We start from the raw sequence: 144,179 nt of genomic DNA on the forward strand, positions 1-144,179 counted from the left end.
AATTCAGAGTGAGCCAAAGAGACTGGTAAGTTTTTATGCTAAGTAGAATTGACAAGTAGGCAACAGGGCAGCTGGGCTTGATGGGCTGTACCCAACAAACCTTTAAATGTATAGTGCACTAACAGTCTCTATGGCAACCAAAGGGTTAAGTCAGGAATTAATGAATTACTGCACCCTCCAGGTGAGTTCCTTAGGAAGGGGGAAAAAAACATATCTTCATCAAAATTTAAACCATTCACACCAATGTTTTGCCACTAAAATATGCAGTCGTAGCCTTTTTACATAATTATGACTTCTGATAAAATATGTTATTTGTTGATTTTTAGAATCAGTTGAAGTTTACAAATGAGCCTCATATGCAACTTATCTTGCCTGATTTTTTTTTCAGCTTAGACCAAAAAGAAATTTTGAATATTGTATTTGTATATCCTAGTTCTGAAGATTATATCCCCAATAATTATATCTAAAATGTTTGTTTGGAAAAACAATTTAACTCCATAATACTGATAATTTTTTTCTGAAGGTTCATAAAAGCAAACTATCCTAATTTTTAAATAACTGTGGTCAATTTTCTAAGTGTGTTCTAAGGCGAAATAGATTTACTACATCCCAAACCACAGTATCAATTGTATGCAATATGGCACTGAGCCAGATCACATAGGGTAGATTATTCTATTTTATTTGTATAAATTCTTCATAGTGAAGAAGAGATTCAAAGCTCAGATATTACAATTGTAACTTGTACATACTAGGTTTTTGGTTCAAACATTTATATATAAAATGGGAACAATAAGTGACAGTAGAAAATTACTGTTTTTCTAGTATTTATTTGTTCTTTTGCTTCAATGATTAAAGTACTAGAGAGGTCAGCTACTAGGTTTAATTTCATTGCTCTCCTACCCCTAGCCACTGTTTGGCTACTGTGTTTAATTTGAAGTGTCCCATTAAGGGTTTGTGGTGAGTTGGGCCTTCAGCCATTGATTAGAGCTTGTTTAATTCTGGAAAAACAGTACTCCACCTTGGAGTACTTTACCCTGGTAAAGATGCAGGTCCTATCAAGAAAATGGTTAACTGTTTGTTACAATTAAAGTCATGCGCACACACACACATTTATTTCTTAATTTAAATATGAATTTAAGCAGCTTTACCTTACAGTTTGGTGTTTTCGTGTGCATGGTAGGAAATGTCTAATGTCCCATTACTACCAAATTTACTCACACACACATATATATATATATATATATATATATATATACAGTACATATATATATATATATATATACATATACACGCAGTTTAAAATGCACGTATGTAAACAATATGTAAATAAACAATCATAAGAAACTACATTTATGGAAAGGATTTATTATATATTGTGTAAGGCTTTAATTTAGTCTGAAAATGATGCTGAGCAAATAAAGATTTAGCAGACAATAGTAAATAATAGGGCTGACATTACATATGAGCAAAAAATAATAATATTATTACATGTTAAGTCATTAACGGCTAGATTTAGAGTTTTGTCGGTAAGGACCCGCGTATCTAACGCTGGCTTTTTTCTTGCCGCACCTTTAAAATAACTCTGGTATTGAGAGTCCACAGAATGGCTGCGTTAGGCTCCAAAAAAGGAGCGTACAGCATATTTAACGCCACTGCAACTCTCAATACCAGAGTTGCTTACGGACGCGGCCAGCCTCAAAAACGTGCTCGTGCACGATTCCCCCATAGGAAACAATGGGGCTGTTTGAGCTGAAAAAAAAACCTAACACCTGCAAAAAAGCCGCGTTCAGCTCCTAACGCAGCCCCATTGTTTGCTATGGGGAAACACTTCCTACGTCTGCACCTAACACTCTAACATGTACCCCGAGTCTAAACACCCCTAGCCTTACACTTATTAACCCCTAATCTGCCGCCCCCGCTATAGCTGACCCCTGCATATTATTATTAACCCCTAATCTGCCGCTCCGTAAACCGTCGCTACTTACATTATCCTTATGTACCCCTAATCTGCTGCCCCTAACACCGCCGACCCCTATATTATATTTATTAACCCCTAATCTGCCCCCCACAACGTCGCCTCCACCTGCCTACACTTATTAACCCCTAATCTGCCGAGCGGACCGCACCGCTATTATAATAAAGTTATTAACCCCTAATCCGCCTCACTAACCCTATAATAAATAGTATTAACCCCTAATCTGCCCTCCCTAACATCGCCAACACCTAACTTCAATTATTAACCCCTAATCTGCCGACCTAATCTCGCCGCTATTCTAATAAATGTATTAACCCCTAAAGCTAAGTCTAACCCTAACACTAACACCCCCCTAAATTAAATATAATTTAAATCTAACGAAATTAATTAACTCTTATTAAATAAATTATTCCTATTTAAAGCTAAATACTTACCTGTAAAATAAATCCTAATATAGCTACAATATAAATTATAATTATATTATAGCTATTTTAGGATTAATATTTATTTTACAGGTAACTTTGTATTTATTTTAACCAGGTAAAATAGCTATTAAATAGTTAAGAACTATTTAATAGCTAAAATAGTTAAAATAATTACAAATTTACCTGTAAAATAAATCCTAACCTAAGTTACAATTAAACCTAACACTACACTATCAATAAATAAATTAAATAAAATACCTATAATTATCTACAATTAATCCTAACACTACACTATCAATAAATAAATTAAATACAATTCCTACAAATAAATATAATGAAATAAACTAACTAAAGTACAAAAAATAAAAAAGAACTAAGATACAAAAAATATTTTTTTTTTACAAACATTAGAAAAATATTACAACAATTTTAAACTAATTACACCTACTCTAAGCCCCCTAATAAAATAACAAAGCCCCCCAAAATAAAAAAATGCCCTATCCTATTCTAAATTACTAAAGTTCAAAGCTCTTTTACCTTACCAGCCCTGAACATGCCCCAAGAAGTTCAGCTCTTTTGCCTGTAAAAAAAACATACAATACCCCCCCCCAACATTACAACCCACCACCCACATACCCCTAATCTAACCCAAACCCCCCTTAAATAAACCTAACACTAAGCCCCTGAAGATCTTCCTACCTTATCTTCACCATACCAGGTTCACCGATCGATCCAGAAGAGCTCCTCCGATGTCCTGATCCAAGCCCAAGCGGGGGGCTGAAGAGGTCCATGATCCGGCTGAAGTCTTCATCCAAGCGGGAGCTGAAGAGGTCCATGATCCGGATGAAGTCTTCTATCAACGGCATCTTCAATCTTCTTTCTTCGGGAGCCATCATCTTCCATCCGACGCGGAACATCCTCTTCTCCCGACGCCTACTAGCCGAATGACAGTTCCTTTAAATGACGTCATCCAAGATGGCGTCCCTCGAATTCCGATTGGCTGATAGGATTCTATCAGCCAATCGGAATTAAGGTAGGAATAATCTCCCGATGCCTACTAGCCGAATGACGGTTCCTTTAAATGACGTCATCCAAGATGGCATCCCTCGAATTCCGATTGGCTGATAGGATTCTATCAGCCAATCGGAATTAAGGTAGGAATATTCTGATTGGCTGATGGAATCAGCCAATCAGAATCAAGTTCAATCCGATTGGCTGATCCGATCAGCCAATCAGATTGAGCTCGCATTCTATTGGCTGATCGGAATCCTATCCTATCAGCCAATCGGAATTCGAGGGATGCCATCTTGGATGACGTCATTTAAAGGAACCGTCATTCGGCTAGTAGGCGTCGGGAGAAGAGGATGTTCCGCGTCAGATGGAAGATGATGGCTCCCGAAGAAAGAAGATTGAAGATGCCGTTGATAGAAGACTTCATCCGGATCATGGACCTCTTCAGCTCCCGCTTGGATGAAGACTTCAGCCGGATCATGGACCTCTTCAGCTCCCGCTTGGATGATGACTTCAGCAGGATCATGGACCTCTTCAGCCCCCCGCTTGGGCTTGGATCAGGACATCGGAGGAGCTCTTCTGGATCGATCGGTGAACCTGGTATGGTGAAGATAAGGTAGGAAGATCTTCAGGGGCTTAGTGTTAGGTTTATTTAAGGGGTTTTTGGGTTAGATTAGGGGTATGTGGGTGGTGGGTTGTAATGTTGGGGGGGGTATTGTATGGTTTTTTTTACAGGCAAAAGAGCTGAACTTCTTGGGGCATGCCCCGCAAAGGGCCCTGTTCAGGGCTGGTAAGGTAAAAGAGCTTTGAACTTTAGTAATTTTGAATAGGGTAGGGCATTTTTTTATTTTGGGGGGCTTTGTTATTTTATTAGGGGGCTTAGAGTAGGTGTAATTAGTTGAAAATTGTTGTAATATTTTTCTTATGTTTGTAAATATTTTTTATTTTTTGTACTTTAGTTAGTTTATTTCATTGTAGTTATTTGTAGGTATTGTATTTAATTAATTTATTGATAGTGTAGTGTTAGGTTTAATTGTAGGTAACTGTAGGTATTTTATTTCATTTATTTATTGATAGTGTAGTGTTAGGTTTAATTGTAACTTAGGTTAGGATTTATTTTACAGGTAATTTTGTAATTATTTTAACTAGGTAGCTATTAAATAGTTCTTAACTATTTAATAGCTATTGTACCTGGTTAAAATAAATACAAAGTTACCTGTAAAATAAATATTAATCCTAAAATAGCTATAATATAATTATAATTTATATTGTAGCTATATTAGGATTTATTTTACAGGTAAGTATTTAGCTTTAAATAGGAATAATTTATTTAATAAGAGTTAATTAATTTCGTTAGATTTAAATTATATTTAATTTAGGGGGGTGTTAGTGTTAGGCTTAGACTTAGCTTTAGGGGTTAATACATTTATTAGAATAGCGGTGAGCTCCGGTCGGCAGATTAGGGGTTAATGTTTGAAGTTAGGTGTCGGCGATGTTAGGGAGGGCAGATTAGGGGTTAATACTATTTATTATAGGGTTAGTGATGCGGATTAGGGGTTAATAACTTTATTATAATAGCGGTGCGGTCTGGTCGGCAGATTAGGGGTTAATAAGTGTAGGCAGGTGGAGGCGACGTTGAGGGCGGCAGATTAGGGGTTAATAAATATAATATAGGGGTCGGCGGTGTTAGGGGCAGCAGATTAGGGATACATAGCTATAATGTAGGTGGCGGCGCTTTGCGGTCGGCAGATTAGGGGTTAATTATTGTAGGTAGCTGGCGGCGATGTTGTGGGGGGCAGGTTAGGGGTTAATAAATATAATACAGGGGTCGGCGGTGTTAGGGGCAGCAGATTAGGGGTACATAATTATAACGTAGGTGGCGGTCGGCAGATTAGGGGTTAAAAAAATTTAATCGAGTGGCGGCGATGTGGGGGGACCTCGGTTTAGGGGTACATAGGTAGTTTATGGGTGTTAGTGTACTTTAGAGCACAGTAGCTAAGAGCTTTATGAACCGGCGTTAGCCCAGAAAGCTCTTAACTACTGACTTTTTTCTGCGGCTGGAGTTTTGTCGTTAGATTTCTAACGCTCACTTCAGACATGACTCTAAATACCGGAGTTAGAAAGATCCCATTGAAAAGATAGGATACGCAATTGACGTAAGGGGATCTGCGGTATGGAAAAGTCGCGGCTGAAAAATGAGCGTTAGACCCTTTTTTGAGTGACTCCAAATACCGGCGGTAGCCCAAAACCAGCATTAGGAGCCTCTAACGCTGGTTTTCACGGCTACCGCCAAACTCCAAATCTAGGCCTATGAGAGGAACATTTGAACTTGGTCTACTGTCCATTCTTTGGCAATGTAGTCCATACGATTTTAATTTAACATAAAACTGAAAATTTTATTTTTGCATTGTGCCGATATTCAATAAATATTATGTCTACAAAATTGAATTTCATGTTTTTAATCTCAATCCATCATTTTTTGTATGATTCTTAACAAGAGTTTCTAAAAAAATAGGCAAATATTAGATGAAATTTCCTATCCCACGAATAAATCTGATTAGTTGTGTCAGCTTTTTCCATGGGATAAACATGTTCTGAGAATGTCAATAAGTGCACAGTCAATGATTTCCAAGGAGTGTATGGAAATGCTTATTAGATAAGGTAAAAGTTCACAATTTAAATGTGTACTTACAGTGTCATTAAGATTCAACTTTCAACTAATGTGTAACATACAAGCCATCCAATTTAGATTAAAGTCTGGTTTAGTTTGAACATTTATTAAGTAGAGTTGAGCTTTAGAAGCAATATGGTTAATGGGGAGTATTGGATTATCTCACAGGATGACAGTATAAATGATTAAAATGTTGTTGTCCATGATAATTTTACTAACATGTCTAATAAAGAAACATTTCATCTCTAACAATGACGCATGTCTTATTTTTCTTGTGCTTTTGCAGAATATATTATTTATTGAAGTTTCACTCTTAATCTTATCTGTGTTAAATTATTGGCATTATCTGAAAATAAGCACCTAGACTAACTGATTATAATTAGATGCCTGGTGCTTCAAAAACACATTTAAAAGAGGGTTTATACGAAAAAAATGATTTTTTTTTTTAATACAAAACTTTTCACAGTCTTTCTTTTAGTCTGAATGTTAACATTTCTCCTTTGATAGTTAATAGGTATGTGTTTCATTACGAATGCATATTTGTAATGAAAATAAGGATCTTTGTTTAGTTCTCCCGAAATGAATGTCTGAACGAATGCACTAATTTAAAGAAAACAAGTATATACTAACGAAATTAATTAGGCTCTGGGATCCGTTGCACTTATCCTCCTGTTCAGTCCTGGAGTCTGTAAAGGTAGGGATTAGCTCGACTCCCCCAGCGTGCTATAGGTAGTTTAAGCCTTAAGATGACACTGCGTCACCTCAAGCAATGGAACATTTACATTTGTTTTAAAAGAAAACTAATGTAAATGTTGCTGAATATTCTGTATTCGTTTGTCTTAAACTAAACGTATAACAAATAGTGAAGCAAATTAATATTCTGAAAACAATTTTCAGAATATTCTGTACGAATAATTAGTCTGAAGCAAATTATTCGCTGCTGCACAAGTCTAATAGTTAAATAAAGATATGAAGACTTGTTTTAAAAAATAAAGAAGTACATATTTATCATATTTAAGTATCATTATTTACAAAATGACTAGAAAAGTACACTAATGTGCATGAAGAATATTTTAGCAAACTATCAAATATCAACATACAGATACTTAATAAGTAACAAACCGTAAAATGGAATTCCCGACTGGTAAACCTGATCACCTGACATCCCGCAACTGTATGAGCGTGGAAGGGTCACTCTTCTATATATGAGATTGAACAATGTAGAAGGATCAAACAATGAGACACTGTATGTTGCGGACTAGTAGAGGCTAAAGAAAGAACATTTTTAAAAATTTTTTGGCGTTTTTGTGTAATTTGTAATGTAAGGTGTTTTTGTTGGAGACTAGCTTTTAGCATGTTGTGATGGGGTTTTACATAGGCAAATAGTTAGATTTTAAGGTTTTCCACTTTAATTAGGATTTATTGGTGTGGGGCTAGATTGCATTTAATGACAATGGTCAATAATACTCTATAGCTGTGAGGTAGGCAATAGAGTTATATCCGTGAGGATTTGTAGCTCTTTACTTGGGAGGTCATTTTAAGTAGCAGTAAGGAGCTACTATGTTCTGATGATTTGCACATAGCTCTCTGTCACTAACCTGTGCAAGTCTTTTGTGATATAACCATATCAAATCTGCTGTAGCCAAATTGTGTACTGCTGGATTATGATCTAAGTTTATGGCTCTATTGTAACCTACTATGACAATAACATTTGGTTGCTTTCTCTCTGAATGGAATTATAGTATAATGTAATGAGATTCCCTGCATGATAAACATCTGTGACCATTGTTCTATAGGAGTAACTAGAGATCTTCTAAATGAAGATTATGTACGAAGTTTATTCTGTGTAGTGTGTGACTTTTTAGTAAGACCTGCTCTATAATGGGACCTATTGGGACCATGGGACCCAGGTGGCATTTGGCAGGAGTGACATTTGAGAAGTAAAGGATATTCTATCTAATGGTTTTGCTTAAGAGAAATTTTGCTCATATGGGGTCCATCAGCTGTATCGCCATGCTCTTGTTTGAAAGTTAAACTTGCTGAACTTGATAACAATGATTGGGATTAGATTGTAGTGGATGGAGAGTTTTAGGGAGCAACACATTATTTGTGGACTCCGGTAGTACAATGACTTGTGCTGGCACTGATAAGTATATACCTGGGAACTTGCATTTCTGAGAACCAAGTGTATTCTAAGTCATTAGAATAGTTTTATACAAGCTGCATGCACATTTTAACTACAGTCAATCAGATATCAAGTTAAACAAATCATTTCAGTCTATTAAATGTTTTACATGTGCATTGGCCATATATAGTTTGCTTCTGCAAAAGCCAGAGAAAAGATTCTTCATTATAATGTTTTTACCCACTTGGCTATAAAAAATAAATAGCTAACAAAATTACATTTTTAAATATCACAATATAACACTTTTTCTATATGCTGATCTTTTCTAAATCAATTGTCAATTGCTGCAACATAATATATATATATATATAAAAACACTTTAATATCCCTTAAAGGATAGAAAGAATAACTCTAAAGGCATAAAAAATAATTAGTTATTAGAATGTGAGGAAGTCTATTCTTCTGTATATACGTAATAGAGAAATCACTGTTGAAGACTCTGCAGCAACCAAAACTTCCCCATCTCTGTTAGTGAACTCCATAATAATATACCTAGAATCTGGAACTATTGCAACTTACCTTGGTTTCTCTTATTTCAGTTTCAATAATGTTCTTTATGTATGTATGTTATGTATGTATGTATGTATGTATGTATTTATGTATGTATGTATTTATCTATGTTTATATGTATCTATGTATTTATGTATGTATGTATTTATGTATGTGTGTATTTATGTATGTTTACATGTATGTATGTATGTATTTATGTATGTATGCATATATGTATGTATATATGTATGTATTTATGTATGTTTATATATTTCTATGTATTTATGTATATATGTATTTATGTATGTGTGTATGTATGTATGTTTATATGTATGTATGTATTTATGTATGTATGTATTTATGTATGTATGTATTTATGTATGTTTATATGTATCTATGTATCTATGTATTTATGTATGTATTTATGTATGTGTGTATTTATGTATGTTTATATGTATGTATTTATGTATGTGTGTATTTATGTATGTTTATATGTATGTATGTATTTATGTATGTGTGTATTTATGTATGTTTATATGTATGTATGTATTTATGTATGTATTTATGTATGTATGTATTTATGTATGTGTGTATTTATGTATGTTTATATGTATGTATGTATGTATTTATGTATGTATTTATTTATGTATGTATGTATTTATGTATGTATTTATGCATGTTTATATGTATGTATGTATTTATGTATGTATGTATTTATTTATGTATGTATGTATTTACATATGTAAGTATTTATGTATTTATTATTATGCTAATTTACCTTATGACCACATGTCAGAAGATGATCTACAAAAGTGGCCCCTGGTATTTTCCCTTACACACTACACAGACTTCAAGCTCACCGGAAACAGAAGTTATGAAGCCTAACCTGTCCACCTGCATGGGGTGGTATTGCAGCAGCATTTCACAAGAACTGCTGGTGCAATTATAAATCCCAACAGCGTATACTGTCTGCCTTTATCAACGTGCAGCGGACATGATCCGCTATATCCGATCATGTCTGCTCGGACCATAATAAATAGGCCCCATAGCATGAGTTCAACTCAAAAAATTCAGAAAAGAAACAGCAGTAGGGAAATCTCAATCAATACTGTACACACACATCTGGAATAACTCAATATCAGTTCTACCAAGTGTAATAAAGTAGATCTTCAAGTAAGATTTCCAAAGAAACAACTAATGTTCTTTTGTTTCTTGTGCTTTCCCTTTTATGTACTGTGCTTTCTTCTAGTTCTGTGTGTTTCATTTTCTTCCAAATCTTTTTCATTCTTCTCTTCTCCGTCTACACTTTATAGAAGCAGTTTATTATGTGTGTACTACACAAGATGGCAACAACAAAAAGCACTTAAAAAAACCCTTTAACTTAAAATCAGCCAAGCACTGTCTATTGGAAAACAAATTTTATTTTTACCTAAAAGCAGCATGAAAGTAAAAAGTAAACTTGTGTGGTTCAGATAGACTGTGCAATTTTAAGAGACTTTTTTATTTACTTGTGTTATTCAATTTACTCTGTTTTCTTGGTATCTTAGCTGCACATATGCCTCTTACGATTGGTGTTCACCAAGCTTCTAGTAGCACACTGCAAGTCTGGAACTGACCTGCAAAAGAGATAAACACACAATTATAAGCAAGCAATGTTGCAATAATAAAATGCTGTAGGACATAAGAGCATTTTCTTTTTGAAAATGTATGTCCCTTTGATGTGATGTAAGCAAAGAGAAGGTAAACAGCTATTTCAAAGTATAAACATGGGTCATATGATATAATAAACTTTTTTATTCAACATACTTGTATTTACTATATTATTATCTTTTTTAGGTAGAAATAAATGACTGCTTTTAATCCAAGGATATACGGATAAGTAGAGAGTTTTAGCATTGTCTAAAATAATGCCCTGTTTTCCAAAATAAGCAGTAGATTATGTTTGGAGTAATTAGGTAGCAGAGAAAACTGGATAATCATCATAAAAATTGCTATAACTCCCAGAAATTACATGATACAGGGTATCATTTTAAACATCAGAAATTTCACAGCACGTTTGCAGTTTTTGCATTTTAAAGCAGAGCACATGTTGTGGTGACGATGTCATTTTAATTGTATTGGTAGATTCTAATTTCTTTAATTATTGTTGTTGATATTTCTCCCATGTATAACTGTATAATGCAGAATCCAGAGTTTGTAAGTCTTTTCATAAATCTGCCTATAGCTTTATGACATACATTTTCCTTTCTTAGTAAAGCATTTCTAAATCATGAAGTTAAATTGTTATATATTCATTTTATTTATGTTTCTAAAATGTGAATGTGCTATGTCAACAGTTTGACACATTTACTAAAGCAATCAGAAAAGAAGCCGAATGTCATTATAATATCTGCTAGCATGATGCACTCTTTGTATAAGATTTGTTGAACAATTTGACTAGTAAAGTTATAATTTGTTCTAGTGCTGTAACTTGTATATTACTTCCAACAATATGCATGATAAAACTATTGTTTGTTATTACTATTGAATGAGATGAATAAAGTTTAGCAAAGCAAAACTACAATGCGGTTGTTCCTGATGCTTTTGGGAAACAGCTTCATTTTCAGTGTGGGGCATTGAGGAAAGTCAGGTAATTTGTATTGCTATCATCTTTAGCACTAATAATAATGTCTAATTATGTGTGTGTGCATGCATCTTGATTTTCAGATTAATTTTTCAAATATTTTGAAGATATCTGTAGCTTTGTAAGTAGTTTCATATGTCCCACCACAATCTGCAGAAAATAATTGCACAAATACACAGTCTGCTAACATTCCTCCCATCATCAAATGTTTGTCACATGGTCACAGAGCTCCTTATCAAAGTAAGGAATCTCTTGCCATAAAGCACATGAATTTTCTACACCCAAAAATTTACAAGTACTGCTACAACCTGTGTAGACCTTTACTTGGGCAAGGTCTTACACCATATAGCCATAGATCTCTACTTATTTTCCACCAAAAAATCCAAGACAGCTTTGTTCAGATGAACCAATTAGATACTAAACAACATCTATATATTAAAGACTGGATAATTACAAACTAGAAAGCCAATTCATATACTCATTGAATATACCAATGAATTATGTTTTGCTAGTTTAGCAGTTTAACTGGATTGCTAGCCAGCCTTCATCACACCATTCCTTACCACACAATACACAGATCAGAAGAAAAACTCTAATAGTTCACTAATCAAGATCACTCCTAAATCATTGACAAATTTCCCACCAACAAAATAGGGTGCCCAAAGACCCTCAGAATCTTAGTTGCATTGCACTCCACCAAGTACTGGCAGTATTTTAGGTGCAAAAGACAGAACACAAATTAGATTCAGTTCAAACATACAATTTAAAGTACTGTGACTTCTTCCTCTTTATGGACTAGACTAGGAGGCTTACTTATCAAGCTGTAAACTATGCTGCATTCGTCGGGACCAATACGCTCGCCTAACATCGCCTAACATCGCGGCCCTGAATATGTTCTCAATATTTATAAAAAAAAGCTGTCAAAAAGCCGCGCACCAAGTACGGGGCGTTGAGCAGGAGACTGTTGTTAACTAGCAGTCATCGATCTCGCTGCTATTCGGCTTTTTCCCAACTTTGTATACCCTGTCACTAAATGCTGCCACTATACTAAAATGTTTAACCCCTATCCCACCGCTCCCAGACCCTGCTGCAACTAAATAAAGTTATTAACCCCTATCCCGCTGCTCCCGGAGCCCACCAAAACTCTAATGAAGTTATTAACCCGTATACTGCTGTTCCCAGAGCCCACGGTAACTCTAATAAAGTTATTAACTCCATTCCCGCCGCTCCCGGAGCCCACCGCAACTAAATAAAGTTATTAACCCCTATCCCGCTGCTCCCCGAGCCCACTGCAACTAAATAAATGTATTAACCCCTAATCTGCCGCTCCTGGAGGCCTCTGCAACTAAATAAATGTATTAACCCCTAAACCCCTGGGCTCCCACATCACTACCACTTATTAAACCTATTAACCCCTAAACCGCCAGCCCCCCACGTTGCCATAAACTAAATTAAGCTATTAACCCCTAAACCTAACAACCTGCTAACTTTACATTAAATATTAACTCATCCCTATCTTATAATAAATTTAAACTTACCTTGAGAATTAAAATAAACTATATTAAACTACTAATTAACCTACCCTTACTATTATACTAAAATTACATTAAACTATATTAAACTACTAATTAACCTACCCTAACTATTATACTAAAATTATATTAAACTATATTAAACTACTAATTAACCTACCCTAACTATTATACTAAAATTACATTAAACTATATTAAACTACTAATTAACCTACCCTAACTATTATATTAATATTACATTAAATTACATTAAACTATATTAAACTACTAATTAACCTAAGAAACACAGATGCAGGACCAGCACACCTTAATCAATGTTCAAATGTCCATAGACAGAGTGGGTGCAAACAAATATGGAGCCAAATCCCCTAAGCTCCAGCAAAGTAGATATCCAAAGAAATAAATGTTGCACTCTCATATGTGGAAGAACCTTTATAAGGTGAACAGCAACATTTCGGGGCACATTTATGGACAAGGTTTTGGCCCCCCTAGTTCAAAAGGGTAAATCATATATTAGGGATACCAATGATTTTTTGACTAAAAATTAAACAACTAGAAGGCTTTGATGATAATACTATACTTGCCACATGGAATGTTTGCAGTTTATATACTGTTATCCCACATAACGTGGGTATTGATTGTGTTCAGAAGGAACTTGATGCATGTGACAAGTACAGTAAACCACAAATAGGGTTTATGATAGACCTATGGGAGGCTATTCTAACACAGAATTATTTCCTTTTTGATAAGATGTTTTACATGCAAAAGACGGCACAGCGATGGGGTCCAATGTGGCCCCATCCTATGCCTGTCTGGGGATGGATCATATAGAAGAAACCATCATTTATAATCATCCTTTATTCCAAAAGCATTGTTTAGCATGGTACAGGTATATAGATGACCTGTTTATCATATGGCAGGGATCACCTGAATGTCTCACCCAATTAAAAAACGACATTGAGAGGTCAGTGTCATTTATACAATTTACAACTAAACATGACAACACCCAAATTGAATTCCTAGATACCCTAGTGTATAAAGTAGATGGCCATTTAAAAACAGACCTATTTGTCAAGATAACTGATATAAATACATTACTGCATAGAAATAGCTTTCATCCACCAGCAATATTCAAATCAGTGCCTAAATCACAATTTTTACGAGTTGATAGGATCGTATCAGACCCTATTATAAAAGAATGCAGATTAAATGAAATTCAATCTAATTTTAAACAAAGGGGATATCCCAATGAAGAGTTGGCACATGTGAGATCAAATTTCCATAATAAAAGTAACAGTTTAAACAATGACAGACTTACCTTTGTCAGTACGTATAATACTCTTAGCTATAAGATACAAGGTATTCTTAAGCATAATTGGCATATCCTAAGAGATTTGTGTCCTGATATTAAGGAGTTTAGTCAAATACCCAGAGCTGCATATCGTAAAGGGTATACATGTGGGAGAAGGATTAACAAAGCTGTTGTCAATTCAGATACTAGAGTATCTCCATTCTTTGGTAAACCAAAGAATGGCACTTTCCCATGCCTTGGTTGCTCTCATTGCAATAATGTAATCGAAGGTGGTGAGATCTGCCACCCGTACTCTGGTTGTAAATTTAAAATACCTGGTTACTATACCTGTAATTCATCTTATGTTTTATACGCCCTTAAATGCCCCTGTGGGCTGTTATATGTAGGTGAGACCACACAAAGGATATGTGATCGTATAGGTCAACATAAATCTACTTTTAGAAATACAGGGACAAAGGATCTTCCTGTACCGGCTCATTTTTTGCAAATGGGTCACCAGGTTAATCAGCTACTTTTTATGGTGCTAGACCAAATTAAAAGAAAACCTAGGGGAGGTGATAGACATAAAGAGCTCCTTTACAAAGAGGCAAAATGGATGTGGAAACTAGATACACTACACCCTAAAGGTATGAATAGGGAATATGACCTTAATCTTCTGTTGTGATTTTTCTTGCAGTTAAGCTTTTTCATTTTAGCATAAAGTATAATAATAGTTGTTCACTAGGATGTGATATATTATGTGTGGCTATGTTAAATTTGTGCTTCCTTTACAGTTTGTTTTTAAATCTTGGCCCTCTGGGATACAATAGAAAAGGCAATATAGGGTTAAGCTTGTTGATGTAGCTCTCCATGTGAGATTGTTTATAATCCCACCCACCATATGTGTTCCCATTGGTCCTTGTTTTAAGTGGTATTGTTATAAATTGTTTGTATGTGCATTACATTTTTAGCTTGACAAATGGGCAGGTGCCCAGAAACGTTGCTGTTCACCTAATAAAGGTTCTTCCACATATGGGAGTGCAACATTTATTTCTTTGGATATCTACTAATTAACCTAACCTAACTATTATCCTAAAATTACATTAAACTACAAATTAATGCCTAGATTACGAATTCTGTGTTAGTCTTAAAAAGCAGCGTTAAGGGGTCCTAACGCTGCTTTTTATCTAACGCTGGTATTACGAGTCAGGAGGAAAGGGTCTACCGCTCACTTTTTTTCCCGTCAATTGCGTATCCTATCTTTTCTATGGGATTTGCCTAACGCTGGTATTACGAGTCTTGGAAGAAGAAAAAAAAGTCAGTAGTTAAGAGCTTTATGGCTAACGCCAGAACATAAAGCTCTTAACTACAGTGCTACAAAGTACACTAACACCCATAAACTACCTATGAACCCCTAAACCGAGGCCCCCCCACATCGCAAACCCTATAATAAAATTATTTAACCCCTAATCTTCCGACCGGACATCGCCGCCACCTACATTATCCCTATGAACCCCTAACCTGCTGCCCCTAACATCGCCAACACCTACATTATATTAATTAACCCCTAATCTGCCCCCCAATGTCGCCACCACCTACCAACACTTATTAACCCATAATCTGCCGACTGGACATCGCCGCCACTATAATAAATGCATTAACCCCTAAATCGCCACACTTCCGCCTCGCAAACACTATAATAAATTGTATTAACCCCTAATCTGCCCTCCCTAACATCGCAACCAGCTACCTACAATTCTTAACCCCTAATCTGCGACTCCCAACGTCGCCGCTACTATAATCGGAATTAATGTAGGAAAAATCTGATTGGCTGATTCAATCAGCCAATCGGATTGACCTAGCATTCTATTGGCTGATCGGAACAGCCAATAGAATGCAAGGTCAGTCCGATTGGCTGATTGGATCAGCCAATCGGATTGAACTTCAATCTCCTACCTTAATTCCGATTGGCTGATAGAATCCTATCAGCCAATTGGAATTCGAGGGATGCCATCTTGGATGACGTCATTTAAAGGAACCATCATTCGTCGGCCATTTTGGATGTTCCACGTCGGAGGTATTCAGGATGCTGCCGCTCCGCTCCGGATGGATGAAGATAGACAATGCCGCTTGGATGAAGACTTCAATCGGATGGAAGACCTCTTCTGCCCCGCTTGGATGAAGACTTCAACCGGATGGAGGACCTCTTCTGCCCCGCTTGGATGAAGAATTCGGCTTGGCTGGGTGAAGATGACTCAAGGTAGGGAGATCTTCAGGGGGTTAGTGTTAGGTTTTTTTAAGGGGGGTTTGTGTGAGTTTTAGATTAGGGGTATGTGGGTGGTGGGTTTTAATGTTGGGGGGTATTGTATTTTTATTTACAGGTAAAAGAGCTGATTACTTTGGGGCAATGCCCCGCAAAAAGCCCTTTTAAGGGCTGGTAAAAGAGCTGATTACTTTGTAATTTAGGATAGGGTAGGGCATTTTATTATTTTGGGGGGCTTTTTTTATTTTATTAAGGGGCTTAGATTAGGTGTAATTAGTTTAAACTTCTTGTAATTCTTTTTATTTTCTGTAATTTAGTGGGTTTTTTTGTATTATAGTTTAGTTTATTTAATTGTATTTTATTTTAGATAATTGTAGCTAAATTATTTAATTAATTTATTGATAGTGAAGTGTTAGGTGTATTTGTAACTTAGGTTAGGATTTATTTTACAGGTAATTTTGTAATTATTTTAACTAGGTAGCTATTAAATAGTTATTAACGATTTAATAGCTATTGTACCTAGTTAAAAATAAATACAAAGTTGCCTGTAAAATAAATATAAATCCTAAAATAGCTACAATGTAACTATTAGTTATATTGTAGCTATCTTATGGTTTATTTTATAGGTAAGTATTTATTTTTAAATAGGAATAATTTATTTCATTATAGTAAATTAATTTTGTTTTATTTAAATTATATTTAATTTATGGGGGTGTTAGGGCTATGGTTAGACTTAGGTTTAGGGGTTAATAACTTTATTATAGTAGCGGCGACGTTGGGGGCGGCAGATTAGGGATTAATAATTGTAGGTAGGTGGTGTCGATGTTAGGGAGGGCAGATTAGGGGTTAATAAAATTTATTATAGTGTTTGCAAGGCGGGAGTGCGGTGGTTTAGGCGTTAATACATTTATTATAGTGGCGGTCGGCAGATTAGGGGTTAATAAGTGTAAGTAGGTGGCGGCGACGTTGGGGGGGGCAGATTAGGGGGTCATAAATATAATATAGGTGTCGGCGATGTTAGGGACAGCAGATTAGGGGTTCATAGCTATAATGTAGGTTGCAGTGGTGTCCGGAGCGGCAGATTAAGGGTTAATAATATAATACAGGTCAGCGATAGCGGGGGCGGCAGATTAGAGGTTAATAAGTGTAAGATTAGGGGAGTTTAGACTCGGGGTTCATGTTAGGGTGTTAGGTGTAGACTTAGAAAGTGTTTCCCCATAGGAAACAATGGGGCTGCGTTAGGAGCTGAACGCTGCTTTTTTGCAGGTGTTAGATTTTTTTTCAGCCAGCTCAGCCCCATTGTTTCCTATGGGGATATTTTGCACGAGCACGTTTTTCCATCTTACCGCTACCGTAGGCAACGGGATTGAGAGTTGAAGTGGAGCTAAATTTAGCTCAACGCTGCCTTTTCTGAGGCTAACGCAGCCATTCAGACAACTCGTAATTCCAGCGTTGTCTTAAGGGTGCGCTGGAAAAAAAAAAGGCTCGTTAGCACCGTGGGTCTTTACCTACAAAACTCGTAATCTAGGCATAAATTAACTATATTACATTTCTAAAAACCTAACCCTACTCAAATTATTTAAATCTACAATAAAAAATTGCTAAGTTACAAAAAATAACAACTAAGTTACACAAAATAAAAAACACAGAGGCCTAGATTTGGAGTTCGGCGGTAAAAGGGCTGTTAACGCTCCGCGGGCTTTTTTCTGGCCGCACCATAAATTTAACTCTTGTATCGAGAGTTTAAACAAATGCTGCGTTAGGCTCCAAAAAAGGAGCGTAGAGCATTTTTACCGCAAATGCAACTCTCGATACCAGAGTTGCTTACGGACGCGGCCGGCCTCAAAAACGTGCTCGTGCACGATTCTCCCATAGGAAACAATGGGGCTGTTTGAGCTGAAAAAATCGGAATTAAGGTAGGAATTTTCTGATTGGCTGATGGAATCAGCCAATCAGAATCAAGTTCAATCCGATTGGCTGATCCAATCAGCCAATCAGATTGAGCTCGCATTCTATTGGCTGATCGGAACAGCCAATAGAATGCGAGCTCAATCTGATTGGCTGATTGGATCAGCCAATCGGATTGAACTTGATTCTGATTGGCTGATTCCATCAGCCAATCAGAAAATTCCTACCTTAATTCCGATTGGCTGATAGAATCCTATCAGCCAATCGGAATTCGAGGGACGCCATCTTGGATGACGTCCCTTAAAGGAACCGTCATTCGTCGGGAGACAACGGAAGAAGAGGATGGATCCGCGTCGCCTGCTTCAAGATGGACCCGCTCCGCACCGGATGGAAGAAGATTGAAGATGCCGCTTGGAGAAGATGTTTGCCGGTCCGGATGTCCTCTTCTTGCCGGATAGGAGGAAGACTTTGGAGCCTCTTCTGGACCTCTTCAGCACCGGATGATGGATCGCCAACCCCCGCTTGGGTTGGATGAAGATGTTGGAGCCAGGACGGATCGGTGAACCTGGTATGGTGAAGACAAGGTAGGAAGATCTTCAGGGGCTTAGTGTTAGGTTTATTTAAGGGGGGTTTGGGTTAGATTAGGGGTATGTGGGTGGTGGGTTGTAATGTTGGGGGGGGGTATGGTATGTTTTTTTTTACAGGCAAAAGAGCTGAAATCCTTGGGGCATGCCCCGCAAAGGGCCCTGTTCAGGGCTGGTAAGGTAAAAGAGCTTGTAACTTTTTTAATTTAGAATAGGGTAGGGAATTTTTTATTTTGGGGGGCTTTGTTATTTTATTAGGGGGCTTAGAGTAGGTGTAATTAGTTTAAAATTGTTGTAATATTTTTCTTATGTTTGTAAATATTTTATTATTTTTTGTAACTTAGTTCTTTTTTATTTTTTGTACTTTAGCTAGTTTATTTAATTGTATTTATTTGTAGCAATTGTGTTTAATTAATTTATTGATAGTGTAGTGTTAGGTTAATTGTAGGTAATTGTAGGTAGTTTATTTAATTATTTTATTGATAGGGTAGTGTTAGGTTTAATTATATCTTAGGTTAGGATTTATTTTACAGGTAAATTTGTTATTATTTTAACTAGGTAGCTATTAAATAGTTCTTAACTATTTAATAGCTATTGTACCTGGTTAAAATAAATACCAAGTTGCCTGTAAAATAAATATTAATCCTAAAATAGCTATAATATAATTATAATTTATATTGTAGCTATATTAGGATTTATTTTACAGGTAAGTATTTAGCTTTAAATAGGAATCATTTATTTAATAAGAGTTAATTAATTTCGTTAGATTTAAATTATATTTAACTTAGGGGGGTGTTAGTGTTAGGGTTAGACTTAGCTTTAGGGGTTAATCAATTTATTAGAATAGCGGTGAGCTCCGGTCGTCAGATTAGGGGTTAATAATTGAAGTTAGGTGTTGGCGATGTTAGGGAGGGCAGATTAGGGGTTAATACTATTTATGACAGGGTTAGTGAGGCGGGTTAGGGGTTAATAACTTTATTATAGTAGCGCTCAGGTCCGCTCGGCAGATTAGGGGTTAATAAGTGTAGGCAGGTGTCGGCAACGTTGAGGGGGGCAGATTAGGGGTTAATAAATATAATATAGGGGTCGGCGGTGTTAGGGGTAGCAGATTAGGGGTACATAGGGATAACGTAGGTGGCGGCGCTTTGCGGTCGGAAGATTAGGGGTTAATTATTTTAAGTAGCTGGCGGCGACGTTGTGGGGGGCAGGTTAGGGGTTAATAAATATAATACAGGGGTCGGCGGGGTTAGGGGCAGCAGATTAGGGGTACATAAGTATAACGTAGGTGGCGGTCGGCAGATTAGGGGTTAAAAATTTTAATCGAGTGGCGGCGGTGTGGGGGGACCTTGGTTTAGGGGTACATAGGTAGTTTATGGGTGTTAGTGTACTTTAGGGTACAGTAGTTAAGAGCTTTATGAACCGGCGTTAGCCAGAAAGCTCTTAACTCCTGCTATTTTCAGGCGGCTGGAATTTTGTCGTTAGAGCTCTAACGCTCACTTCAGAAACGACTCTAAATACCAGCGTTAGAAAGATCCCATTGAAAAGATAGGCTACGCAAATGGCGTAGGGGGATCTGCGGTATGGAAAAGTCGCGGCTGAAAAGTGAGCGTTAGACCCTTTAATCACTGACTCCAAATACCAGCGGGCGGCCAAAACCAGCGTTAGGAGCCTCTAACGCTGGTTTTGACGGCTACCGCCGAACTCCAAATCTAGGCCTAAATTACAAAAAAAAAATAAACACTAAGTTACACAAAATAAAAAATAAATTATCAAATATTTAAACTAATTAACCTAATCTAATAGCCCTATTAAAATAAAAAAGCCCCCCTGAAAATAAAAAAAATCCTAGCCTACAATAAACTACCAATGGCCCTTAAAAGGGCCTTTTGCGGGGAATTGCCCCAAAGAAATCAGCTCTTTTACCTGTAAATAAAAATACAAACAACCCCCAAACAGTAAAACCCACCACCCACACAACCAACCCCCCAAATAAAAATCTGTCTAAAAAACCTAAGCTCCCCATTGCCCTGAAAAGGACATTTGTATGGGCATTGCCCTTAAAAGGTCATTTAGCTCTTTTTCAGCCCAAACCCCTAATCTAAAATTAAAATCCACCCAATAAACCCTTAAAAAAACCTAACACTAACCCCCGAAGATCCACTTACAGTTTTTGAAGACCCAACATCCATCTTCAACGAAGCGGCAGAAGTCCTCAGCGAAGCCGGCAGAAGTTTTCATCCAAGCGGCCGAAGTAGTCATCCAACCGGGCAGAAGTCTTCAGCCAGACGGCATCTTCTATCTTCATCCATCCGGCGCGGAGCGGTTCCATCTTCAAGACATCCGGCGCGGAGCATCCTCTTCTGACGACATCTTCTGAACAATGAAGTTTCCCTTTAAATGACGTCATCCTGCATCCAGATAGATTCCAAAAATGGCAGGGTGGTGAAAGAATCCACCTGGAGGCAGCGTAAGCTGCTTCCAGGTGGGTTCCAAAAATAGCAGGGTGGTTCCGTCACCACAATAGACTGCCCTTCCGAAAATGGCAGGGTGGTTCAGTGGTTCTGTCACCACAATAGACTGCCCTCTGCACAGGCTTTCCCACTAGTTATAAATAATTGTTACAGGACAAATAAGGTTTTCTTTTGATATCAAATATTTATAGAACATATTCTTCTATGTGAAGAACGTTTGAATGTGAAATATTAATATTTTTTGTTGGGTTAGCGCACTTGAGAAAATGTGATTGATGCGAGTAAGGGTGTTATTTTTTTCCCACTTTCTGAGCTCCATTGGAGCTTATGGGGGAAGACGTTAATGGTGTAGCGATATTCAAAAAAAAATTTTGTGCTTGTCGGGTTAGCGCACAAGTGACAACATTTTACTATTCAAGTTGTAATATGCAAGATACCGGTTGCGTACAAAAAGGCGAAGTCTAGTACACATGAGAGGGAGCGATAAATAGCGCTCCACTCATAAACTAGTCCTATGTGTTTAATCATATCATCCTCCAAATCTGACCTAATTTACCTAATTGCTGGCACCATGTAGAATTAATTAGTTCAAAATAGCTGGGCTGACATCCAAATTACACAGACATTTTTCATTTCCTTGTATTCTAAGTGCTCATCCACCATTATTAGAGAAGCAGTAGGTCAGTAATATTCATGTCTCAAAAAATGGAAGGAAAAATAACCTTTTGGGAAAAATGCTGTCTAAAGTTTAAGTTTAAATTTTAATTCTATTGTAATTATTTTTTGTAAATGATTTGCAAATACCTGCAATGATGTTGCGAATAATTCTGATTTACAAATTATCATAATCTTGGCACAATTTTTTTTAACCAAACTCCCATATCACAACACCTAGTACCAATATTATATACATATTATATTCATTAGTAACCAGGGAGCAGGATTAATAGTAATACAATCATATTAAAGGGACAGTCAACACCAGAATTTGTGTTGTTTAAAAAGATGGATAATCCCTTTATTACCCATTCTCCAGTTTTGTATAACCAACACAGTTATAATAATACACGTTTTACCTCTGTAATTACCTTGTATCTAAGCTTCTGCAAACTGCCCCCTTATTTCAGGTCTTTTGACAGACTTGCATTTTAGTCAATCAGTGCTAAATCCTAGGTAACTTCACGTGCATGAGCTCAATGTTATCTATATGACACACATGAACTAATGCTCCCTAGTGGTCAAAATGCATTCAGATTAGGGGCGCCCTTCAAGGTCTAAGAAATTAGCATATGAGCCTACCTAGGTTTAGCTTTCAACTAAGAATATCAAGAGAATCAAAATGGATTCCATCAAATTTAGTTGATCTGTATTCTATGGATTTTTTCTTGATTTATCTATCTGTACCTTCTGCTATTCTATAAAGCTGCCTACTACAGCAGTGCACTGGCTTAAATGGGCATGCAAACTATATATTTTTTTCTTTTCACTTTTCCAATTTATTTCTATTATGAAACCTGCTTCTATCTCTTGGTATCCTGTGTTAAAGGAGCAGAAATGCACTACTGGCAGCTAGCTGAACACATCAGGTGAGCTAATGATAAAATGTGTGTAAAGAACAGGCAATGGGAAGGCACTCACCATAGTAAATTGAATACTTTATTTACTTGTTAACGTTTTCGGAGTTGCCCCCATCCTCAGACCAACAGAACAATCACAAAACTCACCTATTTACAAGGAAACCCATCACCATGTCATCATAATCAGTTGTGTCCCTGCATGTCTGTCAAGCTCTACTGCGCATGCGCAAACCAGCTACGGAACACAGTTGAGAACAAAAATAGCCTTAGAACTACCGTCACCATGGAGACATCACCACGCCATCATGAATAACATTGAAGCATTAAAAAACAAACATAGTCACACCTAAAATATAACAAGCCTTATAAGAAACAATATCAGTAGCAAAAGCTCACTTAAGGAACCACATCACAGTAGTCGATCACACCTTCCGATTGGGAGTACAGAGCAGCCAGCAGACTGTTGCCTAGCAACCTAATATCAACAGTGGCAAAAAATGCCTTAAGCAGCACTAGATATGGACAAAACTCCTTATCATAACTCAACCACAATATGTGTTACCGAGTACTCCACCATAACAGAGTAACAGAATAGACAATCAATATGGACCCAATCATACAATCCACACGTTTCCAACCGTAAAATCATCCAAACCAACATACACTCATATCACCACTAAAGAATACAGCTCCCAAATTCACAAATACAGGCATTGTTAAAAATCATGCTCCCAGCCACCCCATCAAGCTAAAAACAAACGATAAACATCCAAACACATACCGTAATGCACATCCAATCACAATCACAACCAATCAGATGAACATGAACACAACCATACTCATCCATACCATCCAACCCGGTGCACCTCACAATGTCAACCTAATGTCTTACCGGTCACAAACTATATCCAATACAAATAGATCTGCAGACATATACCTAAATGAAATACCACTACGCATATTAGCATTTCAACAGCCAACCGGACACCAGAGCCACTTGGGGCTCCCTATGCCATAAATCGCTGAGAGCTATGCACCACTTCAAGTCTAACTCCATACACACCACCATCAAACCCTTCACACTTCAAACATACAACCAGCTCACTCCCACACAATCACAAATCCTCCCTGATATACACATAAAATCCATATTGTCACCCATACTACTCCACTCATATATACATACTACCATATGAACCCATTGTCATAGTCGTAAAGCACTCCTAGGATCATCCATCAAAGTGTGTATGGAGTTAGACTTGAAGTGGTGCATAGCTCTCAGCGATTTATGGCATAGGGAGCCCCAGGTGGCTCTGGTGTCCGGAAATGACCAAACCGTGGAAATGACCAAATTGGGCTCAATTAGCCATTTTCCCTCCCCGGTGTCATGTAACTTGTTAGTGTTACAAGGTCTCAGGTGTGAATGGGGAGCAGGTGTGTTAAATTTGGTGCTATCGCTCTCACACGCTCTCATACTTGTCATGTGTTTATGTATGTTTCACCACGCTTGCATACATGTGTGTGTGTGCATGCGCGTGTGCATGCACGTGTGTGTGCATGTGTGTACATGTGTGTATGTGTGTACTTGTGTGTATGTGTATGTGTGTATGTGCATGCACGTGTGTGTGCATGTGTGTACGTGTGTGTAGACATGGGCGTGTTTATATGTGTGTACTTGGGTGTATGTGTGTGTGCATGCATGTGTGCATGCCTGTACTTGTGTTTGTGTGCATGCATTTGTGTATACGTGTGTGCATGCCTGTACTTGTGTTTGTGTGCATGCATTTGTGTATGCGTGTGCATGTGTGAATGTACACACCTATATGCACACCTATATGCATATACATTAATATATATATTTAGTTAACTATTTATTTCTTGTATTATAGGGGAATAGTATACAGAACCTGCTTGCTAATTTTTCAAAGTAGAGACATTGACAAATGCTATTCATTAGCTGCATTTCCAGAGTGTGTGTTAGGCTATCCTCTAAAAGGCTGCTTAGACAAGTCTGTCATCAAGGCATTCAGAAACATGTAATCTTATCTAAAGTTGTATCTATCAGCAGCGCAGTGTTCATCACTTGCAGCTGTGTCACAGAATCAGATCACTTGGCTGATGGAGAATGAGAGAGGGGCGGGAATCCTAGCACACGCTTATGACTGCAAAGCTGGAAATGCATGAAAATATTTTTAAAATCAAAGAACCCTTTAAGTGCCATAATGTTTGGAGCACTTTACAAATCAATAATCAAAACTGTTTGTAATGAAGGTACAAGAAAAAAACGTAATATCCACCAACTAGATTACTGTTTACTTTGAGCAAAATTTAGACATTCCTACAATTTATACAAACATTGTAATCATTCTTAAATTTATATATACAAATATTTACAAATGTTGAATTTATGTTAAACAAAATAAACAACATTTATACAAAATAAGAAAATGATCCAGGAATTCATCTCGGTTCTTACCTAGCGGAAGATCAAAGCAAAAAAAATATATAAATAAATAAATACATTAAAACATCTTTATCATAAAAGTAGCATTACAACACAGTTAAATGGTAAATAACATACGGTTAGATTACGAGTTGTGTGTTAGGGTAAAAAAGCAGCGTTAAGAGGTCCTAACGCTGCTTTTTTACGCCCGCCGATATTACGAGTCTTGCAGATTTAGGCTGACCGCACACTTCTTTGGCCTTACCGCAAAACGACTTACGTAAACTTTGTAAAGTCTTTTTTCTATGGGACTTCCATAGCGCTGATATTACGAGTCTGTCCTGGGAGGCCAAAAAGTGAGCAGTACACCCTACCCTGTCAAGAGTCCTAACGCATTTAAAGTCAGTAGTTATGAGTTTTATGGTACAACGCCGTAACATAAAACTCATAACTAACGTGCTAAAAAGTACACTAACACCCATAAACTACCTGTTAACCCCTGCCACGTACATTATATTTATTAACCCCTGATCTGCCGCCCTCAACGTCTCCGCCACCTACCTAAATTTATTAACCCCTAATCTGCCGCCCCCAACGCCAATCAGCCAATAGAATGCAAGCTCAATCCTATTGGCTGATTGCATCAGCCAATAGGAGTTTTTCTACCTTAATTCCGATTGGCTGATAGAATTCTATCAGCCAATCGGAATCTAAGGGACGCAATCTTGGATGATGTCACTTAAAGGTACCTTCATTCTGGTTTAGTCGTCGCCAGAAGAGGATGCTCCGCGTCAGATGTCTTGAAGATGGAGCCGCTGGGGTTTTTTTTTTTTTTTATTTAAATAGGGCTATTAGATTAGGTGTAATTAGTTTACATTTCTGTAATTTGTTTATTATTTTCTGTAATTTAGTGGGGGGTTTTTGTACTTTAGCTAATTTAATTTAGGTAATTGTATTTAATTTAGTTAATGTATTTAATTATAGTGTAGTGTTAGGTGTTAGTGTAACTTAGGTTAGGTTTTATTTTACAGGTACTTTTGTATTTATTTTAGCTAGGTAGTTATTAAAAATGTAATAACTATTTAATAACTATTTTACCTAGTTAAAATAAATACAAACTTGCCTGTAAAATAAAAATAAATCGTAAGCTAGTTACAATGTAACTATTAGTTATATTGTAGCTAGCTTAGGGTTTATTTTATAGGTAAGATTAGTTTTAAATAGGAATTATTTAGGTAATGATAGGAATTTTATTTAGATTTATTTAAATTATATTTAAGTTAGTGGGTTTAGGGTTAGACTTAGGTTTAGGGGTTAATAACTTTAATATAGTGGTGGCGATGTTGGGGGCGGCAGATTAGTGGTTAATAAATTTAGGTAGGTGGCGGAGATTTTAAGGATGGCAGATTAGGGGTTAATAATATTTAACTAATGTTTGCGAGGTGGGAGTGCAGCGGTTTAGGGGTTAATATGTTTATTATAGCGGCGGAGATGTTGGAGGCGGCAGATTAGGGGTTAATAAGTGTAGGTAGGTGGCGGCGACATTGGGGGCGGCAGATTAGGGGTTAATAAATATAATGTAGGTTGCGGCGATGTTGGGGGCAGCAGATTAGGGGTTCATAAGTATAATGTAGGTGGCGGCGGTTTCCGGAGCGGCAGATTAGGGGTTAATAAGTATAATATAGGTGTCAGCTATGTCGGGGAGGCAGATTAGGGGTTAATAGGTGTAAGATTAGGGGTGTTTAGACTCAGGGTTCATGTTACGGTGTTAGTTGTAAGCATAAATTTTATTTTCCCTACTTCCGGTGGGCGGGACTTCTGGATGGAAGCAAGCTACAAGAGCTCCGCTACCATCGACCAAATAAGTGGTCTTTTTCGAAGTATTTCCATACCATCCAGACCCCCACATCATACATCTTACTGGGAGACCCTGTTCTGGGCATCGCCAGTCGATATTTTAATTGTGTAGGGCACTCCATCAGCCCTGGCCCCCGGTCGCAGCATAAAACTAAGAAGGCCACTTGGCGCCGTGGCGTGTGCTCTGCTGCCACGCTGTACATACTTTTGTTAACATAGTGACAGGCAATCTACTGCCATGTGGTGTACCGGCACAGTGGAAACCCTCACTGCAGGTGAAGCGGATACAGCCCTCCAAGTATTAGCTGAAATAAAAGCCTTTTTCATGCCTAGACTGGACCTGCTTATATCCTCTTGCGCAAATCTCTGCACAGCACTGAATATCGCGGAACAAGCCCCTCAGCTGGAGAGAGACACTTCAAGCCACACTGGCCTTGTCCAGCATTCTGCAATGCATGATATTGTACCCTACCCATATGTGATAACGAGCGATCTTCCAGACCTGGCTCTTGCGCAGCCGAGCGCAGTGACAGAGACACCAACAATACCCATAGCTCCCCTGCGCCTGCAGCTACTGGAACCTTCTGCGGAGCCTTACTGTGAATTGTATTGGGGCTTATCATCACCCCCCTTACCCTCTTTGGTGCATATTCATAAGGACCTGAGCAATAAGGGAAGCGCTGCCTATTACACCCATAGCCCTATAAATCGCACTAAGAATTCCCTTACTCTGCAACGTTGGTCCAAGGTTCAGCGTGGAGGATGGCAAAACTACCATCAAGGTACGACTAATCCTACATCCACAACACTTACCATTAAACCTGAAGCAGCATGGAGAGGTTTCTGCAACGCTACTGCAAGACGCCCTGTATCGACACATGAGTTCACACTGAGAATCCATGTTCAAGACGGTGCCGAATATGATTGCAGAGCAAGGGGCATTGGCTGACTGACTGATTGACTGTCTTGCATACCGGCTAGTATATCCCCCTGACTATTTTGTCTGCTCAATTAAGGCATAAATATCTGATAATCATGATTTAATTATACTCCGTCAGCCTTGCTAGCTCTTTGCTTTTGAGCTCACTGTGTGATTTCCATACAGCTTGATACTGACACTGTTAATATTGCAGAGCACCTCACTCAGGCGACAGTTAGAGGTATCATGCTCTGACCCCTTCTTTGCAGAAAGAATTGTCTATCTCTGTGTAAAACTGTCTAATGTTTTGTTCTTTTCTTTGTTGGTCCGATTTGGGCTTTGTTTAATTTAATTAAGTTTAAAATTAGAAGGTCTAGGGGGCAAATAGTGAAAAATCCTTGGCAATATAACTGGGAAGTGGCCAACACTGATCATATTTTTGAAATCACTGTCTTACACTCTCACTTACCATCTACCACATGATTCACTGTAATTTCTGTTGTAATTTAGATCTGGTATAACTTCACGCTTTTTATGTAATTGTTTAGGTGTCATATACTCTATTTCTGCAGCAGCCATTTTACTGAAAACAATAACAAGGGCTAGTTAGATCGTCGCCACCCCATTTTGAGCATACCCATTTATTACAATCTCCTAAAAAAGAGAAAAAAGGGGAAAACTTCCTACATGTGTGATACCTATACAGCACCTACATAATATGTTTTTTTTTTTTTTTCTTTTTAACCCTAATCTGATGTACTGCCCAACGTAACAACATAATACGCGAGGCTCATAATACTGTTTCCATGTGTTGCACACTTGTCACAGCTATATGATAATATGCCCCCATGTCCTAAACACGCAGCTCAGATTTCTTCCTGGGAGACAACCACTGGGCTTGGCCTTATTCTGCTACTACCTCTAATGTGAGTTTGGCCCGTGCCTCTATATTAATTATAAGCGCCTAACCTATACTATGTCCAAAAGTAGCGACAAATTTATTAAGTTCCCTTGCTATGTACCTGCAGTTTCCCCTGTAGCTTCCATTGCAGACCCCCCTGCTCTCCTGGACCCCACATAGTTTATCCGAGAAATTTACTTTATTGTCTGAGAATAACACAAATGTACGCTATACTGCGGAAGATATACCCTCTCAAGGTGTGTGCTTATGAGTTATGTGCTTGGATGTCATATGAGCACCGTCACTGACTGACTGCACTAATGTTAATCTGTCATATCATGAATTATCCTAAGAGACAGACAGGAAAGTAGCTCACAGGATTGCATATACTTGCTGTGTTTCCCTCTTCCTTATTATTCCGCTCTCCCCTTTCCCCTGCTCCCCTCCCTCTCAAGCCTCCCTTGCTATATGTTTGCTCGTTCATTTGTTAAAAATGTTAAAGACCTGTACTGTTTTATCTGTCTTACTATACAACATGTAACCTTGTATCCTTTGTCAGCATCTAACCTCTTGAGGTGCAAGCACCTCTCTTTTAACATCTCTCGTGTGCAAAAAGTTGATACACCATATGAACACCATCACTGACCTATTGTTGCACTAATGCTATTCTGTCATAACATGAATTATTCTAATAGAAAAGCAGATAAGTCACTTACAAGACTGCATATGCTTGTTGTGACCCCCCTTTCCTTACCATTCCATCCTTCCCTACCCTTTGTTCCCTTCCCCTCAAGCTTCCCCTGTTATATGTTTGTTTGTTTGTTTATTTGTTAAAAAGGTTAAAAAACCCAATATAGTGGTACAAGCCCATATCTATCAAGACAATGGTTGCCTTATCGAAAATCACAGCCTCATGTATGTTACAATAAGTTACCTGTATTGTTTTTATCTGCCTTATTTGCTCACCCTGCGAGATGGGCTGAAGATATAACTTGTAATCTTGTACCCTTTGTTGGTTATAAATAAAAATTTAAAAAAATAAAAAAAAAAAAAAATTTTTTTTTTATTTTCCCATAGGAATCAATGGGGCTGGGTTAAGGAGTTTTATGCTGCTTTTTTGCAGGTGTTAGAGACTTTTTTCAGCCCACTTTCCCTGTTCCTATGGGGAAATCGTGCACGAGCACGTACGACCAGCTCACTGCTGACTTAAGCAGCGCTGGTATTGGAGTGCTGTAATGAGCAAAATTTTGCTCAACGCTCACTTCTTGTCTTTTGACGGGTTTCTGAAAACTCGTAATACCAGTGCTGTAGGTAAGTGAGCGGTGAGACAAAACTGCTCATTAGCACCGCATAGCCTCTAATGCAAAACTCGTAATCTAGGTGTATATTTTCATATATACATTATATAGATAGAGTATTTTGTCAAACTTAATATTGATAGACCTATGCGGTATTTATCACTGTATGTGGCTTATACTCCGGTTTAGGACGTAAGTGTATAACGCCTTGTCTCACATACTGTGTATATATATATATATATATATATATAAATATAGTATATATATATATATATATATATATATATATATATATACACAGTGGATATAAAAAGTCTACACACCCCTGTTAAAATGTCAAGTTTCTGTGATGTAAAAAAATGAGACAAAGATAAATCATTTCAGAACTTTTTCCACCTTTAATGTGACCTATAAACTGTACAACTCAATTGAAAAACAAACTGAAATCTTTTAGGTAAAGGGAAATAAAAATAAAAAACTAAAATAATATGGTTGCATAAGTGTGAACAGCCCTCTTCAGATCACCCCCCAGATTTTGAATTGGATTCAGGTCTGGGTTCTGGCTGGGCCATCCCAAAACTTTAATCTTCTTCTGGTGAAGCCATTCCTTTGTTGATTTGGATGTATGCTTTGGGTCATTGTCATGCTGAAAGAAGAAGTTCCTCTTCATGTTCAGCTTTCTAGCAGAAGCCTGAAGATTTTGTGCCAGTATTGTCTGGTATTTGGAACTGTTCATTATTCCCTCTACCTTGACTAAGGCCCCAGTTCCAGCTGAAGAAAAACAGCCCCAAAGCATGATGCTGACACCACCATGCTTCACTGTGGGTATGGTGTTGTTTTGGTGATATGCAGTGTTGTTTTTGCGCCAAACATATCTTTTGGAATTATGGCCAAAAAGGTCAACCTTGGTTTCATCAGACCATAACACATTTTCTCACATGCTTTTGGGAAGCTTCAGATGTGTTTTTGCAAAATTTAGCCGGGCTTGGATGTTTTTTTTGTAAGAAAAGGCTTCCGTCTTGCCGTCTACCCCAAAGCCCAGACATATGAAGAATACGGGCTATTGTTGTCACATGTACCACACAGCCAGTACTTGCCAAATATTCCTGCAGCTCCTTTAATGTTGCTGTAGGCCTCTTGGCAGCCTCCCAGACCAGTTTTCTTCTTGTCTTTTCATCAATTTTGGAGGGACATCCAGTTCTTGGTAATGTCACTGTTGCACCATATTTTCTTCACTTGATGATGACTGTCTTCACTGTGTTCCATGGTATATCTAATACCTTGGAAATTCTTTTGTACCCTTCTCCTGACTGATACCTTTTAACAATGAGATCCCTCTGATGCTTTAGAAGCTCTCTGCAGACCATGGGGGGTAGTTATCAACGTGTCTACTTTTCCTGCCTTTGCCCGCCTAAGCTCGCCTCACATCGCCGCCGCGGACCGGCAAAAATTCGCCTAAGTTATCAAAAAAGCTGTCAAAAAGCCGCGCACCAAGTACGGGGCGATGAGCAGCGGATTGTGAGAGTTATCACTCATCCGATCTCGCTGCTCTTTGGCTTTTTTACAGCTTTCTTGCTAGCCTGTCACTAAGCACCCACACTAACTACACTGTTCTACCCCCTATACCGACGCCCCCGGAGCTAGGTAGCTATTAAATAGTTAATAACTATTTAATAGCTATTGTACCTAGTTAAAATAAATTGAAAGATGCCTGTAAAATAAAAATAAATCCTAAGATAGCTACAATATAATTATTATTTATATTGTAGCTATATTAGGGTTTATTTTAAAGGTAAGTATTTAGTTTTAAATAGGATTAATTTAGTTCATAATATAAATATTATTTAGATTTATTTAATTAATATTTAAGTTAGGGGGGTGTTAGGGTTAGTGTTAGACTTAGGTTTAGGGGTTAATAAATTTATTACAGTGGCGGCGGTGTAGTGGGGGGCAGGATAGGGGTTAATAAATGTATTATAGGTGGCGACGGTGTAGGGGGGGCAGATTAGGGGTTAATAAATGTAATATAGGTTGCGGCAGGGTCCGGGAGCGGCGGTTTAGGGGTTAAACTATTTATTTAGTTGCGGCAAGGTGCGGGATCGGCGGTTTAGGGGTTAATATGTATAGAGTAGCTTGCGGTGGGCTCCGGGAGTGGCGGTTTAGGGGTTAATACATATATTATAGTTGCGGCGGGGTCAGGGAGCGGCGGTTTAGGGGTTAATACATATATTATAGTTGCAGCGGGGTCAGGGGGCGGCAGTTTTGTGGTTAACATGTTTATTATAGCTTGCGGTGGGCTCCGGGAGCGGCGGGTTTAGGGGTTAACATGCTTATTATAGCTTGCGGTGGGCTCCGGGAGCGGCGGTTTAGGGGGTAATAACTTTATTTAGTTGCGGCGGTGTAGGGGGGCAGATTAGGGGTGTTTAGACTCGGGGTACATGTTAGGGTGTTAGGTGTAGACAGCTCCCATAGGAATCAATGAGATATCTGGCAGCAGCGAACTTGTATTTTCGCTATGGTCAGACTCCCATTGATTCCTATGAGATCCGCCGCCTCCATGGTGGCGGTTTGAAAACCAGGTACGCTGGGCCGAAAAAGTGCAGAGCGTACCTGCTAGTTTTTTGATAACTAGCAAAAGTAGTCAGATTGTGCCGAACTTGTGTGCGGAACATCTGGAGTGACGTAAAAATCGATCTGTGTCGGACTGAGTCCGGCGGATCGAAGTTTACGTCACAAAATTCTACTTTTGCCGGTCTCTAGCCTTTGATAACTAAGGTGAATCAGCCTCGCCACAAATACGCTGCGGAATTCCAGCATATTTGAGGTTGACGGCTTGATAACTAGGCCCCCATGGCTTTTGCTGTAGGATGCGACTAACAAAATGTCAGGAAAGACCTACTAGAACAGCTGAACTTTATTTTGGGTTAATCAGAGGCACTTTAAATGATGACAGGTGTGTACTGACTCCTATTTAACATGATTTTGAATGTGATTGCTTAATTCTGAACACAGCTACATCCCCAGTTATAAAAGGGTGTTCACACTTATGCACCCATATTATTTTAGTTTTTTATTTCCCTTTCCCTAAAAGATTTCAGTTTGTTTTTCAATTGAGTTGTACAGTTTATAGGTCACCTTAAAGGTGGAAAAAGTTCTGAGATGATTTATCTTTGTCTCATTTTTTTACATCGCAGAAACCTGACATTTTAACAGGGGTGTGTAGACTTTTTATATCCACTGTATATATATATATATATATATATATATATATATATATATAGTAATAGAGATTATAGAGATCAGCGCTAGAAGTGTATGAGTATGCTGTTAATCTTAATATATCTTCCCATCCACTACTGGAAAATATATGTGTACACAAGACACTTGCAGGTTAAGCAGAAAACAGTCTCATTCAGTCAAATGTGGCAAGTCTATGGATATGTATTGTTCATTAATATCCACATTACTGGTTCCTGTGTGCTATGGAGAAATAGGCTGCTCGTCTGAGAGAAGAAGAATGATCCCCCGCGGGGCGAGGTTCCTCTTAGAAATCTGAAAGAGTATGAGACAAGACAAGCGCCCAGGGGCACACTTCGTGTAATACGTTCAGATCATTTACTTATAATATAGCAGTGGGAAAAATCCGCTCTCACCTGGTTCAACCTCAACTTATGAGGTATGCAAAAAGCACTTCTGTTAGTGTACTCTCAGCTCTTGTAGTCCTCCTGCGTGTCCTCAGGTCTCCAGTAAATCCGTGGAGTCTGCAGCGTATCCCTGGAACTCTGCAACCTTTATTTAAAGGGGACTACGGAAGTTGTTCTTGTCTGTGATAAATTTGCAAAAGCCCCCAATCCAGACCCTGCAGAATCTCCAACCCAGTTAGTGGTATGGACTGGCATGTTCTATTCTGTTCCAAAGTATCATTCAATGGTTCCTCTCTTGTGTATACTGAAGAAAAAAACTGGTTTAGTACCTCAGCCTTCTCCCTGTCATTATTTATCATGCTACCCTCCACGCATTTTAATGTACCTATATTATCCTTCTTAGATTTTTTGCTATTTATGTACTTAAAGAACCTTTTAGCGTTAGACTTAGAATCCTTGGCAATTAATTTTTCATTTTCAATTTTGGCTAATTTGATTGCTTTTTTGCATGCTTTGTTACATTCCTTATAAATATTGTATGCTGAGTCTGTACTATTTTCTTTTAATAATTTAAATGCCCTACGTTTTTTCCTAATTTCTCTTAACACATTTTTATTTAGCCATAACGGCTTTGTTTTTTTATTTTTATTTTTATAACCATATGGTATGTGTTGATATGTATATTTATTTAACACATTTTTAAATATTATCCATTTATTCTCTGTATTTTTATTAGAAAATACATTGTCCCAATTTATATTATTTAATGATTTCCTTAAATCGTTGAATTTTGCTTTCTTGAAATTAAAAGTCTTAGTTAAGCCTTTAAAACACTGCATTTGAAAATAGATTTCAAATGTGACCATGTTATGATCACTGTTACCCAAATGTTCTTTAAATTCTATGTTTGATATTATATCTGTATTGTTTGATAGCACTAAATCCAATATAGCTTTACTCCTAGTTGGCTCCTCTATTAATTGTGACAAGAAGTTATCCTTGAGAACATTTAAAAATCTATCCCCCTTAGCTGAATTACTAGTTTTATTGGCCCAGTTTATATCAGGGTAGTTAAAATCTCCCATAATTACAGCACTGTTATTAGCAGCCTTACCTATTTGGATAAGTAGTTGAGTTTCCTCCGGGTCACTAATGTTGGGAGGCTTGTAGCATGTCCCTAGTAATATTTTTTTAGGATTTTCCCCCCACTCTTTATTTCAACCCACAGGATCTCTACATTGTCACTTGTATCATAAATATCTTCCCTTATTGTAGGTTTAAGGTTAGGTTTAATATACATGCAGATTCCTCCACCCCTTTTATTATTCCTGTCCCTCCTAAATAATGTATACCCCTCTAAGTTAACTGCCCAGTCATGTGAATCATCCCACCAAGTTTCAGTTATACTGATAACATCATAGTCCTCTTATGCAACTAAGAGCGTCAGCTCCCCCATTTTACCTGTCATGCTTCTTGCATTTGTGTCATACATTTAATTTTCATGTGCTTTCTGCTGCTACTTGGTGTGCTTTCCTCTATATTTTCTAATGTGACATTTCTTAAGTCATCCCTTCCTTGAGATATTAAGGCATAGGTCTATCAATATTCAGTTTGACAAAATACTCTACAAGACAGTACTGTAAGTAACTGTATAGTATTCCTCCTTTATGTGTCAGTCATGAGCTCGAACAGTACTTGGAAACAGTACAAACACACCAGCAGGAGAAGAGAAAAAGGAGTCTATGCTCAACGGCAGGTAGACGTAGGGACTCACCGTACCAAGGTGTATAGGTTGAAAACCAAGCCAGAGAAATCAACGTTCCATCGCTCAAGAGCCGCCCGCATCCACATCATCCATGGCAGTGTTGTAAAACACAGGAGGAGGTGTGTCCGGTCACATGACGTGGTCCGCCAATCAGGAAAGCAGAAACACGAAGCCAAACATGCTCCAGAGTAGGGGCAATCCGGGAGTTACCTTAGCCTACGGTGTCCTGGTCCATGTATGTTCAGCAAACAGAGGATGTATACCGAGGCAAGGGTAAAGTAAAAAGTTCCTTTATTAAAGATTCCAAATAGGATAAAAATAGACCAGGAGATCCAATGTAAAAGCATGCACACTCACAAGGAGTACATGTATGCTAACATGTTTTGGTGCATGGCCGTAATCATAGCTAACATATACACCTGTGTCTGCTATTTAAAACCAATACTCTAAGCTAATAGGTGAACTTACATCCAATCGGATGACAGTTAGAGTGGGTGTGTGCTGCTATACTATTACTATTACTATTATAGCCTGAGATAGCTAAATGCTCTAGGACTGTGCTATGCATGTAATAATAAAGTTGTTATAAAACAAGCTATCATTAGGATCAATGAGTATAGATCTAATAAATAGATACATTAATTATATAGGGGGAGGGAAATGACATGTATAGAAAGACTTGTCGTATCTATTGTATAATAGGACTTGTATAAAAGTAGGAGTTAGAGTAAAAGGTATATATATATATATATAGAACTAAGGGTGATGCAGTGGAACCAGAGTAGAATCTACAGTACAAAGACTGATAGAATGTGTAAGGCTAATATATATAAGTGCAAAAGGGCACCTGTGGAAAATCGCTCTGCCATTATGTGTCTTATCATTATCCGTTTAATAGAAAGTTATTATTCGAGCAATATCAACAGCCCATAAAGCAGCCTACGCATATGGCTGCTAATCAAGATACATATAATACAATACATAATTAATAGAATATCTAAAACCCACCAAAATGCACATGCAAGAATATTTGCAAGACAGTATGCACGTATATATACAAATATAAGAACAGAAGCAATACTAAGGAAGAATTATATAATACAATACAATACATATTATGTTCGCATACATACAAAAGTAAATACAATGAAGTGTGTATTATTTAGTATTTGGGATAACAAAAAATTACTATATTAATTAGTTCATTTATTTATAAAGGTTCACAATCCCTCGTTTATGTCTCATCAAATCCATTGACCTATGTATATGGGATCAGCATCTACCCGAATACAGGTTCACATGCATATTGCTTGATAGAGTAGAAAACAAACAACAATACTTATATATATATTGGCAAAGTTCGAAAAAAATTAGGAAGAGAGAGATGATAAGAGCATATCCTACTTCCAATAGTTGATGAGATCATATTCGGAGTTGAGGCCTGTAGGGACTCTTGTACGTAGTTTGAAAATCCAAAACATCTCTCTCTTCCCAAGGATTTTATCTCTATCTCCTGCTCTAGGAGGGTATCCTATCTGTTCGATCACTTGCCATTTAAATGTAATGTTACCCTTTTGATTTATATGAGTAAAATGTTTGACCAAACGAGGGCTTACTTCACCTTTCTTGATGGTTGAAAGATGATTCCTTATACAAGTATTTACGTCAGTGGTCGTAAGTCCTACGCATTGTAGGTGGCATTCAATGCAGGTTAGCAGATAAATTACATAAGATGCAGTGCAGTTTAGACAAGTTTCTATGTTAAATGTCTCCCCTGTGACTTCAGAGCAAAAGCTCTCGGAGAAAATACCAAATTCACAAGGTCTGCATCTTGACCTACAACATCTAAACATCCCTTTGTGCGTTAACCACAAACCACTCTGATGTGGGGACTGTGGGGGTAGCACTGATTGGGAGAGATGATTGCCTAAAGTCTTACATCTCCTATATGAGCAACGAATACCATTATTGACACAGTTTATTAGCTTGTCGTCAGCTGATAACATGTTACAATGTTTGTTGACTATTTTGCAATTAGCATTATAGTCTTCGCTGTAATCCGTTACAAAGGTAACTTTATTACATTTCGTAGTGTTTTGAATCATATGTGGATTAGAAGAAATAGAAAGGAGGGCCCTCCTATCTACAAGATCTACTTGTTTCTGTGCCTTATCTATCACAGACTTAGGATATCCTCTTTGTTGAAAAGGAATTCTCATGACCTTGCTCTGTTCCCTATATACCAAATCCTGGGTACAGTTCCTTTTGACCCTAACTAGTTGACCTTTAGCAACTGCAAAAGGTACTTGTTTGGGGTGGCAGCTTTTGGTGTGAAGGAGTGTGTTTTTGGTAATTGGTTTTCTATATATATCACAAAGTATTTGTCTCTGTTCACCTACTGTAAGAGTAAGGTCCATGTAGTTAATACATTCTCTTTGTATGTCAAAGGTGAATCTGAGAGCAAAATCATTATCATTGATACTATTCATAAATTACTTGAGCTGATCAATGGAGCCCTTCCTGATAAAATGCAGGTAATCTGTATAGCATTTGAAAAATGTTATCTGTTCCCTATAGATATTCATATCTCCAAAGATGTGGAACAGCTCCCACCAACCCATAAAAAGGTTGGCGTAGGATGGGGCAAATTTAGCCCCCATAGCTGTCCCACATCTCTGGAGATAGAACCTGCCTTCAAATCGAAAGTATTTATGGGTGAGCATGAACCCCGTGGCTCTCACAGCAAATTCTCTGGTAAGCAGCATGTGACAATTAATAAGGGGGCCAATACACAGGCCGTAAGACCTAAAGAGACAAATAAACAGCAACATAAACCATATACACAGAGCTCCAAATACATCAGCAGTAGTAATACCTCCATATCTGACACTGTATCTAATCCCACAGAGGACAAAAGAGTTTTTGAGTAGGTTTTTTACAGGGCAGCAGATAAAATGGGGATAGGACCGGAGAAACAAGACCAGTAAATAATGTGATCAATCTGTCTAGCTTTTTGAGACTCATTTGAAATGATTAAGTCTAGGATTAAATGTTGCTCCTACATGCAAATTTGACCTGTTTAAAACTATGCTAGACATAAAAAAATTGATTAGAAACATTACTTTACAAAAACATTTTTCTAACATTGAGGATACTCACGGGACACAGATAGAGCCTCAAGTAGACCCCAAGGCTCACAGATTTGACACGACAAACCTTGACTTTAAAGAAGTATGTGACATTGCAACACTAGATTCACTCATTGCACCTGATTCCTAAGGGCATACACAATTACCAGTTTTAGTGGTTTTAAAAATAGTTCTGAGTTCTATCCCATACAAAGCAGAGGACCCATCCTTGAATTTTTTTATAAGAGAGTTGAAAATGACCTCCCATCCTTGGCACACAGTTATATACCCAATGGACCAGACACTAACATAACATAACCTTTCTGTTAAAGAAAAACAAGCCCTACATGAACTCAAGTCTAATGACAACATAGTTATACGCTTGGCCAATAAGGGAGGCTCAGTGGTGGTTCTGGACAGACAGGACTATGTGGGAGAGGCTCTTAGAAAACTTTAAGACACAATTATCTTTGTCTCCCTACTGACCCCACTAAATCTTTCCAGAAGGAGATAAAATCTCTCCTTGATGATGGACTGGAAGGGGGATTTTTTGACGCAGCCACTTACGGGTACCTGTGCATAGACCACCCAGTGGTTCCCATATTTCATCACTTCCCTAAAGTACACAAAACATTGTCCAACGTTCAGGGATGCCCCAAAGTCAGTGGGATCGGCTCATTGTCTGAGAGCCTCTCCCAATGGCTGGATGCCATCTTGCCTCCTTTTGTAACTTCATTGCAAAGCTATCTTAAATACACTAAACATGTCATCAGTCTAATGGAATCTATTACTTGGGTGAAGGAAAGTTATGTTTGGGTGACAGTGGACGTTGTTACCCTCTACTCTTCAATCCCACATGATAAGGGATTGAAGGCAGTGGAATTTTTCTGATCAATTACTCAAATTTCACTAAGGAATTCTGAGAATTTGCTTTGAGAGCCACGTGGTTCATGCTCACCCATAACTACTTTTGATTTGAAGGCAAGTTCTATCTTCAGAGATGTGGGACAGCTATGGGGGCTAAATTTGCCCCATCCTATGCCAACCTTTTTATGTTTTTATGGGTTGGTGGGAGCTGTCCCACATTTTTTGAGATATGAATATCTATAGGTAACATATAGCTTTTTTCAAACGCTATATATATATATATGACCTGCTTTTTCTGAATGATAATGATTTTGGTCTCAGATTCACCTTTGACATACAAATAGAATGTGTTAACTATCTGGACCTTACTCTTACAGTAGGTGAACAGGGACAAATACTTTGTGATATATATATAAAACCAATTACCAAAAACACACTCCTTCACGCCAAAAGCTGCCATCCCAAACATGTACCTTTTGCAGTTGCTAAAGGTCAACTAGTTAGGGTCAAAAGGAACTGTACCTAGGATTTGGTATATAGGGAACAGACCAAGGCCGTGAGAATTTGTTTGCAACAAAGAGGATATCTTAAATCTGTGATAAATAAGGCACAGAAACAAGTAGATCTTGTAGATAGGAGGGCCCTCCTTTCTAATTCCTCTAATCCACATACGATTCAAAACACTACGAAATGTAATAAAGTTACCTTTGTAACAGATTACAGCAAAGATTATAATGCTATTTGCAAAATAGTCAACAAACATTTTAACATGTTATCAGCTGACAACTGTGTCAATAATGGTATTCGTTGCTCATATAGGAGATGTAAAACTTTAGGCAACCATCTCTCTCCATCAGAGCTACCCCCACTGTCCCCACGTCAGAGTGGTTCGTGGTTAACACACAAAGGGATGTTTAGATGTTGTAGGTCAAGATGCAGACCTTGTGAATTTGGTATTTTCTCCGAGAGCTTTTGCTCTGAAGTCACAGGGGAGACATTTAACATAGAAACTTGTCTAAACTGCACTGCATCTTATGTAATTTATCTGCTAACCTGCATTGAATGCCACCTACAATACGCAGGACTTACGACCACTGACGTAAATACTCGTATAAGGAATCATCTTTCAACCATCAAGAAAGGAGATGAAAGCACTCCTTTCGTCAAACATTATACTCGCATACATCAAAAGAATAACATTACATTTAGATGGCAAGTGATCCAACAGATAGCATACCCTCCTAGAGCAGGAGATAGAGATAAAATCCTTGGGAAGAGAGAGATGTTTTGGATTTTCAAACTACGCACAAGAGTCCCTATAGGCCTCAACTCCAAATACGATCTCATCAACTATTGGAAGTAGGATATGCTCTTATCATCTCTCTCTTCCTAATTTTTTTCGATCTTTGCCAATATCTTTCATCTTACTTACATTTATATATATATAAGTATTGTTGTTTGTTTTTTACTCTATCATGCAATAGGCATGTGAACCTGTATTCGGGAAGATGCTGATCCCTTATACGTGGGTCAATGGATTTGGTGAGACATAAACAAGGGATTGTGAACCTTTATAAATAAATGAACTAATTAATATAGTAGTTTTTTGTTATCCCAAATCCTAAATAATACACACTTGATTGTATTTACTTTTGTATGACTGCGAACATAATATGTATTGTATTGTATTGTATTATATAATTCTGCCTTAGTATTGCTTCTGTTCTTATACATATATATATATACATATATATATATATATATACATACTGTCTTGCAAATATTCTTACATGTGCAATTTGGTGGGTTTTAGATATTCTATGAATTATGTATTGTATTATATGTATCCTGATTAGCAGCCTGCTTTATGGGCTGTTGATATTGCTCGAATAATAACTTTCTATTAACCGGATAATGATAAGACACATAATGCCAGAGCGGTTTTCCACAGGTGCCCTTTTGCACTTATATATATTAGCCTTACACATTCTATCAGTCTTTGTACTGTAGATTCTACTCTGGTTCCGCTGTATCACCCCTAGTTCTATATATATATATACCTTTTACTCTAACTCCTACTTTTCTACAAGTCCCATTATACGACAGATACGATAAGTCTTTCTATACATGTCGTTTCCCTCCCCCTATATAATTAATGTATCTATCTATTTATTAGATTTATACTCATTGATCCTAATGATAGCTTGCTTTATAACAATATTATTATAACATGCATAGGACAGTCCTAGAGCATTTAGCTATCTCAGGCTATAATAGTAATAGTATAGCAGCACACACCCACTCTAACTGTCATCCGATTGGATGTAAGTTCACCTATTGGCTTAAAGTATTGGTATTAAATAGCAGACACAGGTGTATATGTTAGCTATGATTACGGCCATGCACCAAAACATGTTAGCATACTTGTACTCCTTGTAAGTGTGCATGCTTTTACATTGGACCTCCTGGCTATTTTTATCCTATTTGGAATCTTTAATAAAGGAACTTTTTACTTTTTATGGGAGATTTTAAATACCCTGACATAAACTGGGCCCATGAAACTAGTAATTAAGCTAAGGGAGATAGATTTTTATATGTTCTCAGGGATAACTTCTTGTCACAATTAAAGGGACAGTCTACTCCAGAATTTTTATTGTTTGAAAAGATAGATAATGTCTTTATTATGCATTCCACGGTTTTGCATAACGAAGACTGTTATATTAACACACTTTTTACCTCTGTGATTACCTTGTATCTAAGCTTCTGCAGACTACCCCCTTATCTCAGTACTTTGACAGATATGCATTTTAGCCAATCAGTGCTGACTCTTAAATAACTCCACGGGAGTAAGTACATTGTTATCTATATGGCACACATGAACTAGCTCTGTCTAATTGTGAACAACTGTCAAAATGTACTGAGATAGGAGGCGGTTTTTAACAATTTAGAAATCAATTTGAGTCTACCTTGCAGAAATCAGTTTGAGTCTAGCTTGCAGCAAAGAATGCCAAAAGAACAAAGCAAATTTTATGATCTAAGTAAATTTGAAAGTTGTTTAAAATTGCATGCCCTATCTGAATCATGAAAGTTTAATTTTGACTGTCCCTTTAATAGAACATTTGGGTAACAATGATCATAACATGGTCACATTGGAAATTACTTTCCATAAGCAGTGTCTTAAAGGTTTAACAAACACTTTTCAATTTAAGAAAGCAAAAATTCAATGATTTAAAGAAATCATTAAATAACATAAATTGGGACCAATTATTCTCTAATAAAATACAGAGGGTAAATGCATAACATCTAAAACTTTGTTAAATAAATATAAAAATCAGCACATACCATATGGTTATAAAAGTAAAAGAAATAAATCCAAGCCAATGTGGCTAAATACAAATGTGTTAAGAGAAATTAGGAAAAAACATAGGGCATTTAAATTATTCAAAGAAAATAGTACTGACTCAACATACCAAATTTATAAGGAATGTAACAAAGCATGTAAAAAGGCAATAAAATTAGCCAAAATTGAAAATTAAAGATTGATTGCAAAGGATTCTAAGTCAAACCCTAAAAGTTTTTTTAGGAAGGACAATATAGGTACATTAAAATACGTGGAGGGTAGCATGAATAACAGTGACAGGTAGAAGGCTGAGGTACTAAACCAATTTTTTCTTCAGTATATACAAGAGAGGAACACATGGAGGATACTTTGAAACAAACTAGAATATATAAGCCAATACTATTAACTAGGTTATGTCTAGAGGATATCAAGAAGCACTTTCCTACCTGGGTGCTAAGGTGATTTAAGATTTTTTTTAATGTTTATTTTGTGACATTTTTATTTTTTAACTTTTGTATTTTTTTTCAGATCCCCAAGACCGTTAGAAAGGTTAGGCGATTACCTTTTCAAAGGTGGGTCTTGGGGGTCTGTAGCTGCTTAGATGCCTGAGATACAGGCGTCTAAGCAGCATGCCCCCTTTCCCTATACCTTCTATTGTAATTTTTTAATAAAGTTGCACAGTGATTTCATCACGTCATTGTGCGTGACGTCACCACGCAAAACATGAAGCCCCGTGATGCCTGTCACTATGCAGGCCCGATTGCCGGGGTAGGAGTGGGTGGGAGCCCCCAGATCTCCCTCAATTTGGGAGAGTGCTAGCGATGGCTCTGAGTGGGAAACTCTGCGATGGCTCAGAGCCGTTGTTAGCACTCGAGGGGTTAAGGTAGATAAAACTCCAGGTCCAGATGAAATACACACAAGAGTTTTACTGGAACTTAGCACTGTTATAGACAACCCTCTACTCTTAATTTTTCAAGACTCATTATCCTCAGGCATAATACCCCAGCACTGGCATAAAGCTGATGTGCCACTCTTCAAAAATGGAATCAGGGCTGATCTAGGAAGCTATAGACCAGTTAGTCTGACATCAATAGTGGGAAATATACTTGATGGGATTATAAAGCATTATATTGATTAGTATATTCATATGAACAAGATTATAAATTCAAATTAGCATGGTTTTATGAGAACTAGATCCTGTCAAACTAACCTAATTAAATTCTATGAGGAAGTAAGTAAAATATAAATAAAGTGGAATCAGTTGATGTGATATACTAAGATTTTGTAAATGCGTTGTATACAGTGCCACATGAGTGATTAATGTACAAAATTAAAGGACTGGGAATAGCTGAAAATGTTAACTCATGAATAAATAACTGGGTAAAAGACAAGGAGCAATGAGTAGTAGTAAATGGATCATACTCAGATTGGACAAAGGTAATCAGTGGAGTCCTCCAGGGATCAGTACTAGGCCCTGTTCTTTTTTTATATAAATAATTTTTTTATTTAGGTTGTATAGGATGTAACATACAGAATCACCAAGAAACAATAACAACATTATAATGGGACATACATTTTTAGTGAGTAAACATAGCGAAATAGTACTGCTATAATGACTTTAGGCATACAACCTGGAAAAAATTTGAAACAGTAAGCAAACTGTGCTTGTAGAGTATATAGCTAAGTCTATAATTCCACTTATCTGTAAAAAGAAGAATCAATCCATAAAAAGGAACTAGTAAGTGGGATTGACAGTAAGAATTTGGTATATTGTATAATAGAACCTCAGTTTTATATTATAGAAAGAATAAGGATGGTCCCCGCATTGCAATGTAAAACATAAAATAGTTTATCTATTTGAAGTGGATTGAGGCAAGTTGGCGGTATGGTTTTTGGGGGAGGTGAATTCAGCGGCGAGAGCCGCTCTAAATTGAAGTGAGGGGGCGGTCTTTCTAACAAGTGCATACGTTTTACAAAGGTGACAATTGAGAGTTAACAATTGAGAATTGAGAGATTGGTATTAGGCTCATGGGGAGATGAAGATTATTGCATACAAATTGTGCATAATAATAGTAGGTAAGGTGTCAGAAAAGGCTTATTGTAAGGTAAAATTGGTAAGGGTTAGGCCCTGTTCTTTTTCGTGTTTTTATTAATGACTTGGAGCAAGGATTAAATAGCAGGAAATTGTATCTCCTACAACGGAAACATTTTTTCACTGTAAGAGCAATACAATTGTGGAACTCATTACCAAAGGAGGTAGTGAATGCCAATACATTTAAAAATGGTTTGGATACATTTCTGGCTAGAAACAGAATTCAACGAATAATTGCGTGTGTTAAATGGGTCACCTTTTAAGGGGATTAATTTGGTCACCCAGTGCGTTCAGCTATCTCCAACTAGTGCATTGCTGCTTCTTCAATCAATGATACCAGCAGAATGGAACAAATTAGATAATAGAATTAAATTGGAAAGTTTTTAAAAATTGCATTCTCTATCTCAATCACGAAATACATTTTTTGGGTTTCATGTCCTTTTAACTTGAGCGATGTTAGCGCACAATAGCACTAATATTTTTGCACTCCACTTGTTATCTAGCCCATTGTGTGCAATATTCTATAATGTTTCTTTAAAACTACAAAGCAAATAATTACAGTAAACAGAGACCTCACATTCCTATGGAAATTCTCAAGGCGTCACCATACACAGATAAAGGATTTCTTTTTTCTTATGGAATTTCTCATATGATATAGGACATTACAAAAGGTATTACTGAATTAGCCTGTACAATTTCATCGGGAGAGTTGTTCCAAATAACTAGAAATGAGAAAATGATTTAAAGGGTTGCAAAGGGGGAAGAAGAGAAAAAAATAATCAGAGTATTTATTATGCTATTGTTAGAAGACTTCTTTATCGTAAACATTTTTTTAGGTAAACATTATAAACTAAATATGTGCTTAAACTAAATGTAACAGCAAAACATAGGTGTTCCTTTAATTCAGCTCTGTTGCTTGCGATATATGTATATCCTCATTGGATGCTTTCCAATCATTGAGCTGCAGCTGCACACAGCTGAATAGTGAATCAAACATTCTAAATTCTGTTGTTTCAAATTATATGTAAGGTTTCCCTGATCATTTTCTTCCTTTCTCGCTGAAGCCCGTGGCAAATTTAGCAAGATACAAACCTACTTATGGATCAAAGAACCAACCTAAATATGCCCAAATATTCATCTTTAATTTTAGTTAACATTTTTAGTTAACCCCCTGGCTAACATTGCTTCATCCCTGGCAACCAAGAGGTTAATTCACAGCCTTGTTGTCAATCTCATTTGAAAATGATTTTACCAGTGAAAACTGTTTGATAGTTACCACAGTATTTAAATTCTACTAGATCTCAGGTTTTTATATATGTTACTGTCTTAGTTATATGTCAGTGATGAGTTTCACAGTATATCTGTATTCCCTTCACCCAACATAGGTCAAATATTTTTTTAGCATAAAAAAAAACCCCATTGTTCACGGAATATTGTAAATAAAATTCACCTCATTTGCAGTACTAGAAATCAGCGCTGCAGAGGTTAACGGCCACCACAATGCTTACTTTAATCTTATTAAGTAATATCTGTCAAATACCCCACCGCAAAGCCCCCTATAATTTACCTACTATTTTTGTACTACAATTGCTCTTCACAAGGGCTGTAACTACAGGAATTTCAGAGTTCTCGGTTCAGACCAGTCACAGACATCTAGGGGCCCCTTCTGGCTCTTCATTCAGTTAAGACTTTCCTACTATGACTTTCGCTGCTTATAAAAGATACAGGTAATACAGGTACATAGTAGCCTTTTAAAGAAATTGTTCCATCAATTAAAAAATATTTTGTTGTAAGAACATATGTATTTTTCATAAGAGCTTTTTTTTCTTTATTAGTTTTTATTAGGTTTTCAACAAGTTACATGAAATAGTACAAAGAAATTATATGATAGTCAGATTATAAGTGGAGCGAAAATATTGCTTCCACAAATGTGCGCTGGTATTACAAGTTAGATGCAATGCGAACCCGACTTATTCCAATACTCCCTGAAAAAAACATCCCAAAAAAAAGCCCTATTCTAAAACTAAACTACGAATAGTCATTGCCCTAAAGCGATCAGCTCTTTTTAAAAACAAACAAACAAACAAACAAACAAACACTAACCCCTCTAACATTACAACCCCCAAACCCCTTAACGTCCCAAAATAAAAAAAAAACTAACTAAAAAAAACAACTAAATTACCCATTGCCCTGAAAATGGCATTTGGATGGTTATTGCCCTTAAAGGGGAATTCAGCTCTTTTGCTGCCCAAATAAAAAAAAAAAAACCCAACCTAATCTATATAAAAAAAATACCCCAAAATAAAAAAAAAACTAATACTGACCCCTTAAAGGTACTCACTAATGGCGCTTCATCTTCTTCATCCAGGCGGCGGTCCATCTTCAAGGAATGAAAATGGCTTGTTAAAAGGAGATTGCGCTATTGCAAAACTGTTTGCGTCTCACTTGTAATCTAGCCCAGTGTGTGAACATAACTATGTGTATCTCAATCTGTGTCTGTGTGTTAAGTGCATGTGTGTCTATGTGTGTAGTATGAAGTTAATGATTGGTGCTTTTTGATTTGCAGTCAAAAGACAGGAATAGGTTAAATAGTATACTACTCTCTGTGAAGATGGCATAAAGGGGTATATCACTGCTCTCGGGTGTGATAGTGGCAGGAAAGTGATCAATCATTGTCTTATGTGTCTTCAAACAGAAACTAATAACCACTACTAAATGTTACTGGCAAGGGAAAGGGTTACTTACTAGGTTTGGAAATTATATATTTTGCAGCTGGATCTGGGGATAGGGCTGGATTTTTATTATCAGTGATACAAATGGACTAGAGCATTGGATTTTTTTTTTTTTTGCAACCTAGCAATGAATTTTAATCCTCCCTGGCAGCCAATGGGTTAAAATATATTTAATGACAACATAAACTGTGGCACATTTGATAACTAATATTTAATTAGTGCAAGTCCTCACAATGTTGTCTGTCAATATCTCGTTTCTTTGGTACTACTGATATGACACATAATGAAACCTGCAGTGACTTTTAAATCTTTTTGACCAACACAAATGAAAGAAAGATTCTTCTCTTATGATTCATTTTCAGTACCAAAAGGATTCTACCATACAGCAAGGCACTAAATTAGGATGGGATAAAATTTATTTGACAGCATTACGAGGAGAGAAACTGGAAACAAACATTTGACACTGGAACACTAGAAAGCTGTAAAACTTTAATTAGATGAGCGTATTAGTCATTTTTTTTGAGTTAAGGATTCATATAGGACTTACAAAAAACTCATGCTACATAAGAAAAGTTTAAACCCTTCCTGTAAATGCCACTTCTCTCATTATTGGGAAATGTAGTCTCATTGGGACCATTGACCGAGTCTTGTTTTATTTACAAAATACAGTCAGGCGGCGAGCAGTGGCATATAGTTAAGAAGTTCTAATCAAAATGCTGTAGGTTTGCTCTTTCTTTCTTGAGATTGCATAACTGAGTGTAAACTAAATAGATCTGCCTGTCAGTTATTCTCATGAAGCAATTTTATAAGTGCTTTGAGATCCGGTTTGGAGGCAATGTACTATTGAATGCTGAAGTATTGTTATTGCAGCAGATTTTGTTTGTAAGGACACTGAAGGGATCAGAAAATTTTGGTATTAGCAAAATGTTAACAGGTACTTTTTTTATATAGATTAGACTAAAATAGCTCTCAATAGGTTTTTGTGACTGACGTCATCAAATACTGTTGCCAGATATAAATTATTTGTAGAATCAATATTACTTGAGTCAGTAAAGCATCCGTCACATTTTATAAAAATCTGACATTGTGCAGTCTAAAGCCTCATTTTAAGTTCTGGATAAAGTTATGACTTTTCCAAAATTTATTTTAAATTAAGAAATATGACCGATATTTCATTACACACAAATGTAAGTTAAAGAGTTATCATATGGAGAAATATTTCATGCATATGTAAAAGCAGCAATTAAACTTAGTAACATATCACATGAGCCAATGATAAACAGGCATATGTGCATAGTCACCAGTCACCATCTAGGCCCCCGTAGTGCATTGCTTATAAAATGTTCATGTGTCAAACAGAAGATATGCTTGTGTGCCCACCAATAGAGTTGTGGGCGATATCCTTATTAGCCAATAAGCAATTAATTATTTTTTTACACTAATATATATATATATATATATATATATATATATATATCATAATCAAATGATAGAAAGGTACTTTCCATTTTACATAAACAAATTTATTAAATAGTTAACGTTTTCGGGGTTTCCCCATCCTCAGACCAAAAGATAAAATGAAAACACTCACCAATATAAGTAGAACCCGCCACCGTGAAATCCCAGGCAGCTGTGCTCTTGAACGTCTAACCGGCGCTACTGTGCATGCGCTAGGATGCTATGGAGTGCCACAAAGGACACATATCTATAAGAATAAAAGCAATCACCAAAGTATTCACCCCAAAACCCTGCACACTGATCAAAATGCAATTATGGGAGATGGGCATCAAAGTATAAACAATAAACACATCGATACATCATAATGTACCCTTCAACTATATCTGACTTAATATACTGCGTCTAACCTGTACTAAGTGTATATGGTCGATCCCAATGATCTCATAGAGGCAAACCGTGGTCTCCTAGCAACAGGCTAACACCTATGTTACTCATGGTATACGTAATATAACATAAACAATGTCACTACCCATTCACTGCTGATAGACAATGTACCTAGAATAAGAACTACAATATACTGCGCTAAGTATGAATACCCAGATAGCATAATATCCTATTCTACCAAAAAAGGGCAAATACTAAGTACACATATAAAGCGTTAACATCCGTATAATATACACTAAAGCATAACTATAAGCATGCAGGCACTAGCACCCATAAATAGCATCCTAAAAACTGTCCAGTATCCAAACCCAACATAATAGCTCTTAGTACTATAAGTAAAACATAAAATATATGCCTTATATCGCGGCAGTAGTTAGACCTATCATATTGCTAGCAGCATGTGGAACTGCCTCTTCTAATTACTGAGCCAAACACCTGAGGGATGGAAGGGGACAAGTTAACATCAAACAGTATATTAAAGAGCTGTTCATAAGAAACATTGATAATCCAGGGACATATTCAATCCCTTAGGATACATTGTATCCAGGTTATAGATCCACTGGGATTGCTTCTGTAATAGGCACTTAGCTCTATCACCACCTCTTTGGGAAACTGGAATGTGGTCGATAATAATATATCTTAGGTCCTGAACACCATGGCCATTCTCCAGAAAATGTCTGGCAACCGGTTCCTCTGATTCTCCATTTTTGATGGTACTACGAATGGCAGACTGGTGATTTGCCATCCGAGTTCGCAGGTCATCCTGTTTTTTTCCACATAAAATCTGCCACATGGACAGTGTAGGAGATAAACCACACATGGTGTGGTGCATGTCACACAGTGCCTGATGTAGAATTTCTTATTAGTCCATGGATGAGCAAAATTGGGACTTTGGGTTAGGCTCCTACAAGTAATACAACCACTACAACCCAAACAACCCACTTTATTTAAATTGAGCCAGGTGTTGGTACTGTAGCAATCCCTATTATCAGGACATAAAAGAAGATCCTTTAATGATCGTTCCCATCTGAAACCCACCATTGGACTCCCCATCTGGTCAAAGGGAATTGATTTGTCACTGGCTAAGTTGTCCCAGTCGTCCTTCAATGGTTTAGAGAATTCAAGCCATTGATGGGTTAAAGTGGTTGTAAAAATCATCCGTTCTTCCTGATCACCTATCTCATTTTTAATTAGTGCTTGTTCCTGGGTCATTTGGAGGGTATCCTGTAGTGTCTTCCATGTTTGTACGCTCTATACCCTCTCTCCTGGTGCATATCAAGACCTGGGTATTTTGTTGTTGTTCATCAGTGTTATTGCACACCACCCTCTTAAACTGTGACCTGGGTAGTGCCTTCTTAAGGCTAGGAGGGTGGCAGTTTGTGACTTCAAGTAGAGAGTTCCTATTGGAACAGAGTGGTACAGAATCCATTTTCACCTTTAGAGATCCTAAGGTCAAGGAAATATATCTGTTCCCTATGAAATGTAATCTTCAAATGGACTTTCTTGTTCACTTTGTTCAGATCATCAAACCACAAGCGGAGATCTTCAATTGACCCACCCCATATAATAAAGAGGTCATTTATATATCTCCTGAAGAGTTTGATCCTTGTATCCTTGAACAGGTTGGGGCCACATTCGACCCCATCGCTGTGCCTGAGATCTGTAGAAAAAAGTATTTTTCGAATTTGAAGTAATTATACTTCAAACAGAAGTCCAATAACTGCATGATGACATCCACTGGAGGACCAATGTAGGAACTTCTGAGCAAACGTTTACAAACTGCTGCCATACCTTGTTTGTGTGGTATTATGGTATAGAGGCTGGTCACATCAAGTGTGACCAGCACATCATCCAATAAATAATACTGCCAAGATTGTAGTAATTTTATCAGTTCTATGGAATCCAAAAGGAAGGCTGTTGATACATTGTGTACCATAGGCTGCAAAATTTAATCCACATAGGTGGCCAGTGGTTGAAGGATAGAGCCCCTGGCCGAGACTATTAGTCTGCCCGGGGGATGAAGAGGAGCCTTATGGACCTTCAGCAAGGTATATATAAATGTGTGATTGGGAATTTGACCTGTAGGTAACCCCTCAGTTGTTTACTGATAATGCCCTGTTGAAACAGACAACCCAAATAGGTATCAATCTCATCTTTGAAGCACTTTGAAGCTTAAAAGCTTAGCTAGGGTTAGTGCAGTGATTCATATGAATCACTGCACTAACCATAGCTAATCTTATAAGCTGTGTTAACAGCGATGCTTTGGCGTAAAGGGAATCTGTTGAAAAGCAGACTTGAAGTAAAAAAGTGTGTCATTGTGAACCTCATTTGCATATCTTACCCAGAATCCCATGCTGAATTGGAAACAATGTAATTCAGAGGTTTTCTGTGGGAAAAACAAGCCTTCTGGCCTGTCTAGATTTGTCAATGAACTACACAATTAGTTATTTTCTCTCTCTCTCTCTCTCTCTCTCTCTCTCTCTCTCTCTCTCTCTCTCTCTCTCTCTCTCTCTCTCTATATATATATATATATATATATATATATATATATATATATGCATATATACATACACAGTATATATATATATATATATATATATATATATATATATATATATATATATATATATATATATATATATATATATATATATATATATATATGTTTGATAAAGAACTAGAGAGAAGAAAAAACTAGGAAACTTGTAACCCTTAGTTGTTAGAAATAGATAGCACACTTTGTTCAGATAAAACCTATACTTGGTTTTTATTAATTAAATTATAATGCACTTAGAGGTAGAACAAACATACAACAAAAACACATATTTAAAATAGTGCAGCAATAGAACTCATACAGGTAGCTGTAGAAATCTCCATAAAGTTCACTGAATTAACTACATGTGGTAGGCATATTATTCTTCTAAGAATCATCCAACAACACAGAGTAAAGTTAGTTCATGCATAAAATAGCCAGCAAGCTTATTAATTACACTGCAGTGTTTTGGAGATTAAGGAAAAGCAGCCAATGTTCCACAATAGATGCAGTTGCAACTAATAGAGACAGAGTAGCTACGTATAAGCATGTATGCAGGCAAAACAGGATTTTAAGCCAGCCAAAGTTTTTTATAGCATATCCTCCAAGCAGACAAAAAAAATCACCATTAATACAGTTGTGGGGCTTACGTGGTTACTTTCCTCTGATATACAGAAAACCTCCTCCTACATACCTCCAAATCGCCACACTTTAGGTCATTTACCTTTGCAGCTGATGTGTCACAACTCCTGCTGTTTAGCCTGTAATTACAAAACTCTCGTCTGTGGAGAGTGCTGTACACGTTTAACAGCTTGAACTTGGCTATTGCTTGACTCCAGTAGAAAGTTTTCTTTGTAGCGAACCTGCACATTCAGCTACCAGACGGGAACTATAGCTGGTTACATTTGCCGATGCACGTTTCACCTATAATGCCTTTTGTGAGTTTGGGCTTCGTCAGGGCTGTCAGGTGTTGGGATCTTCCAGCCTTTATTGCATATCTTAAGGCTCCTCCCATTTTGTTTACGCATTTTTTTGCTTCTGTTGGAACTCTCATTTTACACTGCGCAGGTCCAGAACTTGCGTCTAGTTAAAAACAGGAAGACAAATACAAAGCAACATTATAGCAGAGTAATACAGTCTGTCATGAACAGTATAATCTAAACATAGCCACTCTAAAATGCATATTAACCATAAACTGGACATTTATCAAACGTGATCCCTTAATGTTAAAGCTAACTTGCGGATCCATAATGTATATTCTCAACAGTATATTGATAGTACTAGTCTAAGATTTTTGTCTACCTACACTATAAAGTTATAGGGGAAAAGTTGGACACTTTATCAACTGTATGTTATAGGGGCCTGTCCCCTAGAATTAAAGAAAACATTATACATATATATATATATATATATATATATATATATATATATATATATATATATATACTCCAAGTAAGTGCACTCTCACTCGCCAACCTCAACATAGACCAGGGTGCTTGGCAGGGTATTCAATCAAGATAGGGATAAGCACTCACTGGATTTAAGTACAATAACTATTTATTGGTAGTGACGTTTCGGGGCATTCACCCCTTCCTCAGACAACCCAAACTGTGATACAAACAGTGTTATATAGCACATCAAACCACTCCCCCATCACATAATCAGCCAATCAAAATACATCAATATAAATCCATAAGAGATGTACATAATAGATGTCAATTACCAATCAACATTTCATTCATGTGTGATACCATCCTAATATATAACAATAAAATATGTACAGATAAAAATTATCTAATGTGGCACCATTGTGTATATAAGTGATAATCAATCTAAAAGGACATGGAGCTAGGCACAAAAACCTCATAGTCAGTGTCAATCAATATCTGACTTTGCAGCAACGACCGTGAACAAAAGAGGCATATATTGCTTATTTAATGCAACTGTAAGAGAACTACTTACTTGTTTATGCCTAATCTGGGCGTTGTGAGACAACTGTAAGAGTAGTTCTCTTACAGTTGCATTAAATAAGCAATATATGCCTCTTTTGTTCACGGTCGTTGCTGCAAAGTCAGATATTGATTGACACTGACTATGAGGTTTTTGTGCCTATCTCCATGTCCTTTTAGATTGATTATCACTTATATACACAATGGTGCCACATTAGATAATTTTTATCTGTACATATTTTATTGTTATATATTATGATGGTATCACACATGAATGAAATGTTGATTGGTAATTGACATCTATTATGTACATCTCTTATGGATTTATATTGATGTATTTTGATTAGCTGATTATGTGATGGGGGAGTGGTTTGATGTGCTATATAACACTGTTTGCATCACAGTTTGGGTTGTCTGAGGAAGGGGTGAATGCCCCGAAACGTCACTACCAATAAATAGTTATTGTACTTAAATCCAGTGAGTGCTTATCCCTATCTTGATTATATATATATATATATATATATATATATATATATATATATATATATTATATATTTTAATATAATATATATTGAAATAATGACTAAAGGTCCTAAAAGTCCCATATCTAGTAGAAAAAGATGAATCAAATAAATTATTACTTCCACGATATGACTTCAATTTATGTTTACTTTAGTAATGAAGCTAAAATAATTGATCACTTTAAAAATCAGCATCTTTAAATTGATAATTATGTAAGATCAAGGAAGAGTGAATACTTAGATACCAAATTTAAATTTAGAGCAGTTATTAACTACTCTCATGATATATAGAACTATGTAGGGGAAACATAAAATACGCAATTGTAATAGACTTGCAACAAATGTGTAAAGCAAATCTATTCTGAGGACTTTCTATATAGACTTGTAATAAATGTGCAGCAAACTTTTGAAGCTTGGCAAGTCTAAGATAAATAGCAATTCCTTTGTAATGATTTTTTTTTTTTTACAAAAACAACATGATACATGCAATTGTTGCACACTTGCAGCAAATTTATAAAGCAGGTATATTCTGGAGACTTGCTATGTAGACTTGCTATATATATATATATATTAGTAAATCAAACAAAGTGCACTCACTGGGGCTTTTTAGAATTAACCCTTTATTGCATTGCATGAACATTTTCAGGGTTTTACTCCCTTCCTTAGACATATTTGTATTTCTGAGGAAGGGGGTAAAACCCTGAAAAACCCGGGACCCCAAAAACCCCAAAAAACTTTCACACAACGCAATAAAAGGGGAATTTAAAAATAGCCCCGGTGGGTGCACTTTGTTTGATTATTATTTTATTATTTGTTGCACCCTGGCCGAAGGAAAGGATTTTTCAGGAGTGCTTGCCTGCCCAAATTCTGCATATACAGTATATATATATATATATATATATATATATATATATATATATATATATATATATATATATATATATACAGGGAGTGCAGAATTATTAGGCAAATTAGTATTTTGACCACATCATCCTCTTTATGCATGTTGTCTTACTCCAAGCTGTATAGGCTCGAAAGCCTACTACCAATTAAGCATATTAGGTGATGTGCATCTCTGTAATGAGAAGGGGTGTGGTCTAATGACATCAACACCCTATATCAGGTGTGCATAATTATTAGGCAACTTCCTTTCCTTTGGCAAAATGGGTCAAAAGAAGGACTTGACAGGCTCAGAAAAGTCAAAAATAGTGAGATATCTTGCAGAAGGATGCAGCACTCTTAAAATTGCAAAGCTTCTGAAGCGTGATCATCGAACAATCAAGCGTTTCATTCAAAATATTCAACAGGGTCGCAAGAAGCGTGTGGAAAAACCAAGGTGCAAAATAACTGCCCATGAACTGAGAAAAGTCAAGCGTGCAGCTGCCAAGATGCCACTTGCCATCAGTTTGGCCATATTTCAGAGCTGCAACATCACTGGAGTGCCCAAAAGCACAAGGTGTGCAATACTCAGAGACATGGCCAAGGTAAGAAAGGCTGAAAGACGACCACCACTGAACAAGACACACAAGCTGAAACGTCAAGACTGGGCCAAGAAATATCTCAAGACTGATTTTTCTAAGGTTTTATGGACTGATGAAATGAGAGTGAGTCTTGATGGGCCAGATGGATGGGCCCATGGCTGGATTGGTAAAGGGCAGAGAGCTCCAGTCCGACTCAGACACCAGCAAGGTGGAGGTGGAGTACTAGTTTGGGCTGGTATCATCAAAGAAGAGCTTGTGGGGCCTTTTCGGGTTGAGGATGGAGTCAAGCTCAACTCCCAGTCCTACTGCCAGTTTCTGGAAGACACCTTCTTCAAGCAGTGGTACAGGAAGAAGTCTGCATCCTTCAAGAAAAACATGATTTTCATGCAGGACAATGCTCCATCACACGCGTCCAAGTACTCCACAGCGTGGCTGGCAAGAAAGGGTATAAAAGAAGAAAATCTAATGACATGGCCTCCTTGTTCACCTGATCTGAACCCCATTGAGAACCTGTGGTCCATCAGCAAATGTGAGATTTACAAGGAGGGAAAACAGTACACCTCTCTGAACAGTGTCTGGGAGGCTGTGGTTGCTGCTGCACGCAATGTTGATGGTGAACAGATCAAAACACTGACAGAATCCATGGATGGCAGGCTTTTGAGTGTCCTTGCAAAGAAAGGTGGCTATATTGGTCACTGATTTGTTTTTGTTTTGTTTTTGAATGTCAGAAATGTATATTTGTGAATGTTGAGATGTTATATATAAATGGGTATATATTTGTTTTTTGTTAAGTTGCCTAATAATTATGCACAGTAACAGTCACCTGCACACACAGATATCCCACTAAAATAGCTATAACTAAAAACAAACTAAAAACTACTTCCAAAACTATTCAGCTTTGATTTTAATGAGTTTTTTGGGTTCATTGAGAACATGGTTGTTGTTCAATAATAAAATTAATCCTCAAAAATACAACTTGCCTAATAATTCTGCACTCCCTGTATATACAGGCAACAAAAGTATATATACGGAGTCACAGGCTCCCTTTTAGCAAGTAAATGGAAATATTAGCTGCTATTCTTTAAAGAGGCTATATTCGGAAATAAACTATTCCCCCAAAAAATATCTTCTATGGGATATGAAGCTGAAAGAGGACAAGAAGAAACTATATAGCTCTATTTCTATCTCTTATCAGCAATATTCTACTAATAAATGGATATGTACTGATTTATTTATCATAAAAAATGTTTGATACTAATAGATGCCGTTATTATATGGTAAATGTAATCAGTAATTAAAGCAAAATGAATACAAAATATATACAATGTATGTAAGTCCTTAAATCACAAATATGTCCTTAAATCACAACTTCTGAAATTCCTGCTAACAGGAAAAAAATCTCAATCATGTGAGGTAAGGTAGTAGCACTGCAGGGGTGCACTTTTAATGTGCACTGTTAGGATCAGAATATATCTTGTAGTTCCTATCACCTTTGTGCCTTCAGAACTCCGTATTTTATTCAGGGTGAGTGTAGAATTACCCTTCTCCCAAATAGATCGTATAGTAAACCTAATGATACGTCTCTCCGAGATTTCTGATATGTGCTCTCTGGTAGTATGGTAGGTAGTATGGTAAACTTCCAAGGTTCTCTCACAGGAGTTCATATGAAAATAGAAAGAAAAGCCGCAATAGTGTGATAAAGTTTTAAAACAAGTTTTATTAAAACATTTAATCTCTTTAACCCCTTAATGAACACAATGTACCCTGTATGTCACTGGTCGTTAAGGTTTTTTTCAGGACATAATAGCATTAGTCTAGCAAGAACACGCTATTAATGCCCTCCCTCCAGCAGGCTTTGTGGAATAGAGCAGTCTCAACACTGGTGGCAAGACCGCGCTATAAAACAATAAAGTCCCAAAAAAAGACCAGTGACATACAGGGTACGTCGCTGGTCCTTAAGGGGTTAAAAATGCCTGCTTACATTTATAGCCCTCAAACACATGTGAGGTATTTTAGAACTTAGGTTGTGGGGGATTGGTTGGAGTTAAATAATAATAGATACAGTACCCTTGTTTGTATTACAGTACATATATTTTGTATCTATATGTTATGTTAAGTATCACTAAATGGGATCAGTATCTGATGTGGGATCTCAGAAAACAGAACTAAACAACTAGAAAAACTAATTGTATGAGGAATACATTAGGATTCATAGCAGAGATTACCACAAGTTGTATATCATGTGAACTCCAAGTAATGGATTCAGATAAAGATTACACTATATATTTTAAAAAGTTCCATAACATTCATACCTTAAATCTTTATTAGTATAACTAGGAACCAACATTCACACAGTAGTAGCGAAAAAAAGAGTTAAAAACACTTAAACCCAGTCAAGAGTAAGTACTGATAAGCTTATAAAGCCAAAAGATATATAGATATGCATGGGCCCACTATCAAATATTCTAGAGTAAGCTAAGCCCTTACAATCCGAGGGCTGATTTACTTTTAAGTATTAGTATATCATCTTAGTAGGCACCATGATTAATAAACATAGATTAGAGAGAAAATTCTAAATTTTACATAGGCAAGCAAATTAAAAATGGCAGACAGGAGAGACAACGCTGCTCCTGCTGGACCCCTCATATGAGGTATTGTTAAAGTCTTGATACACAATCGTTGGTAACAGTTTCTGTCCACTTCAAGCCAATCTGATATCCCCAGTTAGCGTGATGTAAACTGTTTAGTATGCAGGACAGCCGGATCATCCAGTATATAAAAAAGTCAATATAGCTTACTTTATCTTGATTCGTCTAACGAGTTTCAAAGGATGGATTAAAATACTTCCTTCTTCTTCAGAGACTTGCTTGCTATTAAGCGGCTTACAGTGAGATTTTAAAAGGATATTGCGGCCAGCGTGATTTTCACAAGCGGCGCTGCTACTGGTTAAGCCGGTCCCATGATTCTTCACGTCATCTCTATGTGGGTGCATGCACGAATTGGTTGCTATGGAAGCACATGAGCGGCTGAAGGTAAGCACAGCTGATCCTCAGCGATATACTCTAAAACATGGCCATGTAACCTTGCTAGTGAACAGATTGCCACAGTGTATATTATTTCTTATATCTCCAAAGTCAGTTTAAATTTCAGTAGTAAATTTAATTCAAGCAGAGTTTTGTTGAATCCATTTACTATTTGTAATTACTTTTTTAACTTAAGAAAATATCGATCCCATTCAATTTAACTGAAATGAGAAGCTACTATTAGTTAATATTTGTTCACATAATCTGCAGAGAAATAAATACAGTTGATCCTTACAATTGCATAATTATAACTAAACATTCTAAAACAAACTGATTAATAAAAATCTTATTTCGCTAAATATTGGGGAACATCTCACAAGAAAATATAAAATTAATGATAATAATAATAATTCTGTTCGGAGAGGAATACACACCTAAATTAATACATAGTAAATCGTTATATAACGAAACTTGAGGAAATATATTTAACCCAGAGGGAGCAAAATCTAAATAACAGTATACATAAAAACTCTATCCATTTAATTTATCAAAAAGATATTATTACAAGATATTAAAAAGACCATTTTCCCATTAAAAGAATATAATAAATAATTTGAATAAAAAGATCAGGTATATTTAAAAAAACTCATGAATAAGAACCTGTTCTTTTTTTCCAGGGAGCAAAAATAGAAAACAATTGGATCCAAGATTGATATTATATATTTAAATATAAGTTAAAAATACTTCAATTTATTTTTCCAAAAAGGCAGCCAAACCCATATCTTTATTAAGACCGTGTGGTATTAAAGTGTTCATTGTGTTGATCCAAAAAGTTTCTTTTTTTCTTAAGGCAATTACTCTGCTACCACCTCTTTTGTGTGGTTTTACATGTTCTAGGACAGTCCCCTGAGGCATTTGGGATCTTTATTGTGTACATTTCTGTAATCAAGGGAAAGATTGTGTGATTTTTCTCCTATTCGTATTCCTATTTGTTATATGTTCCAATAATCTTTTTTTGTAGGGTCTAGTGGTTCTGCCAATGTATTGTAAGTTACAGCTACACTGTAACATATAGATTTCATATTCTGTTTTACAATTACATACAGTTTTTTATGTCAAACTCGTTTCCTGTGTAGGTTGATTTGAATTTTTTGTGGGTTTATTCCCATTAAAATTATGCCTTACAATTTTTGTGGTTGCATTTATAAAAACTCTCAGAATGTTTTCCCAGCCAACTTGAGCCTTGTGTAGAAATTGTTTTTAATTGACTTGTGCCAGGATAGCTTGTCTTTTTTTAAAATGTGCCAAATTATTAATTTCTCGGGCACCTTCACTATGTGTGGTTACTAGACTGTATGTTGAATGTTCGTATGTTTTACTTTTATTATTTCCTTCCAGTAATTTTTCTCTTTGAATATCCCTAGTTCTCTTGTTTGCCTGATCTAAAAGTTTATTCTGATAGCCTTTTTTTCTGACACTTTTTCTTCAATTCTTCAGATTCTCTTTCATAATCTTCTATTTTAGAACAGTTTTGGCGAATTCGCTGAAACTGTCCAAAAGGGATATTTTGTATCCATTTGGGATTATGGCTGCTTTCTGCATGCAGATAACCATTGCTGTCAGTATTTTTTTTGTATACAGTTTTGACAGAATATTATTTTCTTCCTGGAAAAACACCATATCTAAAAATTCTAATTCATTCAAATTATTTTTTGTTGTGAAGGAAAGATTAAAATAATTTTTGCTAATAAATAGAACAAATTGATCTAGAATTTCTTTTGTACCTGACCATATTAAAATAATATCATCTATAAATCTACCCCAAAAAACTATATGGGGTAGAAAAGGGTTATTTTCCCATATTTGTGTTTCTTCCCATGCCACCATGTATAAATTGGCATAACTGGGGGCAAAGCGGGTACCCATTGCGGTACCACTAATTTGTAGGTAAAATTTTTCCTCAAACATAAAAAAAGTTTTTTTTCTAAAATAAACTTAATTGATTCTATTAAAAACATCTGTTTGTTTACTTCTATATCTGTTTGTTTCCTAAACCAAAATTTGATTGACTCTATCAGGCCCATTTATCAAGCTCTGTATGGAGCTTGAAGGGCCGTGTTTCTGGCGAGTCTTCAGACTCGCCAGAAACACAACTTATGAAGCAGCGGTCTAAAGACCGCTGCTTCATAACCCTGTCCGCCTGCTCTGAGCAGGCGGACAGGAATCGCCGGAAATCAACCCGATCGAATACGCGAGTCAGCAGGGGGCGGCGTTGCACCAGCAGCTCTTATGAGCTGCTGGTGCAATGTTAAATGCGGAGAGCGTATTGCTCTCCGCATTTAGCGAGGTCTTGCGGACCTGATCCGCAGTGTCGGATCAGGTCCGCAAGCCCTTTGATAAATGGGCCCCTATACCTTTAGTGTGTGGTATATTCGTATAGAGGGCACATACATCTAGAGTTGCCCATAAATAATTAGGTTGGATTTTTGTAATCTTTCTAATTGTATGTTGAATATTTTAAATAAGACTTCAAAAGGGAAACCATGGGCTGAGGAAAAGTGTCTATGAGTCAGATAGTTTTGACATCAAGAAATTAATCCCTGACACTATCGTTCTATCCAGTGGTTTCTCTATGTTCTTATGGACTTTGGGTAGATGATAAAAAATTGCCACTGTTGGTGTTTCATTTTTGAGAGAATTATATTCATTTTCATTCAATAAACCCATTGATTTTGCTTTATTTAGTAGTTCTGCATATTCGTCTAAAAATGTTTTTGTTGGGTCAACTTTAATATACTTATATGTGGCACTATCTTCCAATAGTCTAAGTCCACCCTATCTTGCACCACAATTCCACCTCCTTTATCTGCTTCCATAAAAACAAGTGCAGTATCTTCTTGTAGTCTTTTTAGAATTGATTTTTCCTTTTTATTTAAATTATCTTTTTGAATTCTATAATTTAGACAAAATTTTATCTGTGTTCCTCACTAGATTGTAAAATTCCGCTATAAAATTACCTTTTGACTGAACTGGAAAAAAGGTGGAAATAGGTTTAAATGAGGTATGTGAAACATAAGAAAGGGTTGGATTGTCCAATATATTATTATTATCTGCATTAGTATCAATATATGTATCCAGTTCCTGGAGAGTAATTAAGGCTTCCAGATCTCAATCTGTTAGGGATTCTATATTTAGTTCATTTGTAGCCTTTTGAATATCTTGTTTTTGTTTCTCAAAATAATGTTTTAATGTCAATTTTCTAATATACTTATTCAGATCTACAAACATTTTGAAAGGATTTGGGCCTTTTGTGAGTGCAAAGGAGAATCATTTGTTTTTAGAACGTAAATTTCATCTGTTGTGAAATTTTTACTAGATAAATGAAAGATTTTTGTTTCTAAACTACTGTCTTCTTCTAAATGTTGTGATCTAGTGATTTGTTCACTATTTGAGTTTTTAATTGTGGTGGTACCAGAAAATTTGTATTGTTTGTATGTGCCCCTGATTGGGGGTTATGTGTATTCATTGCTGTTTTTATTTCTCTCCTTCCGTAATTATGAATTCGTTTTTTAGGTTCTTGTTGAGTTTTATGATTAGATTTATTCCCCTTATAATTTTAATAATTTCTATTCCCTGACCTATCTCTATTGTAATGTGTTCTATAACCATATTGATTTCCATAGTTCCCTGGTCTTCCTCTATTATATTATGGTGTGTATCCAGAATACACATTTGTTTTTGAAAGTTTTTGTTTATTTTTATTCTTGTTATTATAGTTATATTTATAGTTATGATTGTAATTATGAGTGAAATTTGAACTAGTATTTGTAGAGACTCTTCTTGGTGATTGCATTTTATTCCTAGATGTTTTTTCAAAATTCCGAAATGTATAATTCACAGAATAGTCAGGAGAATCTAAATTTGACCAACTGGTGCCTTGTTTCCTTTGGGTAGTACTGTCCCCTAATTCTTCCCAAACTTCATCATTCTCTACTTCTGTATCTGTTTTAATTCCCATCTCTTTCTCTTTTTTAATATTTAAATCTCTTAAGAATTTCTTTTTTTACTTACTCTCTAATTCATGTTCAAATCTTTCTATCTTTCTTTTGTTCACTTTGTCTAGTTCTGAATAATAGACACCCCCCCTTAAATAAATTCAGTTTTGATCTAATATCTTTTATTTGATCTGTGCATTGATCCACATTTTTTATTCCTAAATTTAATTAAGATGTTCATTAGTTTAATGGAGGTTTCTTCCAATGCTGTATCCCACTCTGAAAGTAGCTCTATTTCAGAGCTATCTATAATTGTGGCTTTTTGCAACCCTTTGGGGATCACGTTATATTTTAGGTATCTCTCCAGACTTTCGCTATCGTACCAATTTGCATGCTATTTTTTACTTAATTTTTCTAGCTTTTCAAAAAGTACTTTTGGATTAATTTTAGTTGTTTAGAGAAGTGATAGGATCTTCATTTACTGAAAGGTATTTGTGTTTTTTACTAGGGTCAAAATAAAATTGCACTGTAAGTCGCTCAATAGCAAACAAGTCTCTGAAGAAGAAGGAAGTATTTTAATCCATGCTTCGAAATGCGTTAGACGAATCAAGATAAAGTAGGCTATATTGACTTTTTTATATACCGGGTGATCCGACTGTCCTGCATAATAAACAGTTTACATCACCGTAACTGGGGATATGAGATTGTCTTGAAGTGGATAGAAACTGTTATCAACGATTGTGTATCAAGGCTTTAACAATACCCCTCACATGTGTTTGAGGGCTATAAATGAAAGCAGGCATTTATTTAAGAAATATCAACTCCTGTGAGAGAACCTTGAAAGTTTACCTTACTACCAGAGAGCACATATCAGAAATCTCGGAGAGAAGTATCGGGAGGTTTACTAAACAATCTATTTTTTCCACCTCTTTCCTCTTTTTACGAGGAAAGAGGTGGTGAAACACTCTCTCCTCCTTTTCAAAAATGTTCCTGTCTCCTACAGTTAACCCAACAAACTAGAGTATCATGTTAAACAATCGAAAAGAGAAAATTCCCTTTTTTCAAATAAGCTATCTCAATCACATCAAAGTAAACCAAAGAAGGAAATAGAATGTCTGTAATAGTCATCCAACCCCTCCATACAAAGGCCCATATTTATCAAGCTCTGAACGGAGCTTGAAGGGCCGTGTTTCTGGCGAGTCTTCAGACTCGCCAGAAACACAAGTTATGAAGCAGCGGTCTAAAGACAACTACTCCATAACCCTGTTCGCCTGCTCTGAGCAGGCGGACAGGAATCGCCGGAAATCAACCCGATCGAGTACGAACGGGTTGATTGACAGCTCCCTGCTGGCGGCTGAATGGCCGTGAGTCAGCAGGGGGTGGCGTTGCACCAGCAGCTCTTGTGAGCTGCTGGTGCAATGTTCAATGCGGAGAGCATATTGCTCTCCGCATTTAGCGAGGTCTTGCGGACCTGTTCCGCACTGTCGGATCAGGTCCGCAAGACCTTTGATAAATAGGGGCAAAAGTCTCTCTAGTGTTCAGATGTGACTCACCTCAGAAATACACTGAAATTCTGGTAGTAATGTGTTTTTTTACTGTTATTTTCTTTTCATTAAAAGAAAAAATAATTATTATGGTAGGCTCTTACACACTTGATTTTCAACCTCTTAATTACCTTTAAGGAAGGCCCCTCAATCACAGGCATCCCTAGGTAGATCCTTGCTCTAAGATAGAATGCACAAAGTTCAACTACTATTTTGTGCCTAACATTAACTTCTGGGATTAAAACTCAGATCAGTATTAGTACCTGAAGTATTTTTTGCTTTTAATAGTCACAAATGCTTTAAATATTATTTAAAGCAGCTTCTTCGTACATATATTATTTCTGAATCTTTCTACTGTAGTATTTTCTGTCCAATAAAATGCAATAATGATAAATTAAAATTTTTAAGGGAAAGGAAAGATTGGGTTTGTCACACTTTTTTTAGCTTAAGAAATATTATTGATGATTCAGAAATGGTAGCTGTTTTAATGTTATCAGAAAACGGGGGGAAACTGTAAAATATGAACTCAGTGGACCTTTCTATTCTTTCAAACTCATCTACTATGCTGCCTTGTCACTCTGTAGCTTACTCACCTGAGAATTTTCTTTAAGAGGCTGTCAATTCATGTGAGCTTTCAAAACTTCCCAAATGGGCTCGCTTTGATATTATAACATGTCATTCAAACATATAAGCAGAGTTAACACATTTATACTCATTAGAGAAAAGATGACAGATGTGCCTCTGAAACAAAGATTCATAATTCCTCCACCTAAAATGACTATTGCTAGGTTCTGAACACTGAAGGCTAACAGGATATGACAATTATCATACATTTATCAACTACTTGAGTTAAACAAAAGACCACAGAAATATTTAAGGAAGTTAGAGTAGGTGTTATAAATCACGTATGATAAATGATCTTCTGTTGTCGCCTGCACATATGTTTATAAACTCACAATTTTGACAAATTGTTAAGCATTGAATGCCCACTATGTATATGATATCAGTGGCAACTGATCCATTTTTCCTGCAGTTGAAAGCTAATGGGATGGAGGTTAATGTACTTCATGTTATAAAAGAAAAAAAGGAAAGTGAGGGAGAGAGAGAGAAAAAGAGAAAGAGAGAGAGAGAAAGAAAGAAAGGGAGAAAGAAAGAAAAAGAGAGAAAGAAAAAATAAAATAAAAAACTATTGCCAAGTGACAAAACTCAGGTATTTAGGAGGTATTTTTGATATCCTGCATCCCTGCAACAAGAAAAAGTTCTTACACCCTCTGAAAATCACATCCTTTCTCCGGTTGTGTAATTAAAAGAAGGTAGATAGTTCATACAAGTGTCTTCCATAAGAAGGTTTCTGGTTCCAAGAATTCCTGGTGTCCAGTGGGAGTGAGAGCTCTCCCTGAGGTCCTCATCCCTCCACTTGTGCTGATGAGCGACTCTCCAGACCTGTTGTATGATATCATCAGCTGCCTGGTCCCAGGGCTTGTGCTTCAGACCCCTAGGAAACCCAATAGACACCCAGGGGATAAAAGAAACAAATGGTATATATGGAGAGAACATGGCCCATACTTGACCATGGATTACCCCACTAGTCCCCACCCATGTATCTTATAAAGAGGGGACATCTGAGTTATTATGTTCTCTGTACTAGACTCCCACTGAATCTTCCAGACCTCTGGGGAATGTATTCAGTGAGTGGTTGAATATAGAAGTAACATGGTCCCCCAGGACACCCCATCAAATCTACTGGAAAACTGACTAAGCAAAGGGTTATGTGGAATGACCATGCAGAAACACCCCAATCTTTATAGTTGCACCCCTATTGTGCTAAATATGAGGGAAAAAGTTCCTCTGCTTTCTGTTAACTCTTCTCACCCATCCACACTTGTGGAATACCTAGCAACCCCACATACAACACCTGTAAATGCAGCCACATGCCTCCATGACTCATTGATGGTAAGTACCCACCCTCCCAAAAATAAAAATAAATTACTGGAACTGCCACTGCGTGTACACCCACTAGTTCCCCATGGTGTATCACTAAGGCCTCTGGTAAGTATTGTAAAAAAATATCTAATATCTCTGAACTCCCCCCCATATAAAATTTGACTTCAGATATAATTTATGTTTTTGTTTTCAAAGTAGGACATTTTAAATAATTATAGTGGCTGTGACTGTGAAATGTGTCAGTTGGATTTGTATTATCTAGAATATGTACATTCAACAAATTATATCTACAGCATATGTGTGTTTGTGTTGGGTGTGTGTGGTGTTTGTAGTGTGTGTGGTGTGTGTGGTGTTTGTGGTGTGTGTGGTGTGTGTGGGTGTGTGTGGTGTTTGTTGTGTGTTCTATGTGTGTGTGTGGTGTTTGTGGTGAGTGTGGGTGTGTGTGTGGTGTTTGTGGTGTGTTCTATGTGTGTGTGGTGTTTGTGGTGTGTGTGTGTGTGTGTGTGGTGTTTGTGGTGTGTTCTATGTGTGTGTGGTGTTTGTTTTGTGTGGGTGTGTGTGTGTGTGTGGTGTTTGTGGTGTGTTCTATGTGTGTGTGGTGTTTGTGGTGAGTGTGTGGGGGTTTGTGTGTGTGTGTGGTGTTTGTGGTGTGTGTGTGGCATTTGTGGTGTGTGTGTCTGTGTGTGGTGTTTGTGGTGTGTGTGCGTGTGTGTGTGGTGTTTGTGGTGAGTGTGTGGGGGTTTTGTGTGTGTGTGTGTGTGTGGTGTTTGTGGTGTGTGTGTGGCATTTGTGGTGTGTGTGTCTGTGTGTGGTGTTTGTGGTGTGATGTTTGTTCTGTGTGTGTGTATAAATTATATGAACCTATGCATAGTTGCAAAGGTAGCTTCAGAAGCAGCAAAGCATTACTGGGAGCTACCCTATTTTAGTTGGCTTAGCATATGTGTACAGTTAGCTTCCAGCAGTGCATTGCTTCTCCTTCAACAAAGGATACTAAGTGAATGAAGGAACATATTTCCTATCTGAATCACAAAAAACATAAATGGGTTTTGTGTCAATTTAGCTTGTTAATGACTTGTCCTGCGTTGGCCATAAATAAATGCAAAGTTAAATATATTTGGTATAAAGATGCACAGAGAACCATAACGTTTCTTTTATTTCTGTGTTTTAGTTAGATAAAATGCAAGAACTTTAAAAATATCTTCTTAGATCAATAATATGATACTATTTGTACATAAAATGTAATAAAACCACATGTACCAGTTTAAACTTCTGCTGAATTGAATATACACAGTTTTTCCATAAAAAAATATGTATGTAGGGAAGCTGTGCTTAAAACAGATCCGTGGCAGTACTATTGAAAACTCATCTGGTCTCCTCTGAAGTAAATCTCTTTGAGAACTTGGCAATTGAAGGGTTATATTATTTTATCTAATTTCATTGGAGGATACATTGATAAATTGTATACATTTCTAACATCTATCAGAGATCATAAAGTTTTTTTATACTTACTCCAGCATTCATGTCTTGTATTTACCATGGTATTTTCATAAGGTGAGTAAATAAGCTTTTTGAAACTAGAGAAACAAAGATCAATGGATTCAACAGGTATTTAGTTAGAATCATATTGGATTTCAGCTACATGGAAGGTGAGCTTTATTCAGGAACGCACACTAATAACTTATATAAGATGCATCCACATGCACAAACTTGCACACGCACAAACAAACATCCATAGACACACACTCACACACATAAATATATATACTGTAGATATGCAAACACATATATGCACATACCCAAAACATGCACACACACACACACAGATATATATATATATATATATATATATACAATACTGTTCTAAAGTCTTAGGCCACCATTAGATTTGTTGTTTTAGCAAAGTTTTAACGACCATCCATATTTATTTATTTTTTTCAGTCTCTTTATTAAGATACAAATATAAAATACAGAGAACATGTACATAAAATATAAAAAAAAACCATAAAAAAAGTCAGTATTTAGTGTGACCTCCCTTGGCTCTAAGCATATCTTGAACTCTTTTGGGGAGACTGTCCACGACTGTCAGTGTTTTATCAGCTATTTTTCTCTCCAAATATCTTTCATATGAATATATTTCACTGCATTAGTGTGCTTGGGATTGTTCTAATGCTGAAAAATAAAACCATTCCCAATCCGGCGCTTTCCAGAAGTAATGGAATAATGAATTAAAACCTGTCTGTACATTTCAGCATTCATGATCCCATCAATTCGGACAATATCGCCAAAATCCACTTGCAGAAATGCAGCCCTAAACCAGGACAGACCCTCTACCATGTTTCATTGAAGGCCGCAAGCACTCATTCTTACATCTCTCTCCAACTCTTCTTCTCTCATATTGTCGACAATTGGACCCACATTTTTCAAACTTGGATTTGTCAATCCATAGTACTCTTTTCCACTTATCTTCATTCAAATCTTTGTGAACTTTAGCATATCTTAGCCTTTTCATCCTGTTCTCCTTCTGAAAAAATTGCTTTCTTGGCTGCTACCCTTTCATAAAGACCATTCCTGATCAAGCTTCTTCAAACTATAGAAGGGTCAACTTGGCATCCCGATGAAGCTGCCAGATGCTGAGCCAGGGCCTTGCTGGACTTCTTCCGGTCTCTCAAAGAAGAAACTCTGAGAAACTTATCAGCAGACTTTGAAAGTTTTCTTGACCTTCCAGTCCCTTTTTTGTCCTTGACCTCTCCTGATTCTTAACATTTACAACAGCTTGAATACCAAATCTTGAGAATCCTGTTTGCTGATTTCCCTTTGAGAGTGACCTTGCTGATGCAAAAGTATGATTTTATGTCTGTCAAATTCTTTGATCTTCGGCATTTTGAATGGAATTATGTGATCGGAAGTTGGTCTTATTAGCAAGCTTCCAATGAATTAAACTCATACCACGTGTATGTAATGCTCAAGCATATCTTGCACAAACCTGGTGTAATAGACTTTTTTCTCAGCAGTCATTTTGACATGAAATAGTAGGACAAATACAGGTGTAAGCAATGACATTAATTAGGGTTCCATTCTATTTAGGTTTACAAGAGCCAGGTGTAAGGGGAGGTCACACTAAATACTTGCCACTTTAGCCTAGATAAACTGTTTATTAATACTGCATATTAATATCCTGTATTTTCTGGTTGTATTATAATAAAGAGACTGATAAATAGTTATATATGGTCATTATACCATTGCCAAAACAACAAATCTAATGGTGGCCTAAGATTTTTGCACAGTACTGTATATATATGTATATATATATATATATATATATATATATATACACACACAGGATCTCACAAAAGTGACTACACCCCTCACATTTTTGTAAATATTTTATTATATCTTTTCATGTGACAACACTGAAGAAACTACACTTTGATACAATGTAAAGTAGTGAGTGTACAGCCTGTATAAAAGTGTACATTTTCTGTCCCCTCAAAATAACTCAACACACAACCATTAATGCCTAAACCATTGGCAACAAAAGTGAGTACACCTCTAAGTGGAAATGTCCAAATTGGGCCCAAAGTGTCAATATTTTGTGTGGCCAGTATTATTTTCCAGCACTACCTTAACCCTCTTGGGCATGGAGTTCACTAGAGCTTCACAGGTTGCCACTGGAGTCCTCTTCCACTCCTCCATGATGACATCATGGAGCTGGTGGATGTTAGAGACCTTGCGCTCCCCCACCTTCCATTTGAGAATGCCCCACAGATGCTCAATAGGGTTTATGTCTGGAGACATGCTTGACCAGTCCATCACCAAGACAGTGGTCATCTTGGAGGTGTGTTTGGGGTCATTATCATGTTGGAATACTGCTCTGCGGCCCAGTCTCCGAAGGGAGGGGATCATGCTCTGCTTCAGTATGTCACAGTACATGTTGGCATTCATGGTTCCCTCAATGATTTGTAGCACCTCAGTGCCGGCAGCACTCATGCAGGCCCAGACCATAACACTCCCACCAACATGCTTGACTATAGGCAAGACACACTTGTCTTTGTACTCCTTACCTGGTTGCCACCACACACGCTTGATACCATCTGAACCAAATAAGTTTATCTTGGTCTCATTGGACCACAGGACATGGTTCCAGTAATCTATGTCCTTAGTCTGCTTGTCTTCAGCAAACTGTCTGCGGGCTTTCTCGTGCATCATCTTTAGAAGAGGCTTCCTTCTGGGACGACAGCCATGCAGATCAATTTGATGCAGTGTGCGGCATATGGTCTGAGCACTGACAGGCTGAACCCCCACCCCTTTAACCTCTGCAGCAATGCTGACAGCCCTCATACGTCTATTTCCCAAAGAAAACCTCTGAATATGACGTTGAACACGTGCACTCAACTACTTTAGTCGACTATGGCGAGGCCTGTTCTGAGTGTAACCTGTCCTGTGAAACTGCTGTATGGTCTTACCCACCATGCTGCAGCTCAGTTTCAGGGTCTTGTCAATCTTCTTATAGCCTAGGCCATCTTTATGTAGAACAACAATTATTTTTTTCAGAAATTCAGAGTTCTTTGCCATTAGGTGCCATGTTGAATTTCCAGTGACCAGTATGAGAGAGTGTGAGAGCGTTAAAACCTAATTTAACACACCTGCTCCCCATTCACACCTGAGACCTTGTAACACTAACGAGTCACATGACACCGGGGAGGGAAAATGGCTAATTGTGCCCAATTTGGACATTTCCACTTAGGGGTGTACTCACTTTTGTTGCCAATGGTTTAGACATTAATGGCTGTGTGTTGAGTTATTTTGAGGGGACAGCAAATTTACACTGTTATACAGGCTGTACACTTACTACTTTACATTGTAGCAAAGTGTTATTTCTTCAGTGTTGTCACATGAAAAGATATAATAAAGTATTTACAAAAATGTGAGGGGTGTACTCACTTTTGTGAGATACTGTATATACACAAACATATATATATATATGCACATACCCAAAACACGCATGCACACACACACACACACATATATATATATATATATATATATATATATATAAATGCACTCATGCACATATATACAGGGAGTGCAGAATTATTAGGCAAATGAGTATTTTGACCACATCATCCTCTTTATGCATGTTGTCTTACTCCAAGCTGTATAGGCTCGAAAGCCTACTACCAATTAAGCATATTAGGTGATGTGCATCTCTGTAATGAGAAGGGGTGTGGTCTAATGACATCAACACCCTATATCAGGTGTGCATAATTATTAGGCAACTTCCTTTCCTTTGGCAAAATGGGTCAAAAGAAGGACTTGACAGGCTCAGAAAAGTCAAAAATAGTGAGATATCTTGCAGAGGGATGCAGCACTCTTAAAATTGCAAAGCTTCTGAAGCGTGATCATCGAACAATCAAGCGTTTCATTCAAAATAGTCAACAGGGTCGCAAGAAGCGTGTGGAAAAACCAAGGCGCAAAATAACTGCCCATGAACTGAGAAAAGTCAAGCGTGCAGCTGCCAAGATGCCACTTGCCACCAGTTTGGCCATATTTCAGAGCTGCAACATCACTGGAGTGCCCAAAAGCACAAGGTGTGCAATACTCAGAGACATGGCCAAGGTAAGAAAGGCTGAAAGACGACCACCACTGAACAAGACACACAAGCTGAAACATCAAGACTGGGCCAAGAAATATCTCAAGACTGATTTTTCTAAGGTTTTATGGACTGATGAAATGAGAGTGAGTCTTGATGGGCCAGATGGATGGGCCCGTGGCTGGATTGGTAAAGGGCAGAGAGCTCCAGTCCGACTCAGACACCAGCAAGGTGGAGGTGGAGTACTGGTTTGGGCTGGTATCATCAAAGATGAGCTTGTGGGGCCTTTTCGGGTTGAGGATGGAGTCAAGCTCAACTCCCAGTCCTACTGCCAGTTTCTGGAAGACACCTTCTTCAAGCAGTGGTACAGGAAGAAGTCTGCATCCTTCAAGAAAAACATGATTTTCATGCAGGACAATGCTCCATCACACGCGTCCAAGTACTCTACAGCGTGGCTGGCAAGAAAGAGTATAAAAGAAGAAAATCTAATGACATGGCCTCCTTGTTCACCTGATCTGAACCCCATTGAGAACCTGTGGTCCATCATCAAATGTGAGATTTACAAGGAGGGAAAACAGTACACCTCTCTGAACAGTGTCTGGGAGGCTGTGGTTGCTGCTGCATGCAATGTTGATGGTGAACAGATCAAAACACTGACAGAATCCATGGATGGCAGGCTTTTGAGTGTCCTTGCAAAGAAAGGTGGCTATATTGGTCACTGATTTGTTTTTGTTTTGTTTTTGAATGTCAGAAATGTATATTTGTGAATGTTGAGATGTTATATTGGTTTCACTGGTAAAAATAAATAATTGAAATGGGTATATATTTGTTTTTTGTTAAGTTGCCTAATAATTATGCACAGTAATAGTCACCTGCACACACAGATATCCCCCTAAAATAGCTATAACTAAAAACAAACTAAAAACTACTTCCAAAACTATTCAGCTTTGATATTAATGAGTTTTTTGGGTTCATTGAGAACATGGTTGTTGTTCAATAATAAAATTAATCCTCAAAAATACAACTTGCCTAATAATTCTGCACTCCCTGTATTTATACATAAACACATTTAACACACCTTTTTTTATTTGTAACATCTAATATAGAACCAATATTTTTCAGTTAAATGGACAGTGCTGTAGGAGTGCTGTACTTCCTGATCATTTAAATGATTTTTAAATAGCTTTAAGTAATATGTTTATGCAAAAAAAATTACAAACAAACAAAATGCTCTGTCATAAGCACAATTTATTTGCCAATCACAGACTCGTATACGAATACACTGTGAACTTTTGCAGATGCTCAGTAGGAGCTGGTACCTCAGTCAGTGTGCATAGAAAACAACTATGTGTAATTTGATAATGGGCGTCAATTGGAAAGTGTCTTAAAAGTCATTTTACGTATATTGAACAAAGTCATTATTAGAAGTGTCTGTGGATTAGATACAGGTTGGGCTTTTCAAAGCTATATGATAGAAATATTATGTATAACATACATTTAGGATTATTAGGTAGCTGTTCCTGGAAACCGTCAAGCTTATTATGCTCCAAGGCAAGGTGTAACTGTTTGGGAAACACATCTTAAACAGTACATTCTGCTTTTGCCAAAACACCACTAAAATTAGGTTGTCAAAGTTATGCAAATGCAGTGATTACAGAGGTATTTGTGAGTCATCAAGTGATATAAACACATGTAACAGTACATTCATTCCAAATAATTTATGGCATATTACAATGTCAAGCAATTTTGAATACAAAATAGGATGTGGCTATTACAAACCAATAACAAGCTTCCTAATAGAAATTAAATACTGAATCTTGCTCTCTAAAAGTACTTTACCACTATTTCCAGAGAAATGAAAGACTGCAATAAACACCCTCTATATCTTATTTTCATGAAAAGGAGGAGAAATGCAAGTTTATCCCTATAGTCCATCAGCAAGTTACCTAGGTGGAATTAATATTTCTAGTATTTCTTACAGCCCCACAGAACACTGGCTCTACCAACTTAGGAGGCGGGGTAAGAAAATTTAAAGGTTTACCCGGCCTTAGGTTTTACCTCAGTGTTCAATGATTACTAGTTGCTTTAATCCTGAGGTATCTTATATGACCCACAAGCCAATCAGACAGTTGTATTCAAGAACAATATGGATTTAGAATTTATCATTTGCAAATATTGTATTCCTAAGGAAATGCAGGGAAAAAGTTAGAAAGAGTACACAAGCAGGATATTGATAGCTAAAGTCTGTTTCTTCATGGGGAAGATCCTCTCTTTATGAAATGAAAGGTTTCTAAACATTTTAAGATCTACAATGTAAAGACTGCTTGTTAAACCATGAGCTTGGTGTTTTCTTGTTCCATTGTTCAATTAGCCCTTATAAAATGAACCAGAGATCAGATCTCTGGTTAATTTGATAAATGTACCCAAATGCCCCCAAAATACAGTGTAGTGTATTTTTTTTAAATAGTAGCATGTTTATTTTTAATAAAATTAATACACTGTGCAGTATTTTGGAGGTAAAGTTGGCCAGAGTGGGGTGTAAGAAAAACATAACAGGAAAACCACTGCTCTATAAAATATAGTCTTTGTAGAGTATATAAAGACTGGAGAGGTGGGAATTTCGAAAAAAGATTACTTTTAAGAGAGTGTAAATGGATCTATCCAAAGGGTCTAAATGCCAACGTTGAGGTGAAACACCTCTTGTGAATACATTTCCATAACAGCACCTCCTGATATACCTCTGCTAATATATACTCCTATTCATAAATTTATCTCTATGATCTTTTGATGCATAAATATATGAATTACCATATTACCATATTCATCATTTCTAATCATGTTGTAAATACACAAATATAGAATAGATACTCGGTATGTATTACCATACTAACTGGGATTTCTTTCTAGCCTTGTCATGTGTCTGTAGTACAATTGATTGAGATAACTCTGACATGATATAGAATAGATATTTGAAATGTATTACCATACCATCTTTGTCTTTTTTTAAGCATTGTTACTTGTCTGTTGCTCTAGGCCAACAAGGCCGGTGCCTAGGGCAGCATATTTGGGAGGGGCAGCACATCTGTCCTATCTTCTCTCTAAAAGCCAGCACACAGTACAGTGAGTGATAAAGTGCAGGCTTTTACAGAGAAGACAAGGCACATGTGCTGATTAAGGTCGCTCTTTACAGGCAGTGCTCCTTTAAACCATTAGAGCCACCGGCATTTTTGCAGTGGAAGAGTTCTTGGTGAGAAACTTGACCGGGATATACTTCCAAAGTGAGGCTGGAGGAGAAGACCTTGTGCCGATATGCTGCCTCCCCTTATCAGGTGTGATGGGTCTGCGAGCACAGTGCTTATTTCAGGTCCTAGGAACTAACAGACTGGATGCGTCTGTACACTGCTTAGATCAGCTTGTGATGTCTAATCATAACTCTCAGTGCTAATGTATGTTAGCTACTAATAGATAGCTTTCTCTGCATTCATGAACCCATGGAGTAAATAGTAAACGGACACTTAAAAAGTTTAATTACTTGAATAATGGTAATTAATGTATGTTGTTGCATGCAAAGGGTAGTGATTGTTTCAAACTGTATTCCTCTTTCCCTCCATTCCTCTCTCCCTTCTTTCCCTTTCTCCCTCCCTCCCTTCCTCCCTCAACTCACTCCCTCCCTCAACTCCATCCCTTCTTTCCCTCCCTACCTTCTTTCCCTACCTCCCTAGCTCCGTTCTTTCACTCCTTTCTTTCCCTCACCACTTTTCTCTTCTCTCTCTCTCTTTCTCTCTCTCTCTCTCTTTCTCCCTTCCTGCTTTCCTTTCCCTCTCTTTTTTCCCCTCCCCTTCTTTACTCTTCCTTCTCTCAGGGAGAAAATGGTATGATATGCATGCAATTCAACCCACCTGTATGCAAGTGTTTTGCTAGCCCATTTTCTTTTACATTTTTATGAAAAAACAAACAAAACAAAAACATTTTACACACTGACCCCAAAAAATATTAAGTAGAAAAAAGGTCTAAAACCTTTGTGGGGGGGCGGGGGTTGGGCAGCAGAATTTTGAGTGCTTAGGGCAGCACAAAACATAAATATGCCACTGTAGCATACTATATTAATATAACAATTTGCTCTGGAAATCAACTCTGATATTTAACATATAGCCAGCATTCACTTTAATCATAATGCCCATTAGAAAAATGGCGGCTACATTCCCCATCTTCTTTCCACGGGTCACTGGAAATTACTTAATTAAGATACACGGCGACCAGATATGACATCAACCTTGACATGCAAACTGGAAGTTGGATAATTACCAGAAGTAGCTTAGATGGCGAACCTCTTCCAGATCCACTATGGAGGAAATTTTTTTGGTGTTTCTTTCGAATCGATTATTCACATCTGATAGGCTGTATTGCCCTATAAATATTTACACCCCTCACAACGCTGGTATTGTCTTGAAAAAGGTCTTGTTAAAGGTCAAAATGCGTCAACTTGCTTGACCTACCAGCCCGAGTTTCCTATACAAATATCTGGTAAGCCTATTACCTTTTAGGCCAGCCTGTTTCCCAGATTTTGCAAATTTTCTTTTCCTCTTTTTAAAACAGGTCGCATACGTAGATACCACCTACTGTATTGGATGTCACTAACCTTTTATTGTGAACTTTGTTACACTTGGAACTCTCTTACACCGTGGACTTTATTTTTCCAATTTGGAATTTGGATCTATAACCTTAAATTGGGATCACATATCTCCACTTCTGGACATTTCATGTGTAAACTGTAACTTATATATTTATATATATATATATATATATATATATATATATATTGAATTTACCCACTCCGATAATTGAATGTACCCACTCCGATAATGCAATAGCACCCTCTGTTGTTCTATTTTTTAAAAAATGTTTCTATATTTGTGCACATTTGTTACATAACCCATCATATACACATACACATACAAACACATAAATATATATGTTTATAATCATATACATATATATGTAATATTTCTGCCAACCCTGCGCTTCTTACCCCCTTTACTGCGTTTAGGTTCTGTGCGTTTGCATTGCTGTCAGCTTGTAATACCAGTGCACATTAGCGTGCGCTGGTATTACTCAGGGGAGTGCAAATATCACTTTCACAAAAGCGAGTTGGCTACAAGTGGAGTGCAAAAATATTAGCGCCATTAAGCGCTAACACTTCTCAAGTTAAATCAATAGCGCTTCTATTCTCAAGCTCATATTACAATTTGAAAGTAAAAAGTTTTTGCTTGAGCACTAACATCTGGAGGTTTCATAGTGTGGCCACGCTAACATCCCTTACCCATAGAGTTTTATGGGGCATGATACAAAAGCCTGTTTTGGCTTTCGCTTTCCGCTAAATGGTATATGACAATTGGGTGTTTGTGTGTTTGTTTGTTTGTATGTATATATATGTATGTATGTATATATATATATATATATATATATATATATATATATATATATATATATATATGAGTCAAAATGTGAATCCGCCCTCCTAAGGTCAATTACCCAGTTGTTCAGTGTGAATATAATAACTCCAACGAAAACAGAAACAAACCAGGATTTCTTCACATGCAAAAGTCAAGTTTATTGGTTCTGAAGAAGGGAAGCACAAGTCCCCGAAACGTCAATAAACTTGACTTTTGCATGTGAAGAAATCCTGGTTTGTTTCTGTTTTCGTTGGAGTTATATATATATATATATATATATATATATATATACAGTATATACACATATATATATATATATATATATATATATATATTATATTATATTTTATATATATATATATATATATATATATATTAGGGATGGGCGAATGTTTTGCAACATTTGTAAAATGAAACAAATTTTAACACATTCGTTCGTATGTTTCGAATTTCTGATGTTTGTACAACATTCAAATGTTTGTTTAATGTAATAGTATTTCTAATGCTTTCTTTATGTAATATTCAATTTCTAATAATTTGAATGGAATTATGGAGCATTTGATTTCGAAAAATTTGAATAGATACAGTATATTTGTAATATTATTTATATTTCTCTCTTTAAATGTAATATTCAAATTATGCAATATTTGAAATAGTAACATTCCAATTGATATATTTGTATCTATTGTGTGTCAATTTAATAAATTCCCTACCACATGCACTATTGAACTTCTGAATAGTATTTGTTACATTGACTGTGATTTTCATAAATTCAAATGTGGATATTTAATCTAATTATGAACATTCAAAAACTAAATCAAAATTCGAAAACCAGAAATAAAATAACATCCGATTACCAAATTTTAATGGATTTTCATTCTACCAAATGAATTACACTTTTACCACATTTGCCAATCCCATATATATATAAGTGCGTGGGTGTGAATATAATAAACATATATTTTACATTTAATCTGTATATATATTTGAGTTTAGTACTATTTTTAGAGTAGCTTTTTTTTTACGTTTTATTTAATGATATTCACAAAAAAATTGAAAAGTGTAGTGTATCTTGTAGGTAAGAACAGAGAAGAAGGAAAATGGGCCATTTAAATCCCCCATCTGTTTCCATTTTAGGAGCTGTAGTATGTGGCAGAAGCATCAAGGAAGCGAGGAACCAAATCTGTATTTTTGTTTATATAACTGCTGTCATTAGCCCAGAACAAACACAGGGAACTTTGAAAATACTTTTTGAACTGTAAAAATAAAGTCCAACAGACAAATTGAAAAATGATGGATTAAAGAAACCTTTTTAAATGTAAATTGATCTAGTTTAAAAAAAAAACAGAAACGATTCTTTAGAATTTTATATCAAGAGGAACATATCCTTAGCACATTTCCAAGCTGACTCCGGAAATTAATCAAATTATAGTAGACACAAAAGTACAATGAAAATTGAAAGCTTATTAAACTAAAAATAAATAAATAAATAATATTCAGATGTTCTGTAACCAAATCTGATCATATTTATTCTGTATTTGAAACCTATACTTAGTATGTCTGCGCTAATTCACATACTAAACATACCTCTCTCTTGCACAGATTCACTAATGTTTGCTCAGCTCATTTGAATAATAGCTAAATAGGAGAGACACCAAAATTGACCAATCAAAAAACACCAGAGGAATTATTTGGAGAGAAAAATATTTCCAATAATATAGTGAATCAGTTATGCAGAATGGCATATGAATTGGAGATACTCTCTTATGTTAATACCATTTTAATTATAAAATTAAATAGTAGAAAAGAATAACATGGTAGAGAATTCTATATTGGTGTATTATCAGTATATTATTAATTACAAATAAATGTAATCACCTGATGCAGTAATGCCTAAATCAAATGCATTCCAAATATGGAACAGAAAGAAGACATGAGGAACAGTCAAGAGGGTCAAAACACATCTGTTCACATATGTTGCTGGCAGTGAAAAGAGGTAAAATTATTGATTTCTATGTTACTGGCAGCCAATGGGTAAAATTACTGTTCTGTTGATAAACTTATACATTTGGGGATCCAGAGTGGAGGCAAAGGTAGAGCTTTTAGGGGGGGCATTGTCTGACTCCCCCTACTATTATGCCCAGTCACCGGCAGATTGTCCAGTATTTTTGTCGAGGACAGCTGGCAACTCTAGCAGGAGCACACACAGTTACAGCATGCACTGGCATACAGGGGCATGTGATATGTGTTTGGGACTGAAGCACTTTCAGCTGCAGCATGGACTGGCAGACAGAGGCAGATTATATGTGTTTGGATACAAGCAAATAGAAGAGTGGTGCTTACCAATTATGGGGGTCCGTGCTATACAGGCAGCGTTCTCTTCAGCATAGGCACTTGACTCCTCAATCCGGCTGTTGCTCCTGGAGCGCAGTAAGACGCGCCTCCGTTTCCGGTGCACACTGCAAACTATAGAAAAGGTAGATGACATGGGTAGATTTAAAATTGAATTGAAATCTGATATCATATTCACGTTCTGTAATAGTTGATTTAAACTTTGAACCCTCTTTGACATAGTTGCAAGTGTGTGTACCATAAATATTCTATCTATGTAGGTAAGGGTTAGCCTTTTGTTTTTAATTGATTGATGCCCCTTTAAATAGAGGCCAGACACACAGCATCCAGACAGCAGTGATCAAGCGTGGAGCACCACGCAAAACATGTCTGCGGTCTTTCTTGTTGTGACCCTGACCTCTTGCTAATGGAGTTTCGGCTCCTTATTTGTTTTTATTAAGTACCCCAAATAAAGACTTTGCCTTTTATATTTTGCGGCTGTTGATCTTTTTTCTTCTTTTTGGATATTCGTTGATGTGCTGCTGTGTGCTACTTCACTCCTGTGAAGCCCAGAAGTATGTTTGGATTCTATGGGGCATATAGAATGGAGCTTGATGCCCTGTGTTTCTGGCGAGCCTGCAGGCTCGCCAGAAACACAAGTTATGAAGCAGCGTTCTAAAGACCACTGCTCCATAACCCTGTCCGCCTGCTCTGAGCAGGTGGACAGGAATCGCCGGAAATTAACCCGATCGAGTACGATCAGGTTGATTGACACCTCCCTGCTGGCGGCCTATTGGCCGCGAGTCAGCAGGGGGCGGCGCTGCACCAGCAGCTCTTGTGAGCTGCTGGTGCAATGTTAAATGCAGAGAGCGTATTGCTCTCCGCATTTAGTGAGGTCTTGCGGACCTGATCTGCACTGTCGGATCAGGTCCGCAAGACCATTGATAAATAGAGGCCCATATGTGTTTGGAGCTGGAGCATTTACAGGTACAGCATGGGCTGGCATACAGAGGCAGGTGATATGTTTTTTAAACTGGAGCACTTACAGGTACAGCATGAGCTGTCATACAAAGGCAGGTGATAAGTGTTTGAGACTGGAGCACTTACAGGTACAGCATGAGCTGTCGTACAAAGGCTGGTGATAAGTGTTTGGGACTGGAGCATTTACAGGTACAGCATGAGCTGTCATACAAAGGCAGGTGATAAGTGTTTGGGACTGGAGCACTTACAGGTACAGCATGGCTGGCATACATAGACAGGTGATAAGTGTTTGAGACTGGAGCACTTACAGGTACAGAATGGACTGGCATACAGAGTCAGGTGATATGTGTTTGGGACTGGAGAACTTACAGGCACAGCATGGCTGGCATACAGAGTCAGGTGTATTTGTTTGAGACTGGAGCACTTACAGGTACAGAATGGACTGGCATACAGAGTCAGGTGATATGTGTTTGGGACTGGAGAACTTACAGGCACAGCATGGCTGGCATACAGAGTCAGGTGTATTTGTTTGAGACTGGAGCACTTACAGGTACAGAATGGACTGGTATACAGAGTAAGGTGATATGTGTTTGGGACTGGAGCACTTACAGGTACAGCAAGAGCTGGCATACAGAGTCAGGTGATATTTGTTTGGGACTGGAGCACTTACAGGCACAGCATGGCTGGCATACAGAGTCAGGTGTATTTGTTTGAGACTGGAGCATTAACAGGTACAGTATGGGCTGGCATACAGAGGCAGATCACAACCAATAATCACTACAGGAACCAATGCTTCTATATATCTATCTATGACATTTTACTTGTTTGCATAATTTAGACGGGCATGGATAATCCTTTTTGTAAGAAAGGGTTTCCTTCTTGCTACCCTACCCCATAGCCCAGATATGTGCAGAATACAAGAGATGGTGTTCACATGCAAGGAGTGTCAGATACCTTCCAGAAATTCCTGTAGCTCCTTCATTGTTGCCCCTTGGTAGCCTCCCTGATAAGTTTAATTCTCGTCCTCTCATCAACTTTGGAGGGTCATCCTGATTATTTGCAAGGTCACTGTAGTGCTTCATTTTCTCTACTAATTGATGATGATATTAGCAGTGCTCCATGGTACACCCAGTGCCTTTAATATATATTTTATTCCTTACTGATTGGTACTTTTCTACAATCTGCTCTATCAGTAGAATGCAACCCAAAACATTCAAGCAAATTCTACAGCAACAGCTGACTTTTATCTGGGGTTATCAAAGAAATAGAGTACAGCAGCACTGTGGTCATATGCAATTTATTGCAGTCAGTGAAAAAATATACAACATTTCGGATCTAACGATCCTTAATCATGTATGTAACAAATCACAATGAGCAACCTTAAATAGCCTATACAAATCTCCTCCTGCTGTGACATCATCCAGTTCATATAAAATGTAACCCTTAAAATTTATATTGTTATTTCTGTCTTTACATTTCAAAAACCTTAAATTTTATAAGGATGCGTAGACTTTTTATATCCACTGTATGTCTGTGTATATTTACAATATAGTATTGAACTCCTTCCTTATAAGGTTTATTTTTTACTCACTGCATTATTTTACATAGCCTTCCTTTGTACAGTGCAAATGACTTCTAATCATAAGGCATTAGCCTACTGTGTGGGCCACCAGTCACTTCAGTGACTATCGTTGCAACATGGTCCATAAACTCGACTAAAGTTTAAATATTGTATAGCACCCATTATATATTTCATATATTTAAATACTCAAGCTTCCCCAATTTCCTGTTTAGTAGATCTGCTGTATTAAGATACATATTTTAAAATAACAACCTTCATATCATTTATTTATAGTGTTGGAAAAATCAGAATTTGTAAATGTTGAAAGTTTTTCTGCCACTGTGAGTTTAGAGCCGTCCTCTTTCTCAGTGTTATAATATTCTACAGTTGAAAAAAGACCTTTGATCTTTTGAAAGCTTTACATTTCAACCTTTATATTGGTTCATTAAAAAGGTATCAAAAACCATACCCAAAAAAAAAAATCTGATTCAGCCATGACTAATACTTTTTTAATTTTATATTACTGTTGGTTCATTTGTTGCTACAATTCAGCAAATAGATGAATTATCTCTAGAGTCCTCTCTTATTCCTATGCAAAGATGGAATATTATCTTATGTTAAAACAAAAATGTCATGTCAAACTAATATAGACTGACGAGGTGATGGTACCATAAATAAATCACATTGCTTGAAAGCTATACCAATATTAACTTGGCACTACTTCTGTAACATTACACAGGTACAAAAGAGCCAATAAATCTTTTATTCACACCCATGAACAGTTCTGAGAAATAAAGATGAATTTCTGGATAGACAAGTGTATTTTGTACCCACTTGCCTTTAGCACAGTTATAAAAAATACATAAAGGCAGGAATATGTCATGCACATGTTCTTTTTTTTGAGAACTGCAGCAGCAGTGGTTTGGCTCTTTATGCAGTGGTTCCTTTTGGTGGAGAAATTAAAACATATCTTAAACAAATGCCTTAAAGGGACAGTCTAGTCAAAATGAAACTTTAATGATTCAGGTAGGGCATGCAATTTTAAACCACTTTCTAATTACTTCTATTATCATTTTCTTCATTGTCTTGCTTTCTTTTGTTGAAAAGCAGGGACATGAGTTCAGGAGCTGGCCCATGTCTGGAGCCCTATATGGCAGCACTTTTACAAGAATGTTATCCATTTGCAAGACCAGTAGATGGCAGCACTATTTCCTGCCATATTATGCTCCAGACACCTACTTAGGTGTCTCTTCATTAAAGAATATCATGCGAACAAAGCAAATTTTATAATAGAAGTACATGGGAATCTTTTTTTAAATTGTATGCTCTGTCTGAATCACAAAAGAAAATGTTTGGGTTTCATATCTGTTAACTGAAGTTAAAGAGACTTATTCTGCTTTTAATGTGTCTGAAATAAATCATTATAACCTAGATTACACGTGAAGTGCAAAAATATTAGCACTATTGCCGTTTAACTCACTCAAGCCCAATCAATATTTCTATTTCAGTTTTTTTTTGTGATCATATAAGTCCAAAGTTATCTTTTATCACTCAAGTCATGGGCCTCTATTTATCAAGGGCTGGCAGACCTGATCCGACAGTGCGGATCAGGTCCGCCAGACTTCGCTGAATACGGCGAGCAATACGCTCACCGTATTCAGCATTGCACCAGCAGCTCACAGCTGGTGCAACGCCACCCCCTGCAGACTCACGGCCAATGGGCCGCCAGCAGGGGGGTGTCAATCAACCCGGATCGTACTCAATCGGGTTGATTTCCGGCGATGTCTGTCCGCCTGCTCAGAGCAGGAGGACAGGTTATGGAGCAGCAGTCTTTGTGACCGCTGCTTCATAACTGCTGTTTCTGGCGAGCCTGCAGACTCGCCAGAAACACGGGGCATCAAGCTCCATTCGGAGCTTGATAAATATGCCCCATAGTCTAGAATACACTAATATCTGCATGTCAGATAGAGTGGGTGCGCTAAATCCCTTGCATAAAAGACTTCTATGGGGGAGCGCAGTAAAATTCAGTACCACTCAAGTCATTAGTTCTCTATGTAGTTCTCTGCTATATCAGAATTTTGTAGCCTTTGCGCGCAACTTAAATTCCGCCCGTGTTACAAGTTGAAAGTAAATGTGAACACGTGAGTGCAATCGCAATTTACGCTAGAATGATTACCGCGACTTCAGAGCTCTGGTTAACTGTTATGCAAGTCAAAAAAGTGTCACAAAAACATCAAAAATAAATGTAAAAGTACAGTTAAACTCATAATAACACTATCTAATAAAATTATATGTACAAAATTGCAATAAAAAGTTATAAGGGCTTAAAGATATGAGATGCCAGGTGTTAGAAAAAAAACAGTCCAAAAGTGCTTTTACATAGGGATCCGTAGTAACACATGTGTAATATATGTATGTATATAAATATATATGCATGTATTTCTATATATTGGAATGTAAGCATAAATATATATGTGCGAAAATACACATTTCTGGAGTCACCACTCTGGATGGCTCCATGGCCGCTGGTCTTGTTCCGCGGTCACCTCCGCTCCGCATCGCCTTGGTCCTGGATGAAGATAGAAGAGGTCCCCGCGCTGGAAGCAGATATTGCCGCCTGGAAGAAGATCATCACTGACTGGAAGAAGACCTTCTCTGCCGGACTTCAAGAATGGTAAGTACCTATTTGGGGGATAAAGTTAGGATTTATTTTTTATTTTTTGGGGTGACTTTTATTTAGATTAGGGATATTTTGTGCTGCAAAATAGCTAATTGCCCTTTTAAGGGCAATGCCCATACAAATGCCCCTTTAGGCATTTGTATTTGTATTTGTTTAGGTTTTTTTAGTGTTAGGGGGGACTTAGTATTTTTTTAATGTAGGGATATTAGATTAGGTTTAATTTTTTTATTTTTGATAATTTGGTTTATTTTTTTCTGTAATGTTAGACTTTTTTTATTTTTTGTAATTTTAGATTAATTTAATTTTAATTTAGGTTGTTTTTTTAAGTAATGTTTTTTTTTTTTTTATTTTAATTGTAACAGTATTTTTTATTTAATGTAATTGAGGTTAATTTAGGGGGTCTTAGGTTAAGGGGCTTAGTAATTAAATTAGTTATTTGTGTTGTGGGGTGTTGGCAGTTTAGGGGTTAATAGCTTAATTAGGTTTATTGCGTTGTGGGGATGGCGGTTTAGGGGTTAATAGTTTAAATAGGTTTAATGCGTTGTGGGGAATGGCAGTTTAGGGGTTAATAGGTTAATTAGTTACTTTGCAATGTGGGGGGATGGCATATTAGGGGTTAATACATTTATTAGGTAGATGGCGATGTGGGGGGATGGCAGATTAGGGGTTAATAATTTAATTAGGTATATTGCGTTGTGGAGGGTTTAGGGGTTAATACTTGTATTATTAGTTGCGAAGTGGGGTGATGACGGATATAGGGGTTTTGACGTCTTGGGTTTATTTTTGGGAGGCAGGTTATGTTTTATGTGATTCGCGAATGTGCAAGGGGAAAATAGGGTGACGCGGATTTCAGCAGTTACACTGAAGCTTGCGCCGCATATGCAATTTCGTCCCCTGAAGAGAGTAAAAATCCAAACTTACAATTCCGTGTGCGTGTTCACATAGTCCCCCATAGAAGTCAATGGAGAAAAAGAATTGGAAAATAAACTAAAACCCCACTCTCGTGCAAACACCATCACATGTTCTCAATTGCACTAACCCGACATGAAAATATGAATATTTCACATGCCAATGTTCTGCACATAGCAGAATATGTTCTATTTATTCATGAATAAACATTTATATATATATATATATATATATATATGATGTATTTTTGGTAAAATATATATCTATACCTACACAAAACAATGTGATAGTGCACAAAAGTATATACTGTTAGAAACTTTAAATAAAGTCCTAGATAAATTTGCTTGCAGGTTCAATTGGTGGTACCTCCAAAAAAGAAGAAAAACTGCAAATGGCGAAGTCCTGCAATGCACTACGGCGTGGGAAATAAAAGGTTAATGTACACACATACTCTAGAGCTTAACATCAAGCTCTAGATATAAAGGCTCTTGGGGCTCCAAATGCAGACATAGAAGTGGAACACGTGTGGATTGTATTAAAATAATATTTATTAATGCAAAATGTGATATCACCAGACTTACATAAGAGACAAAACCTTAGAAAGAATATAGACCGTTAGTAAGGATCAATGTTTTGCCTTGACAAAGCCAAGCAGTTATTGGTACTTTGGAGAACACTGTGACGTCACCAAAAGTGCATGGACTTACCTTCTGAACCAAACACCCCTTTATCTCAGTGCTTTTTACAAACTTTTATTTTAGCCAATTAACTCTGGATCCTGAATAACGCCATGGGAGTAAGCACAATCTTATCTATATCTCACACATGAACTTGCACTCTCTGTCTGTTAAAAGCTAATAAAATGCACTGAGATAAGAGGCGGTCTGCAGGGGATTAGAATCAGGCAGAGATTTAGAGGCTATAAAGTATATTACTATAACAATGTTGGCTGTGCACAGTGGTCAATGGAAAGGGATAGTGGACTTGCTTTACATAATAGCTAGCATTGGTTGCCATTGTTCTATTGGATAATATGGGCCATATAGCTTGATAAATAATAAGCTCATATTTTGGGGCCTCCCAACCCCCCTCTATCCTTTGGATGTAAAATTGTATGTTCTTGTGCTGATGTTGCCTCCAGAAGCAGTTTGAAACTCTTTATGAAGTGATGCAACATGTGATTTTTATGCACTACGTTCCTCAGCATTCGGCTGTCCCGCTCTGAGTTTGCGTGAAGTATTAACAAACCACCTGCCCGCACAAAGTATTAACAAAAACACCTAACCGCCCCCACTAAGTATTAAACCACCTGCACAAAATATTAACAAACACCTAACCGCCTGCACGAAGTATTAACAAACTGCCCGCCCGCACCAAGTATTAACAAAAACACCTAACCAACCGCACAAAGTATTAACAAACCGCCCGCACGAACACAATATGTACCTCTCAACCACCATCCCCCCACCGCAATAACTAAATAAAATGTATTAACCCCATTCCACCATTCACCCACATCGCAAACTAATAAAGTAATTAACCCCTAATCCGCCATTCACCCACAACGCAAATAACCAAATTAAAATATTAACCCCTACAACGCAAACCCCCACAACGCCAACTACCTAATTACACTATTAACCCCTAAACCGCCATCCCCCCACAATGCTAAGAATTAATCTAATCACTAAGCCCCATAACCCAACACCCCCTAAATTAACCCCAATTACAAAAAATAAAATAAGACTATCTTTTTAATAAATTAATTAAAAAGTACCAAAATAAAAAAAAATCCTAACTTAAAATTAAAATAAAAAAACCTAACATTACATTAAAAAAAAACACAAAAAACTAAGATTAAATTAAAAATAAACGAAATTATCCAAAATATTTTTTTTTAAACCTTAACTAATATCCCTATAAAATTAAAAAGCCTCCCAAAATAAAAACACCCCCTAATCTAACACAAAACTACCAATAGCCCTTAAAAGGGTCTTTTGTAAGGCATTGCCCTAAAGCAATCAGCTCTTTTACCTAAATAAAGTTTCTTTTTATTACCCCCTAAAAGTAAAAACCCCCACCCACCAAAATGAAAAAAAAAGTAACACTAAAAGAACCTAAGCTACCCATTGCCCCTAAAGGGACATTTGTATGGGCAATCAGCTCTTTTGCTGCCCATTAAAATAAAAAATCCCTAATCTGAAAAAACAAAACAAAAAAACTAGTCTAACCCTGAAATAGGTGCTCACCATTCCTGAAGTCCAGTGATGAAGGTCTTCATCCAGGTGGCTCCCTCTTCATCCAGTGCGTGGACATCTTCTATCTTCATCCGGTGGCTCTGCGGCCACCTTTGCTCCGCGGCCATGCTCTGGATGAAGATAGAAGATGCTAGATAAAGATGGAGCCGCCTGGAAGAAGACCTTCACCGCCGGACTTCAGGAATAGTGAGTACCTATTTCGGGGTTAGACTTAGCTTTTTATTTTAATTTTTTGGGTGGGTTTATTTTTAAGATTAGGGATTTTTTATTTTAATGGGCAGCAGAAGCGCTGATTGCCCTTTTAAGGGCAATGCCCATACAAATACCCCTTTAGGGGCAATGGGTAGCTTAGGTTTTTTAGCGTACGTTTTTTTATTTTGGGGGGTTTGGTTGGTTGGGGGGGTTTGTTACTTTTAGGTAGTAATTTGTACTTTTTTTAAAGTAAAACAGCTGTTTGCTTTAGGGCAATACCTATTGGTAGTTTAGTGTTAGATTAGGGTTTTTTTTTATTTTGGGGTGGCTTTTATGTTTTTATAGGGGTATTAGATTAGGTTTAATTTTTTTTATTTTGGATAATTTCGTTTATTTTTTCAGTAATTTTAGATTTTTTTTATTTTTTGTAATGTTAGAGCTTTTATTTTAATTTATTCTTAGTTTTTTTAATTTAATGTTAGATTTTTTTATTTTAATTTTAAATTAGGATTTTTTTTATTTTGGTACTTTTAAATTAATTTATTAAGAAGATAGTCTTTTTTATTTTATGTAATTGGGGTTAACTTAGGGCGTGCTAGGTTAGGGGTCTTAGTGATTAGATTAATTCTTAGCATTGTGGGGGTTGGCGGTTTAGGGGTTAATAGTGTAATTAGGTAGTTGGCATTGTGGGGGCTGGCGGTTTAGGGGTTAATAGTGTAATTAGGTAGTTGGTTTTGTGGGGGTTGGTGGTTTAGGGGTTAATATTGTAATTAGGTTATTTGCGTTGTGGATGAAACTGAGCTGCAGCACGGTGGGCAAGACCATACAGCGGTTTCACAGGACAGGTTCCATTCAGAACAGGCCTCGCCATTGTCGACCAAAGAAGTTGAGTGCCTGTGCTCAGCATCATATCCAGAGGTTGTCTTTGGGAAATAGACGTATGAGTGCTACCAGCATTGCTGCAGAGGTTGAAGGGGTGGGGGGTCAGCCTGTCAGTGCTCAGACCATACGCCGCAGACTGCATCAAATTGGTCTGCATGGCTGTTGTCCCAGAAGGAAGCCTCTTCTAAAGATGATGCACAAGAAAGCCCGCAAACAGTTTGCTGAAGACAAGCAGACTAAGGACATGGATTACTGGAACCATGTCCTGTGGTCCGATGAGACCAAGATAAACTTATTTGGTTCAGATGGTGTCAAGTGTGTGTGGTGGCAACCAGGTGAGGAGTACAAAGACAAGTGTGTTTTGCCTACAGTCAAGCATGGTGGTGGGATTGTCATGGTCTGCCGGCACTGGGGAGCTACAGTTCATTGAGGGAACCATGAATGCCAACATGTACTGTGACATACTGAAGTAGAGCATGATCCCCTCCCTTCAGAGACTGGGGCAGGGCAGTATTCCAACATGATAACGAACCAAAACACACATCCAAGATGACTACTGCCTTGCTCAAGAAACTGAGGGTAAAGGTGATGGACTGGCCAGCATTTCTCCAGACCTAAACCCTATTGAGCATCTGTGGGGCATTCTCAAACGGAAAGTTGGGGGTAGGCAAGGTCTCTAACATCCACCAGCTCCCTGATGTTGTCATGGAAAAGAGGAAGAGGACTCCAATGGCAACCTGTGAAGCTCTGGTGAACTCCATGCCCAAAAGGGTTAAGGCAGTGCTGGAAAATAATGGTGGCCACACAAAATATTGCCACTTTGGGGCCAATTTGGACATTTCCACTTAGGGGTATACTCACTTTTGTTGCCAACGGTGTAGACATTAATGTCTGTGTGTTTAGTTATTTTGAGGGGACAGCAAATTGACACTTTTATACAGGCTGTACACTCACTAATTTACATTATAGCAAAGTGTCATTTCTTCATTATTGTCACATGAAAAGATATAATAAAATATTTACAAAAATGTGAGGGGTGTACTCACTTTTGTGAGATACTATATATATATATATATATATATATATTTCAGAAATGAATAATTTCACTGTGTTCTGCATTGCAAAACATCTACATGTAATAATGTTGTAAATCCACTAAGCAACTATGATTTACAGTTTTTTTTAAATATTTTTTATATTTTCTCCTTTGAGGTGGCCAATTAGGTGACAGATATGAGCTCCTGCATATCAATAAATCACTGTGCAGCACGTAAGAGGGTCAGGGTTCTGAATTACACTGAGTTCACTCCAGTCTCTCAGGAGGCAGCGGAAAGAATGTAGTGTCACATTCCATTATCAGAGTCTGCTGTGTTAAAGGGACAATCTAGGCAAAAAAAAAACATGTAATTTTAAACAATTTTCCAATTTACTTTTAGCACCAATTTTGCTTTGTTCTCTTGGTATTCAAGGTACATATGCTAATTTCTTAGACCTTGAAGGCCACCTCTTTTCAGAATGCATTTTAACAGTTTTTTACCACTAGAGGGTGTTAGTTCATGTATTTCATATAGATAACACTGTGCTTGTGCACGTGAAGTTATCTGGGAGCAGGCACTGATTGGCTAAACTGCAAGTCTGTCAAAAGAACTGAAATAAAGGGGCAGTTTGCAGAGGCTTAGATACAAGATAATCACAGAGGTTATATGTATATTAATATAACTGTGTTGGTTATGCAAAACTGGGGAATGGGTAATAAAGGGATTATCTATCTTTTAAAACAATAAAAATTCTGGTGTAGACTGACCCTTTAACTTTATATATTTAGTTAAAAAATTCTTTGACTTTATTTTCAGTATTAGTGATTTCTGCCTAATGTGTTTGAATACAGGTCTTTCACTTTAAGGGATATGAAACTCAAACATTTTCTTTTGTGATTCAGGCAGAGCATACAATTTAAAAAAAAGTTTCCAATTCATTTCTATTGTTAAAACTGCTTTCCCATGGTATTCTTTGTTGAAGAGATAGCTAGGTCTTGATGATATAAACTTTGCCTGCTCAAAGCCACTTTTTCTCACCGACTCTCGCAGGGCTTCCCTGGTGCAATGATTGTAAAAAAGGGGCAGTCCCTGCGAGTGGCAAGATGGCTCCTATAAAAAGTATTGGATCTTGCTGGATAGGAACACTTCGCTCCTTAGAGCGAAGTTAGCAGGGAGCAGGGGTAACACATTCAAATTAAAATCCTGCAGCCAATATAACTCACAATATGCTGCTTTCTGCATAGAGCATCTTACATTCGCCTATATTTTTGTATATATGTGTTTTTCTATTAGGGTTATAAATATTTTGAGTGTTCTGAGAAAAGATCGCCACCTTTTAGTTGGTGAGAAAAAACTGTGAGATCTGCAGTGCGAAAATCTGTATAGAATTACGCTGGGATTAGAGAGACATTTTCATATACGCCCATGGAACACCCAAGTTCAGCCCATTTTACGAAAAAACAACAATTACGCTTTGCATTTTGTATTTATAAGTTCCTATTTCTGTGTGATTTTTGCACATCCAGTGTACCACAGTTACAATTTACGCTGTGCATATTTAATTTGATTTATTCCTGTGTAAATGACATGCAATTTTTACTTTTTTGTTAAAATACGATTTTTGGTGAAGAATTTTGTTAGGATTTTTGATGCACCTTAAAGGGACACTCAAGTCAAAATTAAACTTCATGATTCAGATAGAGCATGCAATTTTAAACAACTTTCCAATTTACTTCCATTAACAAAATGTGCACAGTGTTTTTATAGTTACACTTTTTGAGTCACCAGCTCCTACTGAGCATGTGCAATAATTCACAGCATATACGTATATGAATTTGTGATTGGCTGATAGCTGTCACATGGTACAGAGGGAGTGGAAATAGACATAACTTTGCAATGTATTTAACAAAAATCTACTACTCATCTGAAGTTCAGACTAAGTGCTATTGCATTGTCTTCTTATCATGCATTTGTTAATTATGCAAATCTACAATGTTGACTGGTCCTTTAACAATACAATTTTTTCCTGCTCATTTTTGTGTGAATGGTTCAAATATTTGTTTTGTATAATGTTTAAAATATGAATTTAATTGTGCACATTTCATATGAAAATGCAGTATACGCCCGTTAGCGAGACACCCTGTTTAGAACATTCCAACAGGGCAATAGAAGGACTGGCGAGCATTCTTTAATAATCTCGCCAGCCCAGAGAGCTTCCAATCATCGAGCCCCCAGCTGGGTGTCTAGTGCTCTAGCAAATAGATTTCATTCTATCAAAACTGCTGCCATGTAATGCTACAGACACATGCACGTACCTGAGCTGACATATCTGCTTTTCAACAAAAGATCATAAGAGAACGAAGACAATTTGGTACTAGAAGTAAATTAGAAAATGATTAAAATTGCATACTGTGTCTGAATCATGAAAGAAAAACAAATTTGATTTCCATATCCTTTTAACTAATTATGGTGTAAATTACAATCCTTTAGAAAAGTTCATCAAATGATTTAAAGATACAGTCTAGTCCAAAACAAACATTTAATATTTAGATAGGGCATGTAATTTTAAACAATTTTCCAATTTACTTCTATTACAAATTTTGCTTTGTTCTCTTGGTATTCTTAGTTGAAAGCTAAATCTAGGAGGTTCATATGCTAATTTCTAAGCCCTTGAAGGCCACCTCTTAGCTCAGGGCATTTTGACATTTTTTTTACCACTAGAGGGTGTTAGTTCATATGTTTCATATAGAAAACACTGTGCTCACGCACGTGGAGTTCCAAGGAGCCAGCACTGATTGGCTAAAATGCAAGTCTGTCAAAAAAGCTGAAATAAGGGGCAGTTTGCAGAGGCTTAGATACAAGATAATCACAGAGGTAAAAAGTGTATTAATATAACTGTGTTGGTTATGCAAAACTAGGGAATGGGTAATAAAGGGAGTATTTATTATTTAAAACAATAAATATTCTGGTGTAGACTGTCCCTTTAATAAATAGTTTTATAAAAATCCCAATACAGTTTAACGATAAATTTAAAAAAAAAAATGAAACTTTTTTTTAAAGGACAGTTTATGAAAGGATACCTATGATACTTGAAAATATAAGTTTAAAAAAGGAAACTTTTTTTTTTTAATCTAAAAGTAGGTCTTAAAAAGCACTACATTTTTTTTTTACACACAGCTTTCTAGTGTTTTGTTTTTATGCTAGTGGGGAATGTCTCTTTCTACCAATGTGGGATTTGCTCTTATCAACCAATGATCATTTAGTCTTGCATCATGAGCGCTGCACAAACAATTATTTCCTGTTAGTGTCAATATTAATGTCATCAGCTTTAAAAAGACATTCGACACCTTATAATTTATATTTTTCTACTGACATGCTGATTAAATAAACATATTAGGTGAGGGTTTTGTTTGCTGCAGTTCTTTTTCAATAGCCAATCTCCACCCACCAAATGTCTTTTTTAGAGGAGCCAACCCTGATTTTTTACCGGAGTAGACACAGCTAGCCACTATCATTTTATTAGTAAAGTATCAACCATTTGCTGTAATCTTACTATCGCTGCTAAAGCCAGTTAGGGCCAGATATGTGCCAGAGTAAAGCTTGTGAAGCCTGATATTTGTGCTTTGAGAACTGAAAAAACACACTTTTCAGACATAAATTACAGGAAAATGGGGCAATATAAATAATAAAATATGAGCCATGGGCAATTTTATTTGGACAAATGCATAAAATCACTAATTTTACTTTATAAAACATGATTTTCATGCAGGACAATGCTCCATCACACGCGTCCAAGTACTCCACAGCGTGGCTGGCAAGAAAGGGTATAAAAGAAGAAAATCTAATGACATGGTCTCCTTGTTCACCTGATCTGAACCCAATTGAGAACCTGTGGTCCATCATCAAATGTGAGATTTACAAGGAGGGAAAACAGTACACCTCTCTGAACAGTGTCTGGGAGGCTGTGGTTGCTGCTGCACGCAATGTTGATGGTGAACAGATCAAAACACTGACAGAATCCATGGATGGCAGGCTTTTGAGTGTCCTTGCAAAGAAAGGTGGCTATATTGGTCACTGATTTGTTTTTGTTTTGTTTTTGAATGTCAGAAATGTATATTTGTGAATGTTGAGATGTTATATTGGTTTCACTGGTAAAAATAAATAATTGAAATGGGTATATATTTGTTTTTTGTTAAGTTGCCTAATAATTATGCACAGTAATAGTCACCTGCACACACAGATATCCCCCTAAAATAGCTAAAACTAAAAACAAACTAAAAACTACTTCCAAAAATATTCAGCTTTGATATTAATGAGTTTTTTGGGTTCATTGAGAACATGGTTGTTGTTCAATAATAAAATTAATCCTCAAAAATACAACTTGCCTAATAATTCTGCACTCCCTGTATAGCAAAGTGTCATTTCTTCATTATTGTCACATGAAAAGATATAATAAAATATTTACAAAAATGTGAGGGGTGTACTCACTTTTGTGAGATACTATATATATATATATATATATATATATATATATATATATATATATATATTTCAGAAATGAATAATTTCACTGTGTTCTGCATTGCAAAACATCTACATGTAATAATGTTGTAAATCCACTAAGCAACTATGATTTACAGTTTTTTTTAAATATTTTTTATATTTTCTCCTTTGAGGTGGCCAATTAGGTGACAGATTTGAGCTCCTGCATATCAATAAATCACTGTGCAGCATGTAAGAGGGTCAGGGTTCTGAATTACACTGAGTTCACTCCAGTCTCTCAGGAGGCAGCAGGAAAGAATGTAGTGTCACATTCCATTATCAGAGTCTGCTGTGTTAAAGGGACAATCTAGGCCAAAAAAACATGTAATTTTAAACAATTTTCCAATTTACTTTTAGCACCAATTTTGCTTTGTTCTCTTGGTATTCGAGGTACATATGCTAATTTCTTAGACCTTGAAGGCCACCTCTTTTCAGAATGCATTTTAACAGTTTTTTACCACTAGAGGGTGTTAGTTCATGTATTTCACATAGATAACACTGTGCTTGTGCACGTGAAGTTATCTGGGAGCAGGCACTGATTGGCTAAACTGCAAGTCTGTCAAAAGAACTGAAATAAAGGGGCAGTTTGCAGAGGCTTAGATACAAGATAATCACAGAGGTTATATGTATATTAATATAACTGTGTTGGTTATGCAAAACTGGGGAATGGGTAATAAAGGGATTATCTATCTTTTAAAACAATAAAAATTCTGGTGTAGACTGACCCTTTAACTTTATATATTTAGTTAAAAAATTCTTTGACTTCATTTTCAGTATTAGTGATTTCTGCCTAATGTGTTTGAATACAGGTCTTTCACTTTAAGGGATATGAAACTCAAACATTTTCTTTTGTGATTCAGGCAGAGCATACAATTTAAAAAAAAGTTTTCAATTCATTTCTATTGTTAAACCTGCTTTCCCAAGGTATTCTTTGTTGAAGAGATAGCTAGGGCTATCATGATTCAGATTACTTTCTGTTATAATTTTTAAGATAAACAACTAACATATTAAAGTTAATAAACATTAATTAAAACCTACTGATCTAAATTTTCTCCAAAACGAAGTTTCATAACGTTCTAAAAGTTATATCTTTTATTCGCCGATGATGTCACGTTATCCTGCCCACTATTTTCAGCACTGCATGTTCAAAATACATTTTGAAACCTAGGTATTGTAAACGGATTGGTACAGAGCAAAGGATACCCCCGGAGTGGGTTTGGAAAACAATTAAATTTGCAGACAAGATTTCTGATATACGGTAGAGGTAAAAAGCGTATTTGGGGTAGTTAGTTAGTAACAGGCATAGAAAATATTTACTTACAGTGGCCCTTTAAATATTAATTGAATAAATGAACAATGCCTGTTTTGTTCATAAAGGTGGAAACCTTTACTCTAAAAAAGTGGAGAACACTTTTCTGTAGGTGGGAAGGTCTTTTTTGTAGATTTTTACACTACTCAATAGCGATCCAACACTGTCCTTGTCAGATGACTAATTCCCCTTTAAGTTTTTCTTTTGTTATTGACAATCCTGACCCCATAAAAAAAAATCTTAAAAATATATTGTGTTGCTGGCTTGTAGCAGTAGCACTAGCTACTAAATGAACTTTCTTTAACCCTGTACATCTTCTTCTTTGCTGCCCTAAAGCTATTTAACACATTTCTGTTACAGTATTAATTATGTTGTCAAAATTAAGCTAAACCCGAACAATCACATGAACTAATCTTGGACAAAACTAAAAAAACAATTTCTGTTTGTTTGTGCACATCTAGAAATGATATTGAAAATGTAAACATTTAAAAAAGTGTGTATTTTTTTTTATACCATGCATAAATGCATAATGAAACATTTTATATTACAATTTCAATGTGTTAATGTCCCTTTAACTTTATTTTTTATGCCTTTTTAAAAACATGTTGAAAAACATTTTTAAATAGTGCTCTTCCAGATACATTGTAGAAATTGTTTGAGTTTAATGTCCCTTTAAGTGACTGGTCTGCAACAAGTTATGCCGCTTGTCACGTTTCCTTTCTTTTTCCAGTAGCAGCTGTGCGCACTTGAATAGTAAATCAAGAACAGTACACTTACTTTCACTAATATGAAAGATTTCCTAGCTCTCATTCTATTTCCAGCACTGGCAATCTAAACTGCCTATATACTAATTCTGTGCATAAAACACCTGACTGACATCTGGCATTTCACTACAAAATATCCCATCAGAAATAGTGTTATTTTAATAGAAATGTTTCCGGCGCTTTATTTGTAGGGTCCTATAATAACACAGATCATTTAGTTGTTGTAAAGTGTAATTAAATGAGAAGAGATACTAGCTTGAAGATTTCACATCAAACGATTTACAAAACAGACAGACACAGTGTTAGTTTGGATGTTTTTCCCCATACATAGATTTTCATGAACTCGTTTTCTAATCATTTTTTTTTCTGATATGATTTAAATTTGTCATTTAAATCAATTTACAAATAACAGCTAAATTATGAGTGGAGCGGTTGATCATTAAAACCGCTAGAATAATTGAAAGTAAAAAGATTGAACTCTCGCGTTGGAAAAGTCGCGGTAACAAATAGACTTTGAGAAGTCGCGAACGCAAATATCGCATTCTACTGTAGCCTTCAGTGGAGCTGCAAAAGTTGAAAAAAAAATAACACCCACAAGTTGTGCAAACACAATCGCGGCTATTTAAAAGCACAACATAAGAAGATAATTTTGCATATTGCATAATCTAATGTTCCGAACATAGCAGACTATGTTATATTTATTCTGAAAGGGATATTTAAATATATATCTGATAGATTATACATGATTTAATATAGGTATAGATATATACAGATACTGTATATATATATATATATATATATATATATATATATATATGAATTTATATTTAAAAACATATTCCCCTATGTGGAGAACATTGGAATGTGAAATAATTACATTAAATACATAATCAAAACCTTTATTAAATATGAATAATGCATGAATATTATTTAGGGCTTTAGGGCTTATTTATTATGTAGGGCTCCAATGAAACCTCATATCTTTGAGCCATTAGAACATTTTAATGCAATTTTTTTCAATAATTGTAATAAATAGTGTTATTATGAGTGTAAATATAATTTTTAATGTAAGTTTGATTTTTTTGTTTAACTTTTCATTCGAGCGTAACAGTTAACCAGAGCTCTGAGGTTGCGCTATCCTGATGCAAATTAAATTAAATTGCGCTCGAGCGAACATGTTTGCTTTCAACTTTTAATATGTGCTACTTCCAATGTGTGCAGCCGCAATAAACCCCATATCGCTTGAGTGCAACTGTTAGCGTGCCGCTTGTAAGCTGGCCCTAATTTAGGGCCCCTAAATAAATGCTAGCCAAAATAATGTATAATAGGCATGGATTATTATTATTATTATTATTATTAATAATAATAATAATAATAAGTAGATGTAGTTTTAAAATTAATTTATATACTAAAATATTAAAAAACATAAGTGTGAAGTTTTAGGGATCACGTTATTTAGTGACAGAGGCTTCTTTGAAGCCCTTGCAGTGCAGGCTTGCTCTTGCACAGCTGGTTATCACAAGTTAAGACACAGCAGTAGTATGGAGTCTACATTTCAACATTTAAAGGGACACTGAACCCAAATTAGTTTTTTTCGTGATTCAGGTAGAGCAGCAATTTTAAGCGACTTTCTAATTTACTACTATTATCAATTTTACTTCGTTCTCTTGTTATCTTTATTTGAAAAATAATGCATCTAAGGGTTTTTTTTGGTTCCGACTCTGGACAGCACTTTTTTATTGGTGGATGAACTTATCCACCAATCAGCAAGAACAACCCAGGTTGTTCATCAAAAATGGGCCGGCATCTAAACTTACATTCTTGCATTTCAAATAAAGATAGCAAGAGAATGAAGAAAATTTGATAATAGGAGTAAATTAGAAAGTTGCTTAAAATGTCATGCTCTATCTGAATCATGAAAGAAAAAAATTGGGTTCAGTGTCCCTTTAACAGGAACACCTAAGATCTCATATCTTTGAGCCCTTATAACTTTTTATTGCAAATGATAAAAAAAATGACATTTGAATAAAGACCTCAGTATCTGCATTAGTACATTATTACTATTCAGATGCCATTGTCAAGATTTATAACAAGACAAACATGTATCCAAAATGAGTGTTTTGGCGTATAAAAAAAATAAAAATGCTACCAACCAAGTATATAATCAAAGACAATGGTAAATTGAAGCTCAGCTTAAAGGGCCATAATACTCATATGCTAAATAACTTGAAAATGATACAGTATAACTGTAAAAAGCTGACAAGAAAATATCAATCTCGATGTAAAAAAGGAAGATATTTTACATTAAAATTTCTTCTGCTCACAATAGTAAGTTATCTGTGAACAGTTACTGTATCTTTCAGCTACTGTCAGTTGCAAATTGAAAAAAAAAAAAAAACAATACCCAACCCCCCCCAAAAAAAAACAACAACCAATCAGCAGCATCAGTGATGAGGTCACACTTTGCTTGACTGTGATCTCATGGTATTTCACTGAAATCTTGTAAGATTTCATAGTAAACTTCCTTAAACTGTGGAAGTAAATAACACGACTATGCCAGATGCACATTCCCTTGCAAGTCCTGGGACTAGCATCCTGATTGGCTTCTTTAAGCCCCTTTACTATGGGATGTGGCTACTGAGGAAATTTTGAGGTAAAAAACTTCCAGAGATGTTAAGGTGCTATTTTCTAGTCATCGTTCCCTTCTATGTTGCATCTCTTTTCAAGTGCTTTAACATTTGGGTATTATGTCCCTTTACATTTTTAAATTAAGAAATAAAATGCTACCATTTGTAATAGTGACAGTATATTATATGTTGGTCCTTACATGTGAGAGATTACATTGATGCTGCAAACTGTATGAGACATAGCGTAAAATCATTGGCTGGTATAAAGTGTTATTGTGTTCCTTTTTCGTCTAAGTTTACATACCTCCTCATTATGTTTAAAAAGTGTATGGAAGCTTGGCAGGTGTTAGGAGTAACTGAACCTAATTTTCCTTTAATATTTAGCAACTAAGTAGTTTTAAAAGAAAATTAGCATCCCAGAGTATGTTGCTTAATAACTCTAACCTGAAGGTATAAATGAATTGTATTCTGTTTGTATTACCTGTGATCAAATAAGTCTTAATAGACAAGCAAATAAATTTAAACATGTGTAATAAACTATTAATTTACATATATGCCAGATTCTTATGTTTAGTTGTAATATTATGTTTTTAAGTAATTTTGTATTTATATAATTATTCATGTTTTATAACTTGAATATATAATATTTCAGGATTTAATATAATTTATATTCATTTTAATAGATACCTTTTCTATATAAAATATAGTCAACATCATTCTTAAAAATTTGACATGATTTTATATTATGTTTACGCATGTCTATGTGTCAGTTTCACATGATTTAAAATATTTCACCTTTTGGTAATACTAGTTGTAAAGGTGATTGTGACCCTTCATGTCTAGGAGTGTGAGCTGAATAGTTCTACTCTATTAACCAAAGCATATGACAAGCCAAATACTGTTGAAGGACTCAACATAAACTATGTGCAAATTATTGAAATATTTTTTATAGCTCTCATTGACTTCATTAGAAGTTGAAAATACCTTACACTGCCATACACTAGGGAAACAAAACAAAAAAAGTAATAAAATAACAGCTTTGTTAACCGTCAGATAATATTCTTTGGTAGCAATTTAATTCTAAAAATTGTGAGCTTTCTAGTTCCTGTTAAATATTTATATGTAGACTCCATACTACTACTCGGCTAGATTTAGAGTTTTGTCGGTAAGGACCCGCGTAGCTAACGCCGGCTTTTTTCTGGCCGCACCATAAAAATAACTCTGGTATTGAGAGTCCACATAAAGGCTGCGTTAGGCTCCAAAAAAGGAGCGTAGAGCATATTTAACGCAGCTTCAACTCTCGATACCAGAGTTGCTTACGGACGCGACCAGCCTCAAAAACGTGCTCGTGCACGATTCCCCCATAGGAAACAATGGGGCTGTGTGAGCTGAAAAAAAACCTAACACCTACAAAAAAGCCGCGTTCAGCTCCTAACGCAGCCCCATTGTTTGCTATGCGGAAACACTTCCTACGTCTGCACCTAACACCCTAACATGTACCCCTAGTCTAAACACCCTTAACCTTACGCTTATTAACCCCTAATCTGCCGCCCCCGCTATTGCTGACCCCTGCATATTATTATTAACCCCTAATCTGCCGCTCCGTAAACCGCCGCTACTTCCATTATCCCTATGTACCCCTAATCTGCTGCCCTAACATCGCCGACCCCTATATTATATTTATTAACCCCTAATCTGCCCCCCACAACGTCGCCTCCACCTGCCTACACTTATTAACCCCTAATCTGCCGACCGGACCTGAGCGCTACTATAATAAAGTTATTAACCCCTAATCTGCCTCACTAACCCTATAATAAATAGTATTAACCCCTAATCTGCCCTCCCTAACATCGCCGACACCTAACTTCAATTATTAACCCCTAATCTGCCGACTGGAGCTCACCGCTATTCTAATAAATGTATTAACCCCTAAAGCTAAGTCTAACCCTAACACTAACACCCCCCTAAGTTAAATATAATTTACATCTAACGAAATTAATTATCTCTTATTAAATAAATTATTCCTATTTAAAGCTAAATACTTACCTGTAAAATAAATCCTAATATAGCTACACTATAAATTATAATTATATTATAGCTATTTTAGGATTAATATTTATTTTACAGGTAACTTTGTAATTATTTTAACCAGGTACAATAGCTATTAAATAGTTAAGAACTATTTAATAGTTACCTAGTTAAAATAATAACAAAATTACCTGTAAAATAAATCCTAACCTAAGTTACAATTAAACCTAACACTACACTATCATTAAATTAATTAAATAAAATATCTACAATTACCTGCAATTAAACCTAACACTACACTATCAATGCATTAATTAAATACAATATCTACAAATAACTACAATGAAATAAACTAACTAAAGTACAAAAAATAAAAAAGAACTAAGTTACAAAAAATAAAAAAATATTTACAAACATAAGGAAAATCTTACAACAAATTTAAACTAATTACACCTACTCTAAGCCCCCTAATAAAATAACAAAGCCCCCCAAAATAAAAAATGCCCTACCCTATTCTAAATTACTAAAGTTCAAAGCTCTTTTACCTTACCAGCCCTGAACAGGGCCCTTTGCGGGGCATGCCCCAAGAAGTTCAGCTCTTTTGCCTGTAAAAAAAAACATATAATACCCCCCCCAACATTACAACCCACCACCCACATACCCCTAATCTAACCCAAACCCCCCTTAAATAAACCTAACACTAAGCCCCTGAAGATCATCCTACCTTGTCTTCACCTCACCGGGTATCACCGATCCGTCCTGGCTCCGATATCTTCATCCAACCCAAGCAGGGGCTAGACATCCACTGAAGAAGTCCAGAAGAGGGTCCAAAGTCTTCATCCTATCCGGGAAGAAGAGTAGATCCGGACCGGCAACCATCATCTTCCAAGCGGCATCTTCTATCTTCATCCGATGAGGACCGGCTCCATCCTGAAGACCTCCACCGCGGACCCATCTTCATCCGGCGACGTCCAACTGAAGAATGACGGTTCCTTTAAGGGACGTCATCCAAGATGGCGTCCCTCGAATTCCGATTGGCTGATAGGATTCTATCAGCCAATCGGAATTAAGGTAGGAATATTTTGATTGGCTGATGGAATCAGCCAATCAGAATCAAGTTCAATCCGATTGGCTGATCCAATCAGCCAATCAGATTGAGCTCGCATTCAATTGGCTGTTCCGATCAGCCAATAGAATGCGAGCTCAATCTGATTGGCTGATTGGTATTGTATGTTTTTTTTTACAGGCAAAAGAGCTGAACTTCTTGGGGCATGCCCCGCAAAGGGCCCTGTTCAGGGCTGGTAAGGTAAAAGAGCTTTGAACTTTAGTAATTTAGAATAGGGTAGGGCATTTTTTATTTTGGGGGGCTTTGTTATTTTATTAGGGGGCTTAGAGTAGGTGTAATTAGTTTAAAATTGTTGTAAGATTTTCCTTATGTTTGTAAATATTTTTTTATTTTTTGTAACTTAGTTCTTTTTTATTTTTTGTACTTTAGTTAGTTTATTTCATTGTAGTTATTTGTAGGTATTGTATTTAATTTATTTATTGATAGTGTAGTGTTAGGTTTAATTGTAGGTAATTGTAGGTATTTTATTTAATTAATTTATTGATAGTGTAGTGTTAGGTTTAATTGTAACTTAGGTTAGGATTTATTTTACAGGTAAATTTGTAATTATTTTAACTATATTAGCTATTAAATAGTTCTTAACTATTTAATAGCTATTGTACCTGGTTAAAATAAATACAAAGTTGCCTGTAAAATAAATATTAATCCTAAAATAGCTATAATATAATTATAATTTATGTTGTAGCTATATTAGGATTTATTTTACAGGTAAGTATTTAGCTTTAAATAGGAATAATTTATTTAATAAGAGTGAATTAATTTCGTTAGATTAAAATTATATTTAATTTAGGGGGGTGTTAGTGTTAGGGTTAGACTTAGCTTTAGGGGTTATTACATTTATTAGAATAGCGGCGAGATTTGGTCGGCAGATTAGGGGTTAATAATTGAAGTTAGGTGTCGGCGATGTTAGGGAGGGCAGGTTAGGGGTTAATAAATATAATATAGGGGTCGGCGGTGTTAGGGGCAGCAGATTAGGGGTAGATAGCTATAATGTAGCTGGCGGCTCTTTGCGGTTGGCAGATTAGGGGTTAATTATTGTAGGTAGGTGGCGGCGACGTTGTGGGAGGCAGGTTAGGGGTTAATAAATATAATATAGGGGTCGGCAATGTTAGGGCAGCAGATTAGGGGTACATAGGGATAATGTAGCTGGCGGCGGCATGCGGACGGCAGATTAGGGGTTAATAAGTGTAGGTAGCTGGCGGCGACGTTGTGGGGGGCAGATTAGAGGTTAATAAATATAATATAGGGGTCGGCGGTGTTAGGGGCAGCAGATTAGGGGTACATAAGGATAACGTAGGTGGCGGTCGGCAGATTAGGGGTTAAAAAAATGTAATCGAGTTGCGGCGATGTGGGGGGACCTCGGTTTAGGGGTACATAGGTAGTTTATGGGTGTTAGTGTACTTTAGAGTACAGTAGTTAAGAGCTTTATGAACCGGCGTTAGCCCAGAAAGCTCTTAACTACTGACTTTTTTCTGCGGCTGGAGTTTTGTCGTTTGATTTCTAACGCTCACTTCAGACACGACTCTAAATACCGGAGTTAGAAAAATCCCATTGAAAAGATAGGATACGCAATTTACAAAAGGGGATCTGCGGTATGGAAAAGTCGCGGCTGAAAAGTGAGCGTTAGACCCTTTTTTGAGTGACTCCAAATACCGGAGGTAGCCTAAAACCAGCGTTAGGAGCCTCTAACGCTGGTTTTCACGGCTACCGCCAAACTCCAAATCTAGGCCTCTAAATCTAGGCCACTGTGTCTTAACTTGTGAAAACCAGCTGTGCATGAGCAAGCCTGCACTGCAAGGGCTTCATAGCAGCCTCTGCTTATAAATAAATTAAGCCCTAAAACTTCACACTTATTTTTTTAAATATTTGAACATATAGATACATTTGAAAAATAAATCTAAATATTATTATATTTATTATTATTACTATGATTATTAATAATAAAAATAATAATCCATGCATATAATACATTATTTTAGCTAGCATTTATTTAGGGCCAGAATATGAGCGGCAAGCTAACTGTTGCACGCAAGCGATATCAGATATATCGTGACTGTTTGGCCACATCGGAAATAGCACGCATATTACAAGTTGAAAGTAAACACGTTTGCTCAAGCGCAACTGAATTTAACGCACATCGGGATAGCGCAAACCTCAGAGCTCTAGTTACATTAAAAAATATAGTTACACTCATAATAACACTATCTAATAAAAAGTATTGTAAAACAATTGCATTAAAAAGTTATAAGGGCTCAAAGATATGAGGTCTCAGGTGTTAGGGAAAAAAAGTCTGCAAAGGGCTTTAACATATAGATGCATACATATACATATCTAAAGATGTAAAATACAGTATATATATGTGCATATGTATTTTTATATTTATATGTGTATATATTTATTTACATGCAAAGAGAGAAGCGCTCTACCAGGAACAAACAACAGCTCAGTGGCTTGTTCTATGGCGATTTACCACCCGGAAGCAGCCTCTTTAAGATTATATATTTATTTACAGACATATATATATACACTATATATATGTATGTATATATATAAATATATATATAAAAAGTGCATGGTAGCCCTTTGTAGTCAAGTAGCTGAAAACATGAAATATTATATGCAATATTCATATTTAAATAAATGTGTTATACTGTGTTTTTAGTGTAGATATTTCACATTCCAATGTTCTTCACATAGGGGAATATGTCCAAAATATTTTTAAATATATATCTCTATATATATCTGGGGACAGCACAGCTTCCTGTGAGTGCCAGTGGCACCCAGGGCTGAGCATGTTGCAGGGTCATAGGATGTGTACCCGGTCCGGTATGAGAGTGCAGTTCCCTTCCGTGTTTTGTATATGTCTAGGGTGATTACATATTCCTGTGCACCCTTTTTTGTTTTCAGTTTGGTTGGATTTGAAAGCTTGCATTGTGTGGCTGTTTTAGGGTCTCAGGTATTGGAGAGGACCTTGACGTGGTACCTGAGCTTGTCCCATTTGGCCAGATGCGGTGACTAACCTTTCCAGTTTTGCTTTTAAATCTTAGCTGAGAGCTTGCAAGTGAGTGCTGGGTTTTCTCTGTGTGTTGTATTAATTTGTTTTGTAATTTCCCTATGGTTCTTGCACCCAGACCTGTCTGGGGTTAATTGCTTGTGGCTCTGGGGACAGCACAGCTTCCTGTGAGTGCCAGTGGCACCCAGGGCTGAGCATGTTGCAGGGTCATAGGATGTGTACCCGGTCCGGTATGAGAGTGCAGTTCCCTTCCGTGTTTTGTATATGTCTAGGGTGATTACATATTCCTGTGCACCCTTTTTTGTTTTCAGTTTGGTTGGATTTGAAAGCTTGCATTGTGTGGCTGTTTTAGGGTCTCAGGTATTGGAGAGGACCTTGACGTGGTACCTGAGCTTGTCCCATTTGGCCAGATGCGGTGACTAACCTTTCCAGTTTTGCTTTTAAATCTTAGCTGAGAGCTTGCAAGTGAGTGCTGGGTTTTCTCTGTGTGTTGTATTAATTTGTTTTGTAATTTCCCTATGGTTCTTGCACCCAGACCTGTCTGGGGTTAATTGCTTGTGGCTCTGGGGACAGCACAGCTTCCTGTGAGTGCCAGTGGCACCCAGGGCTGAGCATGTTGCAGGGTCATAGGATGTGTACCCGGTCCGGTATGAGAGTGCAGTTCCCTTCCGTGAATCTATATATATCTGTATATATCTATACCTATATATAAATATATATATATATATATATATATATATATATATATATATATATAGGTATAGTCATATATAAAAATATGTATTTATGAATAAATAGAACATAATCTTCTATGGGAAGAACATTGGAATGTGAGATATTAATATTTCATGTCGGGTTAGCACACTTGAAAAAAATGGCATTGGGTCTGCGTGACTTGTTAGGTGTTTTATCGACTTTATGCGATGCATTGAAGTCTATGGGAGAATTCCTTAATGGGGTCACAATATTGTAACTTAGGCTTTTAGAGTGCGTCAGGCTATCGCTCAAATACAAACCTTTTACTTTATACTTGTAATACATGTGCTACCTGACGCATGCAAAAGCCAAAGTGGAGCACAGGTAGCGTGCGAGCGGGAGAGATAAATAGCGCTCCACTTGTAATCTAGCCCTTAGTGTTGAAATGGCTGAAAACACAGGGCTAGATCATGTGTCTCTGATTTAGAAGAAATGATGTCTCAAAATCATACCACTTTATAAATAAAACTATATGGAAAGCTGAATACATAAGCAATGTTTAAAAGAATATTTTATTATTTCATAATAATGTGATACAAAAAGCCAAAAATCTGCAGAGTGGAAGGGAAAGGGTTAGCAGCATAACATACTTGTACATTTATACTCATAATCTATTAGAAAGAGTGATATAAAACTCCTATTTACTGGATTCAATTTACCACAGTTGTTAAAATGTCACCTTTAAAATGCTGATATTGATTTACTGTTTGAGCCGAATACACAGCATTCTGTATGAGCAAATAGTAAAATCAGCTTAATATTTCTCAGTGGCGGAGAATAAGGAAAGTTATGTATGGTGTCATTTGTCAGAAAGAGCAAGCTTTTTATTCGTAATGTTTTTGCTGTTCTGAATAATTGCTACACACTATCTAAAGAGGAAACACCAACATAAAGTGAAAAATAGTGACCTAGATTTACTAAGGATTCAATTAACTCTCCAGTGACAAAAATATCTCCTATATTGCCTTTTAATTCACAAAAGCATAAATATTTTCTGAATGTGCTCCATAGAAACTTGAAAAATATATATATACTGTATTATATTAATTAAAAAAACAAATTGAATTGCACTTTTGTAAATAAATATTTGTATTATGCAGCCAGAATTTGTAAAACAAGAATTGTATTTAGTAATATGTAAGGGCTGTTTAAAATTACAGTAAGGCTTTATTTAAAATAAACAAACTTGTTAGATCTCTAGGGGTGCTTCAGTCACAAAGGCATCTGTCAGGCTCATACATGAAGTATCTCTGCATTCTATATTGTATATAATGCAACCACTGGATGTATTTAAAGCATTCTTGCATTTATGCAAAGCCAGGTTTGTTGTGTTTGGTGAGATGGGGCCAGAGAGGGTATTTGGGCAATAATACCTGAGAATCTACACCTTATGCTTTTTTTTGGGGGGGGGGGTGGGGGTGGCGGCAAATACCCATGCAAGGGGACAGGAGGCTGTTGATGGAGACACATGGATGGAACGACAAGTATTCTATAGGTGTCAGTGCAGTTGGAGGTGCAGTCATGGGCAGGGCATGGCTAAGTAGTGCAGGGGCATGGCTAAGTAGTGTAGGAGCATGGCTAAGTAGTGCAGGGGCATATATAAGTAGTGCAGGGGCATGGCTAAGTAGTGCAGGGCCATGGCTAAGTAGTGCAGGACATGGATAAGTAGTGCTGGGGCATGTCTAAGTAGTGCAGGGGCATGGCTAAGTAGTACAGGGGCATGACTAAGTAGTGCTGGGGCATATCTAAGTAGTGCAGGGGCATATATAAGTAGTGCAGGGGCATGGCTAAGTAGTGCAGGGCCATGGCTAAGTAGTGCAGGACATGGATAAGTAGTGCTGGGGCATGTCTAAGTAGTGCAGGGGCATGGCTAAGTAGTGCAGGGGCATGACTAAGTAGTGCTGGGGCATATCTAAGTAGTGCAGGGGCATATATAAGTAGTGCAGGGGCATGGCTAAGTAGTGCAGGGCCATGACTAAGTAGTTCAGGGGCATGCCTAAGTAGTGCAGGGCCATGGCTAAGTAGTGCTGGGGCATAGCTAAGTAGTGCAGGTGCATAGCTAAGTAGTGCAGGTGCATGGCTATGTAGTGCAGGGGTATGGGTAAGTAGTGATGGGGCATGGCTAAGTAGTGCAGGGGCATATATAAGTAGTGCAGGGGCATGGCTAAGTAGTGCAGGGGCATAGCTAAGTAGTGCAGGGGCATGGCTATGTAGTGCAGGGGTATGACTAAGTAGTGCAGGTGCATGACTAAGTAGTGCAGGGGCATGGGTAAGTAGTGATGGGGCATGGCTAAGTAGTGCAGGTGCATGGCTAAGTAGTGCAGGGCATGAATAAGTAGTGCAGGGGTATGGGTAAGTAGTGCAGGGGCATAGCTAAGTAGTGCAGGTGCATGACTATGTAATGCAGGGGTATGGGTAAGTAGTGCATGGGCATATATAAGTAGTGCAGGGGCATAGCTAAGTAGTGCAGGGGCATAGCTAAGTAGTGCAGGGGCATGGCTATGTAGTGCAGGGGTATGGGTAAGTAGTGCATGGGCATATATAAGTAGTGCAGGGGCATAGCTAAGTAGTGCAGGTGCATGGCTAAGTAGTGCAGGTGCATGGATAAGTAGTGCAGAGCATGTATAAGTAGTGCAGGGGTATGGCTAAGTAGTGCAGGGGCATGGCTAAGTAGTGCAGGGGTATGGCTATGTAGTGCAGGGGTATGGCAAAGTAGTACAGGGTATGGCTAAGTAGTGCAGGGTATGGCTAAGTAATGCAGGGGCATGGCTAAATAGTTCAAGGGCATAGCTAAGTATTGCAGGGGTATAGCTAAGTAGTGCAAGCGTATGGCTAAGTAGTGCAGGGGTATAGCTAAGTAGTGAAGGGACATGGCTTAGTAGTGCAGGGGAAAAGCTAAGTAGTGCAGGGGCATGGCTAGGTAGTGCAGGGGTATGGCTAAGTAGTGCAAGGGCATGGATAAGTAGTGCAGGGGTATGGATCAGTAGTGCTGGGGCATATCTAAGTAGTGCAGGGGTATGGCTAAGTAGTGCAAGGGCATGGCTTAGTAGTGCAGGGGAAAAGCTAAGTAGTGCAGAGGAAAAGCTAAGTAGTGCAGGGGCATGGCTAAGTAGTGCAGGGGCATGGCTAAGTAGTGCAAGGCATGGCTAAGTAGTGCAGGGGCATTGTTTAGATATGAGGCTATTATCTAGTTAAAACACAGTTCTCACTATAGGGAAACCAAACTTCAATGGAAATTAGTTAGTAGAAATCAGTTTTCCAGTATCTTGATCTGATGCCATTATTGCTTTAACATAGGTGGTTAAAGTGACATAAAACTCATTATTTATAAATGCATTATAGAGATCAGCAAAGATAGTGAATTTATTGAGGAAAGTAAGGAAATAAAACAAAGGCTTAAAAGCAGAGGCTATTCTCCCAAACTATTAGATCATCTTGCTAATAAAACGCTTTTGAGTGGTAGAAAAACCTCACAACTACAATCTAGGAAACAGGATTTTAAGGGAGATAGACCATTGTCTTTTATCACCCAATACTCGCCAGATTATACTTCTGTTTGTGACATTATCAAGAAGTACATTCCCATCCTTTTGGGAGACACCCAATTGAAAACTACAGTGGAAAAGGGATTTAAATGTGTGTACTCAAAAAATCTTACTTTGGGTAATATTCTGGCTCCCAGTCAATTACCTATTAAAAAGAGTAACACTGGCTCTTGGCTACATGTAAATGGTACCTACAAATGTGGTAACCATAGGTGCAAAGCCTGTGATTCCATAGTTGAGGGAAAAGAGTTCTATTCGTGTGACACTAGACAGAGTTTTCTGATTAAAGGATGCATCAACTGTTCTAGTTCCTATGTAGTGTACCTCATTGAATGCCTTGAACATTCCAAACAATACGTGGGTATGACTAGCAGAGATGTCAGGACTCACATCCGGGAACATCTTGGTTACATCAAATATGAAAAACCATGCTCTGCTCTTTCAAGGCATTTCATAGAGGTGCATGGCAAGGACACTAGATCCTTCAAGTGGAGGGGTATTGAAACTATATGTTTACCTCCTAGAGGAGGTAACAAAGATCAGCTCTTGGCTAGACAGGAGGTGTATTGGATCATGAAACTACATGCTCAGGTTCCATATGATTTTAACTCTGAGTTTGATATTATCAATCATTGGAAATAAAGGTTTCATGGTCCAACACTCACTCCTCCCATACATATACTTTATATTTACGTGATATAAGTGTTACTATCATGTGTGACTAATTTGAAGTGGGGCAAGTGAATACGCAAACTACTCTCGTGTTTCCACATTTACAACTACCATTATACTTCCCCATGAATGGTTTATGTTCACTTCATTCAACTTGACATTAAGTGTAGCTGGTTAATGCATATATGATTTTGCACATATGAATAGGGTTGTGCTTATACCAGTTGGTGATTTATAGGCTCTTTCTGGCATTTTTTGCCTTTTATGAGCCATTTTGTGATTATGAAATATTTTATTCTTTCTAAACACACATATATACTCACCGATGTTTAGTTTATATTTAGATATACATACATATATAAAAAAATTCTTGTTTTATTTGACATTAAACCAGCCCCTTAACCTAAAAAGGGAGTATTATGTAGCAGTCCTTGAAACACGTAACAAACCACCTTTGAGCTCTATATATATATATATATATATATATATATATATATATATATATATATATATATAAAAATTGCTATATCACTGTGTATACATATATATATGGAAAAGCGATGTTCCTCTGTTTGCATAAGATAATTGACACTCAGTATTTTCTTTATATGATAGTTTATGATATAATCTTATATACCTTGCCTTTCTATTGTTTAACACTTAAAAATTCACATTCGTATTTGTATATATATTGATCTTGGTAGATTTAAAGATAAAACCTATTTTTATCCTATACATAGTAGGGGCTTAAACTTACAGGTCTTTCAACAGACACTTGAGACTCAGCTCATTGAATTGGACAGCAAAAATAAAAGCACTACTAGTAAAGGTTATAAAAATAACAATTTGACTGCACTTGAAAGAAAAGCCATCACTGATCTTAAAAATGATCCGAATATAGTCATTAGGGAATCAGATAAGGGTGGTAATACTGTTATCTTAAACAAATGTGATTATGTGGCAGAAGCCAATAGGCAACTTGCCAATGAGGCTGTATACCAGCCCTTGATCTGTGACCCTACTGACAATTTTCGTAGATCATTAGCTGAGATAGTTCACAAAGCTAAACTGGATGGAGTGATTTCTGAGAAGGTGGTGGAATATCTATTACCTAAACATCCAACTATGCCGATATTCCACCACTTGCCTAAATTTCACAAAGACTCCAAAAACCCTCCGGGCCGTCCGATCGTGGCCGGTATTGGTTCACTTAATGAAAGACTTTCGGATCTAGTTGATACAGTTTTACAGCCTATAGTTACTAATCTATATGGTTATTTACGAGACACTACAGCACTTATTGCACAGGTCGAACACATAACTTGGTGTGAGAATTACAGATTAGTCACAATGGATGTGACATCATTATACACATCCATCCCTCACGATATGGGATTACAAGCATTAATGTTTTTCCTTACGAATTTTACTACTTATGATTTTTTGACAATTCAATTTTTGTACACTGCTGTTGAATATTTACTTACACACAATTTTTTTATGTTTGAGGGCAAGTACTATCTCCAGAGACGTGGCACGGCCATGGGTGCGAAATTCGTACCCTCATATGCAAATTTGTATATGGGGTTTTGGGAGCTGTGCCACGTCTTTGGGGATACTAATCCCTTTCGTGAGAACATTGTTTATTTTGGTAGGTATATAGATGATTTGCTTTTGGTGTGGGATGGGGACAGTCATTCGGTTCAACTGTTCCTTGAACACGCCAACAGCAATAATCTAAACCTTAAATTCACCATGTTTGAAAGTAGTGATTGCCTAAACTTTTTGGATATCACACTCACTTCACATATTGACACACATTCTTTGGAGGTAGAGTTATACAGAAAGAGTTCAGCGGGTAATACCATTCTTCACTCTTCCTCCTGTCACCCAAAACACACCATTAATTCTATACCCTATGGCCAAATGATTAGGACTAAAAGGAATTGCACCACTGAGGACAAATTTCAATCACATGCAGCCAACACCGGCCACAGATTGGAAGCCCGAGGTTATGATATGAAATTATTAAAGGAAACCAAGAATAGAGTGGATAAATTAAACAGAGATGATCTTCTTACTACCAAATGTGTGAGTAAAACACAGAATAAGAGATATAACAATAAACCATATTTTACAACAAATTACAGTAAAGACTATAACAAAATTTGTGACATTATTCGTAAATGTTTGCCAATTTTAAAAAGTGATGCCAAGTTAAGCAAAATAGTTCAACACGGATGTAATTTTTCAGCACGTAAAGCAAAGACCTTATTAAGCTTATTAGCTCCCTCAATGCTACCGTCACAAACTAACCAATCTTGGTTAAAGAGAAGAATAGGTTCCATGAAATGTCAAGGAAATATTTTTAAAACCTGCAAACACATCCAACAGGGTCCCAAATTTGTATCAAGTACAACAAATAGGGAGTTTGACATACGCTTCAGCATTTCATGTAACACCAAATTTGTCATTTATTTACTTACATGCCAAGGATGTAAAAAACAGTACGTGGGGCGCACTAAACGTGCTCTGCGTGACAGGTTCTTACAACATCTCAGAGATATTGGCAACCCGGATTGTAATACACCAATAGCTAAGCACTTTAGAGAGGAACATAATTCCAATGATACCCTCTTGACAGTACAAGGCATTGACCATGTCCCTAGACACAGGAGAGGGGGCGACAGAGAGAGACTTTTGGACCAAAGGGAAGTGTTTTGGATTTTCCATCTCAAAACAAAGCACCCCTTTGGTCTAAATTCCATAATGGATGTTGATTTATTTTACTGATAGATTAATGATTGTTTTTTTCATTTTCTCTCCTTTTTAATAAAAAAGAAAATGAATTAAAGTAAAGAATATCTTTAAGTAAAAAATATCTTTAAGTGGAGATTTAGTTCTACATCCATTTAGGAGCAAATCAGAGTAATAAAAAAGTTTTTTCATATATATCTAGCCATCTGACAGTTTTAAATAAACACACTTAACATTTATGTTTGCTTTAAAATGAAAATGTTTAATATAAGAAACAAAAAAAACAATTAATGATAATTTACCTTTAACCATGACTATCTAGGCAGTCATGGGTTAATTCAACAGATGCATGTAATTGATAATTAACTTTACCTTTAAATTAAGGCTTTTCCCAGCACTAGTTATGCCAGTGAACAAGGGCTGACATTAGGCCCGAAACATGTTTGGCTGCTGTTGCTCTATGTCAGTTACAGGACTGTAGCTGATTTTCCCTTTTGTTTTTTCTTTCATGTTTTTACATGCAACTGATTTTAACATTTTTTGTACCAAATAAAGCTGTATTTTTCAACTTTTAACAATTTGACATATACTCTTTTCTTTTTCATATGGTCTGGAGATGCGGATTAGCAGAGTGTTTGTATATATATATATATATATATATATATATATATATATAAAAATTGCTATATCACTGTGTATACATATATATATGGAAAAGCGATGTTCCTCTGTTTGCATAAGATAATTGACACTCAGTATTTTCTTTATATGATAGTTTATGATATAATCTTATATGCCTTGCCTTTCTATTGTTTAACACTTAAAATTCACATTCGTATTTGTATATTATATTTGTATACTGTGTAACAAATATTTAATTCAGATATGTATAGCCAATCATTATCATTGTTTTTTTGTATCATCCTACTGACGTGTATAAGTTTACTGTGTATATTCAGACAATTAACTGGTTAATAGGGGTGTGTTTAGCACTAACCAATGACCAGCTTACATTAATCCTTTTTAAATGACACACACCGGTGTCTGTCCAGGTTTATGAATACGGCTTACGCCGAAACGCGTAAAACCTATTTGTTTGTGTGCTACCATGTCCATATTTTAAGTTATTTGAATAAAGCTGCTATTTTTAAACTTTTGGATTTCCGGGATATAACTTTTCTTTTTATAGATCAGCAATACATCACTACATTACAAAATTTCTGCTTATATAATAAAAAAACAAAAACAATTTAACCTGACATTTTGTTATATAAAATTTGCATTGTTTTGCAGTACAGGGTCATACCCTCTTAGCAGTATGTTATTTTATCTTCTCTGCTGAGGCCAGTTACAGTCACATACAAATGAGCAACTACAGTGAATAAACTATCACTATGTAAAATGTATCATGGTTAGGCTTCTGTAATCTAGAGTATGCACTTCTAATTCCCATAGAAACCCTCAATGTTTCAGAGTTAAATTACAAAAAGGAAGAGAAATATGTAATGAAAGTATATTGCAACTTTTTTTTTACTATTCGTAACTAAACATTATGGCTTTGACCACATAAATATTGGTGCTGTTGAGCACTAACACTGATCAAGTTAAATCAATAGCCTTCCTATTCTTGCGAGCATATTACAAGTTGAAAGCCAAATGTTTGAGCAATTCTCAGGTGTTCTATATATATATATATATATATATATATATATATATATATATATATATATATATATATATATATATGAGCATAATACTTTATTTTAAAATATTGTATATGTTTTGTAATGTGAAAAAAGAGAATAATATGGAGTCTAAAAAGAGACCATAAGATTCAGACAACACAGGCGCTATACAGCTTAAAATAGAAAAATAAAAATAAAAATAAATTTTATGCATATAACGCCAAATATAAGTGCGAGTGACAACACTTGGTGCAAACCAAATAACCCAAGAAGTGCTGGCAACAATAGAATTATATAAAAAATATATTTATTACAAGTGTGAAATAAATTAAAAAACAAGTTTAAAAAACACAATAGCGCTGATCAGACGCAGGGATAAAGTGTAGTATACAAACAGCAACAATGTATCAGAAAATACAATACAAATGTAACAATACAGAGAGCGAAGATGGAATATGAATGTGAACGGTCTCCTGAAGTAATTCAATGTGGCGGTATTTACATAAGCCCAGATTGAAGAGGGATTTCAATCTTCAGTTGAAACTGGAACGAGACGAAAAGACTGATAAAACGACAAACAAGGCAACAGCATAAGGTTATCACTTATACTTACACCGGAGGTCGGTGATTCAATCCTATAAGTTCCTCTCAATGGCGTAAATCTCCAAACAGCGGGAAGCAGTAAATTCAGCCCAGCAAGGATATTTGCAAACACCTTTACACACAGGTAACTGGGAAACTGCACCTACGGAGGCCGAAGAGGGACAAAAAACAAACAAAGCAGAGCAAGCAGTTTCAACCCATAAGCAGGGTCTTTTTCAAGCTCCCAACGTTGATTAAAGTGAATGTAAATTTTGATGCTAAAGTGCCCGGTTTTTAAAACTTTGATTAAAAACAGGGGCACTTTAATTCATCAATATTTTCATTTCACTCCTGTTGTGAAAATAAACTTACTTTTTAATCTTCACAGCAGCTCCAGCTTCCTCCACCTGTTTCAAAGCCTCTTCCTGGGTCTAAAATGAGGTATCTGGCTTCCTCCAATCACAGCAGTGAATCAGACACTGAATCCCCCGGGGGGGAATCTGTGATTGGAGGATGACCTATCAATCATTTCTGACATCAGAAATGGCTTGTGAGACCGGAGGAAGCAGCAGCTGCTGTGAAGTTTAAAAGGTAAGTTTTTTGTCACAACAGGAGTGAAATGTAAATTTTGGTGAATTAAAGTGCCCCTGTTTTTAATCAAAGTTTTAAAAACCGGGCACTTAAACATCAAAATTTACATTCACTTTAAGATTGTACTATATATAGCCGTTACAATCAGGCTATTGGTTATTTACTAGTGGGCGTATATGATCAAAGGCGAGAAAGGTCATTACCGGACATTGTTATTCATAAATATCATTTAGCTCAATGGTTAAACATATCCATTTCGTATACTATATCACACTTTTTATCAAACTTTTTATCACACTTTTTTTTTGTTTTGTAATACCTTAATTCTACCCCTAAAACTTTACATAAGGTCTTCAGTCATGCTAAATTTCTTAGAGCACTTAATGCAACACATAACTTACAAATTTTAATATCAGCAATGCTTAACGGGCCGCTATATCAATTGAAAGAATAGGTGCACTAAAGGGATGTAATTCTAGATTGCGTGCCAACCTGAATGCAGTTGCTCAATATTAATAGCGCACAATGCACTACCATTAGTACTCCACTTGTAATCTTGGCCTGTGTGGAGATTTTAAAACTCCCCTTTGATGAGAGGTTTGATCATACATTAACCTATCTCTGCTCAAGTAGGGAAATCAACAGCAACTAACTTTACGCAAGAAGGGTAATTCCAACTTTCTCAAATAGTAAGCCCAATATTTGTAAATGTACATGCTGGTAGGCCAAGTACTTTAAAGTCACAATCAAACATATTCTGCATCATTAAGTCAATTAAATAAATTTTAAACATATCTTGTTTCATTCTAATATATTTTATATTTGAGTGATGATCTTTAATAGGCATGGCAGAAAACATTTAGATTTACTGTACAAGTCAATCTATAGTATAAATTATTTTCTCCATTCTTGAAGATATTGGATTTATTCTCTGTATTGCAACTAAACAGCAAATGTTAACACTAAGCTGGTTTAACTGTGAATTTGAAGCAAATAAATATAAATAAAAAAGGAAATATTTTCTCTGGCTTGCAGGCTGAACAAAAAATATGGGGTTAGGTGCCTGCAGCCAGCAGATTGTAATTGCCCAGACTTACCTAAACCTATTCTAATAAAGATGACCTACAGAAGTCAAACAGAGGCCTCCATTACATATGCAGCGTCGCCCGCAAAATCCGCTGCCGCCAGTTTTTACGCGATTTTGGTATTACATATACGGCGTAGCATACAAGTTACGCGTGTATATTTCACCCGTCACTCGCAATTATTACTCCCATAGGCTAACATTGGATCGCGTCGTAAATCGGTATCCAATATCCAGCGCAAAGCCTTACGTGGCGAAAATGGAGAAATCTTACTCCATTTTTACCTCGCCATAAAATGCAGCGGTACCAGGCCTTGCGCTGAGTATGGGAGCACCGTAACTCCCGAAAATGCCTGCAAAAATAAACTAACACCTAACACATGCGCAATGTCTATCTACCTGTCAACCGCAATCCCCCACCGCAATAACTAATAAACGGCTAGATTTAGAGTTTTGTCGGTAAAGACCCGTGTAGCTGACGCAGCTATTTTTCCTACCGCTGCTTCCAAACAACGCTGGTATTTAGAGTTGTCTGAAGGGCTGCGTTAGGCTCCAAAAAGGGAGCGTTGAGCCGAATTAACCACCACTTCAACCCTCAATACCAGCGTTGCATACGGTAGCGGTAAGCTGGCAAAACGTCCTCGTGCACGATTCCCCCATAGGAAACAATGGGGCAGTTTGGGCTGAAAAAAAACCTAACACCTGCAAAAAAGCAGAGTTAAGCTCCCAACGCAGCCCCATTGTTTTCTATGGGGAAACATTTGCTAAGTCTGCACCTAACACCCTAACATGAACCCTGAGTCTAAACACCCCTAACCTTAAACTTATTAACCTCTAATCTGCAGACCCCGCTATCGCTGACACCTGCAATACACAATTAACCCCTAATCTGCCGTTATGGACACCGCCGCAACCTACATTATCCCTATGAACCCCTAAACTGCTGCCCCCAACATCGCCGTCACCTACATAATATTTATTAACCCCTAATCTGCCCCCCCCCCAACGTCGCCGCCACCTAACTTAAAGTATTAACCCCTAATCTGCCGACCGGACCTTGCCGCTACTATAATAAATGTATTAACCCCTAAAGCTATGTCTAACCCTAACCCTAATACCCCCCTAAATTAAATATAATTTTAATCTAACGAAATAAATTAACTCTTATTAACTAAAGTATTCCTATTTAAAACTAAATTCTTACCTATAAAATAAACCCTAATATAGCTACAATATAACAAATAATTATATTGTAGCTATTTTAGGATTTATATTTATTTTACAGGCAGATTGAGCTTGCATTCTATTGGCTGATCGGAACAGCCAATAGAATGCGAGCCAATCGGATTGAACTTGAATCTGATTGGCTGATTGAATCAGCCAATCAGATTTTTCCTACCTTAATTCCGATTGGCTGATAGAATCCTATCAGCCAATCGGAATTCGAGGGACGCCATCTTGGATGACGTCATTTAAAGGAACCTTCATTCGGCAAGTAGGCGTCAGTTGAAGAGGATGGATCCGCGTCGGCTGGGAAAAAGATGGCTCCGCTCTGGATGGATGAAGTTAGAAGATGCTGCTTGGATGAAGATATCTGCCGGTCCGGATGTCCTCTTCTGCCCGGATAGGATGAAGACTTCTGCCGGTCTGGATGTCCTCTTCTGCCCCATCGGATGAAGACTTCGGCCCGGCTGGGTGAAGACGACTCAAGGTAGAGAGATCTTCAGGGGGGTAGTGTTAGGTTTATTTAAGGGGGTTTGGGTGGGTTAGAGTAGGGGTATGTGGGCTGGTAAAAGAACTGATTACTTTGTAATGTAGAATAGGGTAGGGACTTTTATTATTTTGTTTTTTTTAATTTTATTAGGGGGATTAGATTAGGTGTAACTAGTTTAAAATTCTTGTAATATTTTTTAATTTTCTGTAATTTAGTGTTTGTTTTTTTTGTAATTTAGTTTAGTTTATTTAATTGTATTTAATTGTAGGTATTGGTAGCTAACTTATTTAATTAATTTAATGATAGTGTAGTGTTAGGTTTAATTGTAAGTTAGGTTAGGATTTATTTTACAGGTACTTTTGTAATTATTTTAACTAGGTAGCTATTAAATAGTTAATAACTATTTAATAGCTATTGTACCTAGTTAAAATAAATACAAAGTTGTCTGTAAAATAAATATAAATCCTAAAATAGCTACAATATAATTATTTGTTATATTGTAGCTATATTAGGGTTTATTTTACAGGTAAGTATTTAGTTTTAAATAGGAATACTTTAGTTAATAAGAGTTAATTTATTTTGTTAGATTAAAATTATATTTAACTTAGAAGGGGTGTTAGGGTTAGGGTTAGATTTAGCTTTAGGGGTTAATACCTTTATTATAATAGCGGCGAGGTCCGGTAGATTAGGGGTTAATACTTGAAGTTAGGTGGCAGCGACATTGGAGGGGGGAAGATTAGGGGTTAATAAATATTATGTAGGTGTCGGAAATGTTAGGGGCAGCAGATTAGGGGTTCATAGGGATAATGTAGGTGGGGGCGATGTGCGGTCGGCAGATTATGGGTTAAAAATATTTATTATAGTGGCGTGGGGTGGGGAGGGTGGGGGCCCAGCTTAAAATTTTTTTTATTTTTTTTTTATTTTTTTTAGATTTTTTTTTTTTAAATAAAAAACGTTAACCTACCACTGCCTGCACTGATATCATGTGAGTGTGACATGACTACAGGGGTTAGTGTTTCTGTTTTACCCATTGGTGTTTATGTGTGTGTGTATAGTGTGTGTGTATGTATGTGACTGTGTGTGTATTTATGCATGTATGTGTGTTTGTGTATGTTTGTGGAACCAGCAAATTACAGACCTTGTTACTACAGCATGGGGGGGCAGGGGGTAAACAGTTTCACTATACAATACCACTATATACAGTATTGGGGGTGGACCATGTCACTGACTACTGTGGTCACTTTATAAAGTACTGGGCGGTAGGGTCAGGCCAGCCATCTCACCGTCAGATAACAGACTGTGTCACTAACTTACTATATACAGTACTGGTGTGTTAAACAGTGTCACTATATACAGTAATAGGGGGTCAGACCATCTCACAGACTGTGAGCACAGGGTACCTACTTTTGCAGACATGTAATCTGATTCACATTTTTTTCTGTGTTAAATGTAAAAAAATAAATAAAAATGTATTAAATTCACCTTTTTTGGAGGGGGGAGGGGTGGTAGGGGGGCCCTTCTTAGATTCTTGCACCTGGGCCCTGTGGTTTCTAGTTACGCCTCTGGGGGTACATAGGTAGTTTATGGGTGTTAGTGTACTTTAGAGCACTGTAGTTAAGAGCTTTATACACCGGCGTTAGCCCATAAAGCTCTTAACTACAGCCTTTCCATGGGCGTTAGGAGTCTTGTCGGTAGAGGTGTAACGCTCACATCAGCCAAGACTCTAAATACCGGCGTTAGGAAGATCCCATTGAAAAGATAGGATACGCAATTGGCGTAAGGGGATCTGCGGTATGGAAAAGTTGCGGCTTGAAAGTGAGCAGTACACCTTTACCTGGCCGACTCTAAATACCAGCGGGCGGCCAAAAGCAGCATTAGGACCCCTTAACGCTGCTTTTGACGGCTAACGCAGAACTCTAAATCTAGGCGAAAGTCTATTAACCCCTATATCCGCCATCAAACCCACACAGCAAGTAATAACTAAATTATTAACCCCTAAATCCGCCAACCCCAACATCGCAAACTACCTCTTAAAACTATTAACCCTTAACCCGCCATTAACCCACAACGCAATAAACCTATTCAAGTATTAACCCCTAAACCGCCATAGCCCACATAGCCTATTAAATGTATTAACCCCTAATCTGCCGCCGCCAATGTCGCCGCCACTATAATAACATTATTAACCCCTAAACCAAAGTCTAACCCTAACCCTAACACCTCCCTAACTTAAATATTATTTAAATAAATCTAAATAAATTTACTATTATTAACTAAATTATTCCTATTTAAAACTAAATACTTACCTATAAAATAAACCCTAAGATAGCTACAATATAATTAATAATTACATTGTAGCTATTTTAGGATTTATTTTTATTTTACAGGCAACTTTGTATTTATTTTAACTAGGTACAATAGTTATTAAATAGTTATTAACTATTTAATAGCTACCTAGTTAAAATAAATATGAATATACCTGTTACAATTACACCTAACACTACACTATCATTAAATAAATTAATTAACTACAATTACCTAAAATTAAATACAATTAAATAAAATAAACTAAAGTACAAAAAACAAACACTAAATTACAGAAAAAAATACAAGAAGTTTAAACTAATTACACCTAATCTAAGCCCCCTAATAAAATAAAAAAGCCCCCCAAATTAATAAAATTCCCTACCCTATACTAAATTACAAATAGCCCTTAAAAGGGCTTTTTGCGGGGCATTGCCACAAATTAATCAGCTCTTTTACCTGTAAAAAAAGAAATACAACCCCCCCAACATTAAAACCCACCACCCACACACCCAACCTTACTCACCCAATCCCCCCTTAAAAAAACCTAACACTAACCCCTTGAAGATCACTCTACCTTGAGCTGTCTTCACCCAGCCGGGATAAAGTCTTCATCGAATCCGGGCAGAAGAGGTCCTCCAGCTGGGCAGAAGTCTTCCTCCAAGCGGCATCTTCTATCTTCTTCCATCCGACGAGGAGCGGCTCCATCTTGAAGACATCCGACATGGAGCATCCTCTTCTAACGATGGCCGACAACTGAATGAAGGTTCCTTTAAATGATGTCATCCAAGATGACGTCCCTTCAATTCTGATTGGCTGATAGAATTCTATCAGCCAATCAGAATTAAGGTAGGAAAAATCCTATTGGCTGATGCAATCAGCCAATCGGATTGAAGTTCAATCCAATTGGCTGATCCAATCAGCCAATAGGATTGACCTCGCATTCTATTGGCTGTTCCATTCAGCCAATAGACTGCAAGCTCAATCCTATTGACTGATTGCATCAGCCAATAGGATTTTTCATATTTTAATTCCGATTGGCTGATAGCATTCTATCAGCCAATCGGAATTGAAGGGACGCCATCTTGAGTGACGTCATTTAAAGGAACCTTCATTCGGTCGTCGGCCGTCGTTAGAAGAGGATGCTCCGCGTTGGATGTCTTCAAGATGGAGCCGCTCCTCGTCGGATGGAAGAAGATAGAAGATGCTGCTTGGATGAATACTTCTGCCCGGCTGGAGGACCTCTTCTGCCCGGATCGGATGAAGACTTCTGCCCGGCTGGGTGAAGATGGCTCAAAGTAGGGTGATCTTCAAGGGGTTAGTGTTAGGTTTTTTTAAGGGGGGATTGGTTGGGTTTTAGAGTAAGGTTGGGTGTGTGGATGGTGGGTTTTAATGCTGGGTGGTTGCATTTCTTTTTTTACAGGTAAAAGAGCTGATTACTTAGGGGCAATGCCCTGCAATAAGCCCATTTAATTGTTATTTGTCATTTAGTATAGGGTACAGAATTTTATTATTTTGGGGGGCTTTTTTATTTTTTAGGGGGCTTAGATTAGGTGTAATTAGTTTAAACTTCTTGTAATTTTTTTTATTTTCTGTAATTTAGTGTTTGTGTTTTTGTACTTTAGTTTATTTTATTTAATTGTTTTTAATTTTAGGTAATTGTAGTTAATTAATTTAAGTTATTTAATGATAGTGTAGTGTTAGGTGTAATTGTAACTTAGGTTAGGATTTATTTTACAGGTATATTTGTATTTATTTTAACTAGGTAGCTATTAAATAGTTAATAACTATTTAATAACAATTGTACCTAGTTAAAATAAATACAAAGTTGCCTGTAAAATAAAAATAAATCCTAAAATATCTACAATGTAATTATTAATTATATTGTAGCTATCTTAGGGTTTATTTTATAGGTAAGTATTTAGTTTTAAATATCAATTTAGATCAATTTAGTTAATAATAGTAATTATATTTAGATTTATTTAAATAATATTTAAGTTAGGGGTGTTAGGGTTAGGGTTAGACTTAGGTTTAGGGGTTAATAACTTTATTATAGTGGCGGTGACGTTGGCGGCGGCAGATTAGGGGTTAATACATTTAATAGGCTATGTGGGCTATGGCGGTTTAGGGGTTAATACTTGAATAGTGAAATAAATGTGTATCTTGCAGCGCCACAGAAAACAAACATACAAGCTATACCTAAAAAGGCGGAATCTCCCAACCAGATTCCAATGAGTCAGTGGAATAAAATGCCAGAAAGTACAGCGCTACAACGCCCTAGAAGAGGGGTATGTGGCTAAAGATGGTGTCCACGATTGGTTACAAATATATAGATAACTTGTTAGCTCAAAATTAAAAATAAAAATAAAAAGATCCAAGTATTTAAAAATCCAAATATTAAAAAATTAAAATCAATCAATACTAAATAGGATTAAAATATAACATTTAATGTAACAATAAGTAAAATGTAACAATAGGTAAAATGTGACAAAGGGTTAACATATGACAATGAGTAAAAATATGAGTAAAAATATATGCGATCCAAGCATATATTAGGTACTGCTGAATAAAAAAACTATAGGCAAAACTCTATAGTGGATATTTAATAGAAGTAATGCTGTTCCGTAAGTATATGTCCAGTTAGTTTGGGATGTTCAAAAAAATGCCCAGAAAATCCAAGAACAGTCCTAAGACCTGTTCAGGCTAGTGAAATGTCCAGATATAATTGGAGTGAGGAAAACAATCAAAAATTAAAAATTAGAAGTTCATATGAATACCAACAAGGTGAAGAAATATAATAAAAAATGTCCAAAAACGTGCTTGAATAAATATATATGTATGTGGATACAAAATGTGAAATGTAAAATACTCCTCAAAAATAAAAATAAAAATATATAAAAAAATGTGATATCACAGATATGTGCGTGAAAAATAAGAAAAAAGTAAAAATGCAAGAGAACAAGGGGAAAAAATGTGAAAACTATGAGGTGTACACCTAATAACAGCCCTAAAAAATGTCTTTACAAATCAACCTTAAAAAATCCTAAAAATAAATCCTTAGTGAAAACCAATTGTATGGATCCCAAAATTTAGTGTGATATGTGATATCCCAAATGAATCCAAGCAGTGATGTTATTAGATTTCTAGGTGATGGTCCTCTTCTCAAAGACTGTGTCAGTAATGATGCCATCATGAACCTATGAGATTATACAAAAACGGACATAGTGCAATACAGCTACTATAAAATAAGAGTATAACGGCTAGATTTAGAGTTGGGCGTTAGCCGTCAAAACCAGCGTTAGAGGCTCCTAACGCTGGTTTTTACCGCCCTCTTGTATTTGGAGTCAGTCAGGAAAGGGTCTAACGCTCACTTTGCAGCCGCGACTTTTCCATACCGCAGATCCCCCTACGCCATTTGCGTATCCTATCTTTTCAATGGAATCTTTCTAACGCCGGTATTTAGAGTCGTGGCTGATCGGAACAGCCAATAGAATGCAAGCTCAATCTGATTGGCTGATCGGATCAGCCAATCGGATTGAACTTGAATCTGATTGGCTGATAGAATCAGAATTTTCCTACCTTAATTCCGATTGGCTGATAGAATCCTATCAGCCAATTGGAATTCGACGGACGCCATCTTGGATGACGTCATTTAAAGGAACCATCATTCGGCAAGTAGGCGTCGGTAGAAGAGGATGTTCCGCGTCGGCTGGAAGATGATGGCTCCGGAAGAAAGAAGATTGAAGATGCTGCTTCATAGAAGACTTCATCCCGATGATGGACTTCTTCAGCGCCCTCTTGGATCAAGACTTCAGCCCGATGATGGATTTCTTCAGCCGCCGCTTGGATCCAGACTTCAGCCCGAGGATGGACGTCACTCTTCAGCCCCCCGCTTGGGCTTGGATCAAGACATCTGAGGCTCTTCTGGACAGATCGGGACCCGGTGTGGTGAAGACAAGGTAGGGAGATCTTCAGGGGCTTAGTGTTAGGTTTATTTAAGGGGGGTTTGGGTTAGATTAGGGGTATGTGGGTGGTGGGTTATAATGTTGGGGGGGGGTATTGTATGTTTTTTTACAGGCAAAAGAGCTGAATTCTTTGGGGCATGCCCCACAAAGGGCCCTTTTCAGGGCTGGTAAGGTAAAAGAGCTTTTCTATTTTAATTTTAGAATAGGGTAGGGCATTTTTTTATTTTGGGGGGCTTTGTTATTTTATTAGGGGCCTTAGAGTAGGTGTAATTAGTTTAAAATTGTTGTAATATTTTTCTAATGTTTGTAAATATTTTTTTATTTTTTGTAACTTAGTTCTTTTTTATTTTTTGTACTTTAGTTAGTTTATTTAATTGTATTTATTTGTAGGTATTGTATTTAATTAATTTATTGGTAGTGTAGTGTTAGGTTTAATTGTAGATAATTGTAGGTATTTTATTTAAGTAATTTATTGATAGTGTAGTGTTAGGTTTAATTGTAACTTAGGTTAGGATTTATTTTACAGGTGATTTTGTAATTATTTTAACTAGGTAACTATTAAATAGTTATTAACTATTTAATAGCTATTGTACCTGGTTAAAATAAATACAAAGTTGCCTGTAAAATAAATATTAATCCTAAAATAGCTACAATATATTTATAATTTATATTGTATCTATATTAGGGTTTATTTTACAGGTAAGTATTTAGATTTAAATAGGAATAATTTATTTAATAAGAGTTTCGTTAGAATAAAATTATATTTAACTTAGGGGGTGTTAGGGTTAGGGTTAGAATTAGCTTTAGGGGTTAAAAAATTTATTAGAGTAGCGTGAGCTCCGATCGGCAGATTAGGGGTTAATACTTGAAGTTAGGTGTCGGCAATGTTAGGGAGGGCAGATTAGGGGTTAATACTATTTATTATAGGGTTATTGAGGCGGGAGTGAGGCGGATTAGGGGTTAATAACTTTATTATAATAGCGGCACGGTCCGGTCGGCAAATTAGGGTTTAATAAGTGTAGGTAGGTAGCGGCGACGTTGGGGGCGGCATATTAGGGGTTAATAAATTTAATATAGGGGTCGGCGGTGTTAGGGGCAGCAGATTAGGGGTTCATAGGGATAACGTTGGTGGCAGCGGTGTGCATCCAGCAGATTAGGGGATAATAATAAAATGCAGGGGTCAGCGATAGCGGGGGCGGCATATTAGGGGTTAATAAATATAATATAGGGGTTGGCGGTGTTAGGGGCAGCAGATTAGGGGTACATAGCTATAATGTAGCTTGCGGTGGTGTACGGAGCGGCAGATTAGGGGTTAATAATAAAGTGCAGGGGTCAGCGATAGCGGGGGCGGCAGATTAGGGGTTAATAAGTGTAAGGTTAGGGGTGTTTAGACACATGTTACATGTTACATGTTAGGGTGTTAGGTGCAGACTTAGGAAGTGTTTCCCCATAGGAAACAATGTAGCTGCGTTAGGAGCTGAATGCTGCTTTTTTGCAGGTGTTAGGTTTTTTTTCAGCTCAAACAGCCCCATTGTTTCCTATGGGGGAATCGTGCACGAGCATGTTTTTGAAGCTGGCCGCGTCCGTAAGCAACGCTGGTATTTAGAGTTGCAGTGGCGGTAAATATGCTCTACGCTCCCTTTTTGGAGCCTAACACAGCCATTCTGTGAACTCTAAATACCAGCGGTATTTAAATGGTGCGGGGGAAAAAAAGCATGCGTAGCTAACGCACCCCTTTGGCCGCAGAACTCTAAATCTAGCCGTTAGTGTTCTACTCACCAAATAAGATCCTGAGCCGTATTACCAGTAATAGCCAACGCGTTTCGGTCCACAAGGACCTTTCTCAAGACTTGCTGAACAGCATTACTTCTATTAAATATCCACTATAGAGTTTTGCCTATAGTTTTTTTATTCAGCAGTACCTAATATATGCTTAGATCGCATATATTTTTACTCATATTTTTACTCATTGTCATATGTTAACCCTTTGTCACATTTTACCTATTGTTACATTTTACTTATTGTTACATTAAATGTTATATTTTAATCCTATTTAGTATTGATTGATTTTAATTTTTTAATATTTGGATTTTTAAATACTTGGATCTTTTTATTTTTATTTTTAATTTTGAGCTAACAAGTTATCTTTATATTTGTAACCAATCGTGGACACCATCTTTAGCCACATACCCCTCTTCTAGGGCGTTGTAGCGCTGTACTTTCTGGCATTTTATTCCACTGACTCATTGGAATCTGGTTGGGAGATTCCGCCTTTTTAGGTATAGCTTGTATGTTTGTTTTCTGTGGCGCTGCAAGATACACATTTATTTCACTATTCTGAGTTTTATTCCACTGACTCATTGGAATCTGGTTGGGAGATTCCGCCTTTTTAGGTATAGCTTGTATGTTTGTTTTCTGTGGCGCTGCAAGATACACAGGGGTACTCTTCTAGGGCGTTGTAGCACTGTACTTTCTGGCATTTTATTCCACTTAATACTTGAATAGGTTTATTGCGTTGTTGGTTAATGGCGGATTAAGGGTTTATCGTTTTAAGAGGTAGTTTGCGATGTTGGGGTTGGCGGATATATGGGTTAATAGTTTAAATAGGCATATTGCGTTGTGGGGGGTTGTCGGTCTAGGGGTTAATACATTTAATATTAGTAATGAGAGGGGGGATTGCGGATATAGGGGTTTTATGTGTCGGGCTTATTTTTTATGAGGCGTGTTAGACTTTTACGGGAGATTTGTTATTTTATTTACTTTTCTTAGGTGCCGGCAGTTTCTAAAGTGCCGTAAGTCACTAGCGACTTCAGAAATTTGTAGTTACGCTCAATTCTGGACATCGCTAGTTTATCAGACTTACGGCACTTTAGGAACTGCCGGTTTATGTAATACCCCGATGTGCAAGGTGAAATTACGGACGGTGCAGGTTCCCACGCTTGCGCCGAAACCTGCGCCTTAAATGAAACCCAAAAACATTTCTTTCAGGATTCAGATAGAGAATACAATTTTAAACAACTTTCTAATTTACTTCTATTATTTTATTTGTTTTATTCTATTAGTATCATTTGTTGAAGGAGCAGCAATGCACTACTGATTTCTAACTGAACACATGGGTAAGCCACCAATCATGCAGCCACCAATCAGCAGCTAGGACCTACAGTATGTTCTTTGCTGCTCCTGAGCTTACCTACATAAACATTTCAGCAAAGGATAACAAAAGAAGGAACAAATTAAACAATAGAAGTAAATTGGAAAGTTCTTTCAAATTGTATACTCTATCTGAATCATGAAAGAAAATATTTGGGTTTCATGTCCCTTTAATATCCTAGGCATGTAACAGATGTCTAGCTATCTCCTACCCTTATCTTTATATTTGATACTGCTACATATTCATTTACTTGTTGAATAAATAATCACACCTGTTCTTGTTTTCCTGTTTGCACATTCACATTGATAAGATGTTTAGAAAATCACTTAGAAGAATACCATCATTAAGTATCCCATTAGTATACATGCATTCATGCATGCATATCCCATTTGTATACATGTAGTAGTGTAGAAAAGAAATTAGCATATGAGCCTACCTAGGTTTAGCTTTCAACTAAAAATAACAAGATAACAAAGCAAAATTGATTATTAAAGTAAATTGGAAAGTTGTTTAAAATGACATGACCTATCTGAATCATGAAAGTTTATTTTTGACTAGATTGTCCCACAATTAAACATTGAGAATTTGTGCACAAAGCCAAGGCAGACAATACTAATCATATTGCACTGCCCCTGCTCGAGAAACCCTTTCTTACATGTTACCAACCCTAACGCTCTAAAAGCCTCATTCATGTGGACCTCCTCTTCCTGACAAAAATATTGCAAACACCACAAAGAAGATTGCCAAAAAACCTTTAGAGAGACAAGATGGGGTGTCTGTCATGCCATTGTACTCCCTGAACTAGATCCAAAATGCCTTATCACTCTTAAAAGTTGCTAACTCTTTTGCTTTCAGGAAATACCACAAGTTTACATGCTAATTTAAAGTGATATAAAACAGTCTGTTTCCTTGTTGTAATAAAAAAGCACTAAGCAATGGGTAATAATTAATAGAAATTGTAGCAATATGTACTATTCATCATTTTAAAATAATTTTACCTTTTATTTATTTTTTAATTGCATTTGTGAAGGGTCCATTACTTCCTCTCACAGCCCGGCATGTGGGCTGTGGTCTCTACAGGAAGGCAAAGAAGGAGCTTTTTCTTTTAAGTGCTTGCTAGGAGACATGCACTAGCTCCAGTAATTTTATTGCTTATGTTTAGTAGAAGACTTTTGCTGCAAAAATCCTGTGACTGTAGAATGTAAGTTCTATATAGGTAAGTACTCCCTTATCTGCAGCAAACTTACATTTGTCATATTTAATACTTAATATTGTTCTGTAACATTAAAACCACTGAAATGTTATTGGAATAAATCACCTTATGAGAGCTAGATTTCATGAACTGTATCTAGCTTCTGTATACTGAATTACTGTATTTTCTAAAGCAAATCATTAAAAACTCCAAAAATGGATAGCAGTTAGCAAAATATAATAAATGAATATTATCTTTTCAATGGCTAATAAGATCTAATTTAGAATAAGCTGATGCTCTGGCAGTGATGCTCCTAAATTGCATGTATGTTTTGGGGGGGGGGGGCGCTGCCCCAGACATTTTCTTGAGGCCCAATGGGGTGTAGTGTCACACCATCTTGTTTATAAGCACTTGTAAAGTCAATTTCAACATTAAAAATAACCTACCTCTTTAAAGATGACGTTATTCTTCAAACTTTTAGTTGTGTTTTGTGACTGTATTTGTTTTTATTAAGCCGGTAATGATATAAACTTGTTAAAATAGACCTGTCACAGTGCTAAAAATCCGTTGTTTTATCTTTCAACTAATGACAGAAAATTCTATATGATTTTCACAAAATACATAGCAAAATGTTATTCTGTGCTGAGTCCCATTTGTATCCTAATATTATTTGCTGTATTTGGATGCTGTGATAGTTCATCATGTGGAGGATATGCAATCAAACGCGCATGAACAGTATTTAGCACGCTGATTGTCATCAGCTGCAGCTTATTATTCCGTAAAGGATTTCTCCTGTTTATCGATGACAGACAATGTGCAATCACTTGCTATTGATTGTTAATCACGTTACATAGACTGGCACTCCTGGCAAAATAATTAGTGCTGCCTCCTACCCATTGCTGGGCAGAAGAACACGTACTTATTTCATTCATCAGTAAAGCATGTATCTGACTGAAGAAGAATGCAATATTTTACAGTGATAGAAAACAGAAGGTCTGTGTGTGTTCAGTTAGTTTAATCTTACAGTTATCATATGCAGAGCTTGATATACACTGTCTGCCAGCTGAAATAAGCACAGATTAAAGTGATGTGTAAGTATGTAAGTCAGATTTAAAATGTAATGTATTCAGTGGTGTAGTTATCTTTTGTGCTGCCCTAGGCACTGGAAAATCTACAGTGTAGCAGAGGAACTGCACATACTTGCTTTGAAATCCATAACATGTATGTCATATCATTGGCTGTACTGCCTGCTTCATAACTACAGAAAACATATTGCCCTTGAAATGGGTGGGCTGCTTGTGATATAGTAATAATTCTATAAAAAACAATATGTATATATATATATATATATATATATATATAGTCCCTAATATAGTCCACCAAAACAGGAGGGGGGTAGAATCATGCAATTTGGGACATGGTTGTTTAGGCGGGTAAAAAGAGCTCAGAAACCGGGATTGTCCCCGCAGAAATCAAGACAACTAGTAATTCTGTGTATATTTGTTTAGATAAGAAGCTATTATATAGTTAAAACACAATTCTCATTATAGGGAAACCAAACTTTAAATATTTAGCTTCAATGGAAATTAGTAAGTAGAGATCAGTCCTCCAGTGTCTTCATCTAATGCTTTTATTGCTTTAACATAGGTGGTTAAAGTGACATAAAACTCATTATTTATTAATGCACGGTAAAGATCAGCAATAAAGCACTACATTGCAAAAGTTCTGCTTACATAATAAAAATAAAATCTTACTTTATCTCTTCTGCTGAGGCCAGTTACAGTCAGATACAAATGAGCAACTATGTATATTCATCAAACTATCACTATGTAAACTGTAACTTCTAAAGTCTAGAGTATGCACTTCTAATTTCTGTAGACAATCCACAAGTTTCAGAGTTAGATTACAGAAAGGAGGAAAAATAAATAATAAAAGTATATTGGAGTTTTTTTTAGGTGTAATTAAACATTATGCCCTTAATTACAAGTGGAGCGCAAAAATATTAGTGCTGTTGAGCACTAACACCTACCAATTTAAATCAATAGTGTTCCTATTCTTATTACAAGCTGAAAATAAAATGGTTTCACTAAAGCGAAAGCCTCAGTCGCACGAACATCTACATATAAGATAGCCCAGTCACACTAACACCATCAGTTCATAGACTTCTATGGGGAGCACTATAAAATGCTATAAAATTCAGTTCTGGCTTTTCCTCGAGCATTAACCGAAGGTGCGCTATGCCATAGTGCGTTAAAGCCGGAGGTGTTTAAAGAAATTGTTTAAATGCCATTGTTTTTCACACATAGAAAGTCTGGCACTCTCTTGAAAGCACACAGCTAGATTAAAAGCAAGTTTGTTACAGCCTTTGGCCAAATGGTGATAGGTCAGGAGCATTTTTTTATATGTATGTGTGTGTATGCTTTAGTATACTTTTGTGACTTTAGACATATTTTGTATCTTTACATATACTTTAAAGCTATTAATCTGAATAGGTATCTAATAAAGAGTTGCCAAGGCACGAGTGCTATAATATTTGTATATATTCCTGGATTTAAGAATAAATACTGTATAGACATTTATACTGTGTATATATATATATATATATATATATATATGAGTGCCGTTCTTTACAACAAATATTAATACCAGTCTTTTGAGGATTGCCCCCAGGTCGGAATTACACTAAAGAGGTTGGAGTGCTGGGACCCCGGCTAATTGACATTATATATATATATATATATATATATATATATATATATATATATATATATATACAGGGAGTGCAGAATTATTAGGCAAGTTGTATTTTTGAGGATTAATTGAACCCAAAAAACTCATTAATATCAAAGCTGAATAGTTTTGGAAGTAGTTTTTAGTTTGTTTTTAGTTATAGCTATTTTAGGGGGATATCTGTGTGTGCAGGTGACTATTACTGTGCATAATTATTAGGCAACTTAACAAAAAACAAATATATACCCATTTCAATTATTTATTTTTACCAGTGAAACCAATAGAACATCTCAACATTCACAAATATACATTTCTGACATTCAAATACAAAACAAAAACAAATCAGTGACCAATATAGCCACCTTTCTTTGCAAGGACACTCAAAAGCCTGCCATCCATGGATTCTGTCAGTGTTTTGATCTGTTCACCATCAACATTGCGTGCAGCAGCAACCACAGCCTCCCAGACACTGTTCAGAGAGGTGTACTGTTTTCCCTCCTTGTAAATCTCACATTTGATGATGGACCACAGGTTCTCAATGGGGTTCAGATCAGGTGAACAAGGAGGCCATGTCATTAGATTTTCTTCTTTTATACCCTTTCTTGCCAGCCACGCTGTGGAGTACTTGGACGCGTGTGATGGAGCATTGTCCTGCCTGAAAATCATGTTTTTCTTGAAGGATGCAGACTTCTTCCTGTACCACTGCTTGAAGAAGGTGTCTTCCAGAAACTGGCAGTAGGACTGGGAGTTGAGCTTGACTCCATCCTCAACCCGAAAAGGCCCCATAAGCTCATCTTTGATGATACCAGCCCAAACCAGTACTCCACCTTGCTGGCGTCTGAGTCGGACTGGAGCTCTCTGCCCTTTACCAATCCAGCCACGGGCCCATCCATCTGGCCCATCAAGACTCACTCTCATTTCATCAGTCCCTTAGTAACCTTAGAAAAATCAGTCTTGAGATATTTCTTGGCCCAGTCTTGACGTTTCAGCTTGTGTGTCTTGTCCAGTGGTGGTCGTCTTTCAGCCTTTCTTACCTTGGCCATGTCTCTGAGTATTGCACACCTTGTGCTTTTGGGCACTCCAGTGATGTTGCAGCTCTGAAATATGGCCAAACTGGTGGCAAGTGGCATCTTGGCAGCTGCACGCTTGACTTTTCTCAGTTCATGGGCAGTTATTTTGCGCCTTGGTTTTTCCACACGCTTCTTGCGACCCTGTTGACTATTTTGAATGAAACGCTTGATTGTTTGATGATCACGCTTCAGAAGCTTTGCAATTTTAAGAGTGCTGCATCCCTCTGCAAGATATCTCACTATTTTTGACTTTTCTGAGCCTGTCAAGTCCTTCTTTTGACCCATTTTGCCAAAGGAAAGGAAGTTGCCTAATAATTATGCACACCTGATATAGGGTGTTGATGTCATTAGACCACACCCCTTCTCATTACAGAAATGCACATCACCTAATATGCTTAATTGGTAGTAGGCTTTCGAGCCTATACAGCTTGGAGTAAGACAACATGCATAAAGAGGATGATGTGGTCAAAATACTCATTTGCCTAATAATTCTGCACTCCCTGTATATATATATACAAATCCCCAATTTCAAAATCCAAATTTATTCTGAAATCAAGGAATATACACAAATATTATAGCAATCGTACGTTGTTACCCTTTATAAGCTTGTGAAAAAGTAATAATTCTATTAAAAACAACTTTCTATTCAGATTATTTTATATATACATTATACATATGTGTATATATATATATATATAATGTGTGTGTGTGTATATACAAATTTGCCCGTTTGTGGGAGCGCAAGAATTTAGTGCTCCACTTTTAATCTCACCCTATATGTGTCCACACTCTGTAGGCACAACTACCTCTGGTGCTTTCCACTGCTCACAGAAAGCACACTTTATGAATACAGCAGAACTTGCTTTAAACTGGCTGCATGTGTCCAGCCAAGCTGGAGCTGATACAACTGTAATTCAGACAGTTTTGGTGCATAGGTAAAGAAGCCAATCACAGCAGGTGCCTTTTTGTTTTGATACGTGCTTTTGGTTTTAAAGGGACATTCCGTTCAAAATTGAAATGCACATAGATTAAAGTGAAGGTAAAGTTCCCTCGCTATGATACTGGAATAATATTTGTTGGCCAAAATTAATGAGTTTCATTCATGATTTTTTTTAAATTTCAATCTAAAATAATTTCTCGCCATTTTTACTCACTTTTTCTTGGTCCTCAAAATCAACCCGTTGTTTTTTTTTCTCCTGGTTAGGTCACGTTCTTTTCGGAGGCTATTGAAAATCTGACCATTAGGCGGCCGTCAATCTATGTCACCCGCCTTCCTGATGATGTGCGCATGCGCAATTTTTTCCTAATGCTCGGAATCTACACGCTCTCCCGCATACGCTTTGGGAAAACGAGTAGACGATTATCGCATTATGCATGGTAGGGAGAGAATGGCCAAGTGACACATGCACAGTTAATCGGAGGATCGTTAACGTGCATTGGAGACACATATAGAGCAGGTGGGACTGCTCTATACGTCACTGCCTTGAAAATAAGGATTATAGCTGTTGGGAGGAGTCAAGATCAATGGTAAGGAATTAGATATAGATTTTTTTTCGGAAATATAAAAGAATTTTGGGGAAAAAATATATAGATTAGCTTAGGGACATATAGACTAATTAACCCCTTAATGACCAGACCATTTTTCAATTTTCTTACCCTTAAGGACAAGGGCTATTTTTACATTTCTGCAGTGTTTGTGTTTAGCTGTAATTTTCCTCTTACTCCTTTACTGTACCCACACATATTATATACCGTTTTTTCTCGCCATTAAATGGACTTTCTAAAGATACCATTATTTTCATCATATCTTATAATTTACTATAAAAAAATGATAAAATATCAGGAAAAAATGAAAAAACACACTTTTATTAACTTTGACCCCCAAAATCTGTTACACATCTACAACCACCAAAAAACACCCATGCTAAATAGTTTCTATATTTTGTTCTGAGTTTAGAAATACCCAATGTTTACATGTTCTTTGCTTTTGTTGCAAGTTATAGGGCAATAAATATAAGTAGCACTTTGCTATTTCCAAACCACTTTTTTTCAAAATGAGCGCTAGTTACATTGGAACCCTGATATCTGTCAGGAATCCCTGAATATCCCTTGACATGTATATATTTTCATGTATATATTTTTTTTAGAAGACATCCCAAAGTATTGATCTAGGCCCATTTTGGTATATTTCATGCCACCATTTCACCGCCAAATGCGATCAAATAAAAAAAAAACGTTACTTTTTTCACAATTTTAGGTTTCTCACTGAATTATTTACAAACAGCTTGTGCAATTATGGCACAAATTGTTGTAAATGCTTCTCTGGGATCTCCTTAGTTCAGAAATAGCAGACTTACATGGCTTTGGCATTGCTTTTTGGTAATTAGAAGGCCACTAAATGGCGCTGCGCACCACACGTGTATTATGCCCAGCAGTGAAGGGGTTAATTAGGGAACTTGTAGGGTTAATTTTAGCTTTAGTGTAGTGTAGAAGACAACCCAAAGTATTGATCTAGGCCTATTTTGGTATATTTCATGTCACCATTTCACCGCCAGTAGCGATCAAATAAAAAAAAATTGTTTACTTTTTTACTAATTTTTTCACAAACTTTAGGTTTCTCACTGAAATTATTTACAAACAGCTTGTGCAATTATGGCACAAATGGTTGTAAATGCTTCTCTGGGATCCCCTTTGTTCAGAAATAGCAGACATATATGGCTTTGATGTTGCTTTTTGGCTTGCCACCACCCCTGTTTCACTGAGACAGTCCCGGTCTGAGGCTCTGTGTCCCGTGTCCCGGAACTACCCTGAAATGCCCTGGGCTAAGCGCTCCCCTGGCACAGCAGTGAGCAGTGCATATACTTTACAAAAAATTAGCTGGCCAGAGGAGCGCTTAGCCCGGGTAGGTGGAGTCTAGAGGAGAGACAGAGGATGGTGATGACAGTGGGACAGTGGGAGGGGGGAGGAGGGGAGTCGTGACGTTGCAGCCTGCTGAGAGCTGCAGAGAGACTGAGGCAGGTGTTGGTGCGGTGGCCGCACGGCGGGCTGCCGAAACACAGAATGACTGCATGAAGGCTCATTTCAGGATACAGCTACAAGTGCCTAAAAGGTATCGAGGCATCACGGCAATACCTTGAAAGTGTCTGGAAGCGATCAGGATTGCTTCCAGCCGCTTGAAACCCCTAACGTTGTACAGGGTACGTTGCGGGTCTTTAAAGACCAATTTGTGTAAGACATACCCTGTACGACGTGTGTCGTTAAGGGGTTAAAGGGACACTGAACCCAAATGTTTTCTTTCGTGATTCAGATAGAGCATGTAATTTTAAGCAACTTTCCAATCTACTCCTATTATTAAATGTTCTTCATTCTCTTGGTATCTTTATTTGAAAAGCAAGAATGTAAGTTTAGATGCCGGCCCATTTTTGGTGAACAATCTGGGTTGTTCTTGCTGATTGGTGGATAAATTCAACAACCAATAAACAAGTGCAGTCCAGAGGTCTGAACCAAAAAAAATTGCTTAGATGCCTTCTTTTTCAAATAAAGATAGCAAGATAACGAAGAAAATTGATAATAGGAGTAAATTAAAAAGTTGCTTAAAATTGCATGCTCTTTCTGAATCACAAATGAAAAAAATTTGGGTTCAGTGTCCCTTTAATTGATATATTTTACAAGTTCAAACCTTGGGGCCTATTTATTATGTGTCTGTCTGACATGATCCGATCAGCGGAACATGTCCGACAGACATCGCTGAATGCGGAGAGCAATACGCTCTCCGCATTCAGCATTGCACCAGCAGCTCTTGTGAACTGCTGGATCAACACCGTCCCCTGCTGATTCGCGGCCAATCGGCCGCTAGCAGGGGGTGTCAATCAACCCGATCGTATTCGATCGGGTTGAATTGCGGCGATGTCTGTCCGCCTCCTCAGAGCAGGCGGACAGGTTATGGAGCAGCGGTCTTTAGACCGCTGCTTCATAACTGGTGTTTCTGGCAAGCCTGAAGGCTCGTAAGAAACACGGGGCTTCAAGCTCCATACGGAGCTTGATAGATAGGCCGCTTTACCTTTACTTTAATTACATCTTCGAATAGAAACATATTTGCAATATACATGTATTGGCAAAAATACTTCTAGTAAAATTTATAAGTGTTATTATTTTTCTCTGCACGTGCATGTGAAGCATAGATAGATATTCTCAGTGCACCATATTAAATAGTTTTAAATAATGCAGCTGCTCAGAGCACAAATGGGGCTTGTAATCATGTCTGCAATTAACAAATTGAGTCATTATCAGATGGTATTAGCACCTTAGTCTCGCTGAGCAATAGCTGTGTTTAAAATGCTGGTGCACGGTGCATACTTGAATACGCTTTTGAAACTATAGCTTTTATTAGACGCAATTTTGCTAATACATGTATATTACAAAAATGCTCCTATTCAAAACTGAAATGCATCCATGTGAATTCCAATTTTGACTGGAATGTCCCTTACTCATTAATGGGCCCATTTTTTGTAGATACTTTAAAAGGGACATAAAACCCCAAAACATTTCTTTCATGATTCAGATAGAGCGCCTTTCCAATTTACTTCTATTATTACATTTTCTTTGTTTCCTTGTTATCTTTTGTTGAAAAGCATGAAGGTAAGTTCAGGCGTGTGCATGTGTCTTCAGCACTATTTCCTGTCATGTACTGCTCCAGATATGTGAACGCTACATATCTAGATATCTCTTCAACAAAGATTAACAGTAGAACAATGTACATTTGATAATAGAAGTAAATTAAAAAATTTTTTTAAATTGTATGCTCTGTTTAAATCATGAAAGAAAAAAATTGTGTTTCATGTCCCTTTAAGATCTTTTAAGAATAATCTGAGTGGCTGTATTGGGCATCTAAGTGTAAAGAATAAACAATGTAAAAATAAATCTATTGTGCGAGGAATTTAGAGTATGTGTCTGTGTATGTGTGTGTAGTGTGTTTGTGTGTAATGTGTAATGTGTGTGTGTGTGTAGTGTGTGTGTGTGTGTAGTGTGTGTGTAGTATGTGTAGTGTGTGTGTGTAGTGTGTGTATGTGTGTAGTGTGTGTGTAGTATGTGTGTAGTGTGTGTGTAGTGTGTGTGTGGGTAGTGTGTGTGTAGTGTGTGTGTAGTGTATGTGTGTGTGTAGTATGTGTGTAGTGTGTGTGTGTGTAGTTAGTGTGTGGGTAGTGTTTGTATAGTGTGTGTGAGTATAGTGTATGTAGTGTGTGTGTGTAGTATGTGTAGTGTGTGTGTTTAGTGTGTGTGTAGTGTGTGTATATGTGTAGTGTGTCTGTGTGTAGTGTGTATTTGTGTGTGTGTTGTGTGTAGTGTGTGTGTTTGTGTGTATGCATGTGTGTGTGTAGTGTGTGTAGTGTGTGTGTAGGGTGTGTGTGTTGTGTGTGTGTTGTGTGTGTGTAGTGTGTGTGTGTATTTGTGTATGTGTTCACGACCATTCATAAGGTTTTTACAGTAATTGTGCTTGGAATAAAAAAAAAAAATCTCAGCAGCTGAATTTAAAGAGACTAGTAAACACTTATGATTGTAATATAAAATGCTTATTTATGCATAGTAAAACAACTATACAGTCAACACTTTTCAGACTTAAATTACAGGGAAAAAAATAATGATTTTCCAGTCCTGAAAGTCAAAGAGTACACGGCAGTCTTCACAAGCCTAACTTTGCCACATATCAATCCCTATTTTGCAGTTTGCTTTCTTTTCTGCTGAAGCCAAACAGATTTGTTACCACTGTACAGACTGGTTCCTCTAAATACGAAAACTAGCAGATGGAGTTTGACCATTGAAAAACAATTGCAGCAAACATGGTGTTAATCTGTTTTAATATAGTTCAGATTCTGCTAATATATTAACCTATTGCAAGACGGCAGAACAATTCTGTAAATGCAAGGTGTTTGCTGTCCTAATCCAAAATAATCCATTTATGAGTCTCATTGTATTGTCTGCTTACACTCAGTAAACATATATTTTATTTCATATAAAGACATTCAGACAGTGCTAGACGGTTTGCTCTGTAACAATAATAGGTTCCCGCTCTTTCTACTGGAGTGTAAAAATCACAAATCAATTTTTTGACACTTCCCTTTAACCTGTAACGGGGTTGAGGAAAGGACGGAAATCACAGAACAGCAGTCGTAGAACTCTGCTCTTTTCCTCTCTTGTAACAGATATGAAAGATTTATTACTGCAGATGGGATTCCCCATAGGCAGAGCAAAGCCATGACTCTTACAGTCAGCTGGGTTTTACAACTATCACTGAAGGTCCCTGGAGGTGACTCTTCTTCAAAGTTATATTTAAAGGGACATGGAATGTTCAGGGTAAAAAACAACAACATAATATAACAATAAGAGCACTATGCAGTGAATATTTAATAATAAAAGACATTCAGCTAGATTACGAGTTTTGCAGTAAGAGCTGCTCGGTACTAACTTGCAAGTTATTGTCACCGCTTATCTCCCTACAGCGCTGGTATTACAGGTTTACAAAAACCCGGCGTTAGCAGGCAATAAGTGAGCGTAAAGCAAAATTGAGCTCCATACCGCACTCCAATACCAGCACTGCGGTGAGCTGGTTTTACGTGCTCGTGCACGATTTCCCCATAGACATCAATGGGGAGAGCCGGCTGAAAAAAAGCCTAACACCTGCAATAAAGAAGCGTAAAGCTCCGTAACGCAGCCCCATTGATTCCTATAGGGAAACTAAATTTATGTTTAAACCTAACACCCTAACATGAACCCCGAGTCTAAACACCCCTAATCTGCCGCCCCGGACATCGCCGACACCTACATTACACTTATTAACCCATAATCTGCTGCCCTGACATCGCCGACACCTACATTACATTTACTAATCTGCCGCCCCAATGTCGCCGCCACCTACATTATACTTATTAACCCCTAATCTGCCGCCCCCAATGTCGCCGCCACCCACCTACACTTATTAACCCCTATGTAACTGAGGGATTAGGAGCAAACCAAAAGTTTGTATTTATTATTCCTTTATTTTGGGATTTATTTTCTCCTAAGGTACCTTGTCACAGTTAAATACAAAAATAAATAGGTGACCTATAGGAGCAGTGCTTAAGCATGGAATGCAAATTACTACTGAGATGACATAAATCACAAGTGTGTGAGCTATATCAAGAAAGGGTATGCTTTTTTACACTGTAATGAAGTTATCTCTAGTATCAAAAGAATCAAATGAATTATAAAATGTAACTTATTCTTGTTGATTAAAATAGACAGCTTATATATTTTTTTAGATATATTGCTGCCCTCACTTTTTATTAAAAACACTTCCCCTTTAAATTGACGTGTCTTGTTATTTGATTCTTTAAGTTGGTTGCAATAATAGAAACTATGAGATATAATATCTGGAGCCTAATAGCTACTGAGTTGCACTTTCTAAATGGTTATTGGCTATATACGTGGCTTGTTTTTAGAAATTACAATGTATTAGCTATAGGCATTATAAAGAGGTTTAGAATTCCTATATCACGCTTTTACCACTAGTGTGATTGTGGATTAGGAGATGACAGAAAAGTGATAATGTGGCTGATGTGGCTTATAGAGATAGTGAATTAAGTTGAACACAACTTAATTTATGCTTATGGTATGATGTTTGTGCACACTTTGTTACTTAAATATTGTAGTAACTTGTAATTATATGCTCATACCTATAAGTTAGCACTCAAAAAAGAGCTTGAATAATGCTTATGGTATGATGTTTGTGCACACTTTGTTACTTGAATATTGTATTTCACTTCACACTTTGTTACTTAAATATTGTAGTATCTTGTAATTATATGCTCATACCTATAAGTTAGCACTCAAAATAGAGCTGAAAAGATGGAGTTCCTAGATTTTCCCTTTAACATAAATTGATATAATGTTTTGGTCAAGTTATTTGACAGAGAGAAATATGCTGCTATTTTAAGCTACTGTTGTACTTTAAATGTTTATTCCTTGCTGTATCTCTTGCGCTTTATTAGTGTTATATTAGAACAGTAATAGGCTTATTAGATTGAAGCCTTATATATTTAGGCCTTATATAGTGGAATGTTTGTACAGCAGAGGTGACTGCTAGATAGCCGGTTTTGCTCGTCTGTTTAATTCAGTATACTGCTACAATTGTAGTTTCAATAATTATAAGCAACAAAGTATTTCGCTTTAGATTCCTGTATTGAGTATATTATTGTATCTGCTTTAAACTTCAGCACATTGGTTGCTTTGTACTTACTAAAAAAGTATATAATTTGAGGAGATTAACCTTATTTATTCCAATTGTATTTATTGTTATTTGCAAGACAGCTGATGTTATTTGAAAATTGCTTAAAGGGACAGTCTAGGCCAAAATAAACTTTCATGATTCAGATAGTGCATGTCATTTTAAACAATTTTCCAATTTACTTTTATCACCAATTTTACTTTGTTCTCTTGGTATTCTTAGTTGAAAGCTTAACCTAGGAGGTTCATATGCTAATTTCTTAGACCTTGAAGGCCACCTCTTTTCAGAATGCATTTTAACAGTTTTTCACCACTAGAGGGTGTTAGTTCACGTATTTCAAATAGATAACACTGTGCTCGTGCACGTGAAGTTATCTGGGAGCAGGCACTGATTGGCTAGACTGCAAGTCTGTCAAAAGAAATGAAATAAAGGGGCAGTTTGCAGAGGCTTAGATACAAAATAATCACAGAGGTTAAAAGTATATTATTATAACTGTGTTGGTTATGCAAAACTGGGGAATGGGTAATAAAGGGATTATCTATCTTTTAAAACAATAAAAATTCTGGTGTAGACTATTCCTTTAAAGCGTGTTTTACACTGAACTATTCCTAGCTTTTTCTTTGACTGTCTCTATCAAATGCCACTTAGTTATTAGTGATGTCGCGAATAGTTCGCCGGCTAATAGTTCCCGGTGAACATAGCTTGTTTGCGTTCACCACAGCGGGCGAACATATGCAATGTTTGATCCACCCCCTATTCGTCATCATTGAGTAAACTTTGACCCTGTATCTCACAGTCTGCAGACACATTCCAGCCAATCAGCAGCAGACCCTCCCTCCCAGACCCTCCTAGCTCCTTGGCAGCAGCCATTTTAGATTCATTCGGAAGCTGCATTGTTAGTGAGAGGAGGGACAGTGTAGCTGCTGCTGATTGAATAGGGAAATCTATAGCTAGGCTAGTGTATTCAGTGTCCACTACAGTCCTGAAGGACTCATCTGATCTCTGCTGTAAGGACAGCACCCCAAAAAAGCCCTTTTTAGGGCTAGAACATCATTTTTTTTCCTGTGTAATCTAATTGCAGTTGCTTGCCTGCCAAGCCACTTGCCCAGTGCCACCACTCATATCTGGTGTAACAGTAGTGTAAATTTAAAAAAAAAAAACTTTTTTGACTGTGAAACATCAGTCTGCTAGTGTAATCTAATTGCAGTTGCCTGCCTGCCAGCGTGTGTGCCAGGCCCACTTGCCCAGTGCCACCACTCATATCTGGTGTAACAGTAGTGTAAATTTAAAAAAAAAAACTTTTTTGAATGTGAAACATCAGTCTGCTAGTGTAATCTAATTGCAGTTGCCTGCCTGCCAGCGTGTGTGCCAGGATCACTTGCCCAGTGACACCACTAATATCTGTTGTAACATTAATGTAAATTAAAAAAACAAAAACTTTTTTGACTGTGAAACATCACTCTGCTTGTGTAATCTAATTGCAGTTGCCTGCCTGCCAGCGTGTGTGCCAGGCCCACTTGCCCAGTGCCACCACTCATATCTGGTATAACAGTAGTGTAAATTTAAAAAAAAAAACTTTTTTGACTGTGAAACATCAGTCTGCTTGTGTAATATAATTGCAGTTGCCTGCCTGCCAGCATGTGTGCCAGGCCCACTTGCCCAGTGCCACCACTCATATCTGTTGTAACAGTAGTGTAAATTTAAAAAAAAAAACTTTTTTGACTGTGAAACATCAGTTTGCTAGTGTAATCTAATTGCAGTTGCCTGCCTGCCAGCGTGTGTGCCAGGCCCACTTGCCCAGTGCCACCACTCATATCTGTTGTGACAGTAGTGTAAATTAAAAAAAAAAACTTTTTTGACTGTGAAACATCAGTCTGCTTGTGTAATCTAATTGCAGTTGCCTGCCTGCCAGCGTGTGTGCCAGGCTCACAGCGTATACTGTGCCCACTTGCCCA

The sequence above is a fragment of the Bombina bombina genome, chromosome 1 (genome assembly GCF_027579735.1).
Source record: "Bombina bombina isolate aBomBom1 chromosome 1, aBomBom1.pri, whole genome shotgun sequence".
Classification (NCBI taxonomy): Eukaryota; Metazoa; Chordata; class Amphibia; order Anura; family Bombinatoridae; genus Bombina; species Bombina bombina.